The sequence below is a fragment of the Argopecten irradians genome, chromosome 10 (genome assembly GCF_041381155.1).
Source record: "Argopecten irradians isolate NY chromosome 10, Ai_NY, whole genome shotgun sequence".
Lineage (NCBI taxonomy): Eukaryota > Metazoa > Mollusca > Bivalvia > Pectinida > Pectinidae > Argopecten > Argopecten irradians.
The window spans coordinates 34,233,861-34,342,273 of record NC_091143.1 but is presented as its reverse complement, the minus strand read 5'-3'; the positions used below and the strand labels follow the sequence as shown (position 1 = coordinate 34,342,273).

General features: G+C 34.0%; 2 protein-coding genes across 3 annotated transcripts; both read right to left on the bottom strand.

Annotated features, from left to right (window-relative positions):
- Positions 1–6,923: 6,923 nt before the first annotated feature.
- On the bottom strand, positions 6,924–85,861 carry LOC138333710 (protein madd-4-like). 2 transcript variants are annotated; one of them, XM_069282260.1, is made up of 10 exons: positions 85,602–85,861; positions 24,592–24,759; positions 22,519–22,752; positions 21,545–21,718; positions 19,093–19,223; positions 18,628–18,832; positions 14,773–15,639; positions 11,163–11,345; positions 10,112–10,259; positions 6,924–7,905 (listed from the first exon to the last, which is right to left on the bottom strand). In XM_069282260.1, the coding sequence occupies exons 1-10, from the start codon at positions 85,662–85,664 to the stop codon at positions 7,796–7,798; spliced, it is 2,283 nt and encodes a 760-aa protein (XP_069138361.1). In that variant the 5' UTR covers positions 85,665–85,861; the 3' UTR covers positions 6,924–7,795. The 2 variants fall into 2 exon arrangements, with proteins under 2 accessions (XP_069138361.1, XP_069138362.1); XM_069282261.1 differs by lacking the exon at positions 85,602–85,861 and adding an exon at positions 30,097–30,663.
- Positions 85,862–90,947: 5,086 nt separating this feature from the next.
- On the bottom strand, positions 90,948–98,674 carry LOC138333709 (solute carrier family 28 member 3-like). Its single transcript, XM_069282259.1, has 11 exons — positions 98,576–98,674; positions 97,248–97,636; positions 96,457–96,601; positions 95,996–96,187; positions 95,110–95,271; positions 94,771–94,896; positions 93,932–94,053; positions 93,405–93,588; positions 92,624–92,878; positions 92,018–92,198; positions 90,948–91,726 (listed from the first exon to the last, which is right to left on the bottom strand). The coding sequence occupies exons 1-11, from the start codon at positions 98,651–98,653 to the stop codon at positions 91,707–91,709; spliced, it is 1,854 nt and encodes a 617-aa protein (XP_069138360.1). The 5' UTR covers positions 98,654–98,674; the 3' UTR covers positions 90,948–91,706.
- Positions 98,675–108,413: the final 9,739 nt, after the last annotated feature.

The window sequence follows — 108,413 nt, the reverse complement described above, 5'->3', positions numbered from 1 at the left end:
TGTAAGATTACTAGAATCGTACATGGGCCTGTTATAGGTGGACAGGGATATCTCAACCCGAGTGAAAGATTATGGCTTGTCAACCTGAGGCTTGCCAAGGGTTCACGGCCAAAATCTTTCACGAGGGTTGAGATATTCCTCTCCACTTAACAGACTCATGTAAGATTCTTTTTCTCCCATACTTAAACGAAACATTATGAAAATACAGTTATATAGAACTATTTCCAAAGCGCCGCCATCATATAACGTCGAAGTGCGTCAAAATCAATGACGTCGTCGACAATAGACACCGCATGTAATGATGACGTCACGTCATTGTCTGGGGCGTGTGAACTGTTTTTTCCCTTCCCCGGTAAAAGACAGAGTTATCTTTTTCCTAACAACCGCGGAATAACCCTGTCAAGTATGGGAGAAAGAGATATCTTTTCTTTGGCAACCTAGGGATATCCCTGCGAAGTACGGGAGAAAGGGATGATATATTCCAGGGTCACAAAATCTTGTAAAACCAGAGGCTTGCCGAGAGTTTTACAACATTTTGTGATCCCGAGGGTAGAAAATCCCTATCCTTCATGTCCATGTATGAAAGAGTATTTTTCTCTCATACGTTGACGTTTTATTACACTTTTTCTACAATGATTCTGCCATTTTGAAATAAATACGAAAAAACGCGACTGCAAGTTAATTCTCCATACATGAAAATTGCATGATATTTTCACCACATATCCCGTTGTTTATATCTTTTTAAGTAAACCAGTTTAGTTTCTGAAAAAATGCTCAAATTGTATCGAGATAATAGTAATTTGTTGACGCTGTGACATCATTAGGCTTGATTGCATGGGTAGCCATGCAATACAGCCTCAAGTTACATAGGTATATTGCCCTAGACCAGCCACAGGTTTACGAGCATGACTTTTGTGGTGTTCAGAGCATTTTAAAATTAATAACCCCATTTTCTGGAAATGGGATACAGGGCTAAGTAAACAACCTTTCAGTATTTTTAGTATTTTTTTTTTGCGCGTCGTTAACCTACGGTGGCTGGGAGCGGACATGAAATAAATAAAACTATTGCGTGCGAACGCAAAAGTATTGCGTGTGAACGCAATAATTATTGCGTGCGAACGAAATACTATTATGTTCACACGCAATACTATTACGTTCACACGCAATAATTATTTCGTTCGGACGCAATACTATTACGTTCACACGCAATGCTATTACGTTCAAACGCAATAATTATTGCGTTCCCACGCAATATTCTTGCATTAACACGCAATAATTATTTCGTTCGCACGCAATAATTATTTCGTTCAAACGCAATACTATTGCGTTCACACGCAATAATTTTTTCGTTCACACACAATAAAATTGCGTTCACACGCATAATTATTGCGTTCACACGCAATACTTTTGCGTTCGCACGCAATACTATTGCGTTCGCACGCAATAATTTATTTATTTCATGTCCGCTCCCAGCCACCGTATTAACCTGTGGACCAGCCAGTATTGCACGTACAGGTATGAGAGAAAATACCGGTTTATCCGATACGATAGACTCATGTTGTTTGATGCTGTATTACATAGTAACTCAAACAATTGTTTGTGCGGTGAATTTAACGTTATTTGAAGAATAAAAACAACAGCGTTTGCGTTAAAATTATAATACAATTTTCATGAATAGAGAATTGATTTGCTGCTGCGGTTTTTCACATCGCATAATATATCAAGAAGGGCTTCTTCTCTTAGCCCCTCCACCATGTATCCCAAAATACGATCGTGCATTGTGATATGGTTCCCTTTTCTGGGGACGGGGGGGGGGGGGGGGGGGTTCAGGAAACAGGAAAACAAAGTAGATTAATAGACATAGCAATTCTAAAGTCATACAATGTACCGTCATTTGACTCTTTTACATTGAAGGACCAGGACTTTCCGTCTCATTGTTGTCGCATACAAAAACTGTAGATTTGCCATTACATAGTCCAGAAATGGATTTAACGGCAGTGATAGTAACCCCTGAAAGTAACCCCTGCATGAAATATCGAGGCCCTTATCACACACCACGCCATGCAAGAAACAGTTAAAGAAGCTCCCGTTTTTTCTTTGTTGACATCTTGTGGTATGATTCCCCTTTACATTACTTACGCTCAACTCTCCTCCTTTCTCTTTTCCTTTCCTCCACTCCCGCCCCCATCATTTCCCCTCCATCCTGTCTTTTCCTTTCCTTTGCCTCTCCCGCACCCCGCCCTACACTAATGAGAGCAACAGAGGTCATTTTCTGTAAAGCGTCTTCTCATATTTCAACACGTTATGACGTCTTTCAAGATTATCAACAAGGCTCGCATATATGTGTCGCAGCGTGAGTTGCATATAAACATATGAATTTACATGGACAATTTACAAAGACAAACATGCTTGATTACCCTTGACTAATTAATTGCTCGTTTGGTTGGGTGGGTGGAGATAACCATCAATGTTTTTGTGCATACATTTTGCTTTTATTAACACTTAATGTATTTTTAATGGACATTATGCTCGTTGAAATCCTTTTGAATACTGCAATATTTTTCTTCATGTGGACACAAGCTGATGATAAGTGCTATGCTGTAACTATTCTTCAGCTTGTTGTGGAGATAAATTAACTTCCCATTGTCACGTGAATAATTACTTCATAAAAATACATAAATCATTCTTGCGTGAATTTGTTTAAAAAGGAAACGCCTATTTCTTCAGACCTTAGAGTTATTACTTTAAGATTAGTTTTGACAGGTTCTAGAAATAGAACTGCTAGTAATTTTATAGTTTATGATTGACAGGTACAACCTTGTTTGACAAGATCTCTTTTGTATTTCATCATAGCCAGTCTGTCTTAAAGCTGTTTTCATTTTACCATTTGACCTATCATATCTAATCCCATGTATACATTCCAGTATTACGATCACTCATAAATAAATATGAATCTGTATGTTACAGAGTTACCTGCCCTTGCGTACGACTAATTACTCAATATACGTCATGTTTTTTAGCATATCATTTAGAAAATGATGTTTGCTTAACAAGTAATATGCAAAGACGGAATAGTTTAAGGATGATGATACGGTAACTTTTCAATGTCATCAAGTATCCAGGGAATTAAAGTTTACAGCAATGCCAGCCGGGACAACTGACAATTAACCCTATAAGAAGCTAGGTGATATCGATTATTAAATTATTTCAATGACAATATGACGGATTACACAACATCACAAGAGTCTTCTTTTTAGCAACTTTGTTTAAAAGCAAATAAAAAATTAAATAAGCTGACAAATATTTAAGGAATAGATGTTTATTTTGTTGTAGATGATGAGGGTATAATGATAATGGAGCACGTGTAAATCCCGGGGTTACATAACATTTACACGGGCTTCATTATTATTATACCCTCATAACCTCAACAAAATAAACATCTATTCCTTATATTTACAGTTTTCAAGTAAATGAATATCATTTTTTCCCGCGGTAATTGTCTATTTTTTATTAAAATATCCATATTTTTTATTAAAATACCCATATTTTTTTCTCCCGTCATAGTCAACGAATTCGATTGAACAGCTGATTTGAATCGACTTATTTATATGTTTCCGCCAAAAGTGGGGTCATGACCTCACATTGCTACGCCATCGACTATTCACGTAACAATAGAATCGCCGCGCGTGTTGTGCTAACATTATACACTGATAATGATAATACTAGAAAGCATGGTTATTGAGTCCATGTCAGTGCAAACTGTAAATACAGTGTATAAAGTGATATTACAATTCGCTGTAAAACCCTTCACATGAAGGATAGAGATATTTTACCCGGGGGTCACAAAATCTGGTAAACCCGAGGCTTTTCTCTAATACCTCGACATTTTTATGACAATTTTACAATAATGACATCTCACCATTTTGAAGGGAAAAAACCGATAAAAATGGTAATTTTGTTGACACAGTGACTACACGATGTTATATTTCGTGGAAAGCCATGTAATACAACTTCAGCCGACATGAATGTATTGCCCACGATAAACTAGTATTACATCCGTACAAGGTGTACGAGAGAAAAAAATGTGCCTAAAGCAAATATAAAGACGAAGCTGTGATATTTCAATCGTTTAATCACATCAAGCACTTATAAACGCAGTTATACGTTATATGGTATAAAAGTTTACGGACACAAACTTAATTTATTAATTAATCCACATAATTACAAACATAAACGGTTCTTTTTACTTTTTTAAAGAAAATATTTCTCAAAACTTACAAACTACAGTTTCCAGTGAAAGGTAACTCTATAACAATCACCTAGCGTTTTCTTAAAACACCGGCAACACGCCTTCATACTGTCTCATTTTTGTCTTTGCATTTTACAGAGTTGCCTCCCTTGCGGGTAGGAGGCCATTATAGCGCCATGATTGTGTGACCGAAACTCACATTTTCACTCAAATTCATCACGTTACTCTCGCCATCACATGACGTCATAATAATTACCTACTCACAAGAACAGAACTCTGTAATATGCAAATAAATATAATTAGCACTTCTATTATCAATACAACTATAAAAAAAACTCGTTGATGAAATTTAAAACTTCTTCTTCATTCCGATACATGCTTTTCATGTCTTTATTTCTGTCGTCTGTATGTCCTTTGGAATATTTTTTTAACAAATATTGCCTATGGTGACCGCAGGCAAAACCAAAGAAATGTTATCCTAAAGTTTGTTTGTGCAAGATAAAGAAGTCAATGATTCGGAGCCTTCTGATTGGATATTTAAGTTTGCACATATCGAATAATAATAATTATAATAAACTAAGCAAACAAACAAAAGTCAGCTTATGTCAAGAGAAGTTCATCAAGAGTGAGATTTGTTGTAAATTTTGGATTTTTTTTTTCTGCGGAATTCAATACGAGTTGGTAGCTCACACGTCAACGTTTAGCAAAATGTTAAGAAATCTTTAATTTACTGATGTCCGAGTTGCAATTCTTTCAAAATATGTTTTCATCAATGCCAAATAAAGTTATATAGAACTTATACAAATCGCATCCTCTGGACAGGATGTAAGGATATGAGAGTGGAAGAAAACCGGAGTGACCGGAGGAAAGCCTGGTTTTATGCTCTTATATAGCACTATGGCCATAATAAAAAAAGAGATGTAACATGTAACATTTATACGTGACACGTAGTAAAAAAATGTGGAGGTCTGTTATTATGTAAAAAAAAAAAAAAAAAAACGAAAAAAAAAAAAAAAAAACCGCACGCCAATTTATTCAAAAGACCTCGAAAATGTATTAAAATATCGATGAATATTCTGTAAGACGTGTAATGATACTTGTACATCGATTATAAATAAAATGGCAGCGCACGAGGTAGTTTATCAGTGAGAATTGTATATTTAAAAAAAAAAATCGCGGTTACAAGGAACGGCTGTTAATTGATGAAATTTGGTACAAATGACATAATACTGCTTTCAACATATTTATTTTCGGAGAAGTCTAATCTAAATACGATAACCATTTTGAATCATTTAGAATTAGTGATTTATAGCGCCGAAACACATTAGAGAACGATTTCATTGCGAAAACCGCTAAAACATTGACAAAATAAATCATATTAGAGAAATTAACTGTAGAAAATACATTTTGAAACTACTTTATATTTTTTGTATAAACACAATGTTGAAAGATGACTTGATTGTTATTAAAATTTCGTAATTAGTATTCCTTATTCACAAGTTACAAATAAATCAATATACAATTTGAATGACATTGAGGATATTTTCTTTGATAAAACTGATTACTGCCAACCAACTAATTTTCATGGTAATTTTACTTCGTGATTTAAATTCACTCTATTCTATTATTCATTTGATTTTTGCCATTTCAAAGAAATCACGAAACAGGCATGTGCAAACAAAAATTGGTTTATAACATTCCAATCCACGATATATAAGGGGTTACTATCACTATCATCATATCCACCTTTGAACTATGTGATGGAAAGATGAAGACTCTGTGTTCAACAACAGATGCGACAGGTAGTTTGGTACTTTGAAGTATATCAAAAGGATCGCATAACAGCATGGCCTTGAGGTTGGGTGTCACTCTCTGTAAATTTTCAAAGAAAGTCCTTGTGGGCATGTGATTGGTCAGTTTTTTTCTCCTGAAATGCATTCACTTTCACTATAACATAGTGCATGGGTGGGTATTACGACAGTGATAGTAACCGATAGAATATTGAGGATGTAACGGCAGTGATAATAACCCCTTGAGTATCAAGAAGGCATTATGTTAGATTTTGATTGTACATTTATCATAAAACAGTTAGTGATGTTCCACCGCCGACAGAGCATAAATGACATTCATCATTTGAACAAAAATTGGTGTTTAAGCGTGTATATATATATGCCTAATTAACTCAAAAAAATAACACGAAATTTTATTTCGCCTTTGGTGCATGCGCAATCATTACTTTATTCCATATACGATATAGTGCCACGGAATTTTTTCGGGATGCAATTAATTATTTTTCATTTTTTTTTACCTTTAAGTAAAATTAAAAGCTCAAACTTTTCAATGGTGGTAATGGTGTAAAGTAAGTAACTTTTGTGACTGAAGAAAAATACTAAATTGTCTGCTCCTGTTTTTGATAGTGAAAATTACCATTTGTCAGCGGTGGAGCATCTTTAAAGCACACCTGTAAATCAATAAGCCTCGATGTACCATCATAAAATCTTCGTAAAGAAGAAAAGTACCGACGTTTACTAAAATGATACACATTTTGACTAGCATCGAATACATACATAGTTTGAACAATATCAACACACGGATACATTGATAAAAAAAACATCTCACACACCCTGATTAATCGTTCTCACTAAAAAGTTTTAACACCGAAGCTCAGCTATCTGCGGCGCACGCGTAGCCACTAAAATGTAAGGCAGTTGATTCTACAGCACGTTAACATTTTTTAAATATACTTCAAGGAACATAAAGTTCAAATAATTCGAGTTTCTGCATACTTTAACTATGCATATTTAACAGTAATAATATTTTAGCATTTTTCAGACCGTTGGCGCTAATTATAAATTGCGCTAATACACAATGTAGCATTTTTGGTATGCTATTAGTGTACAGATATTATTAGAAATGTGCTATCCATCGCTACGCTAACCCGTTCAAAATAATCTATTTTGCTAAACTTTGGTTAAGCCAAAAATAGGTATGTTTTCTATAGTTGCCTTCAGCGAGCAGGCTCATCCAATTAGTGTACTGTGATGCATTGTGTTTATTTCATATGAGAACTGAAGGCAGGTAATGTATTAAGGAAAATGTCAAATGCAGGATAGACGTATATTTACATTATAGTAAAAAGTTTAGTCGAGTCCACCTAAAAACTTCAATTAAACATGCTTTTCGAGTTAAATAAGATCGAATTAAAATGAAGCACTACTGTCTCGCATATTCTCATTCACACCAATAGCATTTCAGTCATCACTTTCTTTCAAGAGCAGATAACTCTACACAGCAAAAATACTGAACACAGATTACTTATTATTACATGTATATACAGTTCCCATAAAAATGCATTTCATTCATTTCATTTATACACTTCCAATGCTTCCATATCAACACACATACAATGTATACAAACATCAAGTCTCTCACAAATTAGATTTCATTATCACGGTTTAAAAATTAAGAAAAAAAATAAAAATGGAATTCTAGTTTTAACATTACATCAATCAAAATAAATAGATATAAAACTATATAGTGTTAAGATTAGCTTATACTGCTACACGTTTGACAACATTTCTTCCGGAAGGATTGATATTCACACATCTGTAGTAAGCCCACCACACTGCAATAGCGGGAGTTGTCACGGCAACTAGCTGTAGGACAGAATCAATAAATTATTTGTAATTGACATTACAATGTTCAATGTACTGATATACCGTAAAGCTTGTTATTCTTGCAAGTAAGATTTTTTTTTTACTTTAAATGAAAAAAGTAACTGAAAATAATCCGATTTGAAATATGTATTTTTTTTTCGCGGATAAAATCTCCCGACCATATCGATATCACGTAAAAAGTTATCCCGTGAAAATGACCGGCTATCAAAATAAAAACAAAATAATGATGTCAGGCAGATTTAAAGTCAACTTAAAGGCCCCACCACCTTTTCGAAACGGCTTTTTATTTTCAAAATGGGAATGTAAAACAAAAATGTTAATTTTGTAGAGACGCAGAAGTTATTAACTATACGTTTACTAGCAAACTTATCATCACCTTCAGAACTGTTTAATTAGAATAAATAAAATGTTAATTTTCATAACGCGGGTCGTTTTATGTTTCCCGCCGTCGTCCTAAATGCCGCGCGGTAGTTGACTATCACTGCGCAAGACGGCAAAACAGCGAAATGAATCTCCACTGTTATCGTACATTAGACAGGAAATTTTGCATATGTTTGGTGTTGTAACCTCATCTTAAGCCATCGATATATATTTTCTTTTGTTATTAATGTTTTTAAGAAACCTTTAAATTTTGCTCCGGAAAGGTAGTGGACCTTTAAAGGCCCACACCTTTTCGAAACGGCTTTTTATTTTCAAAATGGGAATGTAAAAACAAAAATGTTAATTTTGTAGTGACGCAAAAGTTATGAGCTTACAGTTAGTAATATACTTATCATCACGTTTCTGAACAATTTATTTAAAATAAATTAAATGTTAATTTTCATAAACGCGAGTCGTCTTATGTTTCCGCCGTCGTCAAAATTACCGCGCGATAGTTGACTATAACTGCACCAGACGGCAAAACAGCGAACTGCACTGTTAACATCGATTAGGTATTGTAACCTCATCTTAGATCATCATTATATTTCTTATTATGTTATAATTGATTTTAAGAAACTTTTAATTTTTGTTTCGAAAGGGGTAGTGGGCCTTTAAACAAATAATGTAAACATAAATCGCGGACCTGTTCACGAAAATAATTATGTCCGCCAGAGTTATCTCCCTTTTACTATCAGCGTATATTTCACATTTGTCTTCGTCGGACAAAACGAGTTACGGACCTTGGTAGATAGATTGTCCGTATTTTCACAATTATTTTTTACTTTCTACACAATACAAACATTCGTATTAACAATTATGAAATTAATAAATATATTAGATATCCAAATATATCATGTGATCATTGAACCTTGAAATTTTGTACATAAGACATTATGTGTATTATATGTAATCTACGATGGCCGAAAACTGACTGACAAAATTGCGTTACTAGTAACACGTTTTCGTCAGCAAAATAAGTACTGACAATTTTTGTGTCCAAAACCTAATGTTATAAGCATGCTATAGTAGTACATTTTCGTCAATGTACATATTTTGTCGACGAAAACTTATTGTTATGATAGTAGAAGATTTGTCTGTACATGAAATGTGTACATGTCAAAAACGTTGTTAGTAAAAACAACTACTTAACCCGTATATACCAATTAACATTCCTTTGTTCTGTGACTGATCGTTACTCGGTCATATGCTGACATTACATGATTTAAGGCTTTGAAACGACGAAATAAGTTTTAAACGTTACCTTTCATCATATTGTTTGTTGTTGCTTTCAAATGCACATTGGGGTTTAATATATATTTAAACTTAATTCTTGAATGTAATCCGGATGTCTATCGTTTTACATATAATCTAATGCATATTCAAAGTTAATTACATTCCTGCAGTAATAATCACCTGCCTATGTTATTTAGGCTGTTTTTTGCTTATATAAAATCAGGGGGAGACAAAAAAATTCGGGGTGGGGTGGGTGGGGGGGGTGGCGGGGTTGGACTTCAATTAACTCTTCTGACCTTTATAGTTCTAATTATAGAACTAAATAAGTCTAAATGGATCTTAAACGGAGAACGTCTTATATTATATATTACGTGAGTCACTACAGTTTAAAGTAAAACATCGCGTTTTGCATTCAAAAAGTTGGATGAAACAAAGGAATTCCGTAAGCATCAATGCTTCGGCTTTATACAGAGCAGTTTGTATCTAAAACATAAACCATCAATGAAGATAACTTTCAGTATCAAACGCTTACCTTTACGGCATTTCTTAGGTTTACATTTCTTCCACACTATTGGTTTTGGTATAGTATGACAATTGGCTTGGGCAGGTTTGCCGCTATCCCGCCACACGCAAGAAAGCATGCGAACTTTCTGCCTGTCCTCGCCACATCGGGGATTACACTGAAATGCGAAAAAGAGGATGGAAGACTAATATTTCCAAAACATTCATATTTACATTTTTTTTGTTTGTTAAACGCGTTTTCGAAATATTATGATGTTTACATATCGAATAATTATGTCTGTGTTATATGTAATACGTGCCCGACGATGCGTCCTTTCTGACGTACCCACCTTTTAACGCCAGTCATTACCTCTCTTGTAAAACTTATGACGTTCAAGGAGTTTGTGACTATTCATCATGTTGTAGACGTGGTGTTTTTTATCATACAATTTTAACCTACCTAGATGCGTATAGTGAATTAAGAAATTATAAGTTGTACATAAACGGAATGTTGCAGCCATTCAACTCGTTTTGATGCTCCCTTACTCACACTTTCGACCGGGTACATACACGGAAACAGATAAGTGATGTCATCTTTGCCATTAAACAAACTGTATAGCCATTATTTACGCGGGTTACAATTTTCGCATTTTTTCCAAAAAGTTAAACTATCAATTTTCAGAGGTATTAAATTATCGCGATCTGGCCTTCATGACCTATATGACTCAGTTCTTTATGAATATTTCGCGGATCAAATTTTCGAGATCATAGTAATATACTGCAAAATTAACCAGCCGTTTATTCGGAAAATCCGGTTCGACCGCTCGTTAAAGTCATTATTTCAAGTATTAATCCTGACAGACCTGCATCTCATCTCAAAACAATGCAAAATCATCAGGGCCCGGAACCATAAAACTATTCTCAGACAGAATTTTTACTTAAGTATATGATTTTCCATAGGCTTGAGTAAAACATTTGTCTGAGAAAGTTTTATGGTGCCGGGCCCTGGTATGACTTTACGAACATCAAGGTCCAACCAGTCAAACCGTATAATCGAAAACGGCCCTGTACACAGTACTAACCTTAGACCAGCCAGATGTACTCCATATAGGCACGCACGCGGAGTTGTCACATTCTTGCTTGGTCACTGGCTTCTGTAAGTGGGAACACCGGCCGAGTGGTATACTGGTGTCGTTGTCACTCTGACAGTGGAGATCCCTCGCCTGGGTTGCTCGGCCCGTCCTTTTACAATGCTTCGCTGAACACTGGAAAAGGGGCAATGACATTATACTGATGCTTCCTGTAACTCATTCATCATTCATATCGGACTCGTCTAGTCTTTGATTAAAAAGAGCCTAAATGTGATTTTACCGTTAAGGACAAGCGAACAAAAGCGTTTAAATATTTGCGTATTGCGTTTTTACTGTTCTTTCTATAAGTTATTGATTGCTACGTCATTAGTTTGTGAGCAACCATCATCAAGCGCTTGATTGAACGAGGCGTTTTCTCTGAAATATATGACGTAACGCTAACAAATTTATTACATCACATCTAATAGCTACTCGCAATTGTAGACACATTTGTAATATATGTTACTACAGAATGAAGGAATTCGCAACTGTTTTCGGAGATGCTATCTAATTACTGATTACTTAAAGATGCTCCACCGCTGACAAATGGTATTTGTTTCACTATCAAAAACAGGAGCCGACGATTTGGTATTTTTCTTCAGTTACAAAAGTTACTTATTTTACACCATTACCACCATTGAAAAGTTTGGGCTTCTAATTTTACTTCAAGCTAAAAATATAAAAAATAATTAATTGCATCCCGAAAAAAAATCGTGGCACTATATCTTATAAAGAATGATTGCGCGTGCACTAAATGCGAAATAAATTATTTTATGTTATTTTTTGTGTAATTAGGCATATATATACACGATTAAACATCAATTATTGTTCAAATGATGAATATCATTTATGCTCTGTCGGCGGTGGAGCATCTTTAACACATTATATCTTATACTATGCTGTCGATGGGAATGCTACATTTGAATATCTTCTCAGGAAGTGGACTGATGATGGAAAAGTAATTCGAAATATGATAAAGTACTGAAAAGGTTATTAATATTTATTTATAAATTATATTCAACATTTGCAGGATATAGATGTTTAAAGGGGCCTTTGGTGATACGAATCCAAACTGCAGATAAAGACTAATTGACGGATAAAATCGGGGTTAATCACACTGTCCAAATTATTCCTATGTAGGACTTTATCAACATTGTCACACTTCCATTGATTACATTATTACAGTGATTATATGTAGCATTGTGACGTATTCTAATGCTATTTTCCAATAAACTTTCAGTATTATCAGTGAGAGATATCATTTGGCACCAAAGGTAAATAGGTACTGACATTTAATCAAAAAATGAAGTTGATAGGTCGATAACATCGTAAAAGGTAGAGCTATATAATTTATGTGTACGACGCATACGATATCGACGACAGCAATAACCTGAATTCTAGCCAATTGTAAAACATGAAATTATTGCCGAGTAGGATTTTTTGTTGTTTTAGTAGTTGTTGCGAAACCACAAATGTAACAATGCAAGAGATCCCAAAGAGATCTAGATCTTGGCGCCCACCAAATATTGATCTATGTCTGACAACTGAAAGAGGGATCTTTTCTCTGCCTGTCAAACTTTGACTATCAAAATCGAAGATGGCGACCGGTCGGCCATATTGAGGACTGATCCCAAAATGCAATATGAAAAACTAAGCCCCTAGAGTAACCCACATATGAAATTTGAAACAGATCCCTTCAGTATTGTTTTGAGAAGTAGCGGTTCCAAACTTCAACTACCAAAAATCCAATCTTCCACTAAAAAATTCCAAGATGGCGACCAGTCGGTCATTTGTTGACCAATCGGTCCCAAAACGCAATATGCAGAATAAAGGCCCAAGGGGAATCTATATATCAAATTTGAGATAGAATCCTCAAGTACTTTATGAGAAATAACAGTAACAAACTTCAACTACCAAAATCCAAGATGGCGACCGGTTGGCCATCTTTTTTGACCGATTTATCCCAAAACGCATATGCACAACTAAGCCCTAGTGGGACCTGCATGTGCAAGTTTATAAAAATTCCTTTAGCACTTTCTGAGAAATACCGGTAACAAGAATTGTTAATGGAACGGCTAACGGACGACGGACCACGGACGAAAGACGATTTGAATATCCCACTATCTTATGATGGTAGCTAGGGCTAAAAACAACTTTTTATATATTAATGCCGCTATTGCTGCATAGACGAGCCACAAATATTTCTATACACGAAATAAGAGCTCCAAACCACGACAAAAAGTACCCACAGATATTTTTTGGTATACAGTATGTCAACTTCAGATCAGTATTGTATCATTGCTTTTATTAGCGATAATTTAATTTGTTATGTTCGTGAAATTAAATACCCGCGAATAAAGTGGCAAGAATGAAAAGATAAACTTTACGGCTTATTACTTTATGAAAGCGACAAATGCGCGAATATTACTTCTCCTTGTGTACGTCGCGTTTCATGGCGTTTAGTATATAGTGTTGTTTTATTGACACGAACGCCCTTGGATATAGCAGTAATATAAAATTCACAAGTAAATTGTTTAATTTACAAAAAAAAATCAAAAAAAAAAAATCAATATAATTCAATATATTATCACTGATACTCTACAGGACTTTTGTTCTACAGAAATACGTTCTTTTTTTGCAGACTGGTATCTCCTATACATTAAAATTCCAGCCAGTTCGAAGAAGTAGATAGGCTGTTCATTGTACAAAATATACTGGAGTATCTACTGGCACATCAACTTCCGGTTAGATATGTATGTTTAGGCTCAGGTTGCACTACATATAAGATGTTACAAAAGTCAGCCGTACAATAAAGGTGTGGCCCAGGTATATCCGGGGTTTCTTGTACTTATCACAGAAGGCATTAATGATATCAAGGGGGATAATATCCCAGGTGTTGTTTTTATAACACACTGTTTCTCTCAGACATAAAGTTAACCAGTTTCTTCCGCGTGTGATTTATTTTCGTTAATTTTGCGATTTAAAAAATCAACAATTTTCGCAAAGGTTTAAGTATCTACATATATTAATATATACAGCATTTATATTGATAGGAATTTTGATCTAATTCAAATCCGAGAATTTTAATCTTGGCAAACTTTTGAAAAGGAAATCGCAAAAATTAGTAGTCGCGAAAGACAAGTTGGCTTACGGTATATAACTGACGAGGTATACCAAATGTACTTTAGTACTGTGTTGATATGCGAGATATTGATAAAATCAATATGTCTGCACGCAAGTTTCGCGTATTTAGCGGGAGTGACGGAATCGCGAATACTAATTGTTGTGAAAATGATTCAACGCAAGTGAAATACACCTTGATCGCGAAATTAACCCCCTCCACCCCAAAAAAGTATTAAAAATTAAAACAAACAAGCATATAGGCTTGATAATGCAAATGCTATTTGGTTTACAGTAGTCAGGAAACTATGAAAAAACACATTATCAACCTTCATGTATTTCAGCTAAATTTTGAATTCTGAAAACACGTTAGAGGAGATCAGGTAACTCATAGCTATAACAACTCAACTATTATGTGACATAGAAGTAACATTAGATTTACCTCTTGCCACTCTCCCGTGACCCATTTCGGACACTGGTCCTGGACGATGCACGGTCGGACACTGGAAGGTTTCCGGCTGCCTTTACAGGCCTCCTTGCTGACCACTTTAATATACACACTAGTGGCTTTCACGCAAGTCACTTTACGAGTTTGGAGCCCCTTTCCGCACGTGCGGGAGCAAGCGCCCCAGTCTGATGTAGTGTAGACGAAGTCTCCGCCGAGGCTATCCAACATGGCGTCCATTTTGGCACGTCTGACTGCATGTGGCCCCCTTGGACCTGGAATCTTATCACTTTGAGGTTGGTCAAGTGAAGAGGACATTGAGATAGTATCTTTTATCACTGATTTCATCAACTTCCTTCCTTTATTCATTGCTCTCCTCTTGGAAGAAAACTGTAGTCGTATAGTTGCACTTTGCATTCCTGCTATACATGTGAATTCTCCCGTATCTAAAGTTGGATCTGTTCTTTTTATCTTTAAAGCACCATTTCTAGATACAAACACACGCTCTGTTCTGGACATTGGAATAAGTCTGTTATTTCTTGTCCAGAATAAAAGTTTTTTATTAAAATTTTCTACGGGACATATAACTTTCACTGGTTGTCCTGCTAATAGCGTAGCTGTTTCCCCCACTCGGAGCTGGATACGCTTCGTGCGTCTTATTTGTAAAAATGTATCATTGTGTACAGTTATAGTAGGAACTTTGGAGAAACTCCGGTAACACTCCGGTCGGGAACAGGATCGGGAACCCGAAGGTCTAGGTCCACGACATTCCACAGAAGACACATTGACCTTTGACCCCTGCCTCGGAATCTTGACACAAAAGACAGGTCGACTTTCACTTCCTATTCCGCAAGTAACGGAGCACTGTGAAATGAAACAGATTATCCATAAGTTAATTATTATTCATATGTTTTCATGTTTTACTCGAAATTCCACAATTCAAGACGAATAGGATGAAAGAATGTGATAAATAGAAAGATTGAATGTTTTTTCCTATTAGCCTCTGTTTTATATTCGAAAACATTAAAACGTAACAAATTCACATTTTTTGCATTTTATCGTGATGCACATTTATTTGCTAGTGCTTTACGGAATTGAATAAAAACCGATGTGCTTGATTTCGATTTGATATCAGATTATAAAAGGAGTTATTTTCTAATTACGAAAATGATGTGTAAACGGCGGGGGGCGGGGGGGGTTGGCCCCCCCATTTGGCCATTTTTTAAGTAGTGCATGGGGGGGCCATGGATTGTACTTTAATGAGTAGTCTGTTGGTTTACTTGTTTTTTTGCATTGTATCGTAAGCTCAAATTCGTCGCGATACCATCCTAAATTATCGTTGTTTTACCCTCTGGTGTTATGTTAGTAAGCTTGGATTAAAAAGAATTTTGAATTTTATACTAGCTCAAGTCATCAAAGCTTTTACAACGACACGTTAAGGCGTCAATGCATTAATGCATTGAACTGCAGACACAAAATAGAAAATCTTTAAAAAATGCGCACGATTTAGTAGATAACAGGGGTCTATAAAAATGTTGTCTAGTTTTGTGAATAAGTGAGGAAATGATAGAAAAAAATCGAATTTCTAGTGTATGAAATATAATCAGGAATAAGTAGAATCCCATGTAAAATATAACGCGAGATTTATGAGAGCGCCTCACGACAAATGATCGGTACAGCGAGCATATTCACAAAATGGATGTTTTATATATACAAATATATATTATACTGTTTATCTTTTTTCCTACAGTGCACACACAAGGATGTTTATCAGCTCTGTATCATCTACAAGCTGCGTTTTCCCAAATCTGCTGGAAACAAAATATCTTATCATTCACGACAAAAATGTATCAGATATTCATTTAATTGCATTTCAGTTTTGTTTATTTTGTTCCAGAATTTCAAAGATGTTGTATGTCGCCAATTTAGAACATTAAACAAAAATAGGTCGTCTTTTCGTCTCAGTGTTTTCGGTGCAGTATTCTTTATAAATACAGGTATATCACATTACTATTGTGTCATTGCAGACATACCGGTATTATATATATATGAAACAAGACAGGGTAAAGTGTAAGGGAAATTCTGTTGGTCTGTACAAAAGTAGCCTTCGTTTATTGCCTACAAAAAATGCTAGGTCATATTGCTGTTGCTTTGTGCATATTTGGTATACATGTCGAATGCAGTATAAGAAAAAATGGTCAAAATTTTGATTTGATTTAAAGATGCTCCACCGCTGACAAATGGTACTTTTTCACTATAAAAAACAGGAGAAGACGATTTAGTATTTTTCTTCAGTTACAAAAATTACTTACTTTACACCATTACCATCATTAAAAATTTTGAGCTTCTGATTTTACTTCAAGTTAAAAATATGAAAAATAAGTACAATGTAATTGCATCCCGAAAAAAATCCGTGGCACTATATCCTATATGGAATGAAATCCTGATTGTTCATGCACCAAAGGCAAGATAAAATTATCTTATTTTTTTGTGTTAATTAGACATTTTTCTACACAATCAAACACCAACTATTGTTCAAATGATGAATATCATTTATGCTCTGTCGGCGGTGGAGCATCTTTAAAGCTTATAAAACTAATTTTAAGTTTTTTTTTTAAATTTCTGTAGCATGTTATTGATAATTACAAACAATTTTGTATGACTTTGTTCTCTTACACAAGCAAATTTCCTACAATAAAATTTCGGTTGAAAATTTGAAGGTTAAATTTAACCGAAAGAGCACAACGTCAATTTATGGTCAATATTTCGACATGAATGAGGACTGAAATCGTCCTGAAATTCACAAGGACAGTTGTATATATGTTGCCATGTGATATTGACCTCACGTTCATGTCATTTCCAGGTCAATTTCATGTCAAACTCTTTCTCGGTCGGATTGACCTTGATATATTTTACCTGTGCAAATGTCACTCTGAATCGTTAAAATTAAACCGAAAACTGAAAACTGAAATCGACCTGGATTCCCTTAGAACAGCTGCACATGTTTTTCCTGTGATATTGACATCTGAACTCATGTTCATTTCATTTTCAGGTCAATTTCATGTCAGGCTCTTTTCTGGTCAGATTGACCTGAGTATATTTTACCTGTTCAACTCTCACTTTGAATGGTGAAAATTAAACCCCAGGTATCTTCTCTACCATTCGGAAAAAATAACCATGATATAAAATAAGCTATGAACGTTAGTGACCAGTTACGGATAAGATACATGTCTATCTAAAACCGTCATATTAAATGTATCAAAGCTATTTGGCGCCAATGAAACAGACGCACACACAAATCCTTTGTCAGTGTCAGGCGCGTTTATGACAGACCTTTGATATTCAAAACGTACAATTTAGTCACTTTAACTCTTAAACCAAGACAAGTTTTAGACATTTGTCTCAAAAAATAACATTCTGAAATCCGATATGAAATACATGGTTATGTAGTTTGCTGGCACTGTCGACTTAAACAGAGATAAACGTTCTAGTCATTTCACAGATGATGTTACAAAATAGCGGTTGACTTTTGAAACGTGAAACTGAGTTATGGCCATGTGAAAGTGTTACAGTACCTAAGCTGGCATTAAGATGGTTTGAAAAGTATCAATTTAGGCATGCGATAATCATTGTGGGGTATGGTAAGCTTAATTTCAGAATAACAACCAACTTGAAATAATTGTTTTTGAAAAGGAGATGTCAATTGTGTTATATAATCTAGTACATAAATTTGTAAGATTAATATTGGTAGCAAAAATGTTTTTTTACAACATTAATAAGTTGAATAGTATATTTTGGCAGTATTTTTTCTCCGTTCGAACACACATTTTGCTTTTTTAATATGTTACTTACTGTCGACCATTTTCCCGTTTGCCAATATGCCGGACAAAACTGCATATTACACTGAGTTTCTGAAATTGGCATTGGATCTGGACATCGATATGACGGCGCATCTGTCGTCCGTCCCCTTCCGGTACCCAACATGCATTTCACCTCTCGGCTCTTTTTTCCTCCTCCACATGGCACGGAGCAGGCAGACCAAGAGTTCACGCGCCACCTTGTGAGAAATAATTAAATCAGCAATTAAAAATGAGGATTTTCCGTGATTCAATTATGCCTTTCAGAAAAAACAAACAACAAACAACAAACGAATATTTCTTTTCTATGAATCAGAGAGTATTATTTTCTAGTTATTATCATTTGAAATTGTTTATCAAGCGAAATATTAGAAAAAGTATATTTAAAAAAAACAACAACATCAAGAACAACATCTAAAATGGTACCGTCTAGGAGAAATGTTAACAATAAAATACGTACCCTGGATCACACGGCCTTGACCTACATTCTCTCGTGATGTCGCTAGGCCGTGACGTACTACACGAGGACTCAAATGTTATGACGTCATATCGAGTGTCCATGCAATGGAACATTGCTGTCTGGTACCCCGTCTGAAAAACGACATACAGATATGACATGAGTTGTTTCCTCTATGATACTCTTTGAAATTTTATGATAAAATACAGAGAAACTTATTTTCGCGACCTAATTCCCTAATGTTTTCATGTCAGCTTAAATTTAAAATCGTTTTAATAGAAATATAAACTTCATTTATTTCACATAAATTGAGAAACAAGTTACACAACTTATATACATCTCTCTCGATGGCCCGGATGTAAGCGCGCGAAGGGTCTTAGTGTGGGAGGAAACCGGAGTGCCCGCAGAAAACACACGTGATCGGGCAGGTGACCCCTGACCTTTTCACGTCCATGCCGGGGATCGAAAAATCGTTTTATTGTATTATTAAAGTATTTTGTGGCATCATCCGTGAAATTAGCCGATTTTCCCCTCTTTAATTCGAGTTTGGCAGTTTCAAGCTAAAAAGCTAAAATAACTAAATACCTTATTTTTACTAGTTTAACCAGGTATGATTTGAAATGAAAAAATAACAGAATAAAATAAAATAACAAATGGTGTAAATCTTTCGATAGAAACACTGTCGTTAAATTCCTACATGCATTTAGATATATTTCATTAAAGAATCATAAAATGTCTAGTGCATTTACATAACTGGAATGACTAAGTTCATACATACATACATTTGATTATCTAAACATTGTTATCTTCAAATTGCATAAAGAGTTAAAATTACACTGTAGTAATAGAACTTGTTCACATAATTATGCCTAACCTAAAGTTATATTTCACCAGAGCACGATGATATCGATAAGGGGACCATTGGTAATGGCGAAACATACAGCTATCGACCTGAGTTATTTAATTTCACATAAGTGTTAAAATCTAGCAGGATATATTTCATCGTGAGATATCAATTACTTATTGATACCATCTCGAGGAAAACGAAATACGCCGAAATGAAATGAAATCAAATCATGTAGTTGACAACATCAGCAGTGGATCACCAAATTACATTTTGACATGTGACATTTACACTAGAAAGAAATGCAATTGTAACATGTTAGAGGAGATAATAAAGACTGATTATCTGTTTACCACAGGTGCAATATAACAATCAACGCTAAAAAACCCTGCTTACGTAATGTCATTTTCATGAAATCTAAACTTTCGAGATGCAAACCAACCCTTAGTTTCATTCAACGTCTAGAAACCATGACAAAGAAACGATTTTAGTTTACAATCTCTGATACGTGCTTAGTGATCACATTTTAGCTTTAATTTTGTAAGTGCACGATACATTTATTTATCCCAATACAGATGCATACAAATTTAAAAAATCATGATACCTTCAGAATTTACGGTAAATTAACTTAACACAAAAATCCTTAACACACAAAAGTGCAAATGCACCATTTTATTCAGATTTGTTTTTCTAGCTGTTCATTTTTTATCGCAATTCTAAAAATTGAAGAACAACTGTGTCATTATATATGTAATATATTTTATAAAACGCACACCCAACTTGCCAACAAATAACCATTTCTTTTAACATTTTTTTTCCTCCTTTTTTACTTTTCTTTTTTCGTTCGATATTAAGTGTTTTCCCAATCTCATTTTTTTACTCAAGTTATCATATTTGATATTTATAAAATCAATAATAATGTAAAATGATTTTAAAATAAAAATCTAATGTAAAAGTAGGTAAAAGATTGAATGTGTATGATTGTGCAAATACATTTGTACTTAAATAAACCCATAAATACATGTACATGTACCATAGAATTCAAGTTTACCCTTTAAACAAAAACTACCCTGTTTATCATGGGATTTTATCGTACTTGGTACAATTCGAGATCCAGACGAGGTCTGCTGCTAAGTCAGTGTCTCCAACGGTGGAATATTTCTACATTTATTTAATCTTTATACCCAGTATATGAAAGAGTATTTTCTTTCCAATGTAACATTGTTTAATACGTTTTATTCCCTAATACAATAGTTATAATACGTTTTCTCCTCCGAGTTCGGCCTTACTCGAATGCACCATTTTTAATGACGTCACAATGCTTTTAACGTCATATAACCATCGTAACGTCACAATAAGCTTTCTTATCCACAAACACATGTTTTATCCTTCAACAGACCTATTTCGTTTTTGCATATTAAAGAGCTACCTCTCGCTCTGGTATTGTGACGTCTTTATTTTGTGAGCGCAATTATGCACATCGTGTTTTCTTACATGGATTACGTTACCCTCTTAAACACATAACGTTACAATCAATACCTACCCACAAGGCAATAACCCGGTTATACGGAATATAAGTATATGAAAATAAAATGTGATAAAACAACTTACGCCACAGGTAGCTGAACACGGACCCCACCTCACATTCCACTGATATTGGGAATCTGGCCCCTTTCCTGTCAATCTGTTCCTTTGCTGTGGATGGCACGATGAACCATCTCCTTTACAAACACCACAGTCGTCAACTTCCGCTCCAGACCCGATGTAGCCGTCACAACCTATATTCTGAAACAGACATCGAGATTCAAAAATAGTTACCACAAAATACCAGGTAATTGGAATAAAGGAAACCAGAACTCTTAAATTAGCAATCGCAATTGCGTGATTCAAAACTCCAGAAAAAAAAATTCTATTTTTTGATAGTAGCCTATTCCTGAAACAGTATTGACGTTTTCACAACCCATTATGGCAACAGGTGAGGTTTTTTGTTTAAAAAATACACTTAAATACAAAATAAGCTATTGAGTTCAATAATAAAACTTTCAATGTTACATTTCTGTGGGTTCAGAATTTCATTATTTACTGTTTATCCCGGTTTTATTTTCGCAAATCATTTTGTAGCCTGTATTAGCGTAAAATTTTTGACATGATATGCATGGTACATGTATATTAAACAAAAAAAAAAAAAAAAAAATGTTCAGTGTTAATTTTTGAGAAATCAGCGAAATTAGGCTCCCGCAAATATGACCAAATGTACAAGAGGTGCTGTACTTTAATTTTTCGGCAATAATAAAGACCAAAAGTCTTATAAAATAACAATGTACAAAAGTAAATCTAATACAAACAATTCAGTTATAACAAAATTCATAAACCCGATGATTAAAGGTTTCAGATAAGTTGAAAAAAAATCTGAGTTTTAATAGTAATTTGTTTATATGCATGATATTAAAAACTGTGTCACAATTTCAAGAAATAAAGGGCGTATCAAACAGTTGATATTTAATTACAGCAATTGGACAATAAAGTTATAGTTTCAACCACATGTTATCTCAAACGAATGTACAGAAGACACACAAGATCCCTACCTCACACTTCCCTTCTATACAGTAGTAGTTGTTGCTCCGTCCACAACGTGTTCCGTCAGGGATATGTACTTCCTCTACATTCGGAATGTTTCTGTTCTCATCCTCACACATTACGAAGCAGTGGTACTGCTGTCGCGACAGGGGTACCCAACGGTAATATCGACCGTTGATGGGGACAGTGTTTCTCGTCTCACATACCTGGTCTTCAACCGATTGAAACGTAAAGGGGCAGGTCTGCAAAAAAAAAAAAAAAATAAGAAAAAATGCTCATTTCATGGTGAATTATGTTTTTGTGGTTACCATGTTTAAACCTTAGCTAGCTAATTGAAAACTTTAAAACATAGTTTTGAAAACAGTTTTTTTGTAAATTTTTAAGAATTCATCTTTGTGCTAAAATATAATCAAAATAAACAACAAAATAGACATTTTTATGCTCAAATATTTTTTTCGTCTCACTATGAAAGTGTAAAAGTAAACATAACATCGTATTAAACATATTAAATGTGACACAAGGATATATCATTGTTCATTAAGACCAAGGAAAAGTTGCTTGCGACATTCACTGAAATATTCCCATAATAATCGAGTCTATACCTTGGTAGCCGCAACTGAATTATGTGTACAAGATTTTTTACAGAAGAGGTCTGTGACATATTGTTAGTAAATCTGTATACATAGTTGTTAAATTTGGCGGGTATAAGATTTCGCGACTTTCTATTTGGAACTTATTTAGCGGATACATTTTTCGCGAATCTTTTTGTAGCTTTTTGAAAGCATCATTTACCTGAGAGCTTAATTTGTAATTGTGATACATTCGCGGGGTATTGAAATTCGCAAAAATCTGCGAAATTAAACCCCCGGAAATATTGCTGACTCCACAGTAACTCCTTTAAAAATCTCCTTTAATTAATTTAATTGAAAATGATTTTCTGTCGTTGTCTATTTGATTCAAACTAACTTCACTTCTTTTGTATTCCGAGCACGCTCTTTTATTCTGAACCTTGTCTGCATGGAAATGGATCCCTCAAAAAGAGGTCCGATTTCACGTCTCCATTGATTGTTTTTTCGTTCAGAGAATAACTACTTGAGTGTGATAACGCATATTAAACAGAATCGAATAAAACTCATTCCGTTTGATGCATTAGGATACTGTGAAGTGTAAATTCAGTAAAATACCTCTAATGATTGACTGAGAATCTGTACTCAGGTTCCAACTGTTAATGTCTAATGATACGGAACATGGTTTAGTTTCTTAAACATTACTTGATTAATTTTTAGGAATTCCTTAACTTTGAAAAGCATGACAGATTTTAAGGAAGGTTAATTAACTTCAGATTATTTCAACAACAATGCAATGATTCCATATGGGATAACGAAGTTAAAGAATTTCTTAAAGTTATAGTAATACTAGGTCCAGAAGTTTGTAATTTAAATAATGGTTCCCCTATTACCATCCGCCTTAATAGAACATTTCATTAAAAGCCATTAGTTTTTTTTTCAAAATGATGTATCTACCGTGTACAACCATATTATTACAAGTTATGGTTTGCATTTTAAATCATGGGTCCCTATCACCATTTGCCTCAGATTATTTCATTGCAAGCCGTTAGCATTTAAAAATGATGCATTTTCCGTGGTGGACCATAATATTACTGCGGGCAATAGAGTACTTTGATTATATTAGACAAACACTAGGAACTCCTCGGATGTGACTATCGTACATCGACCTCGGATGTGACACAAGAGCATCCATTTTGAAACTGAGAAAATTGACTGTTTTCATAACAACCGGTTGCCACTGAGGACACAAATCCATTGAAAAGTGTCTGTTCATCGATGCAGTATGTTGTTCGTCTCGAAAGGAAATACTGTAATTTCTTAAAATACAACTGTAGATGTTCAACATTACAATAACTTTTAACTGTCTTATCCGCAGTTAGGGCATAATTAGGTTTTCCGGCGAAGAAAATGTTTTTTTTTCCTTTCATATTCTTACATCTATCACATCTGAGGTTATGTTTTGAATTCGAGAAGTTCTGTTTGATCTGAAAAATACAAAATCATAAGACCTACTTGTGTGTTACATAATTTGTATTTCACATCAGGCCCCCTGCATCGAAACCTATCACCCAAGCAACGCCGTATCTGATTGGCTAATCCTCCGTCACATGATCGTGAGCAATGGCTCCATTGGCTCCATGCTGACCAGCTTCCATCAATGGCGTTGATTTCTTGAGCAATCTGAAAAAAGCAACAACGTTAAACTTAATTGTCGCACGACACAAAATCAAGGAAAAATGTCCCTTTTGACGAATGTTGGGAGGTGGGGAGGTTACTATCGAGAAATGGTGAATGCATGACTGTTATGTGAACCATTTACTATCAATGTTACAGTAAGACTGATTGAAATTTTCAGGAATTGTAAAATTTCTGATCAATTGATAACATCACATACATACAGTAAAATAATTAATCTAATAAAAAAAAAATACTAAAAAAATACCAGCCAATTAGCTAAAACAGAAATTAAAATATGTTTTGTTTGTGGCAAGGTATTCCATGTAAATATATAGTCAAAAGGAACTATTTTTGACCGGTAGGCACAAATACCTCTTCCAAGTTAGAAAGTGAGTCAGAAAGTGATGTCTTTTGTAATCTGTCTCTGTACTGTTTTATATATACGAAAAAGGCAAATAAAATTGTATAAAAAAAACTAGTGAAAAGGAAAAACGGTGAAAATCTTCTAATATATATTTAACTATTTTAGTGCATTGATCTGTAGCGTTGAGCAACAGAATTGTATAACGTTGAACAGTAACGTGTCATTCTAATTTTATATAAATGAACTTTTAGGCATGTACATAAGCGAATTACGGAATTCCACATGTCGACTTTCCCTTTTAAAGAGCTTAATTGTTGATTTTGTGGTTTACGTACTTCTAAACATGATCATTTCACGGCAATTTGACAACAAAATGATTGAATTACCCGCATCGCCATAAACGGCATATAAGGGTAACACAGCACGCGCCGAGCCCTTGAGTCGGGCCAGTAACTCTATCAGTGTTAATCAAAAGACAATCATGTTTAGTACGGTCAAGGCAAAAAGACGGAAGTCTACGTGATGGGTCATTTGGCATGACTCTGCGAGCATCCAGAGTACGAGAAGGGCAAGTAGGGCCAAAGCTGGATTTGTAGAACCATATCACCATATCAGACGTAATGAGGAGGGAAGGGAAGAGAAGGGAAGGGAAATGAATGAAGAGAGAGTGGGGTTGGGTTACGAATTTGCCAATAGAAGATGTTATGTTAAGAACAACATACCGCGTATATATCACAGACGATCTAGCTCTAGCGACTATGTGAAACAGAATGAATAGGTGAATGACCGTTTATAAGTATATAAAGATAGCATATATATGTTATAATGTCACTCTCTACAATCTACAGTCTTATCGCATTCCTGATGACCTGGAATAAATCCCATTATAGTTACAGACAGAAATCGCTGCATTACATGATACTCATACTATTAAGATGAAATTTTGCTCATGATAATTCAGTGAAACATTCTTGATACATTGTATAATTTACATTTTGAAAAAAACCGGGTAATTACTATCAATATTGATGTTTCATTCGACATTCCAACATTTTCCCTTTTGCCTTATTACTTGTCTGGTAGAAAGATGACTTCACAAGGAATCCATAATGTCATTTTTATTGTGCCGTTGGAAATCAAACATGTATAGCTCATGAAAGCCCACTTCCCATACAGTTACAAAAAGATGACGTTACAGAATGATGATTATGATTTGTTTGCTTAAATTTAGAATAAAATATCGTGAAATTAAAATATCCAGCCTCAAAAACGGGACAAAGTTACATTGATACTACAGAACTGGTGAAGCAGGTTGTTTGCAAAATTTAATACGTTGTTATTTTCAAAAATTGTGCTGAAACCTATAACACAATGTTTAGTGAAACTATTTGGGTACGAAGATTTCCCTTGTGCTTGAACTAACTAGGACTAAGGTTGAACTATCAAGAATTATTCAGGAAATGAATATGAAAATAGGCTTTCTTTTTATTCTAGAGAACTGGTACTAGGGTGTTACAATTGGCAATTTAAAGATAAAATATAAAAGTAAGCTGAAAATAAAACTACTTGTTATTAGGCAGATTATGTTACAATATTGGTTGGCTGCTTGGTTGCCGTGTATGTGGTGTGTTGTGTGTGCGTGCGTGTTGCCGTGTATGTGGTGTGTTGTGTGTGTGCGTGCGTGTTGCTGTGTATGTGGTGTGTGTGTGTGTGCGTGTTGCTGTGTATGTGGTGTGTGTGTGTGTGTTGCTGGTGTGGGTGTGTGCCGTGTATGTGGTGTGTATGTGTGTGTGTGGTGCTGTGCCGTGTATGTGGTGTGTTGTGTGTGCGTGCGTGTTGCCGTGTATGTGGTGTGATGTGTGTGTGTGCTGTGTTTTGCCGTGTATGTGGTGTTGTGTGTGTGTGTGCGTGCTGCGTGTATGTGTTGTGTTGTGTGTGTGCGTGCGTGTTGCCGTGTATGTGGTGTGTGTGTGTGTGTCGTGCGTGTTGCCGTGTATGTGGTGTGTGTGTGTGCGTAGTTTTGCCGTGTATGTGGTGTGTTGTGTGTGCGTGCGTGTTTCGTGTATGTGTGTGTGTGTGTGTGTGCGTGCTGCCGTGTATGTGGTGTGTTGTGTGTGCGTGTGTGTTGCCGTGTATGTGGTGTGTTGTGTGTACGTGCGTGCTGCCGTGTATGTGGTGTGTTGTGTGTGTGCTGCCGTGTATGTGGTGTGCTGTGTGTGTGTGCGTGTGCCGTGTATGTGGTGTGTGTGTGTGTGTGTGCGTACTGCCGTGTATGTGGTGTGTGTTGTGTGTGCGTGCGTGTTGCCGTGTATGTGGTGTGTGTGTTGTGTGTGTTGGGTACTGCCGTGAATGTGGTGTGTTGTGTGTGTGTGGTGTTGTGGTGTGCCGTGTATGTGGTGCTGTTGTGTGTGCGTAATTTGCCGTGCATGTGGTGTGTGTGTGTGTGCGTAAGTTTTGCCGTGTATGTGGTGTGTTGTGTGTGCGACGTATTGCCGTGTATGTGGTGTGTTGTGTTTGTGTGCGTTTTTTGGGAGACTGCAGTATGTATATGTTGATACTCTTTGTAACAGTGAATCACTTGGTACGACAACATAATAACGTAGTTTGTTCGTTGTCAGTATAATAAGGCCTGGTTGGGGTACGCTTCAGTCAGATAGCACTATGATACAATGTGTATAACGAAATGATTTGTTTGATGAAAATGCCATTTGACGCTACAGAATGGAAACATACTCGTATCAATATTCAAATGACTAATACTAATATCAAAAGGTGCCCTTTAATGAAGTATAGGAGGTGATATATGTATATAGGCCAAAACAGTCAAGATAACCTAGTTAAAGGCCCACTTCGTTTTCGAAACGGATTTCGATATTAAACTTCTAACCGTAAAACTGCCAAATGCTATCATTTCACCGTTAATATTACACATATCACTTTACGAGCAATTTTAAACAGATAAATTAAGATGTTACTTTCCGTACCGCAGGTCGTCTCATGTTTTACAACTTTGTCTTAAATACCGCGTAGTACTGTTGACTATCTAACACTATGCCACGCGGCAAAACAGTAAAAATGGGTTTCCTCTGTTAACATAGATATACACGGGGAGCCTTGCATTTGTTGTTTTAACTTCATCTTAAGTCATGGACATAGTTGTTATAACGTCATTATTGTTAATAATTAATCTAAACAGTACAAATGTCTTCTCTTTGACAAAATTTCTGTCTCTTGGCCATCCTCTGGTACCTGAAAACACCCTAATATAAATAATAAAATAAAAAAAACTACAAAAAGCTACTAGTGTATAAAACCCATCATGAACAGCTGGACATGCCTGTGTTTAGTTCTGAAAAAAAAGTATCAATACTATCTAGTTTTAATAAAAAATAAAAAATAAAAAATCGGATATGTCTTCTTGTGAACCCGGAGTCCGTGGGTGATAATTTGTTGAAGATGAACGGTAGACGAAACGTTCTCATTCAGTGTACGCCCTCGATGTCATACTGGTATTGAGCTCGGACAACAAATCCTTATACACCAATACTGTTACGCGAACTTTATTAAGTGCTGGTCTGCTGAGTGTTGTATTACACAAATGGATATTCAAAGGGGCTTCGCCAGGTGTGTTTATCTCAAATATTGATATTAAATAAGGTTATCGAATGGCTGCGAATAAATTAGTTTTACTTAATATGTTGTCACGCTTAGATAGAGCTTATAAACACGTTATAAATCCCACGGGACCTTGTTGAATGAGTTACGATGAATTTAGGTGTAATGGGTTACTAGTATATTTGATGCTAAATAATGCTTTTAGATGTAAACAAATATCTGATGTTCTCACTAACTTGCATAAAACTGAGATATATGTTGACAGATTATTTTTTATATCAAACACCTAACTCTTTTTCTGAATTTGAATAACTAACTCTATTGATATTAAATAACTTACTCTATATTGGTATAATTACATATATTAAAACTTACTTTATGTACTACTATATTGATTTTAAGTAACTTACTCTGTATTCATTATTAAGTAACTTACTCTATATTCATATTAAGTAACTAGTTCAATATTTATATTAAATAACTTACTCTATATTGATTTTAAGTAACTTACTCTGTTTTCATATTAAGTGACTTACACAATATTGATATTTTATTCAGCATTTTTCTCTGTCAGTGGCAAGCAACGTTATAGTCGGAACCCTGAATTTCACTAAAACAATCAACAGCCTTCGCTAAGTACACTTTGAAACTGTATGTTTTAGGCCTACAGTTGGCGAACTAGATTTGAGATAGCTAGAGGTAATTAAATTTGCATAGGGAAAAATGAAAAAAAATGAATAACAATGTAAAAAGTACAATCTTTGAACAATTTTGTTAATGTCAACGGCTTTTGTAGTCACTGAAGTGTGAAAACTCCTATTGATTGTAGTGTGGAATTTATACTTACTCATTCAGTCGATCAATTGTGGTTTTATGATGCGCTGGTTAAAATAGGTCACTACTTAGTTTGATTAATAGCATGTATGTTATTTTTAGACATTTAGAACAACTATGTTTAACATTTGTGTAAGAAGAGATTTCAAGAGCATATTTGACTTTCTTCTCTATAAAGTAAATAATATACAAAGGGGCCATGCAAACTCTAAACATAGGATTATCTTTCAGTCGCATCACCAAAACATACAATATCTATGGCGTCTCGCTAATTTGTTATCCATTAAGTCATGATAAGGTTCTATCGTTACCCATCAAAGGTCATGCAGTCCGTTTGATTATGTTTACATTGACTAGGTTAGCCGATAAAAAGTTCACGATACTTTGCAGACTCTGTTGCTCTCTGTCCATACATTATCTCATCGTATTTGTTCAGAAGAGTTATCAATGTTTCTGAAGGAATTCGACTGACAGTGTACTGATATATGGTTAGACAACAGCCACGTGTTTGGGAAAACACTACTTACCAAAAACACCAGCAAGAAAACTGATGTGATCTCCATTGTAATATCATTATAATAATCCAATGTCAACTTGTTATATAGAAACAACCAAACTGTAACATAGGGACCGTTGTCATCGGGTTTCAGTCAATCCAAAAATTGAACAGTGACTCTTGGTTATGTATGTTTGCTACTGAGTGAAGGAATTTAACGGTACATATTTCAACTAAAATGTCACTGTTATAAATTCAATATCACACACATTTCACACTTAAATATTTTCCGATAGTGTCAATCTGTTAGCATCCTGCTGAGAATAGCGGAGTATCGTTATATTTAATACACCACCCGGCTGATAAGAAGAGAACTACTTCTCCGAAAACGACCGATTTGCACGATCAAAACATTCTTCTCTCCATGAACAAACTAGAATCTGTAAACACCGCGCGCTGACAACAGGAAGCAAGGGACATTTCAGCTGTGATGAAATCTACATCTCCAATCACTCAAGCGACAATGTTACTGTGTGCGTTACATTGGTGAAATTGATCCGCGTTTCTTTAATCGTGTCACTATATAGTCAGTCTTTCTTCCCCGCCCCGTGCTGACGGCTTTACGTGTGGGGGTATTTTACAGGACTGGCTAGTCTTTGTTAAAAATAGGTGTCGCGGTGAGTTGACCTTGACCCCTAAACATGTCCCTCCGGCAGATAAAAAGATTCACCGAAATCGGTATACAAAAGCTATGTAACGATGCAATCAAAATGGGGATGTCATTCTCGCCTTTTTAACAATACACTCTGATATATCTGATATCAAGATAGAAGACTTTGTTAGGCTACATGAAGGTATCTGAATGTTTCACCATTTAATATCCGGTAAAGCAGAAAATGTAAGCTTCCTTCATGGGTGCTGTACCCTTTAAAAGCTTATTTTATTTACAGATAAGTACTTTGAAGTGTTTTCAAGTCTTCGTAACGAGTCTACGTTTTGTAAACACGTTATCAAGCTGATAATCCGTCGCTATTCTTGTCAAGCGTGATCACTTACAAAAATAGTATCGTGTCATTTTATTTAATCATTAAACTCCCAGCTACCGGTACAATAATCCCTCAACCCCAATTTCTCGAAGATGTAGGCAACGATTCATAATAGATTCCCTCGGGCTATTGAGGTGAGAGTCAGTTAACCTTACCGAAGGTCGTGCAAGCCTTTTGCTATCTGCATATATCCCCGAGCGGTTTATGATGGGGGAAACACCATTACGTTTTGAGGATATTCACATCATTTTACACACACAAATGGAATTCATCAAAAACGGCACGACAGTTATTGTTTCGACATCGCTTACTTATTGTCAGAAAAATGCATCTCTCAGCTAAATGTTTTGAAAATATTAGATTAGTCACGATATATACGCGTTTTTCAATCTCTAAGCATGCAATGTCTTGCCCTATAATATACATCATGCTATAAAGAACGTTTACAAATATATTTATTTTGATTATTCAGGGCTTGGCTATTCCGTTTACGGAAGGCAATTTATCCGGATCGTTGTTCGTATCCGTACCCAGATGTTATGTTACCGAGGTGTCAGGGACAGTGTCCCGATTGTGTGGTAAGAAAGTTGAGAATTATTTTATATTATACATATTCGTGTTGACACCTTCACGCTGATATCACATTTTTAATTAAGACGACTGTTTTGTGACCTTCATTAAATTTGTTACACCGATACTGGTTTAAAGGTGTCAGATTCTATCCTGTAAATGAATTAGAACTATGTTTTGCCGTGACCTGCCACAGTGACCGCATGACATCTGGTATCAGAAAACATTTGTAATAAACAAAAAGTGTTTAAATACCAGTTTGTGTATTTGCTCTGCTAGAATTTATTTTGATATGACTAGGGGCATTTAATCTGAAAGTGCCGTAAAAGAGTAGGTGTGTTTATGAAATGTTATTTTTATCGTATCGTGACTTATTATAACAGCAAAAATGTAATACTTTTTATAGTGCTATCTTACTGAATTTTACTATCGAATATAACGAACATACTATTTACGGTCAATATCACTGGTAAAGAACAACCCGATTATCATAAATTCCAAACACTTACATAGCAGATAAATTATGTTTTCTTCGTTGTTCTTTTCAAAACCTTTAATCGTTTCATCTGGTTTATATAGCATACATTGAGGTTCTTATATGAGTGGTTATGTAATATTAATTTTTTAAACGATTTCAATAATGTGGTATTCCATGAGGCTTAATGGGAGTGGCATATCGTATTGTTTATGAAGTTTAATTAATTTAACATTTCGTAGACACGAATGTAAGATCCTCAATGCGTGCTATTCATACAATATGAAAACGAGTAAAGGTATTGAAAAGAAAATTACACTTACACCCAAATTTCCATATAAGAGTGGCGAAATCAGGCTCAGATTTGACGTATTCGTCTAACGGAACAATAATGCGAAGTTTCGATTTGATCAAGACGTTATTTTTACTGGTGACGTCACAATAGTGTTTTTACGATACTTATGACTTGGTTATACAGGCCAATTATTTGATAAAAACACTTTTTAAATTGTTCTTATTTCCACCAGACTGACTTAAAAAGTAGATTTTTTATTCAAGTCCAATGGATTTCTTATCAATAGAAAACACCTTAAAAATTCCCTTTATCTATTTCAATTTATACTTATAAAATCCCTGGCAGATAGAATCTTTATCGTTGATTTTTAAAAATCTACTGATATAAGACATTTTAACAGTAAACTTAATTTAGTTTAATGGAGATCCTAGATAAACTGCATTAGTGTGATCTCGATAACTGTTAATGTTTCTTAGGCTGTCAAAAATAAAGTACTTCAGGCTGAAACTTTCAGTTTCATATCAGAATTCGATTAGTAGTTTTTTGAATTCCAAAGATTTTATCGTAATTAAATCATCAGGCTCAACCTTACCATAATACCAGCACTATATTTTTTTCTCTCTTTTACTATCTGTCGTTCACACATTCAAGCCAACTATACATTGAAGTTTGTCTATCTCTCAGAGTATACTCCATACTTACTTTTGATAATTAGAAAACACGGTTATATCAAGCCTAGAGGGACCATCCCAATTACTTCATTACAAGCCAAGTTCGTAATAGAAATACAATAAACATATATAGGAAACTTGACGGGGAATAAAAAGTACTTCGACAGTACTATGCATATTTTCTGATAAAATGATATTGTAAAATAATTTATTGTGGAACTGCAAAAAAATACGTAAAAACAATATTTTAAGCAAATGTAGATAATATCCCTTGAACGTTTCGATAATAAGTTATGCAAATACTTGGTAAAACCATAGAAAGAAACCGTCACTAACAGGGAGTGACCAAACGTGCTAAAATATTAATCAAGGAATAACCAATTTTATCTTCACACCTATCTGTCTGTTATGTACTCTGCATATTTCTATTAAATAACATTGTAAAACTGTTTATTGCAGAAAAAAACAACGTCAAAACCATATTTTAAGCAAATATGAACCGTTTTGTGACAGTATTTATGCAAATATGTGGTAAATTAGTCGTATTTTTTTTTAAACTTTTATAACTCGTTTTGCCGCAAAAGAAACCAAAAGTCACGAAATACAGTTAACAATGCATAACCTATTTTCTGAACACCTGTCTGTCCTACTTTTAATTCTGTTTTCCAGAGGCCAGTGTGAAATCTTTGGACAAGGTAGGTTGACAGCTTGTTTAACACTATGTATTTGTCGTATGTAAAATGAATGTCATCCTGACATTTACAAGTTTTCACTTTCGCTGGAACAGGGGGTAGGTACCGTAACACCTGGCTGGAGGTCACTAACCTTAACATAAAAGATCTAATAGAAAATACCGCGACATCTTGTCAGGCATGTAACTATGAAACCGCTACTGTTATCCCCCGAACTTAAACTGATCATAATACACTTTTAAGTTGAGTGGTGACTTGTGAATTTGTGTCTTACAAAAAGGTTTGCAGGAGTTGTCACTGTTCATATATCGTCACGGTCTGATAAGTTCTGTTTCATTAAAAATGTATTGATCATTCTCACTGAATCAGCATTTATCAAGTTTGCAAGGTATTGAAAATGTTTATTAAGGTTATTAGGGTATGACAGGTGAATGAAATTCTCCTCTTTTTAGACACACAACCACAACCTTGATCTGTCGCTTGGTATACCGCTAAAATTGTGAAGGTATGTAACATTATCATTTAAGTAAATACTGCAATAAAATGTTTAAATGCTTAATGTATCCTCTAAAATACACCCGGAAGGCAATAATATTAATTAAATTCATTTAAGGAAAAATACCTACTGTTAACTGTTTTTTTTCGTGGTAATCAAATTTCGCGTTTTAGACCTTTTTTCGCGTTTTACAGTTTAAAAGCCACACTGTGTTCTTGAAGTTGAAACGTCTTTGCGGCAATTTTTTTCCGCGAATTATATAAATATTATAAGTTGGCTTACAGTATACATCAGTAGTCATTGATACCGATGTACAACTCCATAGTGTATTGTTCCTGTGTGATTTACTCTATTCAACGCTTTAATCAACAAAAATAAACGTTTCTCGTGGTACAATTTGCTACCAGGATACCGCATAAGCATACTATTTTCGCGGGACAAAAAATGAGAGAATATTTTTGGCGGTTTGAAACTATCGCAATTTCTCTATTAGACTGTATATACTGTACTTATTTCTTTAAAATGCTTCACAAAACAGATTTTTCATAATCATGTAAATAAATCGCGAAATTACGAAAATAACATCTCCGCTGAAAAGAACCATTATACGGTAACATAAATTTGATGACGATAACTTTATCTTAAAACATTTTGAAATGTGTGCATAATTCTGCTTGTGTCAGTTAAAGCAAGTCACGCATACACTATCTATAAATTGTTACATATCCATACAGATGTACGCCGTACTACATCAGGTGTGAGCTGACACGTTACAGTTTAATGGATTTATTTGGACGAAATTCACATATCAGATAACTACAGTGTAGTACTTTTGTACTTTTATTGCTATGTATAAGATAATGCTATGCTTAAATGAAAAATTTAGATCTTAAACCGTTTTTGTGCCTCTCTTATAAAATGCAGTATGAAGCAGTGTCTCGGCAAAAAGGCAGGAAAAAGAAACTTAAAAAAATATATATATATTATAAATATAAATTACCCCCCCCCCCAAAAAAAAAAAAAAAAAAAAAAAAAACATGAATAATAATAATAATAATAAACCCACACATACAAACAGTAATATAAATGAATTCAAGGAAATATTCGTTATCTGATGCTTGCATCTTTTACCAATAGTATCGAGCAAGTATCATGCATCAGCGGAATTTCTTTCCACAAGTGAGTATCTTTGAACAATACAGCAACAGTGTGTATCGTAGGACCACCCAGTCGACTATACAACTTGTCACCCTCCCATTGCAACCCGTTTATAAATCCCCGCCCCACGGTCCTCCCTAATGACCCGTCATGCGTGCTGGTACCAGGCACCCCGGGGTAAGAGATGACACGCGAATATGGGGGAATGCAATTTGCAATATACACCAATCTCTATACAATGTACAGGTCATATGTTACACCAGTACACTCGTGCCATTTTATCTTTGATTTATGTATTACGTTATGTATCGTCATGTGTTACAGAATTCCTCTTAACAAATACGTATTCAATCACACACGTGCATGACCTTCATAAAGAAAAAGTTCGGCAAGGGTCAAAGATTTTAGCTGGCCTGAAGATGATAACGGAAAGACAACCATGAATTAGGTTAGATATTTATTTGAAATATAATGAGAAATTCATAGAACTGATTTCAGAGCGAATTCCATACAGTGATATGTCATTGAAACAATATTCTTCATAATAATTACATTTATTTGTTTTATCTAGTTTAACGTCCTATTAACGGCCATGGTCATTTAAGGACGTCCAGGTTTGGTAGTTGTGAAAAACCAGAGAAAACCAAGGACCAGCGGTCAGAACCTGGTGATGGGAACTTATAGTTATACTTGGTTTATTTGGTTATATGTCGAGACATCTTAACAACGCGACCCAAATAATTCCAGGAGCAGTCATTTTTTGAACGCATTATTGAACTACCATGTTGTTTCACTTTTGATGAGTTTATTTTTCGGAAGATCATACAAACCATATATTAAATAGAAGTTAAAGCTTGATTTGATTTGATTAGTTATATTCAACATTTACTTTCCATGTCAATTAACTTATATGGCGACCGTTGTTAATTAAACTTACTTCTTCATACATATGGTTCTTTTTCAACCATATTTTTCCTGATTTCCCTGGATTTTGGAAGTTCCTGGGAGCGTACAATTTGAGAAAAATGGTGAAAATCCTTATGTTTGCAAGAAATACTTTCGATGGCCCGGATGAAAGTGCGCGAGGGGTCTTAGAGAGATATGTGCCCGGAGAAAACCTACATGATCGGGCAGGTCACCCTGACCTTTTCACGTCCGTGCCGGGGATCAACCCCGGCCGGCTAGGTGAAAGGCGAGTGGCTTAACCACTACACCATCCGATCACCTAATACGCCCATGTCATTATAATATGATACACAATTATGACACTATTGACGTCACATGTAAATATTACGTCATAATCAGAATATTACGTCGAAAAAATGGTCTTGTAGACGGAAACGACAAATCTTAACCTGATTTCACCATTAAAATATAAATATTATTAATTTGGTAAATAGAATCGTATATTCGTAGCTACGTAGTATTAAATAAATTAAAATTTATTAAAAAAAACAATATGACACTCACCTAAAGGTATATCAACTTATTGAACTCGTTAAATGAATTTCATATAACCTAGCCCTTTGGATGAGATTCTCTATTGAATAAGTAAACAAGTATGATGTACATTTTAGTAATATTTGTTATACATGCAATGAGACGCAGGTATCTTTAAACTTACTTGACATTCCAAACAGTAGGGGAGGGGGGAGGGCACAGATGTCTGTGTCATAGGTCATAGACAAGGTCATGTCAAAGGCCATGTGTCAAAGTTCATGTCCTTTCCATTCGGCAGAGATGTGACCCTGAGTGACGTTCGCTAACGATAGTGGTTACAGGTAAATAAAGCGCTCCTCGTCACCTACCCGACACCACACTACCTGACATCGCAATAGAACGCACCTTATTGAAACGTCAGGTATGATGAATGGTAATGAAGGTTTGAAGATGTAAAAGTAGAAATTTATAGACAATATCAGCGGAGTTTTATTATACTCTACACTGTATTATACGCGAGTTTTGACAGTTATTGAATCAAGTCTGGAGTCAAATATCATGTTATGAGCTTCGGTCGGTTCATGAAAACAAAATGCAACTATTCACACCAATTAAACTTGTTTACTAGAACTTGTCATGACATGCAACTATTGTATAAATAACAAGTAACATTACAAAAATTCAAACAGACACATAAAACGACACCATCAATGCAAAGGAAAGAGACCAACATTAGAATAAAAGAAGAAAAATAACCACTGACAGGAAAAAACACCCACATGAAATGTTTGACAAGAAATGGATAATATCTATATAATCGTTATATCTGAGAGGTCAAATTGTCAAAACCAGAGAATAAGTACATTTATATGATCAGAAATCCCGCTCATAATTTATCTGTAGAGGGTTTTTTTTCTCTATAGAACGATTCGAATCCTTCTAGATAAATTTTTCCTTCAATTGCTGTGTTACATTTTCTGGTATATTTGTCCTTGCAAGCAGATAGGTTTTCTGCAAACCCGTGGTAAATTACGTTGGTACATTATTGTTTATTATGTAGTTCTCCCACGTTTAATATTTAAGTATTTACTACATGTAAACCACAGGCCAGTGTAATACCTAATGGCAGACGAAATTACTCGTAATCTCTATGAATAGCCTATTTAGATTGTCCTTATCTGGTTTACGATCCGCAGTGTATCTGATCTCTAGACCTGTTCAAATAATTCAAATAAATAACCGATTTTAAGATACATAATGTATTTCCCATGTAAAATATGAAACGAAAAAGTCTTTCAACAATGTAATTGCATCAAGAGTTAAAAATGTATATAGCAATACAAACGACATTTAATCATCAATTACGGCCTGGTGCCGACTAGAAAGAAATCTTCTGATGTGTGATGTGATTTTTATCTCGAACAAAAAGAATGAAATGTTTGAAATGTTAATTACAATTTCGAAATATCAAAGATAATAGAACTGTTATTGTTTGAATTTTGTAAATTACATAATATAAATAAAGATAATTCTGGCACAAAAGAGAGCTTAAATCATTAAAATGTCGCCATTTAGTTAATAAATCTATTATAAATCGTTTATTCTCTTTTTAGTTGGATTGAGTTTAGGCGCTCTTGCGTAACATTTGCTCTCCCGAATCGTTCATGACATTACCGCTTCCCACGTAACATTGTGTGCGATTATCTGATGTAATAGAGTAGTTGTCCTTGCGCGCCTGATGGGGACAAATTATGATTAGGGACAATTGCAAGGATGATAAATGATAATTATCCTCCCTCATCTTGGTCAGGGACACACGTGTCACATATCCGACAATGTCGTCAAGTGATACACGTTTAAAATCATATTGGCCTTATATCTCTCAAACAAGGTAACCTACCAGTGGCACTTCTCACTGTGATGTGGTAGGGGGAATTTGTCTGGCTTATTGTCATTAGAGAGCAACCAACTAAATGATTTTACATAGACCACAGTGTTAAACTTTTTTAAAGTTTTGTACTGTATTATTAAAACAAAGAAATATTAGTTAGGTATTGTGTTCTATAATTAAAGTCTAGGTTCTCATATAACACTAGATAGAAAAAAAAGTTTGGGTCCTTCTGCTCAAACTCCAACCAGAGTAGTTTTATTGAAATCAGGCGCATTTTGCACTGAAATATCCGGAAATTCTAATGTTTTTACCTATTCATTATCAAAATTGATATTTTGAACCTAAATCTCAATATGAATTTCCAAATTGATATTATGGTTATCTAGGAATAATTACCTGTCAGAAAACATTTTTACTTTTGAAATTCATAATTAGCCAGCCAATCAGCGGCCGGGTTAAAATTCTATCCTGGGCTCAATCTTGTATACACACGGGCCATTTCGAAGGTCTTTTTTTATTTAGTTGGTTGATCCCTCATTAGAACCATCCTCTGTGTCATTAATGCTAACATATTGAAGCTTGTCCTCCAACCCTTGGCCATTATAGCAAATGACTAAAATGTCTGACATATTAGCACTAACGCACAATTTTTAGTCTTTATTGCAAATGTGAGGTATCTGACATATTGCAACAAGCCCCCATGTTTTAGGCTTTTCTGGAAACCTTATGTGTCGGCCATATTCCCACTTGACCGTAATACTTGTTGCTGAATTGTCACAATATGCTATATTTTACATGCCGGTCACTATACTTAGATTGTCTGACATCTCACAACTATCCCACCAGATCTGGACTGTGCTGATACGTTGTATCAATAGCATTAACACCATTTCCAGCTGAGAGACCAAGTCCGACCTTTTGAGTTTAATGAGACAATTTCTCTCTTTATCAAATATAATTTAACCACGAAAGACACAATAATGTATATCAATCATTTATGCATCACATTCATACAAACCCTAATAATGCTGATTTGATTCATGTACACGACCTCTGATCTGTTAACCTCAACGTTTTATCTGTACGATGTAATGGTGTAAATAGAACTTTAACTAGATGTTAACCTTGATATAAAAAGAAGCCACCTGTGTGGACTCGTTGTGTCGATACAACACTACAGCACTCTACTGGCCGAGTGTAGCTGTATAACCTCGATAGCAAGCATTTACAAAATACTCTTAATGACGCAACTATGCAAAGATTTGTTAGGTTTACTTCGAAAAAAAATATTGATAACAAACACTAAAAATATTGTGATTTTTGTGATTATTTTTATGTATTTGAGTTAGAGTTGTTTAATCACAAAAAGGAGAAGGTTTTGATGTTCTTTCCTCACGTAAAAGGTAAACTTAACTTCAGTAATATATGAGATGTAAAACAGTTTTGTATCCTGTAAAGTTGACAAGTCGTTTATTAAAGAATCAAAGTATCTTGATCAATTATAAGCGTCAACTTCAATAGGTTTTCACATACATCCGGTGGCTACGTGATGTGAAAGTAAGCATTTCAACACAGAGTTGTCTCCCTTTGATATCGGTGATCTTTGTCACGCTCCATTAACCATGTAGCCTTATGATGTTTCACTAGACTATCACAAGTAGGGCACATAAAAATGTATTGATAGCCCATATATCTTAATTACCACTGGTATATGTAGGTTGGGGATGTGAAAACTGGCTTACATAGGTTTTCGTGTAAGGTTGACATAAAACGAAAGTTATAATGAAAGGAACATCTGTGAATTCAGAAAAGAAGGCACAATAGGTATTTGTTACACCGTTAAAAGGTCTTTAATATGGTAAGAACAAAAGAGGTCATTATCTAGGTTAAGAACAGTTGAAAATGTATTAAAATGGTAAGACCAGTTAAAAAGTGATTGATATGTTAGAATAGTCAGAAGGTCATTAATTTGGTAAGAGCAGTTTGGTTATGTTAAGGACAGTGAAAAGGTCGTTAATATGGTAAGAACAGTTAAAAAGTCATAAGTATGGCAAGAACAGCTAAAAGATCATTAACCTTATAAGAACAGTTAAAAGATCATTACTATGGTAAGAACCGTTAAAAGGTCATTAATTAGGTTAAAAACAGTTAAAAGATCATTAATTAGGTTAAAACCAGTTGAAAGGTAATTTATTTTGTTAAGAACATTTGAATGGTAATTAATATGGAAAAAAATATTTAAGCTATCATTTAAGAACAGTTGAAAGGTCATTAAATTATTAAAAACACGTATGTTAAATATTCACTATTAGCTAATGATCAAATGTTATTTATTTTCGTAAGATTATATTTATTGCAAAGCTAGACGCAATGATCAAAAATGTTATTATATTCCATATTCAATATCTGAAACGAAAATAAATGAATTGGTCAAAGGGTGACAAATTAGACTAATTATTTCGAAGATGAATTAAAAACAGAACTTGAATGAAAATAGGAAAACAACATACAACATATTGACGAGAAATTATGATGATAAAATATCTTTTTCATACATATCTATTTTTCGTCTTCTACGTGTTGTTTTTGTTTTTATCATGATCAGGGTATATTGTTGGAATTATAGACACTAGAAGCGGAAGAGAATTCAGTTGGGAAGGACATATGATACATAATATGTGCATATGTATCTATCTTTCGAATAATCATTTTTGTGGGAAACGATTTTATCGTGATTCTGACTGCCATGGGTATAATTGGGTGTTCTGTTCCGGCATGAATTCTCGACACCGGATGTGGGCCAACACCCAGATAAACCGGAAGTTTTTGATGTGACTCAGACCAATTTGTTGTCAATCGAGCCTGATATCGTCACCGATACTATCACAAATTGTGTATATTCTTCCGCCGAACCACTTGACCCCCTTGACAACACTCTGTCTACGCGATGCGTATCAATGTATATTGCGCATAGATGCATCAATATGTGTATCGAAATATCTACACAAGCAAACCAAGTCAGCTATACGGCTTACTGCATAAACTTTGCCGTCCAAGATAGTCTACTCCTGATGACAGCAGCAAATTTAGAGACATAATGTTTATGTTTCTATAAGCCGACCATTGACTATTTGGTAAGTTTGACATGGAATCATAAACATTCGAGTACCAAGCAGGGCTTATCTCGCTAATGAATGAGGTTCCTAGACTCAACATAAAATTAACCGATGCCTTGAGATAGGTAGATTTACTCGAACGCATGTGTAATAAAAAAAGGCCGTCCTTGAAACTAAATGAGATTGGTGGTGATTGAGGGAATATCAATGCATATCAAGGTAAAACACTTTAATATTTCTCATATTCTTTACAGGAATACATTGTCGTTGCTAGGGAAAAGACAACTCTGTCTTTTACTGGAGTAGTGAAGAGGCGCGCCAGACAATGACATGATGTCATTAGTACATGCGGAAATCATTGTCGAAGTCGTTATTATATTTGACGCATTGCGACTTCCTTGTGATGTCGACAACTGTTTTTTTTTTCTTGGGAGAATAGAAGAATGAGAATGAAACATAGGTCTGTCCATGTAACAGGAATATCAATCACATTGAAAAATTTTGACTGGTCAATGTTTTTTTAAACTCAGATTGAAGTAAGCCTGTCCACTTGAAAGATCCATGAAATATTCTACTATTCTTTCTTACTCTATATGGCAGCCTCGCATTTGAAAGAGAAAAAAAATACTAGGGTAGGGAGAAGACAATTAACCAGACAATGACGTGACGTCATCAATTAATGCGGCGCACATTTCTGCAACGTCATCAATTTTGAGAACAGGTGTAAATGCGATAGTTTTATAATGGATTTATTCACGTACCACGTGATACCCGATAACGTTTGTACGGGAGTATTATTTCTATTAATGATGAAATGACGTTTAAATACAATAACCCACGCTAACGTTATTTCAGCGGGATAATTACATAGAGTTGCGTTCTATCAGCAATGGAGATACTAGTCCCGCACAAACGCTATCGTGTATCACGTGGTATATGGACAAAAACGGGTCTTTCAGGTGGACAGGGTATATCAGCTCTCGTTTCTGTCAGCACTCGGCAAGCCTCGTGTTGACCTGATAACAATTTTACCTTCGGACTAAGATATCGCCGATCATTTCACAGAACTATGTTAGATTATACGTTCGTAAATCATTTATTTTTCTAATTGTGTTTCATTTATCTTATCGATATTTAGCCTATAAAGCATAGATACAAAAGCTGCATGCTCTTTAAAACTACTATTTGTGAAGTAGAGTGTATAATAAATTAGATTATATATCTTACTATACCTAAAGTAGTCAGACCATATTTATCCTGTTAGTATTGTATTACATTATACTTGTTTACGAGTGTATATTCTGGCCGAAATGTAACCTCTAATTTGGACATAAATGTGAATTCATCCACATTAAAAGCGCGTTACTTACGTTTGCATCTGATCCGGACGTTTCTTAACAATACATACGTAACAATACGATACGTCCATCGACAGTCGTTTATATCCACGGAGGATTCTGACCAAGATAAATGGATTTAATTGTGACGGGATAATGGTAGATATCACATTTACGACGATATACAGTACGTATAACCTCACGAACCCCAGTTTAAACTGATACATACTCTGGGATAATTGGGTTTCATCGAAACACAAACCCCAAAAATCAGTCCAACTCTTTTTGTGAAGGGGGATCTATACGAGCCCTTTAAGGGGTAATGTGATATCTAGGTCAAGCCCTTAACTCGTAAAGTATGGCAGTTGTAGTGTTAAGATTGGGCATTATCATATATTATATGCTGAGGAGCAATATAAGGGGCTTTGTGTACAACTGCATGAATCCTAAGTGGTGTAGGATCACAGAGATCAGAGGTGAAAGTGATCCAGTGTTTTAAGGCTGAAACCTAAATCCTTTACCCTGTCACCTCAAATAAAGTTTTAAGACAGAAGTCGATATGCCAGTGATACCATGATAAATATGAGATTAAAGGTGGCGACGATCTAACAAGATCTATGACAGGTGACATTCGGAACGCCTTCGAATTAGTCAATAATGTCATGAGAAATTCACTGAGGTGATCCGGACGCGACAGGTGCGTCCAGGAGTATGATAAGACCCTGTAGAACAGCGACAAGCACTTAATACAAGGAGTGAGGACACTCAAAACACCTACAGACAAGGACTTCGTGTGGGTTTAGTACGATGTTTCCCACAGAATTTATAAACTGCTAGTCTTTCCTTCGCCCATTAACGTTCTTTTGTACAGAGAAGGGCAACAAATATAAGAAGTTCCCACCATTTCCTCTGTCTAATTTTATAGTATATTGTCCATAAAAATATTTCCGACAGGAAAACAGTAATTTATAAAGATATTTGATAACATCGTCATCCTTTCACCTCACCAGATGTTAATGCAAAACATCACCTAAAATGGTTGTTTTTTTTCATTATCAGTGCAAGTTAAATGAGGTTATCGCTTCATCCCTTATCAATATATTTACATATATTTTTGTAACATCCATTTCCTGACCGGTAGATTTCCTGTCAGCTTTCGGTGTGATTTTACAAATTGTATCCCTCTTCCTGTCGCGTGAAAAGCAAAACACAGTGGTTTTATCAGTAAAAACAGACCACGTATCAAAATAAACATTTGTTCTGAAGATTGCTCATTGTTATGAAAATGTGCAACGGAAAACAAATATCGGATTGACAAAGACTATGCTTAATGCTTTTTTTGTACAATTTCCAATCTACCACCCAAGTTGATACTTTCTTAATGTATCTTTAACAGGACATTGGTTTCATACTTTTTTCATCTCATCACTTGCGTTAATTAGAGGGACTTGTGTTTTGATAAGAGCGAAGGCGTCTTTGGCTATGGGTGCGTATCACACTGGAGGGGTGATCCCTCACACGACTCCCCTTTAATATACCATAGGAAAAGGGCAAGATCAAAAACTAAACATTGAACTTTTCTGTCACTTGGAAAACCTGAGATCAATTAGAATTCTTATCGCCTGAAATTCCGGCGAATTAGGACAACGGCTACAGTAGACAAAGGGGAAGATTCTTAACATTTTGGTCACTGTGGGACAAAAAGTTTGGTTGCAATGTATCTTATAATGAAAATGTCTGCGATCGTATTGTAATTGTATAGTAATTTATAAGTATATTCAGCATTATATTTGTGGTAAAGTATAATGATAATAAAGAAGATTTTGAAAAAAAGAATGATTATCAAATATATAAATAATAAGTAAATAAAAAATATAAATGTTAGTGTTATGATGAATAATTTCATCCACACAATCGTTGAGATTTATTATTGATACCAGGATATTTACTTTAACAAATGAATTGTAATCTTGTTTGTATTTATAAATGATAGTTATGTTTATTTATTTATCACACTATCCAATTCTATGTGCAATTGTACAAGGGGCCATGGTGACCGAGTGGTCGCGAGTTCGAATTCCATGTGAGGCAGTTGCCTGGTACTGGCCGCTTGTCGGTGGTTTTTCTCCTGGCACTACGGCTTTCTTCCACCAATAAACCTGGCACGTCCTTTCATGACCTTTGCTGTTAATTGGACATTAAACTAATAAAACCCAGCAAATGTAGAATGCATTGTTATTTGTTTGATGGTAAGAAAATGGCATTTGTATGCAGGCCCGTTGTTAAATACGTATTATCACCACATCAGGACAATAACATATCCTGAAATAAGTATAAATCACAAAACATCTCAAGGTGAATGTATATGTTAAACAATAAAGTAATTATCCCAGGCGTTGACCAGAATCAAAACACAAGCCATGTTTTAAGCATACAAAAGCTATAAGATATCGGATGGACTTCGCAATAAAATCTGACAAAACAAGCGTATTTCTGTAATTTGCAATCGAACAGTTGAAATCGAACGACAAACCAGAAAAAAAGTCAAGCGTATTTCTATAATTTGCAATTGAGCAGTTGAAATCAGACGGACTACAAACAAGAAAAAGTCTCACTTCCCAACCTATTTGATTAAAAACACCCATTAATGCTTGAAAAGAAGGTTCTGACATCTTCACAAGATTCTTTCTCATTAAAATATTTCAGAAGATCCTTTTGGCGACAAAGACTGAAAACAAAGGCTATTTAGATAGGTAGAAGATATTTGATCATATCCGACACTGAATCACCAAGTGTGCTAAACATAACATTTGTTTGAATTGATGTTTCTTTTATCTTTAGAGATAACCGAAGGGGAGGAACAACATTTTAAGACATGCACTTTTTACCGCTAAATAACTCGATCAAATTTCGGACTACTCAGAATGTTTTAAACCTATTCCCTATGTGGGCGGTTTCGGACTTCTTTTTAAGAACAATCCCTTTTATACTTTATCTAAATGAATTCTTTAAAACCCCAAATGAAATAAGGACTCGAATTGCTTGTTTATAAACGCCTTGCATAATAACTACCTGCGTATCACACAAAGAGGATCTGTCCATGGGTGTCGGTTGGGGCTGGGCCTATAGTGGGGTTACGTAACGTCAAGGACATCGTAACAGTTGGTATGTCAAGTATCATGTTGAACTGTCAACAAATACTCGCACGATAAAACAGGCGAAGAGAAAATATTTTGATAACGAGACGTCTGTGGCTATTGCAGTTTAAACATTATGGAACATCCACACTAGAAAACGACAAGTCTACTACATTATAGACAATTATTTTGGGGATTTTTAACGGGACAGCGTTATGATCGAAAAATTAGATTTTACAAATTTTTACCGAACGTTATTAAGCTGTTACCATGTATTGCCAGCAGGTCGACAGTTTGTTCCGGAAACTGTTTTTTCGTTTACCACCTAAAGCCTTAAATACCCATCTTCCTTTGAAGTGAATTCGTTCACAATAGTTTAGAGGTATATCACATAATGACCAAAAAACCGACAAAAGTGTAAATAAATTTGACGTTAGCCGGCAAAGCCATACTTCAGTTTGACCGATATTACCAAAATGAAGCCACCTGCATCTTATAGAATCTCGACACTTAATAAATCATTCTGCTCGTTAATGTGTAAGTTTCCTGGGGATGAATTCAATATAAAAACAGTTAACTGCATATAAAGGAGCTATATTTGTCCTATGCCTAAAATATCGATATCAGTTAAATGAATCTAAGTCATGTCTTTGTAATTATCTAACAATGAAAACAATCTGATGCATGTTCTAAGTGTATTACTGTGAATGTAACAACGAGTAATTTAAGATAAAACTTAAATTCAATATTAAACGTAAAACTAGCGTCGGTCTTAACTTCGATTTTTTGATTATCATATTTCTTCAAGACTTTCAATATTTTCGCGTTAATTCATCTTAAGATGTTAATAGAATTTAAGAAATATGATCAAGCGATTTCGGATGATGGGAGATGATTTCTTATCGTCACTTTCAGCATAGATTCTTATCGTCACTTTCAGCATAGATTCTAAAATACGAATAGTTGGATACTGCTTACGCATATACGCCGAATTATGATTGTTAGATATTATCATTATTTAGATTATAAAAGTTCAGATCAGGACTTATAGCGAGGTATATTTATTACTATTGCTATGCTTAGATCACAACTCATGGCGTGGTATATGCTCCCATTGCTAAGCTCAGATCACGACTTATTGCGTGGTATATTTGTTACTATTGATAAGCTCAGATCACGACTTATGGCGTGGTATGTTTGATACCACTGCTAAGCTCAGATTACGACTTATGGCATGGTATATCTATTATCATTTCTATACCAAGACCACGACATATGACGAGGTGTACTAGTGGTCGTTATCTTTGATAAGTTCGGAACATTAACTTGCTTTATCTTCTGAGATGATATTTTATTAAAGTTATGATATACATAAAAACTCAAAATGTGTACTTCAACACAAATATTATTTTAAAAGTGCTATCAAATATTTCTTTTTTTTTATTGTGTTGTGAATATCTATTGTCAACAGATTCAAATCATGCAATAATGTTATCAGGCTATGATTTTTGCCTTAGTCGCGGACCAAGGACAAAGATGCATTGAGAGACCCACTAGGAATCAAACACGAGTTTCAAGAGAGAACAACACAAATTTTCAGATGTATTATACATTTTTACATCCGAAGGTGTTAATTCTAATTTGCATTAACATCACAAGCAATTAAGTTAATATTGTAAACTAAAATATTTGTAGTGTCAATTAATGTCGTGATTGCCGTTGAAATACGAATAAGAAATGCTTTAAAAAATCCCCGTCATGACAGAAAGTATCTTCAAACAGTTCATATTTTACAGTAATAGAATATACAGGTGTTCACACAGTTAGACAAATACTGAGTAAATGTGTCATTGCAAATGAATAAAAAATACCTACTTGTAGCAGGAAAAGCGCTAGGACGGCACAATTCATCATATGTAAACAGCTGGCGATGAAAAACGATGACTATACAGACGATAAAGTCGACGATTCGGGGAATATCCCGTTATGATACCATCAGGTGTTATATGAGTGACGCTAAAGCGTTTTGTCAATTTTGCAAGCTTCACAAAAGAGCTCCAATTGAAACTCCACCAACAGTAAATAATTAAAATCTGTATTAAATCTAGTTTAATTCTTTGTTGACTTCCTGTCGGCCTTTGTCGGACGAAGTCATTATCAATAGAAGGTTTTAATGCACGTGTTATACGCCCATCTCAGCAAAATGAAATAAATATTGCGCGGATTCTATAATCTTACAGTGATTGTCGGCTGTGTTGGCATCATTTTTGAGTCTATGGCTCTGGTCGTTGGTTATCACTGGTAAGCATATATATGTCCAGTAGTATATACACATAAGTCCATTGATAAAAAATCCGGGCAGATTTCTCAATTACACCGGGGCGATACACAGTGACGTGCAGGTATAGGCGAGAAATTTACAGTGACGTTTGCTCACCAACACATACTCTCAAAATGTGTCAAATAACGCTAAAGTGACCTTTAACCTGTTATTATCTATAGTAAAGGGAATGCCCGGTAAACCTTGCCGGTTTGTCTTATTAAACATTAACTAAAAGTGATCCGTTAATTTATAGCCATAACCCAAACAAACACACACGCGGACAACATATAACAAAAGAGGATGGGAGAAAAATGAGTAATCTCCCCTGTCATTTATTGTAACTGGAGCATAAGACGATATACCGATTATTACCCCAATTACTCGGAGAGGCGATTGTGAGAGGAGGAGGTGCTGGGAGGGGTGCCAGAGACACCTGTGTCTTAATTAGGCCAACCAGCCCTCTCTAGTCGCGGCAGGCGAACGTTGGACGAGAAATACAATGGACATTTGAACAGAACAATAGGCTATTTACACAATGATAAAAACCATTGTGTTTCCATTAAGTGCCAGATGAACGACTAACCGCCCAAACTTCACCAGTGAATGCTTATAGGAATATTGTAGTATCTACAAGGAGTGTCTTTGTTGTAACCAGGCCTCCGAGTTTGAAGAGGTTCCGCGAGAAACAAAAGATACCAGATCATAACACGAGGAATGAGGTCTAGCGAAATTTGTTCTGAATTTCAAATTGTTGTTCTTTTTTTTGCAAAGCTACATCAGAACCCTCCAAAACTACTGGTACAACTATCCGAAGTAAAATGATTTTCGATTTCGATTTCCTTGATAAATATATCAACAATTTTTTTTAATGCTATCATGATCAATTTCATAAATGCATTTATGATTCAAATAGTTTATACTCTTATCGTTAAAACAGCTTTAATTCTAATTGAACGGTGAACCACCCTTCATCACCTTATATTAAAATTTCTTTACATTATTACATTTTGTGTACCTTTTTCATCTGTCAAAAATCAATAATATGAAGTATTTTCTATTCCCAGACGACATGATTATCTAGGTTAGATCGCACTTAACGTATTTTTACACTAACATAGTACGTCAATAATGCATTAGGACTTTGATCATAAGATTTAAAAATATTTTACATCGATTGCGAAACAAATTATACAACTTTTTCAAGAACACTCTCAATGGCCAGAATTTAATCTTTTTACATGAATTATATGATTCTATAGATGATTCTAAATGCAAGTTATAAGATTTTAGACGTCGGTGGAAACATTTCGCGAATTCAAGGCAAACTAGTTTTGGTCGCGAAAAGTTAATCCCCGAAATAATACTTAAGTCATTAAAATTCTTCAGTAAAATGCAGAATCTTCATTTTCTTGTTTTATAAAAAAAAATACTAATTTGTTTACCCGTGAAAATTTGAGGCCGCGGTGGCCGAGTTTTCTGGTATCCCGACAGTGACCATTTAAATGAAGAACTATGGTATTTATATTGACTTACACAGATGCATTTGATCCTTCCTATTCGAAAGACTGAAGGGATGGCGGTTTTCTACCACTTAGTGAATAGCTTACATAAATAATATTGGTGAGGTGATCCCTCAAATAGTGTACAGAGAGGTATTCTATAAACATTATATATAAGTAGTAGCTTACTCTAATAACCGGTATACAGAGTAATTGAATATAAGTACAAATGTATCAGATGTCTTTGTGGACCACCATCGTCCAAATTAAGATTATTGTATAGAGTTTCATTGAAAACACTCCAGCCCCTACCCTACCACTACCTACTCTATTTCCCTAGATGAAGTATTGTAATGACCCTTTCTACGATAAACTATTAATCTTGAACTAGTTGACAAAACACTCTCAGTGAAAAGCAAACAATTTCTGTGCTACTACAAACAGCCTCTGTGTGCAGCGAAAGGTCGGCTATTAATATTACTTTGTTTACCTAGGGTCGTTGTAACATTCCTGTATTAATACAAGTTGGCATATTCATTAAAGTGACACATGCCATGTGTGTGGAAGGTCAATTTCAATCGTATAAAAGTACATTTGTGTACGATAACAATAAGGAGTAGTTGAAGTGGTGTTATGTCTAAAACTCATTCAAGATTTTCCCATTCATAATAACAATGTGAAATATAACACGTTTTTCGACGTGAACTATACCAACATCAGCAATTTATAAATTACATCTATGTCAATTTCAACAAATTTTGTTTCAGAAATATGAAAAAAAAGATCGAAAACACAGTCATAGCCTATAACATTTTTCTCCATAACCTTATCTAAATGTGCTATGTCATCATATACTCTACAATTATACAAATGGTTTAAATTATCTTGATTGGGGTATAATTAAAATATAGCAAATTTCACATATCAGTTCTATTGGCTGATGTAATAAAAACATCATCAATAGCTGAATTCACTGGAATACTCACCTTTATTGTTAAGCAACTTATTCTGACGTTGTCATGATTGTTTTGTTTAAACCGTTTGATTCTACTGTATAGTTGTCTAATTTCGCGGGTGTAAAATTTCGCATTTTTTTCTGTTTGGAACAAGTATTCGCAATGGTTTAATTTCGCAAATTATATTTGTAGCCTTTGACATTGTCATTCATACTGCAGACTGTAACATTTAAAACCATAAATTTGATGAATTTCCCAGGGTATCTAATTTCGCGATTTTGGATTGACCCGCGAACTTAGCGACATTAAAACTCTCCAACTATACAGTACATTTTATACGTTTGATGCATTTTGAGGCCATTTATTTTCGGGAATTCTGATCACCTGCAAAATACGCGAAATTTAATGCACGCAAAATAACTATTGTGTTATTGGAGACATTGGAATTATAGAAATTCAAGAATAAAAATATACAGTTACTAAGGTTACCCAGAATCTTTACATGACATATATCACATTTACGCATCTCAGTGAATGTATTCATGTATAGACCTAGCTACAATATTGTAGCTCAAAACACTTTAGACAGACAATAGTGTCGTCTTTAGCGAAAGGTATAGTAGGCCGGGTACGTATATTCGTTCTAGTGTAGACCAGATGCCATTTTCGTCTGTCTGACAATTTTTGACGAACCTTAAAGAATTGTTTATTATCGATTTCAACTATCTTCTCTGACTTTGCCTGACATCAACGGTGCTTTTAAGTTTCTGTCACATTTGAACCTAGAACGTTACTTACAGCAACGTGGTTACTGATTTATTGAAAAGAAACAGACAGACGATATATAGACAAAATAACCAGCCATGAAGCAAGACAAATACTAATATTGAGAGTCTGCGGTACTAAACGTTAACTTGAATATAGCACTTGAAACTTGTGACTTTCTTAGTAATATTTTTGTTTTATTTGAGGATACATAACTGATCTTCATTTTAAAATGTAATTATCAAACTGCATCTTACATCGAGCGATAATAGAACTATTCCACCAGTATGGTTCCCAAACGTAAACACTGGTTAGAGGTTATACCTTGTGAATATCAGTTATATTTCATCGAGTGAGGTGGAAACTTATTTTTCACGAGTACGATTACATTTTTTCTCGCTTCCATTTACAGAAGACCATTAATGCTAGTTCTACCAAAGGCTAGTCCGCCATTGTATTTTACAGAGTTATTTGCCCTTGCCATTATTACGTCGTATTTTTGTGAGCATAACGTTATATGCCTACAAACGCGCAAAAACTAATGAGGTAACAATCAAAATGATACGTATGAATTTTAACTGTCAATGCTGCATTCCGATTGGTCAAAAGTGACTGAAAATAACAAAATTGATATTTTCACTTTCGCTATTATATTCAGGGTAAAACCTTAAATTTCACTGCGAAAAAATGCAACTAAAACTTTGCAGTGAGCCTAGGCTCACTATGAAAGTCATAAATCTGGATCTGTTTTGCATTAATGCATCGTGTAGTTAACTGTGGTTAATGCGGGTGTTTTGTAGACGTAAACTGTTTTTCAAGTAAGTCAATTACTTTCTACATAATTCTAATTAAAAGAATAAGAGTTCAGCAAGTTGGATTGCTGGTTTTATTTTGCTATAGATTAGCATTTGGAATAGCACATAGTATTTTGATAACATTTGGCAAGGCCTAAGCGCTTAACGGCAATAGTAAAAATTATCTGACAACGTTTCAAATGTTTCTTCCAATAGATAATTTGTGTAACGATTTGCTATTGATTTCCGATGGCAGGATTCATACTCTTTCAAATAAAACTGTTCATGCTATCAGAATAAGGCGTAGATTTGGCACGGGTATTGAAATCGTGCTGAGTTTTTATTACGAAATAGACTTTCAACATAAAAACAGAATCTCACAAAGGATATCGAAATGAGTGCCATAACCTCCCATACGTTTATTTTAAACTCGCCGAGGAAACTTTCATCAACGCCTTCATTGATGCTGAATTTTAATTTTTTAAAAACACAGTCTAAATATACATAGAAGAACTGCTACGTATCAAAACGAAAAGAAACAGAATCGTCTAATGGTATACTGACTGTTTAGATTAAAGAGGGTGGCTACGGTTTCCGCTTACTGTTGTTGATTGGGAAATGAGATTCGAACCCGCGACAAAATTTAATACAGTTTGGTAGTGAACGGGCAACTGTTATTTTTTTTTAATCATCAAAAAGTTTTACACGTTCGGTAGTTCGGTAAACATATGTTCTTAAAGCATTACAAGATTTCAAAGAGTTTAATTTGTAGGCATTAAAGATTTTAAGTATGTGTTTGGCGATTTCCTAATCTCGAATACTGTACAAATTATCAAAAAACTAATAACATTAAGTTTGACAGATAATTTATATCAATGTAGGTTTTTCGTTTTAACTTTCTATCTCAAATTGACATTTTCTAAAGCTACCATATATTTCTATTTTTATACAAGGATAATTACGGGTATTTTAAGATCGCAACGATTTATTGGTGGACATTACAACAATACCGTGCATACTAACATTTATTTAAAGATATAAAATTGACAAATCCAATTCATTACAGACGGATTATAAAATGCATTCAGTTAGTTATTCATTCATTTTTGTTACACAAATTGGATGAAAAAACAGAACCATTTAACTTCTTACGCTCTACACAAATTACGACATCATTATATTAAGATGACGTCAACACACCACAAAGGTCTTTTCTCCAAGACCGATGTCATCTATAATATAACACATCATGCTGTGCTTTGACATTATTTAGGAGCAGTATTGGTAATAAACTTGTTTTAACGCCAAATGTAAAAATGAAGTACGAGTCCTGTCCACCGTTGTATTATCCTGACGTGACCCCGCGTAGTTTATCAGTGTTTATCTGACCGCAGACTCGAGTCGCCAGTTTAGCTATATCTGAGGTCAGCGCAGCTATTTATTTATACTGTTTAACTAGAGATTAGATTTGGGGTCATTATATTCAGGCGTCAAACACTGTCGCCGATAATGCTCGCCTTAATGCTAACAACATATCTGGCGACACTTCAAAACCCACTAAACACGAGGTCAACAAATTAATCTAATTTAAATCATTTTTGTATGTTTGGATGAGACATGTTTTCAACAATTTTCAACAAAATTACATTTGCTTCCGTAGAACTAAGTTGACATCTGAGATGTGTCTACAAAAGAGCCGCTTATCCGTGAAAACGTTTTAACTTCGGGTCAAGGGAGATAATTCGACAAATTGATCCTTTAAATTCCAATGTTAAAGGCCTCTGCCTGCCGCTCTAATAACAAGGGGTTTGCTCTCGCTTCAAATAAACCTGTAGATTGAAGGCAGACATCACGGTTAATTAGACAAGCTATTCTATGCATCTGACGATGACAAAAACATTATGATCGTTTAGTATAATTTGCTCTTCCGCTCTTTGTTATAATTAATTGTTGTTTTAGTTTGAAATACCATAATGACTCACCACACTAATATCATATCTTTTGATGATATTCAATAAAATGTCACTGTATTAATAAGCATTATAACAAAGCGCTTTACAAAGTAGTCGAAAACGAACAGACGACTGGTCCTTTTGATTTTGTCTAGCCGAATGCATTTGTTTGTTTTTGAAGATAAACTTGGCGGTAGATGTTATCATTATGTCGATACGGGTACTCAAGACAAAGAGTGTTTATCAAACCAAAATGTCACAATATGCCTATATAAACAGATGCTAAATTCACTATTGCTATATCAAATCCCATTAAGATAAAATAGTTTACTATTGTTCAATAAATGCTTGCATCTTCAATGCTTTTTGAATTACATAAAAAATACATATTTGGTTTTTAATATGATATTTAATGGAATATTGCAGCTTTAAGAAAGAATTAAAGTAAGCAAGACAGAAATCAGAGATTTTCTAGCATGACCTGACGTACCGTGTAAGGAATTTGCCTGTTATATGCTATGGCATGGTAGTAATAGGTGACTATTTGGTATTTTTCTTTACGATCACGTCATAATATTTCTATTGACACCGTCCCATGATTGGCTTGTTTAACCAAACATGGCAGCTGATTTGATTTTAAACATATTTTTATTGTTGTAAATTATTGACAACAGAGATTGGACACTAGTTTTGCCAACTTGGTAACGTCCTCTCCCGAATACATAATATGAATATATTCATAATGGACAGCAATACGTATACATAATATGAATAAAAAAATTCTATTTTAAGAATGTTGGAGAAAAGGGAAAGATGGAGAAGTATAGGAGAGGAGAATAGTTATTTATTAACTTATAATTATTTGTAACAAAGCTGAGAACGATGCTTAGCTGTGTTCTTTGGCCGGGGCATTGCTCGCCCATTATTAATATAACTTTACAGGTTAGGATGGTCAATTACGCGTGTTTCCATTTTTATAGTGTGTTGATCCTGTTACACCCATATATTGTAACTGACATGTGCATATTTCATAATGAATCCAATATGATAAACTCCATACAGCTGATAACCGTTTATATTTACACACCTATTTTATTAAAATATTTTTGAAGAATGTAATCTTGTTCATATTTTCGAGAGCAGGGAATTCACTAGTTCACATTGTTTGAAAAAAAGTAATTGTCCATGCCCTCAAAAGTAATTTTATATATATTTTGAAAACTGATGTTTTCAACTCGCCGGAAGGTACCAATTATAAAATTTATAAGCATGATTTGAATTTTGAAAACTATTTGATTGTTCTTCCTCCACGTCTGGCGAAGGCCAATTGTAAATTTAGATAATGTAATGTAAAACTACCGATTGAAAATGGCAGATGGATTAATATACCAAGAGAACAACGATTTTGTAGTGTGTGTAAACTTAAACGGAATTAGAGATGACTTCCATTAACTATTTAACTGTACTGATGATCAATTAGTATTCAATAGAAAGACATTTATGTCTCGATACTAAAGAAATACCAAATACTTATAAATTTGATACTCTTTTCAATTCTGTAGTCAACAATGAACTTGAACTTATTTCACTTACAAAAAGTATAATTATTATACAAGACAGATTTAATGCAGTTCATTCATATAACCAGTATATCTCATGTATATTCTAGTAGTAGTAGATGTGTAATATGTACTGTACTATTTCATTGTTAATGCTGTTTACATGTATATGTCCTGTTTACATATTCTCTACACTACTGTTTGTATGTTAACGGTAATAAAATCATTTTCCTAAGTCTCTCATTGGTCATCTCCAACAAATTCTTGATTACGGTTGATGCATATGCTGTTCACCTTCAGTTGTCATATATCATTGTCTTTTAAATTGTATGTAGTACGTGGTTGCATACTCAGAGTAAAATAACAGAATATCGGTGTTCTATATAGGTAAAAATAATGTACTATGTGATATGACAGAAAGATATGTCGCAATATGCAGTGTGTAGACAATGCATTAAAATTATCATCTTTCTAATGATTTTATGTGGATAAAACACATGCAGGTCATTTTCAACAAACAAATGCAAGATTGCTCAATTAATATCTTTTTAAGGACTTGTACTGATAAATGACATACATGTCACTTTAAACAAACAGGAATGCAAATTTCTTAAATTTCAGTCTCACTAACTCAAGTTGTAAACAGAAGAACGCAACGTGTATTTCTAATATTATACAACATATTCCTCTTACGTCAATAAAGATTGTGCATCCCTCGGCATCACATTAATGCCGCAATAAATTGTTACCTTCTGGCCAAATAACAACCCTCCATATTGTTCTGAACTGAAATCTTACAAGCATTGTTAGCTTAGCCATCACTTTTTTTAGAAATGAGTAACACTTCTTACACAATCGACATAGTTTTGGAAAAAAATATTTGGAAGAATCGTGTCAGAGTGACGGCATGGTTAACTTTAAATAGAAGACAGGGACAGATTGTCTTATTAATACACAATGGATTATTGTTAGTTTCAAATTCCGTTAAGCTTGTCATGCTTTTACACTATTATACCCAGACAGGAATTACAAACACGAAAGCGTCGTAAACGTTTATTATAGACAAACGCGGTACCAGAATGCAATAACGCGTACTTATTATCGGCAATTAAGGTCTATCTTATGTAAGTTATAGCTATATACAGCCCAATGTTTTTATTAATGGTTTTGATACGTTCCCACCACATTACCCCACGTCACGTAACGTACGTGTTGACGGCGTTATTACCAGAACCGTTACAGTTCACGTGCGGAACATGTGCTATTTTTAACGGCATCGATATATTTTCTTACAAAAATACCTAGTGATAGAAAAAAAATTATATCACGTTTGCAATTACGCTGGGAAGGATGTCACATGGGAAGGATGTCACATGGCGCTAATCTATTTGAATAATATTGGGATGGGTTATAAAAACGTAACGATAAATTATAATTATGACTGTGTTGAGGCATTAAAAATCAAATAACAAAATACAGTATTTACGTTAGCAATTTAACTGCTATTAATAATACTTTAAACGTGGATATATGCACGAGTGTTTAATTTCACGATTTGTAAGTGAAAATATTTCGCGACTTCCTTAGAAGTGATAAGTATGACTGTAAGATTTTGCAACATATTTTCATAAAGACACAATGTATAACGCAATGGGGTTATTAACACGCATGAAAATCCTGCTCGCGTAAATCACCACTTTACTGTAATGTTTGATAGACATAATAGCTTAGCGGTAACTAAAATACACTGCGAACCGTTACAGTTCACGTGCGGAACATGTTATTTAAAATTTTATCGACTATATATACATATAGGCAGCAATCTCGAAAAGGAACACTGTTGCTTCATTAACAATGATTTTGATTAATTACAGGATAATCAGACGGTGGTTAGCAATATGCTTTGTAGTTTAAATGTCTCAATTTTCTTTCCAATTTGTGACCTTTTAAGATTCTTCTATTCTATATTGTCAATGAAGCAGGGATGCATCCTCTACCGGACATATGGGGCTATTTCATTAGGCATTTTCTTGCGTATTACTGCATAATTTATGTAAATATTTTTCCTATGCTAAAATTGAACGGCACGATCATTATTGAGTACCATGATGGAATAGTCACTTTTGATTTCATGTACTTTTCCTGAATAATATCACTATAAACGTTTATAATCTTTTCATATCATATAAGCTTTTCCTTTGTTCGGTTAATGAGATATAAAGCCCTTCTTCAAACACTGTTACCCAATGATGAATTCTAATAACAGTGCTTTCTTATCACGAACAAATCTGCCTGATATACCAACTTTCTCTGTAGACTATCGAGAAGCATCCATCACTTTGACTTAAGGCGTGCTAGGTCCTGATACAGTCGCATTTGAAGTACGATAAGAGTTTAAATATAGTGAAAGATGACAGAACCGAAGTTCCTACGGCCCTTTTTTTCTCATTATAAAGTCGACATCTAAAGTACAGCAACAAATGGAATCCTCCTATGCCATAAGAACTACTATCCGACTATAAAACATCATGCTTTACTTTCCCATTTAGATCAACATAGGAAATCAGAGTATACGAAGTGCCTTACCTGTTCCGCATTGCATCATCACTTATTCTCAAATTTCCATGATGCCAACTTAGGGTTTACATTGGGTTTTACGACATTCCTTATCGATTGCCCAATACTATTATTTGATTTGCGATAACTATAATGATTTAATCTGATTACATTGAGACTAAAAAACGACAGTGTAGTTATTTATGTAGATGAATATTTATCGATTTATGTAGGATTGTGTTTTATTAGTTGTAGTTTGAAATAATTGTATACTTATCAACCCTAGAACTTTTTTGTTGAGGTGTTATATCGACCTGGTGGTATACATTAATCTAATTCAAACATAATTTACAAATAATATATGCTTCAGCAAAGTCAGTTGCATTAAATGTATATGAAATTCTACATTTACAAGAAGAATAGTCCAAGAAATAACTTATTACATGTAGGATCTCGAAGTTGTGTTTTTGACATACCAACACTATAGTGACCTGAATGTGATATAAGGATACAATTATAGACCTTTTTTCATGTAGATACGATGATTTATCAACCCGAGGAATTAAAACGTAATTTATTTAAATTAGTAGCTGATACATTCTCAAAATTGAAAGGTTTTAACACTGGTTCTATTGCTCGCCTTGCATTCTTAAAATGTATTCTTTAACTTAAAGTTATATGTGCCGTATTTTTCATAGTCACGAATCAAGAATAGCTTTTAATATGTTATTCAACTCCAAAAGTTACCAACATTTTGAGAATTACAATACTTTCAATGTATTGGTTTTAATTTTACAAGTACAAAAGAGAGCTGAAAATGATTTTTGGCAGTACTGCCAAAAATCATTATATTAATATCTTTAGTGTAGTGAAATGCGTTCATACGGTCAGACCATGAAGCCATATTATTGCCCACAATTTCATTGCTTTTTACAGTATTATTAGAAATTGTAAAGTGATTTCTGAAGGTATGTTTCCATCTAAACGTGTATAAGGCATAAAAAACAAGAATTTCACGGTGCATAACCTATGTGTTCCAACTAATGTTTATAAGGCATTATATATGTTTGTCTGTCCATTTGAATGATTTTCACAGCTTTATTCATTAAAACTTATGGTTTTAAATAGATAATTGAAGAAAAAATAACATGTCCAAATTTTCAGCCAGTGACGGCACATATAACTTTAACATGTTTTAGTTGTTCATCACTGAACGCAGTATCTTGCAGACTTCTCACATTACGATGTATTATCCTGATCTTGTAGCTTTCGGAAAGTCCCTTTTCGCTATATTTCGGTACGTCTGAACCATAAAATTAGTCATGACGTCATATATCTAGAATTTTTTCGATATTTAACACACATGTTACTGGATCCAGCAGGTAGTCCAGTTATGTCTTCGATTTCGGGGTTTATATTGAATTTCATTCCTGACCTTATGTATTTACATATCTAAACGGCAAAATAGCTTAAGATAACTGCGGTTGATCAATATAAGGAGTTGTTTCAGTGTTCAACAACGATGGTCAAAAGAAGCAATCGACGTTACCTTAATTCTGCTGTGTGAATCCTTAGTTTCTTATATATAATGCATGCAAAAGAGAAATGTACTCGCTTCCCTGAGCATTGCCACCTGGGGGCCTGGATCAAGGCCAGACATCAGCAAAGATAAAAATACCATCTATCATTCGATATTAAAAAAAAAAAAACAAGGGAAAAGTCTGTTAAGATCACAAAATATTTTAACGTAAATTTTGCGCATTTGGCAATATTTACTTTACCACGGAAACTCTCAATTTTTACACCTCATAACGAAGATGGATTTATCTGGTGAGCAGATTGCATTATGAGCATGTGTCATAAATATGTGTGAAGATTTAAACGTACACATGGGTGATACAGATATTCCAAGCGAAAGATGAATAATTATTTTCTTTGAAGATTTAGAAAAAAAATATTGCTTACATCAAAACAAGCCATATCTATTTCGTAGTTAGTATGTGGATTCAAAAAAATATAGTAATATTATTTATGCATTTTAAAAGCAAATCGTGAATTGAATTGGTTTTCAAGAATAAAAATGCAGATTTGTTTAATCTCAAAGCATGCTAATCCCGACTTAAACACAATATAAGCTAGATCTTTTTTCAAAGAATTATTTATCTGTCAACACAATCATGGAAAGAGTACAATAATGTAAGAACCAGAAGCTTCGGAAAATGAGAAGATAATCGCTTCAAGGACCACCCCACATCAAAAAAGGAGGGCACACGTGTGGCCGGTTACGCTATTTAATGAAAATAATTTGGAGGTTTGGTTTGTTTAGTTTTACGTCCTATTAACAGCCAGGGTCATGTAAGGACGTGCCAGGTTTGTTGGTGGAGGAAAGCCGGAGTACCCGGAGAAAAACCACCGGCCAGCGGTCAGTACCTGGCAACTGCCCCACATAGGATTCGAACCCGCATCCCAGAGGTGGAGGGCTTGTGGTAATATGTCGGGACATCTTAACCACTCGGCCACCGCGGCCCCTATAATTTTTGGAGGTTAACGAATAAACATCTGAAATGATCCTGACCTAACGACTACTTATAGTCAAAAACGAAACAATATTACTTAAACGTGATCGGCTAAAATACATTTCTAACGATTCTGAAACAGATTAATACCTTGTTATTAGCTTTGTGGTGAAATGTTTGAGTGCAAATGTACTATTTTAAGCATATTATTTGTATACTGCCGTATTAAAAATATTATATTTGTTATAATGCCAGTAGTATGAGAAATTTGAATGATTTTATTATACACAATTTATTTAATTCATAACAGGGCCGCGGTGGCCGAGCGGATAAGATATCTCGACATGTTACCACAAGCCTTTAACCTTTGGGTCGCGTGTTCAATTTCCAAGTGGGGCAGTTGCCAGGTACTAACCGCTGGTGGTGGTTTTTTTCCGGGTACTCCGGCTTTCATACACCATCATACTGTCCTAACATGACCCTGGCTGTTAATAAGACTTAAAAACAAACGAAAAATTTAAAACGTTTGATAAGTTAACAACGATAATGTGACCTATTATTCACTTTCACACCCACCATGCAATCCCATTTGTTACCCACTAAGCAGTCAATATTTTCACCTACGTATGTCACTATATTTTAGTAATTTTAATGTCACTTTTTCGCCAATCATTTTTTTCTGGACAATCACAATTTTTATTAGAAAATCTCTGTATATTTCTATCTTGATAACTGCTGTTTTTTATCCCACAAAAATCGCTACTATGTGCCTCATAATAGATATTTTACCGTAAAATTGTTATTCCATAACTCATAATCGCTATATTTATCATTGTCTACCATAGACTAACTTCAACATTACCTGATTCGATAATACACTCTTAATTTCAGAAGAAATGATAGCTTAGTTGTGAGAGATTTTGATGAAATAAAAACAACGGAAAAGAAACACGATATAATTACGTGTGTGATTTATTGTCTTCACCTCCATTGGGGAAAACACTTTTAGAATATCTTGAAAAACAAAGTTTTGCTAGAATATATGACATTGATCTTTTCAATCATAAACACAGACGGAATATTTTTTCTCATAAATATCTACTTACTTCTAGTTGATATACTGTGTGAAGTATTAAGGTCAAGTGCTATGTAAGAATGCAATATACACAAGTGTTCTGCTAAGTGTGATTTCCTTAGGATTGTTGGATTGTTTCGTTTTCTCACTTATTCTTTTTGATGAATACAGGTTTTATTTAGAGAACAAATTCAATATGTTCGCTGCATCATTAAGTTTATTCAGATAACTTGCATTGTTGTCCTAATTAGAAAATTATTTTCCGACATTTTGTTATTGTTTCTAAATATAAAAGGCAGTTTGAAATTGAAAATACGATTGTTTCGCATGTTGAAAACAGGGTAGTATATGGCAAATTCCTTTGAAGAAGAGATTTGGTTAAACTATGTTGTCTTGAAACTTTGGTGGACCCTGTTAGATTAAAACTAGATTGTATGGAGAGACTCTCATGTTGATATAGAGACTTCCATTTCGCTGCCGTTAACAATCATAAAACAGAGATGGTGTCTATTGAAGATAATGCGTCATTCACCATTAACAAAAAATGATCAATATGAAAATATATTCTCATTCAAATATTTGAAATAGATTGAAGTGTAGTATTTATTTTTATATATTGGCTGTCCATGAAAACTCTCCGGAAGCTAATGTTCCCGCCAAATCATAGGCTGTTCCGTCGACTGCATACGTATTTTTTTTAATTTTCATACTAGATTGTTTATCTATTTTCTTTTGTAAACGATAATGGCTACTTCAAATGTAAATATAAGCGTTGGTTTTCTAGCATATCTATCATGGTGTGTTAACGCGCACCACTGGATATGCCAGAACACCAAATGTATGTTACACACCAATGCATGTTTATCAAAAAAGCTTAATTACTATGACATCGTTATCCATATTTTTATTTAAGAAAGAACAGACTGGTTACGTCATATTCATATATTTCTGAATTAGAAAATTTCTCGCCAAAAAACACGAAAACGTTTTGACTTCAGGAGTAACTGCCAATATGTCAAATCATACGTGCATTTTACAATCAGTATTATGTTGATATAATAGGAAGTGGTGACCACTTAAAACAAACACTCAGCTGATCTGAAAAACGAGTAGGGATGTCAAATTTAAGTTACACCTCTTAATATGAAAATGACACTTTACTAAAGTCGCTTTTTTAAGTATACAATGTATGTAACTGATTGTCATAATTAATATCTGATACAGTTTTATCGCTTTACGCTAATTTTCCTAAAACAAGAATCAACAAATACAGCGAATGCCGTCCTGTCTGTTACAAGAAGTAAACACACCTATCAACCAATATGGTCACCCAGCCATTATCCAACCACCCAGGAACAACCCCTGTAGCAGTATTTGAAGTGCGTGGTGCGTGTTTGAAGTGGTGTGGTGTGTGTGTGTGTGTGAAGTGCGATTGTGTTTTAGAAGACTGCAGTATGTCCATGTTGTGTTGCATTGTCGTGACTGCAGTATGTCCATGTTGTGTTGCATTGTCATAGTGGGACTCTTGTTCATTCTTAACTCGCTGAAGGATGGCACCAAAGACACTGAATAACATACTCAACCCGACCAATAATACTTACAACTCACAAACCAATCGTTCCATCACTTTATACTGATCGATAAACTGGAGAAGCAAACTATCATTTTAATTGGCTATATGTTGTGTCGCAGTAAGGACTAGGAAAAAGATTAAGACATCATACTCATATTGCAATGGCAACCTGAACCTTAACCTCCGGCTCGGGTACTATGCAATCCCTCGACAACACTATGAGACCATAGTGCCCTCAAAAGAAAGCAATAATGTTTTTAGTACATAACGAATTGAAAAAAAAAATGATAGGACAAACAATTATGTACGATCACCAGTAATTATTTATTTAAACGGGTGCGGCCACGTCTAACGTTTAGAAATGTCATGGTTGGAGGCGTCTAAATATATTTTTCCGGGCAGAAAATACTCACTGTATATTTCGTTGCCTGCTCAGTCCAATTTGCTATTGGTTCTTTTGTAAATTCGTCAGCATTCAAGTTGCCAAACCGTGACATTTATGTTTGCAAAACGTCGTCCGCACACAGCTTGTTTGCCAGTGGACAACGCAGATAGCGATAGTGACGTCATTTTCTTCAATATGACGTTCGTAACACAAAGCGCGCCAAACCATAGTCCCGCGGGAAACCATAGTCCCGGGACTATGGCTAAATAGTGCCCGGGGGCTGAGCCAATGAAATCGCGAGAAAAAGTCACGTTATGTACTAATTAGCAGAATGCATATAAATAATATTAATCATATGATCATATGACCGATGTATGGTGTTCAAAAGTGTAGAGTTAATAGATGAATGCCTTTTTAGATTATTAGGGCCAACTGCATAATTTCGAATCCATCTTTAAGTCACAGCTATTGTTTCAATACATTTGTCATGATAATCAAAGACGCATTTAAATGATACTTCAGAAATGCAATAACAAAATTTTGATGAGAGCTTGTGCCTTTGGATGAAAGAATCAATTAGCTGAGTAAATTGAATTGTAAGCATATAGTCTTACAACGTAATGCTGTTGATTATTAATATACGAGGAAAGTGCATCTATTTTTATACCGTCAATATTGCACGTGCTACCTACTATCTAGATCACGTGGTTATCTTGATGGTTCTTATAGAGCTAATCACAACGTTCTTCAGTGAACAACTGTAGTCTCTAAGAAAGAAATAAAATCACAAATTATACATTTATCCTGTCTGCATTCAAGTCTAAAAGCATGTGCATGACGTGATATCCTTAGACAATTGTTGCACGCTGATGCACGTTCTTGAAATGCTTTTTGAAGTCCGTAGTGTAACGTTTTCAGACGTCATTGAAACCTTGATGCAATATTCTCCTAACTATGTAATACTATTTATATGTAAATTTGATATACAGTGTATGTATCTACTAAGCAAACGATTCACAGCACCTATTAATTGTTTGTTTAGCTATCCTAGCAATATAATAATCCTATTCTTACAAACATATTATGTGAATAACCATATAACGCACTATATCTTTTAGATGAAAAGTATCACTATGTTAGCTTAATGATAAATATTATTTTTTCTCCTTAACATAAATCAGATAATGTAGTCCATTGAATTTGTTTTTACTTGAGTATTGTCATTTTGAATATTCAAAAATTCTGTATATTATTCATATTTGTTTTTATTTAAACAACATATGTTTGTAAATTGACAATGTGTTATATTCAAGCTCAAATCCAAGGCAGATAACTCAAGTCCAATCTATACATGTACCAATGCAGAGAGAATAAAGAGATACTTGATGGGTTGTTGAGAGAATTAAGAGTCTTAGATGGGATTCCTGACGGATGTGATGAGCTAATAATTCGCTTTGGTTCTTTAAGAATTTACATCAAGCTGTCTAGGAAGTCAGCAAACCACTTGTATATAATTCGGAACATATGCAACAAAAGGGATTAATTCCACATTGTATAGATACGCCTATATAACAAGTTATTCATCCTTATGGATTCACGACCATTGGTTAAGGTGTGGATGGGTATATTATCATGTCAATATTATATAGAATGAAATAGGTAACACTCTGCACTAAGATAATGTTTAATAGAATCGTACATGGGTCTGGAAATGGACCAGGGTTTCCACATTACTTGACAGGGATGTCCCTCGGTTGCTAGGGAAAAGATAACTCTTTGATATCTTTACTTGGGTAGGAAAAAGCTCATATACGCTATACCATGGCGTGCGTCATCAATGTATGTGGCAACCATTGTCGACGACGTCATGAATATTGACGTATTGCGACGTTAGTGTGATGACGCCGACCTCAAAACTGATTTTAATTTCTTTTCTTTAAGTTATGGGAGAAAAATATATAAACATTGGTTTGTCAGGTGGACAGGGATATCTAAACCCTCATGAAAGGTTAAGGTCGTCAAACCTTGGCAAGCCTCGGAATGACAAGGCAAAAACTTGTCTCTCGGGTTGAGACATCCCTGTCCTCATTACAGATTCATGTAGGATTCTGTTTATCTCAGCTCGAGTGAAAGAAGGTCTGAAATCTGTCAAGAAGGTCGATACACCCCTGTCCACTCGGTAGACTAATGTTTGATATTTATTCCCTCATATATCAACGCAAAATTGTGACATATCACCTTTTAGCCGTCATCAAAAGGGCGTCAAAATGCACACAAAATTGATGACGTCATCGACAATGGACACCGCATGTCTTGATTACGTCATGTAATTGATTAGCTCGTGTGGATTGTATTTTTTCTTTCCCGGGTAAAATATTTTTTCCCGTGGGAACCGTCGGATAACGATCTCAAGAATGAGAGAAAAATATATGAATTCGGCTTAGAACATTAATTTTGTATCTTAATCCAATGCAAAGTTAGCCAAAGTTTCGATATATTTTATAAAAATTAAAGGTGAAGGAAATACTTTGTGAAGGTATACTACGTTCATTATATCACTGAAAATATCTTTTTAACCATTTTTAGCTATTACTTATTTTCTTTGAATAAATTTTTGTATTGCTCGAAAAAGTAATATTGTCGATGAAGATGAATAAGAAATATGCTTTATATACAAAATGGTAATTTCAATAAATATTGCAATCTATATCATCATGATCACATGTACATAAAATAAATTTAAAAGCTGATGATATTTTATAAAAAATAGGGTATTCTGACAAACAGTGTGCGGATGAAGACCGCGTCTGCAGCAAGTGCACCCAACTGCATATCACCGAGTAATCGAGTACAGACACCCGCGGTGTTGATATCTGTTGATGGTCAAAGGTTACATCTCGATTCCGTTAGGTGTGAGGTTGAGGAAAGTGCGTGCCTGATTAAAACTGAGATAATTCCTCCTTAAGAAACAAGCTCGTATATCCGAGTAAGCCTGGATTAACGGTCGTTAGTGTAAACTGTACGTGTACAAATGCGCTTCCGAGGAGTGATGGGCGGTATATTGGTAACACCCAAAATGTCGGATCAAAGGTTTTTCATTCGGCTGCCCGATTTACGATAAACTCGGTTTCTAGTGACAGAATTGGACCTAAATTTAGTACCTAATAGTCATATCGTGATTTTGATGTAGCGTTGCAGGATGTGAAAACTTTGGCCATGGAATATATGCTTCTGGAACAAATTAAATATGATAACATGAATTTGTTTTGGCTGGGAACATCTGAGTTTTATTGTTGTTTCAGCCAGGAACATCTTCAATACAGAGGCAGGTATTGCTTTATAAATGTAATGGCAATGGTAGCCATCATCAAGATTATAAACATACATCGTTTATTTTTATCATTTGTTGTTTTGTTTTACGATTGATTTTTTTATTTTACTTAAACGTCCTATTAACAGCCAGGGTCATTTAAGGACGTGACAGGTTTGTTGGTGGAGGAAAGTCGGAGTAGCCTTATAAACCAAGGAACAGCGGCCATTACCAGGCAACTGCTCAACAAGGGATTCGAACTAGTGACCCAGAGGTGGAGGGATTGTGGTAACATGTCGAGACATCTTAACTACTCAGCCACCGTGTTCTCTAAAACGAAAATCATTATAAGTCATTTAGGATCTAAAATATGGAATTTTCTCCGCAGATATGAGACTTATGCAGTTGAACCTGAATGATGTAGATAATGAAATGTAACGATTAAAAATTCTCAGGGCAAAATGAAAACTAATCATCAATAAAATTTGATGTCAATAACCAGGACAAAGAGTAAGTTTGTTGGCTTCATTGACACTGCTCTTGCTTTCAGTTTGTGCTTTCAGTTTGTGCTACATTTTTATTATATGATACCAAATTCGTTATTGTGCATAGAAGACGAAACATCATGTACGTTGAAAGATGTCAAATATCTATAACTGAATGCAATGGTGCTATTTTTATTTTCAAAATCACACAATATACAATTTCATTTAGAGGATATCCGTGAATGTTACATTATCAGTTTAAAACTTAAAAACTTCAAAATAATACTTCTTTTGTCCATCTGAAATGGTCCGAAAGCAAGTTTTTCAATGTTGTTGTGAAAGGCCGATATGACATTATTTTAAGAATTTTTTTTTAACGAAATGGTCAAACTTTTAAATTTAAATGTCCAAAACGTGTGTGGTAGTTTTAAAAACTTCATTTAAATAAATTCTGTTGAAATTGGTGGTACATGTAATACCAAACAGCAAATACAGACAAAGCTTACATTAGCAACTATGCCAGCGACTGGAGCAGGGACAAACGTCACAGTTGAGTGATTACCATTATCTTAATTACATACCAACATATTTACACTACTTATTGCCTTAAATTACCATCAAATATAATAGTAGATATCTGTGTTACCGAAGTCATCTGCCAGCTGCCGCACGGTACTTGTCTGTATACTATATATATAACATATACAGAGTGTGTCAAATGTAATACTGCTATTATAACAATATAAATGTCAATTTTGGCAATATCTCTGAAAATTCGCTCTGAAAAAAAAAAAAATCAAAGCACTTTTGAACTCTTAAATTCTATCTGTATGCACATATTATAATTTTGACGAAAAAATGTTTAGAATGTACAATATTTTACAATTAGTTTCATAAAGTTAATAATGAAGCTTAGGTCCTGCTGTACTAATCCACCATGCTGTAACGTTTACGTTCCTATTACAGAAACCCAAAAGGACACAAATACAACGCATACATTAATGTTACATTATATTTATTTGTTAGTAGTGAAATAGATTGCAGATGAATTATGGTATTAAATATACAGTTGACACGCTTGGTGAGTTGATCACTGTGACCCTATTCTCTCTTCATAGCGAGTTAACAAAATGCTGACAAATTGCACTGAATAATATATATATATATATTAAACAAATTGAACATATGTAATCATTTTGATCACGATGAATGTAAAGGGTCAGTTCATTTTTTTAATTACGATGGTAAAAACGAATGTTCTTACGTTCATATTAAGGCGTGGATAAAAGATAGGTTGCGCATTAATTACAACAACTTCAGCAACAACACCAACAGCAACTACAACAACAATAACAACACCAACAGCAACTACAACAACAATAACAAAACCCTATGAGAAAAACACACAAACCATGGGCAACTATCCTGCATGAGCTTTGAGTTCACATTCCAGAGATGAGAGACAAGTGCTCGAATACGACATCTGGACCAATGTATATTCAACGGGAAACGAGAGATAAAATGATTTCCTCAAATAATACACAGTTAACACATCAATAACGAACACGTTGACAATAAATTAATGGTCATAACACAGTTCTTTAAATTCCTCATCAAGGTTCTTACAATATTCATAGAATATCTGTGTTACAAATTATCTTTATAACGATATCATTTCGTTGGGCCCCGGAGGTCTGTTATAATTTATAACTGTGCTGTGCAGAACACAAAAATACTACACCTGCCTACAAGAGCAGAGAAGCCAGGAAATCAGGGGCAAAACTACTGACATGCAGTCAGTATCCGACAACTGACTAACGTAGGTTTCGAGTTTCATTGGTTTAGGTTTTATGAGTCTAACGTCCTATTAACAGCCAGGGTCATGTAAGGACGTGCCAGGTTTGTTGGTGGAGGAAAACCGGAGTACCCGGGGAAAAACCAACGACCAGAGGTTAGTACCTGGCAACTGCCCCACATGAGAGTCGATCTCGCGACCCAGAGGTGGGGGGGCCTTTGTAATATGTAGGTTTCGAACTCGCAATCTGGAGTTAAAAGACTAGTGGTAAAATCCCAGAACGCATGAAACGCTCTACCAATATGGCTGCTACATGACGACAACTGTATCTCCCTTACAAACACAGAAGAAGCTAAATCATTATTAAAGGTATTTGTATGATGGTTTATGCTTGATGAATGTTTACCCTAAAGAATACAAAAGACATCTATTGGCGATATAATTCTTTCTTCTAATGTACGTTGACTGAAAGCACCGTGTACACATATCGCTGCCATGTTTTAAGTGTGTTTGAAGCTGGAAGGACTTGTAAGTCAGGTTAATATGAGTTTTAGTGCGTATACTTGTCACAACAATCCTTCATAGATACTATTTATACTCGAGACACTTACGTTCAGGCCATTACTGAATCTTATGCCAAGTCAATAACTGGGACAGATTGTGGATGTCCAGTTATGGCAATTAATGTCTTACCAACCACATGAACAACACTTTTTTGACATCTTGTTTCTTCACTCTGTTTCTCCTTATTTCAAACTAATTTGCACTAACAGTATATAACGTGGTCTTTATGGCGAATCGGTTAAATCTGAATTTATTAATGTTTTGTGACATTCGTACAATTCGATCATCTAGGTTTTTTGAGGTGTTATAAATTATGTGTTTTTGAAATCAGTCGATGCGTCTATGAAACAGGAACAAAGAAAGCAATTTCGATTTCATACAAGTCATGTTTTGTCGTAGCTAGGTTGACTATAGTAATAGCTTTCTTAGCAGCAGTAACATAGCCTTACCGAGAAACATTCTATGTCGGTAGGAACAAAGGAGACCAGGTAAGAATATATAGTCTAAATGACAACAATTCCAATGGTGCAAGACTGTCATTTTAAAGTTGTATTTCTTGTAATTTTCACCATCACAAACTCAACAAAAACATACAATGTGTGAATATGGATCTTAAAATATGATGTTTCTGATCCATAGATAAGCGCCAATATACTATTGACATAGTGGGAAATGTCGCATGAAATATCACACGTTTTGACAGAACCGTCACAGTAAACGCCATGTTTCAAACTTTAATAATATTGGGTAATATCGGAAAACCGAGTCGCATCACGTGATCGGCATCTGCGATACCGCTATAGACCGGAACCTCCCGAGTCTTAGCATGTGATGAATATCCGTACAGATCTTAACAGATCGGAACAGTTATGTTCACGTTAAAATCAATATTTTGATATAGTTGTTTAATAACTTTGCGAACACGAACTTTACAAAAGTCGGTAAACATGGAAAATTTAAAACTTAGAGATGCGGTGAAAAATATGTAGAACACTTTAAATACTTTCCCTATGCCAAATTAGAGCAGACCATAATCTTTAACGCCTATATCTCTGTGTCGTTTATTAACTTTAAAACTCCCTAGAACAAATGCCGTATTTTTGTGTCAATTGTTTTCCTAGTCTTTTCCCGAGCGCTGATGACATGCCGGCCCGAAGTGTTGTTTGAAAGTGGCGAGCTGACAACTTCCGGGCGTGTTCAATAACATAAATCTGAGAAGAGTTATCTCCCTTAGCGGAGGTTACATTTATTTTCCATTCATATTTTTTCCCGGTGAAAACAATGCTGTGTTATAATGAAATACTATATGACCAGAAATTGCAAATATTTTGAATTAGGTGAGTGCTATTCCGAATTTGCATATTACAGAGTTGTCTGCACTTGCGGGTAGGTATTGATTGTGATGTCATGTGTTTGCGAGCGTAACGTCATACTTTTATGAGAAAACGACGGGACTTGCGCTCACAAAACAATGACGTAAAAATCGATACCTACCCGCAAGGGAGCTAACTCTGTAATATGCAAAGACGGATTTATCACTAATTGGTTCATAATCTGCATGCTTTTTTTTCATTATATCAATTAAAAAATCCATATTAAGTTATTCTTATATCAAATTGTATTAATTATCTTTGAAAGTAACCATTGAAAAAAGCTTCAATCATAATTATATGATTCTTCGTCTGCACCACCCTCGGGAATGTATACTTTTATCCACTTTCACCACGGCCTGGATTCAGATTAATGTACACAGCACGTAAATAACACATTTAGTCCAGTAGTTTAGAGGCTATTAAGATAGTTTTGATTTTCTACCTCACACAGTCCAAGATAATGCGACGGAGGATACATGATAATATCACATCTGTTTATTAGGTAGTTACCCAAAACAATGCCGCATTGTTTTACTATTGTCGATAATACATCGTCTTTGTGTGAATGCATTATAGAAAGCAACACTTTTGGAATAGACGGTTGTCATTACAATTTCAACCTTCGACCAAATATAATGGAAATTTACTAAATTCAGAGAATATTCGTTTAAACAAGCTTACAATTGATTTGAGGCGCGAAAGAATATAAGTCATGTCAGTATTTAGATGAACAAAGGCGATTTTATCACTGCATTGCACGTAAATTACCTTTACACAGTATTTTTGGCCAAGGTCGTAAAACCCTATATTTTGATTAAAGCATTTACTAGTTGATTTTTTTATAACCAGTTTGAAAGTTTAATCAAGCTCTTTCTATTCCTGTCATTCATTGCAAATTCCACTTGAGATAGTAGTAGGCCTTGCCGTTCCAAATATTTAGGAAGGATACAGAATTTGTGTTATCGAACAAAATCATCAGTGGAATTTTCTCAAATGGTGCCATTTGGTATCCGATTCATATGAAACTGCGTTATCTTACAAACATGAAAAAAACAATAAGTCGTCCGGCTTCTTTCAGTCTTCAACAACTTCCATGGTTATCACAAAATGGTGAGGAAAGATGCATATACAATACCATGATTATTCCCAAAGCTTTCTCTAACATTTTAAATATCTTAAAGATCAGAAAACGTTTCTATTAGTTTTTTAACGTGAAAAGAAAAAACATAGTACTGACAATTTAAGTTTAAGTGAATATCTTTGTTAGATAATCCCTGAATGATTGGCAGGCTTGACAGTTTCTTAATCTGAACATTCTCTACTTCAGGGATTTAGGGGTGGCACTGATAGCTACTGATATACATCTGGTGTTCATAGACCTCCATCGGGGATGAAATTGTCCGATAGGAAATTGGTTGGTTGGTTGGTTAATTTCCCTAAAACCCTAGTATAATCTTGGATCATTCACGGGCGATATATCTTGTATGTGCTGAGTTTGTCAATATCTGTGTACTTGGGAGGCTGTGGTATATTCGCGTTTTTTTCGTCCTGTAATAGCGGGACTCTTGATGAATTATAGTGCTATGTTACTGAAGCACTGAAATCCATCGATTCGTATTTTGGAGATATACATATGTACAGTAATCTTTAAAATTTGTCTTATCGACCATCTGTGTATAAAGACGTTCTGTTGAATCACACTTATTTCATTGTACCAATATACCTATTTTGACACAATTAATTTTCTTGGATATAAAGACCATTTTGTTCTACAACCAAATTTGACTGTAATATATTCTAAATAAACGTGACTGGAACTTATATCAGTCTTGCCTGGGTGTTACAATACAACTTTATCTCTAAAATATATTAAGAAATTAATTAAATTGAGTAAAGACACAAATATATATTTACTCATGAAATCCGTTTGATATATGCTTATTTTCTCTAGGACTATGTCAAGATACTTTACCAACCTAGCAAAAATTAAATACCAATGCAAAATACGCGTCTGCCTGAACATGTCAGTCTATTTTCCTGATAAGAAAACAACAGCAATGCATGTTTCATCTTGATCCATTACTTTTTCTATTGTCTGATATATTTCGTCGGACGTGACACGTTTCTGTTGGCACGTGATTGTACTTTTCAGCCAAACCATGTACATACGATATAAATTTCCTTTGTTTTTCCAACCTATGTGTGTGGATATGGCATCAAACAATTTCAAACGGGGAATGATATTGCCAATCTGTTAATCTAAAGGAAGATCGTAAAAAATAGATATGTAAGGGAGATTGACAGAAAAATTCAGGATACTGTAACTGGGAGTTAATATTTCAAATAATTGTCGCTTCATTTTAATGTAACTCAGACCAATTAAAAATACCATCGAAGATTCTGTTCATCTTTTATCGTATTGTAATGACGGAAAATAAATGACAAAACCAAATCCACATTAATCATTGATGGTATGATCATTTTGTGCTTGGACATTGACCAAATCAAAATTTTTGTTTGTTAGTTTGATTGATTAAGATAAAGTCCTATTAACATCAAGCGCAATGTAAGGACGGCATCCCATATATGTTGTGTGTTGCGTGTGTGATGTGTGTGATGTGTGTGGTAAGGAAGACTGTGTTATATTTGTGCTACGTCTTTTATTGACGGAAATATTGCACATGTATTTTTTTCTCTCATTATATACAGTTAAAATTAGAAAAAGTTGTTACTGTTTGGAAATATGTTGTTTCGAAGATTTTAGATCATGGCAAGATCGTGATACCCATTCACATCAGGTTATTTCATATTAAAAAAATGCATCCCTGTCACAATGTTATATATAGTAACATGTGATTTTTTTTTAATTTTGAAATTAAAATTTAGCTACTGTAACAAAGTTTAAGATTCATGTAAACGATACCCTGTATGTATAAATCTAAGCATACATCTGTGAAACGAACCACTTGACTTCATCGAATGTGATTCATATCATGAATCATAAAAAGTAAATGAATTATGACTAATGATACAACTCGTTCATAAGCAGATCTTCTCTGTTTTATTGGCATGAAACGTTACTGGATAATGTCTACTAACAGACCTTATCATCCATTAGGGCTTATCATTCATTAAGTTTTAATTCAATCTCTGCAACTTATTTTAATGAATATCAATGTTTTAATGTACTATTAGGTCTTTTTGATATACAGCTACAAATGTCTTGCCTTAGATTGTAAATATTATCCAAATTAAGTATAAACAAAAATATATTCATTTTGAGATAAGGCTTTTGTTGCTTTATTTAAAAGTATTAACAACCAGATACTACTAGTCTATTATCTTGGCAAAAAACCTAAAAGATAATTATCAAAGTTTTAGACTATGTCAAGTGACGTGATGATGCTAAAGTATGATGTTGTAACTGTTCACCATCTTTCCCTAACAAACAATATTAAGGAACTCACCATATACAATAAAACACGGGTTTAACATGCATCTGGGGGACCAACAAAATCAGGTCGTTATAAGAATAGTTCGTTATACAGATAATGCAAATTTATCATGGAAAACTTTGACGTGGAATGAAAATTACTACGCTATAACCATTCATGCGCATAAGTTTGTTGCATTGTACCTGAAGTTATTTTCGGTTTTATTATAAGAATTCAAGCAAAAGCACGAAATGCACCGGCAAAGCAAAAACACAAAACGAACTATCTAAATCGGTAAGGAGAAGATATTGTTATATGTAATAGTGGTGGCAGGTGAACTCGTGGTTCCGTACGTTTTGTAAGCTTTCTTTTAAGTCTACGATTTTTTTCTTATAGAAAGTAAAAGAATGGTATCAAGCATTACAAAGATATGTGTAAATGACTTGCAAAAAACAAAATTTATTCTTTTAAATAATTTGTTTGCGCAATCTGTATCAAGATTTTGTACAACTCATCATTTTATGTGAACGTATTTTTTACTTATAGAAAGTAAAGCTAGCGATATTAAGCATTAAAAATCTATGTGTAAGTCACTTGCAAAATCAGGATATGTGTGTTTATCATAATTTGTTTATGCAATCTCCATCGTAAATTTGTACACCTCGCCATTTTATGTAGACTGATGGAAATGTAGCGTAGTTATCGTTGGTACCCACTGTGAATGATGAGCTGCGAGTCATCACGACGCAACAGGAGGTTCATTTGGATCAAAATTTATACACGTTCCCACATGCATTCAGCTGATGATAAGAAAGCTGAAATGCATGTCAAACATGATATATTCAAGGTTGAATACATGTGTATAATTCCAAACATGCCTGTTTAACAAAATATAGATGTCAATTTCAATACTTTTGTGTGTGAATTACATTCTTTGATGCATTTTGCTGTTTCAATTGTGTAAGCATCATAAGTTAAATGCCAAAACAATCCTTTATATTTTTGAAACTATTTAAATAATATTGCTATACTACCATCGAAACCATAACAATTTGTCTACGTGGTATTCCTCTGTGATTGGTAAACATAAAGTAGATATTATGATTCTTTTGTAAACGTCTGAAATACAAATAACGTAACTGTACATTGGTGTCAATCAATCAGCTATAGTTCAATTGTTTATATTTGTCAATCACTTCAAGCCATCCACCTCTGCGTTGCGAGTTCGAATCCTATGTGGGGCAGTTGCCAGGTACTGATCGCTGGTCAGTGGTTTTACTCCGGGTATTCCGGCTTTTTTCCCACTAGCAAACCTGGGACGTCTTTCATTGAACATAAATCTTAAAAGGACGATTAAGTAATCATGTCGGAAACAAAACCTATAACCAAGGGCTATTTCGAAGATCTATGAGAGTGAAATCGCTAAAATCAACATTGTGTGATGCGAATGGTAAGTTTGAAATCAACATCAAAGCACGAGCAGTGTCATAAGGAATTTAATGTTGATTTGAATCTATCTGAAACGAGATTTGAAACGATAAGATAAATGCAAATAAATATTTAAGTAATGATTGATGTTAGATGTATAGTTTGTTTATATTGGTGAAAAGAGTGGAAACATATGCCAACTTACTAGTGGGAATTTCCCTTAGTCAAGCAACCTGATGCTAAAAGAGGAAGGTATACATTGTACCTATCTTAGACTCAACAGCAGTTTACAAAAGCTTGAATTTTTATTCATATTCTACCATTGAGCTTTAAAACACTTTTATAGAAAAATATTACTATAAGTTATGTTTTATAAGCTACATCGATTTCAACTGTGTTCTTTAAATATGATCTATTTATTTTGTTTGGTCTTTGTCAAACTATGATATAAGAACATTACTTCATTTGGTTCATCAACTATATATAACAATTGAAAGAGTCATTCCACATTAAATAAATTACCATTTTACATCACCTCCGTGACACATAGTATTAATTAACTGAATAAGCATTCATCCGTAACATAATTACTAGTTTAGGAATCACTCAAGTGTAACAATTGTTCGTTCTCGCTTTGCTTAATTTTACAACAATTGTTCCATTATTTGATTAAAAATATAATGTCTGTCGTCTTTTACATTGGCATAAATATGCATATTTTCCAGATGAGCAAACCAAGCTTTGAACTATTTGATGTTAAATTTAAAGCAACATTTTTCGCATCAAGGGAGAAGTGGTTCTTTTAATTCTGTATCATCAAACACGTGTATTAAATCATGCATATGATACAAAGCAGATGTAAGCGCATATTATATGCTGTTTGAACGAAGATAGACTGAGCGATCTCAACATTTTCAACATTTTTTAGATCTCAAAATAGTTGACTATACCAAGCCTTCCGAAAATATGCATTATTTACAAGAAACCTGGTTAAAGTGAAGAAATAGAACTCCATACAATCCATCCCATAATTACACACTGTCTATAAACAGTCCACCACCATAACTAATTCGACATTTTGAATCAACCACGTGATCTTGTAGAAGTTCCGGTCCGATTTTTGTGATGTATTTAACATGTATAACATACTGGAACGAGTGACTTCGTGGGAACATGAATTCCATCTTATATATTAAGATTAAGCCTGGTTAATACATTTGTGGAATTAAATAACCCAACACACATAAAAACATGACACAATAACTTAAGCAGCAGACGTAGCAACGTGAAGGTTAAACGTAACAGCAGCTGTAGAGAGGACTCGAGAGTATTGTAGCGAACGTTTGGCAGTCATGGAAGAATTGTAACTTAAGATAACAGTCTGTGTTATTTCACTCTGAACATTCATGTTTCTGCTTGCTCTCTTTTCACCCAAATATATAACATTATTATCTGACCGTATTATCAATGACCTGGATTTAAAGGTTTTTAAACATCTGCGGGATGATTTTTTAATCTTGTGATTGGAATTTGATGGCATCCATATAATGTCCACTCACATATAACGTAGTTGTTTGATGGTAAGCGAAGACTCTAGATATACGTTAAGCATTATAAGGCAGATGATCGAAATACCAGTCCCTAAAATTCGGTTGTATTTTCATCCTTGTTCTCTACACTAGATTATCTATACTTGACCTAATATTGTTTCTTTACCAAACTATTCATAGAATGTGATTTTCATTCCCGTCCTTCTGGTTTTTATCATTATTGGCGTAACAACTTCCTGTTGAGGGAATCGCGGAGATCACGCGTCGACCACTTACGGTCTCGCGCGGTTGTGGAATACCAGCACGCGACAAGCGAGAAGTAAATATAGCATAAACAACAGTTTTAGAAATGTATATATATATATATAATTATGGAAATTATCTACTTACACATGAATAACAAAGACTAATAGTATATCCCTGTTCCTATTCAATTGACATTTCTATATCAAAACTGTATATGAACAGGAAAACATTGATATTTTCGGGAGGTCTGTAATTTGCGAATTACAAGCATACCGTCATCCTTTTCATTTATATTTTCGCTACATACATGTTGTCGATCTCTTTTAACAATACCTTTCATATAAGTGTTGATCACAACGTACATGACAAAGAATCGCGGTAAAAAGACATTAGTAGTTGACATTTTTGAAGCTTACAGGAAAACCGTATTACTACATTTGTATCTTTAAAACATTTTTTAACTTAACTAATGATATTGTATCTACTTTCTTTCTAAGTTTAAGTGTAAGATTAACTATTGCTACATTTCACTTGAACACAGATTTTGACATTATCGTATAAACCAATTATGCGGTGGCGTAGACTCTGTTGGCAGCACCCAGTACCTTTAACTTAGAACTAGCCAGTAATTGGTCTAGTCATCTATGTATTTTTGAAGTCAAGAAGTGCATGTTTGTTATCCTTTTAACCTACTGATAAAAATTGCTACTGTCTCTGATATCAGAAAAATAATTAAACTCACAGATATTTCACTATATGCAATGAACACCGAGCAGCCCTAAAAATCAAACCTCATTAATTACTTACTATTATTTATGGTGCACTCAAAATAGCCATTAGTAAAATAAAACTCACTATTTAAGTAATTTATATATCACTACAGAGATACACAACAGAAGCAATAAACTCAGCGGACAAAAATGTCCAAAACAAGGCAATATTTAAAGTTATGGTAATTTCCAAATAAACAGTTTTAAAATGCTTCTCCCCAGATTATCTTTCTTGTACAAAACCTTTTTAAGAAACATTAATTGTATCTCTCACGTAGCAAGTATATTAGGAAAGGACCTTTAGGTCGTATCATTCTTCGTCCAGGATATATTGATATTTGTAAATTTGAATCTCAAACGAGGCAGTTATCAGGTATTGATCGCTGGTCGGTGGTTGTTTTCCGAATACTCTGGATTACTTCTACCAACAAGTATTGCATGTCCTTAAATTACCATGGTTGTTAAAAAAGCATGTTAAACTATTAGAGCCTAACCGATATTACTTGTAGAGACGAAATATCGGGATAAACTATTGGGATTTTCATTTCAATTATCGATGGATACTCTTGAACATCTTTGCATTATTTTATCAGTATTTATAGTCTTATCACTGCGGTTTTCGATGAAAAAGTAGAATTTGTGGCTTGTAAGTCTATTGTTGATTTAAATCAATTGAAAGTGTAAGCGTTTCAGTGTTAGAAACATAAATGTAATAACAGAACAGTTGCATAAAAAATACAAAAAAAACCCATTTATCTTACTTTCGGCAGAAGCCGTAAGTGCGAAATAAGAGATAAGAATGTATAGAAAAAGAAATTCATTTTAAACTTTATCAAAAACTAAATTTCACTCTTTAGACATTACTGCACTGAATGTACAGGACATACGTACAGAAATCAATTTAAAAAAGCGTGATCATATTTTATTTTTGTTAGACTCAAAAAAAAGTATTTTCCAGTTTGATCTGAATATATATATCTCCTATGTCTGGGCATGTTAGTTCATTAATGTAAGAATTAATAATATTTAACATATGTATTAATCATGCAACAGAAATACCAAATCATTAAACATCGTACTTGTAATTTGTCATCAATGAATATTCAATGATAAAGTTTGCCTTTTAATTTCATAGAAGTAATTCATTCAATTTTACGCCAAGTTTATTTTTCAGTTTAATGTTTTCATTGTGTAATCATGGAGCATGACCTGGTTTCTAAAAGGCATTAAGACTTTTGCATATGTGTCGTCTGCTCATCATTGGACTAAAAACTGTAAATGTGAATATTTTTGCGAGTGTGTAATTTCGCGATTAAGACGCAAAATTACTTCGCTATTCTAAATTTTGCGAAAAATACACCAGCTAACATTTTTCAAGATTGTTTAATACATATACCAAATAATTACGCGAGGAAGGAATTTTCCCGCTAAAACGTCCGTCGCGTAATTAGCGTCAATTCACCCATCTCCTTAATTCGGTCATGAATCTCTGCCCTTTTGTAGTGTTACCAATAATTCATATCAAATTCAGTTCTTGTGTATTTTTACTTAGGCCAATTTTCTTCCATCCATTTCGATGCATTTTTTTTAGAAAAAAAAATCATATGTCTGTAGCTCCATATGTATTAATTATATAATCTCTCTACTTGTCCATCCTAAAATTCATCTTATACTTTTATAATCAACGAAAAATGGATCTTTCGTAGCATATACCGCTTTTTATTCATCATAAGATATCTGCTTAAACTCCATGCTAAAAGGTCTCTCAAGACGGAATTCTAAAAATGCTTGAAAATCGTTGTATTCCGTGTATTAATAAGTATACAACGGACTATAACGATAAAAAATATACATTTGTCATTTAAGTAATGCCTTTATAGATTTAGTACATAGGTGGTCTATGTAAGCATTATTTCTACAGCAATACACGATTCCTCGTTATAATGCCTGTGCTATCAAAACACTTGCCTGATTCCTATTAGAACAGACACAGAATCACACGATAACATTGATTATAAAGATTGTCTACATACGGTAACCCCTCCGAAATGTAAACTTTGAAAAGCTTTGATAAAGAATATGAATTAGCTACAGCAGACACAAATAGAAAACAGTTTGATCCTGAAACAAACGCTGGAGAAATTATTTTTACGACGTAGTCCAGATTCCCACCTCAGACAGAGTTATCACTATACTATATCATCCGATGAGTCATGATATTGGACTTAATGCAAATCCTCGTAAAAGACATTGATAAATAGATAAAATAGAAATAGTCTATGTATATATTAAACGATTCCTATGTGATATTTCTCAACATTTTCTTTTGGTGTGTAAGTATGGTTAGATTAATGCTATTACCTGTTACCTGTCGTCGAGGTCTTACATGTAGACATGAGGCCTCTCTGACCCATCACTTGGTACACAACCAGTGACAAGTATGCGTGGCGTTTATATGACTACTATTCTTGTCATTTTCATTTGTGTGATGGAGATTGCAGGGTGCACATTAACCAGTGGAAATTTGGTGCGACCTTTCGATGACTAGTACGATGTGTCTGATGAAGGTGACAGGGTACACATTGTACTAGTCATCGGAACGTCAAACATACCATTTTATTGGTTGGATAATAACATCATTATACATATGATATATATTTAAGCATTGAACTTCTTTCACTTGGCATTCATAGCCAATATGAATGCCAACTGGAAAGAAGCAAATTCCATGAAGTGCGCTAGCGCTTCAAGTTGAATTTGCCTCTGTTCAGTTGGCATTTATATTGTGTATAAATGCCAACTGAAAGACGTTCAATGCTTATATTTACATTTGGTTACAATTGTATGATGAAATCCCAAGGGATTTATAAATCCAAAGGGATTTTGAAGCTATAATGAATTAACCATTCGTTATCGTTATTGATAGAACAGTCATTTGAACAGCCGTTTTCCATGATCGCTGGCACGACAATTATGACGTCACAATGATAATGGCGTCATAATAAGCACATAAGTTCACAGTCTATATGACTGCCAACTGCGCTTGGTAAGGTTAGCTTTTGGGACTGAAGTGAAAATGTAAATATTCTTATATGAATTTATATATAAGAATTTTCGCTGTCATAGATTTTAAGAACATAAACTTGGTATATCCAAGCAAAACTTATTTGCTGCAATGAAACAGTACAAATTATGAACATTATTCCTGTGCATCTAATGTAAAGTTCAGTTAACACAGGTCAAAGTTGAGAAGATGAATAGTAATGCATGCATTTAGACCGAGCCTCAGGTAAATTACATAATTAGATTATTTAGATGATCATTTTAGTTATTATATGTAATGTAAATACTAGTTGTAGAAAGTCACCTTAGCCTATATATGTTTTTGTGAGTCAAGTGGTTCCTAAGTAGTCATAAACATTGCACTCATGGGGTTATAGACGTTGTTATCTTCGCCAAAGAGGTCTAGACTTATACTTCCCTGATACTTACTGTAAAGTTGTTCAATTTTGTGTGTGTAAAATTTCATGATTTACTTTTTGAAATTTATTTGCGGGAGATTTTTTTTCGCGTATCATTGCAATAGCCTTTTAAAGAGCCATTCTTACTACAGTCTATTATCCGTAAAACGATAATTTTAATAATTTTGCCAATTATTGATATTCGAGAATATGGATGGCATGCGAATTTAGCGAAATTAAAACCCCAACGAACATTAACAATTATACAGTAACGTGTAGCGAGATACTTTTAATGCAGTGTATTGAATTGTACCACTACAGCTGCTGGCATCAATAGGACGACAAAGCAGACGTGGGTTTTGTGTTGAGATAACCATAATTAGCGCAACTCGAATAGGTCAGGAGCCTTGGCTTGTAGTACGAGCTATTCTGACGTCATTTCGCCTGAGAAATAATACTGTAAACCAACTTTTTTCGCGGTGACACAATTTCGCGATCCTCAGAATTAATATTTTTTCGCGTCGATTAAAAATTACATGTACATGGCTCCACTGTATCTCTGCTTGTCACTTTTTCTCGGCGTTTAAATTCGCGATTTCGCGGGTGTAAAAACTCACGATTTACTTTTTTAAACTTTTTTCGCGAGGGCTTATTTATTATCTTTGGCAACGAATTATCTTTGGAGCAATTGAAAGCGTCATTCATACGTGTACGGGCACTATCCCATCCCTCGACAATACTATGAAGCTATAGTGCCCTCTCAACCAGGCCATAATAGATTAAGATAACATGTAAAACCATGATTTTGGTAAATTTAGAAATTTTAACAAAATAAGGATGGATCCGCACATTTAGCGGATAAAAAATCCCGCGAATATAAGCAAATATGCAGTACTAAAATAAAAGTTATTTTAATATCTGTATATAAGCCGTTTTTAAGAAGAATTAAATTAAACTTAATTCTCCATTTTTAAATACTAAATTATTCATACATGTAAAAGTCACAACCTTACTGTTTTTTGAAAATAGCATCGTAAGAAGAGATAAAAGAAATACATACATTTTGTAAAAGAGTCTCAGGACTGATAGTTGTGTCGATGTTTTCTCGGCGTTTTGGTGAATCATCGGTTATAGGTTTAACGAGACAAAATCCATTTATTTTACGTATCATTTGCTGATGAAAGCATAATTCAAATATGAAAACAGGAAACAATTAATCTTTTCTAGATCTGAGACAAATTGTTTGCGTTGGAGTTGACATTGACCTTGAAATGACGCCACGATTCTTATACTCTGTCTGATCCCTCCGTTAAATCATACATCTGGTAAGGTTAGTCGTGTTCTAAGAAGTGTATCTTGTAGAATTGTATTTGAATTCTAGAAACATATACAGTTAAGTTTTGATTTGAAAACCATTTCGTTCTATGTGTATGACTCCTCTTAAATATTTTGTAAACAGAATTATATAATTTTATCAGGAAAGAAGAATCATGTTATATATCGACGCCCATGGGTTGAAAGCATGATGATGCAGACTGGAAAGTTATCAATGAAATGAAAATGCTGTCATTGAAGTTATAAGCTAATCAGCTTTGATTTTGGCAAACGATATGCTTAAAATTTATCTAATTAGTTTAATGTCCTATTACCAACCAGGGTCATTTAAGGACTTGCCAGGTATGTTAAGGGAGAAAAACTAGAGCACCCGAATAAAAAAATACCAACCAGTGGTCAGCAACCCAGAGGCAGAGGGCGTAAGATCATATGCCGGGATATTTGAACCACTTGGCCACCGAATTCTTAAAGAATATAGCTGAATACAACACATGTTTGAGTAAAGCAGTTCCAAACACAAAACATATAAAAAGCCTAATTGTGATTTGAGTGTAATATACGCTTTACATGTTTTACTGTTCCGTTTTATTGATAGACTTTCTTTTGCTCGAGGATCACACGATCGAGCATTTTGACTAGTATCAGGTATTCGGCTTAGGCTAGGGAGTTGCTTAATATTTGTGTATCACATACGCTATTGACGTATTTCGTGTAGAAATACAAGATTCTTGCCTAGGGCGGGATAATGAATCTCTTATTTGATCGGGGCCTAATTCTACGTGGGTAAGTGACCGAGAACTGCCCGTAGGTCGATGGTTATTATCTTTGTACTTTGGCTTTCCACCATATCCAAAACCCGACACGTCCTGAAGTGGCACTGGTTATTGATGAGACGTACAATACAAATGCAAAAGCAATAGGCTCTCGTATAACTATGTGTTCATGTGCAATGTATACCGGTTATTAATACGATTTTGCTTAACATATAGAATGACATAACATTGTTAGGTAAGCTACTTATGTCAATGTTGTCACTATCACTATAAATAGCATATACAATATTGAGTGGCGATTAATTTGATGTGTGATGCAGTTGTGTACTATTTGTAAGAAATCTAGGTTGCAGAGTTCGATTTCTGTTTTTAAATTGTTTCTACCAGAACGTCAAATTTCACCTTAACTGAAAGAATATAATGATTGTAACTATAAAATTGCTGAATAATGTGATATGAATAATAAATACAGTGAAATAAAGCAGAATGTACAATATTATAAATTGTTGAAATATCCACAATAGCTGTAAGAGAGCATTATATAAAGGGTAGTTAAAACTAAGTAGACAAATTGGAAATAATTATCATCTTCTTTGTGGTTCAAATTGCTGAATCAGAAACCACTGGTAGGCTTCGAGGAGCATTTTATAAACTTATAGAATTATGCATGCTATTAGTATATTATCTAATAATAAATTAGTATACAAAATAAACGCGGTATTAAGTGCCACTTACCACAGATCCTGTGGTGCCCATGACGACTATCAGCATCAGTTGTAGTAAAGGTCCTCTCGCCATTCCTTCGGTATCTAGTCGCGAGTTACACAGTTGATGAATTCACTTGTACATAAATCCAAACAATGACTGCAGAAATAAAATCACAGGACCTAGATCGCATCTACAAGCTGCAAAGTTTACACTGTCTTGAACTTTGAGTTTTTTCATTGTGATAATATACACACGAGTCACGCCCGCGTTTTACATCTCACTGCCAGCCGCTGTAGCCACCTCAGTTTAACAAGCGCACGCCCAGTGGCGCGGGGAAAGTAAATAGCGCCGCGGTGCTTTTACAGGGATAGCACGTCGGGTACAGGAGCTGCACACTTTGTTCAGATTATCAAAGATATCCATGGGTAATCACCTGCAGCTCTCTCAGATAGCATAAATAAGCCACGGCACTCTTAATTACAATTAACTTACACGACGTTAACTAGAGATCAATCAACTATTTGCTTTTACATAGACTATAGTGTTAACGGTTTGTAATGTATTTTGGAGCAGCTAGGTATTGTGTTCTATAATTAATGTTTGAATATCCATATAACACCAGATAGGGAAAACAAGATGGGGTAATTAAACTTAAGTTCCAACCTGGGTAGTCATTTAAAGTTCTAGTGTATTTCATTATTATCAAAATTGATATTTTGAACCTAAATTTGGATTAACATACCCATATCATGGTAACCCATGGGTAATTATCCGTTAGAAAACTTTTTTTTTTCATAATGAACTAGGAATCTAGTGACCAGGTCAGAAGGTTTGCCAGAGCTCGATCCATTCAATCAGAGGGCATTACGAAGGTCTATTTTTAGTTGATTGTTCCCAATAAAATGTTAAAAAATAACTCATATTTATGTAAAAGGTTATGTAAGAAAATGTGAAAAAGCCTCATCGCACGTGTTTATATCGTAAGCCAACCGTAAACTAACTTTCTTTCGCGGCTACTTATTTTTGCGATCTCCATTATAAAACAAGTTCGCGAATAATAACGTTCGCGGATTAAATTCTGAATGAAAATTCTTATCCACATGAACGATGTAGATATAAATTCATGGAGATAAACTTTCAGCGAATATACTTGGATTGCGAAATTCGCGAACGTTAATCGCACGTGAAATTAAGTTGGTTGAAAGTAACGTTTGCTAGACATTTTTGATTTCTGAACATTTCCTCAACAAAACGTGTGTACTTGAAATGGTTTCAGTGTTTAAGCACTGTGTATTAGATCATGTACATAATGTCCTATTATATCAACTTTAACATTTTAACATTGTGATAATTCTCTAGATTTTCATATTAAAGCACAATTATGAAACATTAATATACTGTTCATGATTTATAGATCCAATTACAACAGTTCTAAGACGTTTCAAATACTTTTATAACAACTATCAAAATAAAGAACAGTTGAATTAGAAGTTTTCTACAGGCACAAAAGTTACTTTAATTTACACCATTACCATCATTAAAAAGTTTGAGCTTTTTACATTAATTCAAGATATGAAAATATTAAAAAAAAATTAATTGCACGGCACTTTCGTTTATGCTTTGACGACGATGGAGCATCATAACATGATATTCGAATTTCGTGTTAAACCATTGTTTACTCAGCATATAGTCTTTTTCTTTCACTCGCCAAAATTATGTGAGTAATTTGCTCTTTATCTTCATACATCAAATATCCATAGCCAGTACAGCGACACCTCATTGGCAGATAATAAAGGCATGTTAGGTGTTTGTAAATTTGTGTTCGCAGTGCTGTATAAGAGGATGCATGCATGCATATTCGCGATTGTTTTCAATTTCGCTATATGCATATGAAATATTTACCGACGTAAGTTATAATAATTTAAACGCAATATACATTGATAACGCATAAACATTGTCTTATATATATTACTTTCCTCTAAAATAGCAACTGATATTGTTAATAATAGATAAAAGCAACCATTGTAACTTTGAATTGTTACTAAACATCAACTGATTGTAAGCATACGTTGTTTCACAGAAACATAAAACCACCCTGGACGATTGTGGACAGGTTCCAAAACAGCGTAGGTGGTACAACTTGTGTTATGTAACATTTCACACGTCATTACATATCCGAATCACAGAAGCGATTGACAGACATGCCCAACTGCATAGCCTAATGAAACATTTGTATCATAAACATGTTCAAGCTTTGCCCGTCAGTCACAGATACATCAAAAGGTAAGCGGAAGTGAAGCTGGGAAAGCTCATTAATTTTAGTAATTAAAATTATATTTGTTTTGATGAAATATGCCTTTTTGTAGTTGCATTTTAACAACTTATAATAAACGCACTTGATGAAAAGAAAGCTATTAGTAACGTTAATCTACTTTACTGCGATTAACATTATATAAAGCAACATATAACTAAATGTGCTTTGTCTAATATTTTGAATACTTGGTAAAATATGATACAAATTATTTTTGAGATTGCTGTGTCTGTGAACACTCTGTGGATGTGTAAGCTTATTTGTATCTGGTTATTTTATTTCATTTCTACTCTAAACGAAACTCCCAAAAGATATTATACCAAGAAAATCTCGTCTGTTTTTTAAATTCAAATGTTTCAATGACATGTTTGACATGCAGAAGATATATGCATTATCTGGACTATTTCATACATTTCTGACATGCAAGATGTTTGTAAATAGATAGCAGTGGGTAATTTGTAAACTGTTCACCCTATACATACGGAGAGAATCACATTATCATACACAAAACAGACCTAGCCAAGTCCATTAGTTAAATGTTCTAGCAATAAGCTTGTATTTATGTTTTCTCCAGACAAATGTTAAAACAAAACGATAGCATGACATTGCGTAATGTTCATTTTATCATCAACGTCACGTTTAAGATGTACAGTTATAATGACTTTGTTTTAATATTCATGAGTTTGAATGATCTGTTTAATTGGTAAACTAATTTATCTACTTATATATAACATAAGTTAGTACTAAAACACTGTATAGAGTAATGTTCCCCATCAATTTCTACAATATACACATGCCGTCATACACATTGCTAAGATAACAATGTTATAGCAATGTGTGGCATTTCAGGTAAATAACTTCCATGTACATACTTAAACATGCTTAACATCAATTTGTTTGCTTTACGGATTTATGCAACTTGTCACAACTAAAGTGTTCAAAAAAGAATGCGCATCAGTAACATTTGTAAAGTGGGCTGCTAATTCAGTGATGTAACAAATAGATTGTATAGGAAGACAGCTGCAACAATATGCAATCTAAAACAGTTATCTGATATTCACGCACGTTACCACTACTGTAAATTTTTCTGTTTCACTTAGAAATACACATGATGGATTTAAGGATATTTGACAAGTAATCCTGCATAACAGATTTTTTAAAATGGTAAAAAGTTGGTTTAGATAATGAAAATGGAATAAGAAATAACCATTTTTCAAACAATCATCCTCCAGGGATATATATATATATATATATATATTTAACCTTGTTATGTATATGATAAAAGTCGTTAATTACGAAAAAAGTTTTCGTAAAAATATGACTTGTAGTAAATATAAATGAAATTCTGCGATTTTCGGGATTCTCTGTTACTTTCAAGAGAAACATCTTCAAAATCAAAACACTGGATTCCACGTTTACCTCGCATATGGCATATGAATGTCAATTATTTGTTAAATTAATAAATTAATAAATGCATGACAATTTTGACAAGCCTTTAATTATATTTTAATTTTAATTTTAAAATGAATGTATTTTTTATTCTAACGTTATCTAAGACGCGCTGAATTCTGATTGTGATTTGTGTATTTAACATAACGTAGGTCACCACAAAGAATTCCCATATTAGTTATTCATTGAGAAATGAACGTTAGACGGAACAGACCAATGTAAACAGTAGCCTTTCTATACTAACTGTGTTTACATCACCTCTCTGTTTCTCAAACTCTTGCCTTATCTTAATATCTTAAAGAAAACAATTGAACGCAACAAAGAATTATGTCTGCTTATATCAAAATCACTATCACAAAGTATATGTTAGCTTATTTTTGTCATCAATAGCATTGACCGGTGCTGTACACAAGTATTTCGACTTGAACTGACAAATGAGTATTATATATGTTATATTTGAGATGTTAACGTCATGTCAACAATCCTTTCGTTTGCTTTGTAATTTATTACTCGTATTGTCTCAGAAAAAAACAACAACAAAAAAATGGGAAAAAAAACCCGTTAAGCTAACAAGTGATCAGACATGCATACGTTTCGCCAGATGTTAGTCTTTAGTTTATAAAAGCACATGTGCAGATCATAAGTCTATGTAATATGTGTCACGGATCGGTGTATATCCCAGTATTACACAATGACCTTTTTTGACCTCTCATGACTTTTGATCCTTCACAAGTGACATCAAACAACGAGCTTGGGAAAAAACCCCGACCCAGCTATACAAAGGGAACTTTGTCTTTGTTCTGCAAATGTGTTCTGAAAGATGTATTCTTCAGGTTGAAATCATTTGAAATGTAAACGATTATTGAATACAACCAATTGGAAAGTACCGATAGCGATTGTTATTTTCTTCAAATCTTTGTATATAACTAACATCAAGTTGCATATGTTATACAATATTATATAGTGATGTAAACAAGTGTTGATAGCAATGGAAGCATTAAAAAAGTCCAGATCTAAAGTAGCAATACCATCAATGTATTCTTGATATGTGATGGTATGACTAAAGGCATTTTAGGCGAAAACACATCTGATGAATCACAGGCCTAGAAAGTCTTCCTTTCATGATTGCACAGAAAGCAACATCCAACTTGAAAGCTATACCGTTAACATTAGTATACCGTTATTAGAGTAATTTGACGTATACCAAAGGGCCAAACCACCTGTCTCATCTGTTGTCACACACATAGCATTGAACAGCTTTGCTATGATATTTTCCAGAGATGGATGTAACGATAGTGATAGTTATCCGTGGGAAGTCGTGGATGTCATTAACATTGACACTACCAACAAGATCAAGTGTATCTTTTTGACACAACAAAATTATTTAGTATGCTAGAAAAAACAGTAGAAAATTGATATAAGTTACGAGAAAAGCTGTTCGATATGATAGATAGCAGTATGGTAGAAGAAACTCGCGATCGATAGGACACAGTCTTTACCTAAAGGTAAGCGTTTGCAGTCATTCGGTCAACTGGGAACAGTTAAAAACAGAGAAAAGATCATAAGTAAAAAATAACATCAAAACAACAGAAAAAAATCATGATAGAGTTGGTAATTAACTAATTAAGAAATCAACACACATCAGTTTGGATTTGTATTTGCATTTCAATATAAACAGTCTTCAAACAAAGGATTTAGATAGATTAATGAAAACGACAAAATAATTTTATAAATATCTTATTATACAGCATATCATTTTCAGCTATTCTCTTATATATCCAAATATGTGTATCAACAACAAAAATGAGACATTATATTCAATAAAATTTATCGGTAATACATCAATGTAAGTTTGATAACAATTAACATAAACAACAGCATGACCTTCGATTTGAGTTGTTGAAACAATACACAGATGGACATACAAACTGATAGGAGTAATATCCCTTAAACAGAGTTTGAATTAGTTGTAATAAAAAGTGTCAGTTCTTTTTCTTTCCGAAATAGTTTCAGTTCGAAAAATGAACGAAATAATTCAGATGATAATTTTCACAAGATATACTATTATTTTTAATTCCTAAAATACAAATCAAATGGCTTTTAAAAATATTTCATTTAACTCAGTTTTTCGGTCAAAATAAAATTTATTACTTTGAATCAGTTATACAGTCTACATTCCGCTAAATAAAATAGTATACAAAAATCTTTAGCTGCCATTTCGTTGTCCATCAACAGACCTTCTTGGTTCCAACACGTTTATCAGTGATATGACAGGGAGTTATCACATCGTAATTGATGTTTGTAGTGATTGATATAATCCCAAGAATTATGTAATATCGGTTTTGAATTTTCCTGAATCGCAGAGAGTGACGTCAGGCTGTCGTCAACAGTCCTACAAATAACATAAAAAATAAACGTCATTTTACCTCCATAGCACTCCATAACATTGTAGCATTGATTTAGCGCAACATATTTGGCGCAATCTTATCTTACATTCTTATTTGTCAACTTTGAACTAGATATTAATGTCAGATGACAATAGAGGTAACAGCTGATATACAGATAAGGTTAATATTTTATGCCTTTTCAAAGCTATTAAAAGAGCTAGAGCTTAATATTTTTAGCATATTTTCATTACATACACTTATAACATGTTTTCCATAAGTATCCTCATTTTACTAACCAGCTACGCATGCAGTGACGAAACAGGCCATGCAACCAGAAATAAGCGCACGGAAGGAGACTTTAACGATATCTTCCTTTCTAGAGGGCGCCACAGCCGTCAAAGCCCCGATCATGATACCAAGAGCTGTCAAATTGGAAAATCCACACAGAGCGTAGGTGGTAATAATCTCAGATCGACGCTGAAATAAACACCGAATAATTTACGAAGCGTTGTTATTATGAATGTTAAAAACCACTGTTCTTTTCTTTCTACCTTTAAAATGTAGGACAAGGGGTAAACAAACTAGCAGACAAATATATAGAAATGCAATGTCAAATCGTTAAAATGTTTTAATTCAAATTTCATCACTTTTTTTACATATCTGAATTCATATAGCAACAATTAATTTCTTAGAAAATCGTTATGAAGTTACTCTTGGATATTTGAGATATTATTTTTTTCATTTTTTTTTTATCAGTGATTGATGCAATCCGACCTTTTACAGTCTATAACGTATTTACGGACATTTCTTTTAAAAAGAAATAACTGAACATACACATTAGGAAGTATTTTCTTCGTTACATTAAAAAATAGTTACGAAACTGAAAACTATACGTTACCTACCGACATTACCCCTCCCATGAGAACAGTGACATTGCCAGGAGTGTCCATGATGATATTTCCTGTTTTGTCTGTGAACCAGGTACCGTTAAAGCTCCGGAACGCATTTCCATTCTTTATTACAGCACCCAGATCTTCATAGGCGAAAAACTCATTGATGAAAGTTTTGATACCAACCATCCTTGCGGCAACGTGACAGTCGGCTGGTTCTACGCCCATCAGGAAGACAAGAGGCCAGAATAGGTACGAACATATAAGCTATATCAAAGACAAGAATTACTCCATAACTTTGATGGATGGAAATGCAATCCCATTCAAAGAACAGTAACTCGTGCTGTTCGCTTGAAGCAATTATATTCAACATTTTGATAAAAAAATATAATGTGTCACAGGGTTAAATATTTCGCATAAGAACACTAATCTACATTCTGGTGTGTTATCTGAGTGAGAAAATGGCAAAAGCATGCCTATATTTTTATGTACAAATTTAAACACATGTTTTACATGAATACATAAGTATGATATTGATACATTTTTTTCAGTTTAGCACCGATAGAAAGTATTAAAAAATCAAAGCAATTCAGTTTGAACCCTCATTGGTGAAATTCGAGATGGTGGCCATATTGATGACGTCATAACAGGAAGTTCAATCCAACTTATGCAATGTTTACATTTTGATTTGTGATCAGTGGGTCATAAGGGTTCAGAAAAATATTGGTTCGGAGGTTTATGGAGGGTGTGCATACAGAAATGTATCGACTTGCATACCAATTTGTCAACCTACCTGGAATGAGAGAATGGGGTAATCGGGAGGAGTAAGTCCCACACGGTCTCCTAACCACTCTAGTGTAGCGTTACAGAATCCCAGTAAAGAGAAGAAGGCCAACACACTGACAAGTATATAGGCCACTATCGAGGTCGCCCCTACGGCACCTACAGAGGCTGCATCTACTATATTTTGACCATACCTGTAACAAATGAGGCAAAGAGATTTCATAAATCAATTTTTGTATCTTGAAATGGTAAACGTACATTTTGTATCAATGTGTTTCTATTGCTAAGCAAATATTTCCAGATTTCATTTAAATCACAAGCTCAGTACGGATCCTATATCCTATACGAATCCTCGGCGTTTTTGTGAGTGTCTATTATAGTAAATGTACTAGAACAACCGCATAAAACCTATTTTCTCAAATTAAACTATATCAATAATCAAAATTATATCAACACTACAAGTTGTAATATGCAATTAAAACATTTTCTGAAATTATTTATATTTACTTCATTATGCATATTATAATTCAACAGTACCCCTTTTTGTCGAGATTAACCTTTGACTTCCGGACCTCGTCGTCCGGATAAAACAGCTTAGACAAGGCAAGGGCGGCGGGGGCTGACATGACTGATGCCGATAATAGATGATTGGCTGGAGCCTGTGACGATAAAAGGACAATTTTAAACACCTATAACACAATTATATGGGATTTTTAGTCCCACCTTGATTGGAAGCTTTTAAAGATGCTCCAGTAATAAATTATCCCAAACAATGGTATTTTGCAGACGATGTAGTATTTTCGATGAGCCCAAATTAGAACTTTATTTCATTTGAAAAGCATAGTCCGCTTAAATATAAAATGAAAAATAATTTGATAAAAAATACACAGATATATTAGCCAAATTAGGCAATTCGCATACAACATGTCATTGACAAAACCAATTTAAATGTTTTAATTAATATAAAAAAAAAACCAATTTTTTTTAATTTGAATGCATTTACACCTGTCGGCAAATGGTAATTTTAAGTATCTGTTCAAAACAGGAGCAGTTGAATTAGTATTTTGTCAGTTACAAATGTTATTTATTTTACATCATTGTCTTTCTAATTTCACTCTAATATCAAAGTATTTGAATAATTAATTACATCTTTGGAAAATTCAACGACAATATGATCGGTATGCAATGAGGTACTGATTTCACAGACAACAAAAGCAAAACAAATACATTTGAAAATAGTTTTGTGTTAATTATACATTATAAACTTATACCATAAGAAACTATTATTCAAATGATAAATATTATTTATATTCTGTCGGTGGTGAATCATCTGATTATTATCTCAGAATACTGCGATACAATGTATCATCCCTTACCCCGTACATATGATAGATAACTAGAGTACTGCCTGACACAGTGGCAAACCCATTAGTCATCACAGTATGCAGTTCCTGAAGTGTCATGTCTCCAAAGAAAGGCTTAAGGAACGCGATTGTCTCCCCCTGAAATTAAGAATACATACTGCAATTCGACTAGTTTACGCGGTTCGCGCGCGTTTCCATGTCCAACGGCTGCGAATTAATTCCACGGTTTAGATTCATAAGGCTTTATTTTCAATTGCTTTGTTAACCAAAATGTAGAATTGCTTTGTGGTATCGCTTCGCAGTTACAATACACATGTGTTAATTTTCATTGTTTTAAAAAAAAGATCTTACCCAGCCGACGAAAATGTTGAACGCGGCGTGAAGAGATTCCATAGCGGATATACCAAGACTATACTGCATGACAACGCCAAGTGCCCGGATGAGGACTTGAATCCAGCCGAGATAATAAAGCACTGAGATAGAGGCACTGAAGAACACAATTACTGGTAGTACCTGACAACAGTAGACATCATGATTAAATGGTTAATGTATCTTCAACACTAATACATACGTATTTACAAATATTGGATGCAACAAAGCATTGTTCCGTTGTCCGTAATAAGTAAAAAGAACAAATGATCAATATAAAAAAGTATCATTTAATAATGGAAAAACTTGCAGTTTAAGATATACCAACATATAAATACGTTCGAAATATGCTCTTTTATAAAAACTGAAATTAATAACTTTGAACAAATACAGATTAACATGGTCTAATTAATTAAATATATCAGGACCTGGACTTCTTCTAATAAATGAGTTTTTTTTTGATTGCCTTAACTGTGTGACACTACTTTATTCTTTGATGTATTGTGCCAATAGTCAGATGACCGTTAAGGCCCATCGGCCTCTTGTTCATAACCTAATGGAATTGGTCCCGTTTAAGGGTAACAACAAGAGTTATCTTCCCTTTCTCTTCTCTTCATTTCATCCGAGGCACTCCTTCAGGTGTCGCCCAACTAGTACAGATTAATAAACTAATTTTAAGTCCAAGAGAAAATCATAAATAAGTTGCCAATCATAAGTATTTGACTTTTCTCCAATTTGCCCAGAAAATCGTTTTCAAATTAACAAATATGTAATGGTATATTAACAGAATTCTTTTACCAATGATAATACATCTTAATTATTTTAGATGATTTACATCTTAATTTTAGATGATTTACCAAAAACTTACACTAAATGCAAATAAATGTTCTTGATGATGAGGCCCGAATACAAATTTGGCTCCTGCTTCTGAATGCTGAAGATATTCTGTTACTCGTTTGGCTAACCAATCAAACGCGTCATATCCCCACGGTGAGCGGAGCACTATCAGCGCAAAGACAACTTGTAAGAGTAAACCCCAGAGCACAGGCCTCCATACTACCTAAAAGATAAATAATTCACAAGTAGATCAATCGTAAAGAATTTGTCGTCGTTGAAATATCGTTCAAACTTAAATCAGATAGCTATTGAGATTTTCATATAATCATTATCATTATTCTTAAAAAGTAGCATAAGTGAGTTAGACTTCTATTGAATCAGTTGCAATGATGTAATTAGGAACTTTAAGTTACCATTATTTTGGCGCTTTTATTTTCAAATCAAGCACCTACATTGATCAGTTGATATTTGTTATTATACTTTGTTACGTACCTTGGCCGGGTCTTTGGAGAAAAAGAACATAACCATTATGAAGATAAACATTCCAAGAGCTGACACGAGGCTTGATGGTGATTTGATAACGACATCAATCAAAATATATATGACAATAGCAATAACTACAACAACACTAAAAATCCTGAAAACAGAAAGGTGATCACGTTTGCATCACATTACGTATTTCCAACATATTTTCTATAAATAATAGGAATTAACTATCTCATTATGAATTTTGATAAGTGCTATTGTTTATATGGATATAATTCTGATGCTTTGATGAGACTTAACAGTAGTTTGTATGAATTTTACGGTGATTTTTATCGATATGCATATGTCGATCATATTCACTCTTCAGAAATAAATTGCATATTTGTTATACGAATTACTTCATGGCCGTTGTACACCGTCCGACCACCCTATTATTTATCGGGATCAACGTTTTTTTTTTATTATTTCTAATTATGCCATAAACTTACGTATTTTGAAATCGTACTTTTAATTTTCTAGCATAAAATGCATATGTAGTGATAATTTATTTTGCTTAATAATTTTATCGTCATACAGGTTAGGGTCATTAAGGACCTGTGCAGATTTATGTAGTGGTGGAAAGTTTGAGTACATAGATATAAACCTTCGGCCTACCGTCAGTATCTGGCAACTGCCTTACATTGGGAACCCCGAGAAGAATAGATTTGTAAAAGATCATCTTCAATTGTATAAATCGAAATACAAACTGTCCTTGCTATAAAACATCAATCCACAATACGTTGTATTTATACCCCTACCTTTGCAGCAATAGAAGCCTCTTTTTAATTTGACGTCTCAGTTGTTTGAAACAGGGAGTTGACTGTACAAACGAAGTCACTGGAGGACCAAATTTTCTAAAAGTCATCTTGAGGATACATCCCATCACTACGACAGCTGTCAACACCATCAGACGGACAGAACCTTCATCACCAAATTTATAAAGCATTGCGTAAACAAAATACGCTAGGTAGCCGAGGAGGATAACAATTTTGATCGTTTGTCTCAAATTATACTCGTTTGTTTTGCAGCAGGCATCGCATGATTTACGGACCCGGATGATAGCATTAAGCGGCGAGAAACAATTGTCTTGTATCCATGAGCTGGTGACGTCATCAACATTTGTATCAGCTGCAGTACTGTGGTCTAACTACAAATAGTACATTTACCAGGCATTAGTTACAAATAAAAAAATTATTGGTAAAACGCCTTTTTATAATACTGTTGTGGTAATGGTTTCGCAGTTGAATTGTGAAGTAAACGTATCCAGTTAATTATTATTAGTTAGAATATTACAATTAGTGCAACAGTACAATAAGCGGTTCAAAGTGTAACTGAATCATCACGATTTTCATATATTATATGTTTTAGAAATTAGTCATTAATAACATGTGAACACGTATTTTTTCTAAAGACTTCTAATAACGTAAAAATGGTAACTGCGATTACGATAACGTCTATGAAAATACTTCACAGTTTATGTCGATCTGGATTTAAGAAGATGTATCAGTAGTCAATATTTTTTCACGAAAACGACGACGAGAACGCGACTTTTACTGTTGAATCATATAGGACATCACACCTCCCGTAACAGATACAATAATATTACTATCCAGAAATAGGAAACTAAAAAACATATGTAGCTGTGAAAAAAAACATTAATAGGTTTCATCTAGTCGTGACTTAATGATATTGTTGAAAGTATTAAGAATTTATGATTAAATCTTGATGAAGTGAAAAGTTAATGCCTTTTTGAAATGAAAACTAGGTTTTAAATTCATAATGAAATCTTTCATTTATAGTAATGATGGGAATAAAATGCATAGCTTAATGCGATTACAAATTAATTCAGTGATTGTTTTTACATATACATGAACACACTATTAGCTTTTTTTTAACGACATTGGACCAATTACACAGATCCATAAATATGTCACCGTCTTGGATTTTTCGTTAGTGGAATCGAAGACAACGAAAAAGTGTAGAAAGTATCGCTAAATTGGTTCTTACGAATAACTAACAGAAATATGTACAAATAATAGGTAATAATTTTGATATGTATTAGGTTAATCAACTGGATCATCCTTACTCTGTGATCGTGCATCTCGTTATCTGTAGACATCAGACGGTCCATTTGATCACCAGTCGTATCAACATGTTCATTCATGGCGGCCGTCTCTACGTCCTTCTCCTGTCATAAAATTACCCTTAGTCGAAAATAGAATAAAAAGCCACGGTGTACATATTATATACATAATTCGTATCAAATACAGTTTTAAAGATTGTTGGTTGGTTGAGCGTCCTAAAGCCAGCAGTTTCGGGATTACATCGATTGACCGGCTAAAACATCTATAGTATAACGTTAAAACAACTTTTAAAAAAAGTTTTATTTTATCGGAACATTAAATTTGAAAGAAATAGTCGGTTGAAATGTAAATATCAGGAATATTTTTCAATTATTTTTTACCGGTGTGTAAACTGCTTTTGTTTGACAAATATTTCAACATGACGAGCTAACGCGCTTTATTTAAAATATCTGTCCAACAAATGCAATTTATACACCAGTAAACAACAAAAAATAAAAATCATTCATTCAACAACATATAGCGACAAAGACAACAAACAATCCATCTTCAGCATGTCATATCATACGAATAACTGGAAAACCAGTCTATTTTCTAAACTGAGAGTTAAGAAGGATGATAAACTACAATTTGTATAGACTCTACTGTGTCTAGTCACAGAGATAATACTCGATGCGTTCCCCAAAAATGTATTTTCTGTATATAAAGTATTATAATCATTACCAACGCACAAAACTATTACTGTACAACACTGTGAATTTACGTTTGCTTAATTATGTTCATGTCAATTATACACGGGGATAATGTCAAGAGACATTTAACAGTTTACGGTATACTGGGATGTGGCAAAAATAAGACCATCAAGCAATTGAACTATAATATCGAAAGTAAAAGACAACTGCTAAATAATGGTCACACTGTTGTTCCCTGAAGACCAGGGTTACGGTGTAGTATGTGTCAGAGATCTGAACCATTCGGCTAAACAGACTATAAATTGTCTTCATAGACACAGGCTGACTTGTTATCAGTAAAGGCATGTTGTTCTCACTGCCAGGTTACTACACTGACTACTACAATTCTACAGTAGCAAACTAAGTGGTACTGCTGGACGTGTTATTCATTAGCTGTACAAACACTGCACTCTACTCATCTGACTAACACATTAGTTCATAGTCCTCTTCATAACACAATCCTAACACAATTTTATCTATAAAATATTCAATTTGGGACTATTATTTGAAGTACAACGTGATATTTTACGTTATATCCGACACTTACTAATAAAATGACCAACACATTAGTTCAGAGGAATGCTGTTCATAATATGCAGACACAATGTCAAAACAAAAAATTCTGGAAAAGAAACAAATTTGGACGTTGATTTGGATCAACAACGGTAAACGTTTACGTTATAAACAATGCTTACTTATCTATTACAATGACTTACACATTAGTTTAGAGTACTGTAAAAAAGTGTAGAAGAAACGATGTTAACACAGTTTTATCCATTAAATGGAACATATGAGACTCTATTTCGGACCTTTTATTTTTTGACGTTATATACAACACTGTCGTCAACATATAGCAAATGATTTTGCATTCTGTTGGTAGAACATTAGATATACTTACTCAAATAGATACCGTGTTATCAAGTCTACTTCAATTGAACTAAACACGTCTTATCTTCAATTTATCGCGAAACCTCTGCTAATGTTTTGCGATCGAATATAACATAGTACAAGTAAGATGACCCTTATATCAGGCGAACTGTACAAAGCTCTACTATTCATTGGTCGCTCGTTATGTTGGAGACGTCACTTCCGGTCTAGGAGTACGTTTTATCGAGGCTGTGTTTACGTTCTATACAACATGTTAATAGTACTTATTCTTGTGATATTACTTTCTCAGATAGGATTTCTCAATGACATGTAAAGTTGAATATCGATGGATGCGTGGTAATCACTGTGTTACTTGCTAGACTTGATGGAATCATTGATGTTATTGTTAACAATTACATTATTTATACTTACTACTTTACGACCTCACCGTACGACTCGAGCCTGCCTCCAGCTCCTCCTCGTAAGTGTAGATACTCTAGCTACCAGAGTGCTAATGCAAGTGACCTACATTCCCTGTTTATTAGTACGCGAGATCATTATAACCTATATGGAAGGCCGACCCCACAAAATAAGTTTTTTTTTCAATATCTTACTCAGTAAACGTGACTAACTGTCCAATGTATTACTATATAAGAGACATACATATACCTGCATGTACATGTATAAATACCGTTACCGTATAAACCGAGTTTTATTATATATATATATATTGTTTGTTACTATATTTATATTAGTCCAGCGGATTCGTGCAGAAATTTGGTCAAATTGTGCACTTTTTGATAAAAGCATGAAACTTGGCACATATCAAGAACACAACCAAAGGAAACTTTTTAGGACCCGGGCCATTTCAAAAAAAGCCTATGACGTCATGGCGGCCATTTTCCAATATGACCGTTACATATATTACGTATTATATTCCAAAAACATAATGTCATAGTTATCAAAATTTATTTCAGATTGAAAAATAATTTATTTGATTTGACATTAAGAACACAACCAAAGGAAACTTTTAAGCACCCGGGCCAAATCCAAAAATAGCCTATGACGTCATGGCGGCCATTTTCCAATATTGCCACCACACACATTTTACTTGTTGCATATCTTCACATTAAGTTATTGTTATCAAAATTCATTAAGATTTAAATATAATTTATTTGATTTGACATGAGGTATACAACCAAATGAAACTTTTTAGGATCCGGGCCATTTCCAAAAATCACCTATGACGTCATGGCGGCCATTTTCCAATATGGCCGCAACACATATAACGTATTACTGTACATTCCAACAGCATCAAGTCATAGTTATCAAAATCAATTTAACATTGAAATATTTTAATTTGATTTGACATCAAGAATACAAACAAATAAAAAATTTCAGAATCTAGGCCATTTCCAAAAATAGCATATGACGTCATATCGGCCATTTCCCAATATGGCCGCCACACTCATATTTTGCTAATCTATTATGTCCGCCACATTTATTACTTATTACTGTATATGCAGCATCAAGTTATAGTTATCAAAATTTATTTAAAGATTTAATTATAATTTATTTGATTTGACATGAGGTATACAACCAAATGAAACTTTTTAGGATCCGGGTCATTTCCAAAAATCACCTATGACGTCATGTCGGCCATTTTCCAATATGGCTGCAACACATATAACGTATTACTGTACATTCCAACATCATCCAGCCATAGTTATCAAAATTAATTTAACATTGAAATATTTTAATTTGATTTGACATCAAAAATACACAAAAAAAATTCAGAATCTAGGCCATTTCCAAAAATAGCATATGACGTCATATCGGCCATTTTCCAATATGGCCGCCACACTCATATTTTGCTTATCTATTATGGCCGCCACATTTATTACTTATAACTGTATATTACAGCATCGAGTTATAGTTATAAAAAATTATTAAAAAAACTAATTATAATTAATTTGATTTGACATCAAGAATACAAACAAAGGAAACTTTTCAGGACCTGGTTCATTTTCCAAAAATAGTCTATGACGTCTACTCCTGCTTAGCGCTCAGCAAACAGGGAGTTGTCAGTATAATGTGATCGGGTGGGTATTCGGCTGCATGTTTCAGTGATAATAAAATTATAAAAGGGGCAAGAATTCTACTATGCAAGAAGACACAACATGAGTATGTATACCGCAGTTTCCCAAAACAGGCACTTCACGCTACATACACGCAACACACTACATACATGGAAGGCCGTCCTTACATGACCATAGCTGTTAATAGGATGTTAATTAATCAAACAAACAACCAAAAGACGCAGACACAAGCATAATAGACAGTGCTGGTGTCCTTAACATAATCTGTAATGGCCGACTATGCAGAAATGGTTTCCCATCCCTTTGTATCATTTTGAAGCATCAAACACCGAACAATGATGATGAGGCAGACACAAGGATGCTTTATCGAAGAACAAAACTGATGTCATTCAATACAAGAATTATGGATGGCATTTTGTATAGAGGGATATTTTAAACTTCTTCCAGCATAAACCATTGTCAAGGTTTACGGTGGTCAGATTGTGTTGTGGCTAATAAATGAAAGTTATACTTGATGATCAACCATAAAGTTATGTAAATGTGGTGAAAGTGATATAAAAAAATTGTATAAAAAAATTAATTTCATTGATAGGAAAAAAAACAACATTTGGTATTTTAAACATTCTTGGGTAATTTCATAACGATTATTCAATGTAAGAAATTGTATTCAGTTATGTGAAAAAATTGATGAAATTTAAATTAAAACATTTTAACGATTTGACATTGCATTTCTAAATATTTGTCTGCTATTTTTTTTACCCTTTGTCCTACATTTTAAAGGTAGAAAGAAAAGAACAGTTGGTCTTTAACATTCTTTATAACAACGCTTCGTAAATTTGTTGGTGTTTATTTCAGCGTCGATCTGAGATTATTACCACCTACGCTCTGTGTGGATTTTCCAATTTGACAGCTCTTGGTATCATGATCGGGGCTTTGACAGTTGTGGCGCCCTCTAGAAAGGAAGATATCGTTAAAGTCTCCTTCCGTGCGCTTATTTCTGGTTGCAATGGCCTGTTTCGTCACTGCATGCGTAGCTGGTTAGTAAAATTGTAACATTACTTATGATAAACATGTTAAAAACTGTATGTAATGAAAATATGCTTAAAACATTAAGCACTAGCTCTTTTAATAGCTTTGAAAAGGCATGAAATATTTATCTTTACCTGTATAATCAGCTGTTACCTCTAATTGTCATCTGGCATCAATATCTAGTTTCAAAAGTTGACAAGTAAGAATGTAAGATAACGTTGTGTCACATATGATCTTGCATTCATTTGTCTTTTTAAACCAATGATTCTTTGTTATAGAGTGCTATTGGAGGTAAAATTGACGTTTATTTTTAATGTTATTTGTAGGACTATTTGACGACAGCCTGACGTCACTCCCTGCGATTCAGGAAAATTCAAAACCGATATTACATAATTCTGAAAATTTATCAATCACTACAAACATCAATTACGATGTGATAACTCTTTGTCATATCACTAATAAACGTGTTGGAACCAAGAAGGTTTGTTGATGGACAACAAAATGGCAGCTTAAGATTTCCGTATACTATTTGATTTAGCGGAATGTAGACTGCATAACTGATTCAAAGTAATTAACTTGACTGAAAAACTGAGTTAAAATGATATATGTTTAAAAGCCATTTGATTTATATTTAGGAATTAAAAACAATATTATATCTTGTGAAAAAATTATCATCTGAAATATTTCGTTCATTTTTCGAACTGAAACTATTTCGGAAAGAAAAAGAACTCATACTTTTTATAACAACTAATTCAAACTCTATTGAAGGGTGATTACTTCTATCAGTGTGTATGTCCATCATGATTTGATATGTTTATATTGTTTCAACAACTCAAATCGAAGGTCATGGTGTTGATATTAGGTTAATTGTTTTCAAACTTACACTGATATATTACTGATAAATTTTATTGAATACCATGTCTCATGTTTGTTGTTGATGCACACATTTGGATATATAAGACAGAGAATAACTGAAAATGATATGCTGTATAATACGATATTTATAAAATTATTTTCTCGTTTTCATAAATTTATCTTAATCCTTTGTTTGAACACTCTTTACATTGAAATGCAAATACAATTCCAAACTGATGTGTGTTGATTTCTTAATTAGTTAATTACAAACTCTATCATGTTTTTTTTCTGTTGTTTTGATGTTATTTTTACTTATGATCTGTTCTCTGTTATAAACTGTTCTCAGTGGACCGAATGACTGCAAACGCTTACCTTTAGGTAAAGACTGTGTCCTATCGATCGCGAGTTTCTTCTTCCATACTGCTATCTATCATATCGAACAGCTTTTCTCGTAACTTATATCAATTTTCTACTGATTTTTCTAGTATACTAAATAATTTTGTTGTGTCAAAAAGATACACTTGATATTGTTGGAAGTGTCAATGTTAATGTCATCCACGACTTCCCAGGGATAACTATCACTATCGTTACATCCATCTCTGAAATATATCATAGCAAAGCTGTTCAATGCTATGTGTGTGACAGCAGATGAGACAGGTGGTTTGGTCCTTTGGTATACGTCAAAATACTGTAATAACGGTATACTGTTGTTAACGGAATAGCTTTCAAGTTTGATGTTGCTTTCTGTACAATCCTGAAAGGAAGACTTTCTAGGCCAGTGATTCATCAGATGTGTTTTCACCTATAATGCCTTTAGTCATACCATCACATATCGAGAAGACATTGATGGTATTGTTACTTTTCGTTTAGAGTAGAAATAAGACAAAATTATCAGATACAATTTTTTTTTTAACAGGAAAATATTTATTTCAGAAAAAGAAAGTGAACAATATGTATATAAATGGTATATAAATGCAAATTTTGTATAACAATAATATTTTTATCAATTTGTCACCATTAATTCCCTTCAAAGATTATTGCTTATTAAACATATTGTAATAAAGTTGAAGTATTTGAATATATAAATTAAAAGTTTGTCTCATTGCAATACCATGACAATAAAAAAATGTGATTTTGGGTATTAAATCAAAAATTTTCAAGGGACATAAATCAGACAAAATGCGAATGAACTATGCAATGGATAAATTACTATTTTTGCAACATATTAATAATACATAATATATTTTGACTTTTATAGTAGTTTTATAACGAATTTGTCGATGACCATAATAAAGCAAATTGAGATGGAACAACAATATTGAGTCGATGACTAGTGTAAACCGGAAGAAGATAACTCTCGTAACCGGAAATCATAACGAAAACAACATACACGTGTTTTTTTCGTTGGAAAAGTACCTGTGCGAAGTATTTGTATATATGTGGAGAAAACAATGGTTTGAACTGATAACTATTTCAGGTGAGTATTATATACGTCAGTATAAATAGTGTATTTTACTTAATATTGCACAAAAAAAAATTTTCCAATATATTATGACACGTGTCGTTCTGTTAATCTTTTTCAGATGAAGTGTACTGTAAAGGACAGCTACATGGAAAGTTATCAAGGACAGTGAAAATTATGGTGAAGGATTAGGAAGACTTGAGTGTGAATCTTGATGTCAATTTATTGAAAACCAACTGGATTTACTATGAAAGTTTCACAGAATATCGGAGTCAAGATTTATTCCGAGGATTTCACAAGCTGATTTTATGAAAGTTAAGAGAGGTGATTTGTTGTACTTTTTAGTTCTCATGAATAAGTGTAATTCTCGTCTGAGTGAATGTTCGAGGTTTATTGATTTTTGTTTACAATTGCTTGTGTAGTAGGTCTTGTAAATGACGTAGCCTATATAAGTAAGTAGAAAATTAACTCCTTCACATTTTTCATAATCAATTTTATAACCTAACACTATATTTTCCAATGTCACCATTTTTTTGCAATAACCTAGTTTACTGAACATATCGCTGACATGTGCAATAAATGATTTAATATATTTACATTCTACAAAAAAGTGTTTGTAATTTTCTTCAACTCCGCATGTATTACATAGTGGACTATCTTTTATTTATTTTGTTTGTAATTTTAATTATAGGTATTGTTTTTAGTGAGGGTGTCATAACAACTGACAGTTCATAATATTTCTCATTTATGTTGTATTTTGATATATCTGATTTTTTTAATTTTTCCTGCCATATTTTAGGTATTGCGTTTTTAAGTATTGATATTTGTGATATCCAATTGTGTTTATCTTGTAATATGTTCAATATTACATTTTCATTTATGTATCCTTCAACATCTAACAGATCTTTTATAGTGATGATATTACTTTTTATCCAATTTTTATCCATCCTAATTGTATAGTTGTAATATAGGAGTTGAGATCAAGTGTGTTAAGACCTCCTTCGCTATATGATCTGCATAGAGTTTTTCGCTTTACCTTCTCACTTTTACCCTCCCAAATGAAATTGTAAATAATTTTTTCTACTTCTGTTACAATATGTTTTGGTATAGTCAGTACAGATATAAGATAAGATAATTGAGGAATAAGTAATGATTTAACAGTTTGTATTTTCCCTATCATTGATAATTTCCTCCTTTTCCATGTATTGACTAATTTATTTATTTTTTCAATCTTACTTTCCCAGTTGATTTGAGATGTTTTAATAGCATTAAACCCAAAGTATACTCCTAGTCCTTTTATTTCACTTTGTGACCAATCAATCTTTTCAAAGTCATCTTCTATGTTTATTTCATTAATTCCTAATTTGAGACCTAGTGATTTTTTTCTATTTAGGATTAATCCTGAAAGACTACCAAATATCTCTATAGCATTTAGGGTTGCAGCTATGTCTTTTTTATGTTTCAAGAAAAGGTTGGTGTCATCTGCTAGTTGTGAGATTTTAAAATGTCTTTCTTGTGAATTTTTAATTTGGATTCCATGAATATTAACATCTTGTCTCATTTTCATTGATAATGTCTCGACTGTTATTACAAAAAGTAGAGCTGATAGCGGACATTTTTGACGGATTCCGCGCATAATCTTATAATCTTTACTGGTTCTGATAGCCATCCATTGTTTGTTATTATGCAATATATATCACAGTATAGGACTGAACCCCGTGTCATAAAACTTTCTTTAAATCCAAATTTTTTCAAAGTATGAAACATAAATTCCCATTCTATTGAATCAAATGCCTTGGCTAAATCTAAAAATAGTATTGATCCACTATTATTAAATTTCTCCGCATATTCTATTATATACTGAATAAGTCTAAATGCTATATCTAATGTCTCGCCCTTTGATAAAGTCATTCTGATCAGTATTTATTATTTTAGGTAGGATGGGTTTTATTCTTTCAGATAGACAGTGAGCTAATATCTTATAATCTATCTTTAGAAGTGTCAATTGTCGCCAATTATTTAAGTCTAATGGATCATTTTTTAAACATTAATGATAATATTCCTACTCTCTCTGAATATGCTAGTTGATTTTGTAAATAGCCTTCATTTAGACAATCGATTAACATTTCTTTTAAATGTGGCCAAAATATTTTGTAAAATTCTATTGTTAATCCATCTGAGCCTTGAGCTTTGTTTAATTTCATCTCATTTATAGCTATATAGCATTCATTTTCAATTAATAAACCTTCACATTTATTGCTATCTTCCTCAGATAGTATCGTTTCAAAATTTATTGAACCTAAATACTGCTTTATGTCATCTACATTTGCAAATACAAATTTATGTTTCATAAACACAACAATTAAAACATAATTAATATTTATTATATAAACGTTTATCAGGTAACTATAATATGCTAAGCATATTGAGTCATATGCTGTTTTATATAAGTTTAATCACAGAAATACGTATCTCCAAAAATAAATTATACATGTACCAAGGAAAATCTCGTATGTCTTTAACATTCAAATGTTTCGATGACATGTTGGAAATGAAGAAGATGTATGTATTATCTGGAATATTTCACACATTTCTGACATGTAAGATGTTTGTGCAAATATAGCATTGGGTAATTTGTAAAATGTTTGCGCGTAGATCAAGGTCATGTCGTCAAGGTTATGGTCGAAACTCAAACAATAATGTCTCGAGACAAAAAATATATATTGGTAACTGGAGATCACAATGCATACACTGTACTATGAAATAGTAGTCTTTATCAATCTGCACTTTGAGAAGATTT

Excerpts from the sequence above, each read along its gene's own strand:
- LOC138333710 (XM_069282260.1), bottom strand. The coding sequence starts at position 85,664 with ATGGCGAGAGGACCTTTACTACAACTGATGCTGATAGTCGTCATGGGC. Across the intron at positions 24,760-85,601 it reads TGGGCACCACAGGATCTGTG|ATTGCTCAAGAAATCAACGC; the intron begins GTAAGTGGCACT and ends TGCTTTTTTCAG. Across the intron at positions 19,224-21,544 it reads CGTGTTCAGCTACCTGTGGC|ACGGGGTACCAGACAGCAAT; the intron begins GTAAGTTGTTTT and ends GTCGTTTTTCAG.
- LOC138333709 (XM_069282259.1), bottom strand. The coding sequence starts at position 98,653 with ATGAATGAACATGTTGATACGACTGGTGATCAAATGGACCGTCTGATG. Across the intron at positions 96,602-97,247 it reads AGGCTTCTATTGCTGCAAAG|GATTTTTAGTGTTGTTGTAG; the intron begins GTAGGGGTATAA and ends TTCTGTTTTCAG. Across the intron at positions 92,879-93,404 it reads ACCCCATTCTCTCATTCCAG|CTTATATGTTCGTACCTATT; the intron begins GTAGGTTGACAA and ends TCTTTGATATAG.